Raw genomic sequence first — 142,813 nt, forward strand, 5'->3', positions numbered from 1 at the left:
TAAAGGCTGGGGGAGAGGAGAGGGGAGGAGAGAAATGGACAGGCTGCATTCACTCAGCGGTGGGCTCGTGGGCGAACTATGGCTCTGTAGGCCGTGCAGACTCCCTGGGACTCTCGACAGGGCGCCAGGCCAAGCTGAGCAATCCCAAGTCAAGCCACGGCCCGCTCACGTCAGGAGCACAACACTCAGTGCCTCTGACAGGTGCAAAGAAGGACTTAACACCACGTGCACGCAAGGATGCCGACACCAAGTAAGGAAGAGACGTTCGTGTTCTCTGTACAATACATCCATTTACAGAACCGGCCATACTGTGTACAACATATAAATACGTGATAAAACATCAGAGGTGCATAGAGCATACTTACAGAAGCCAAAAGGTTCACTTTATACATCCAAGAGTAGAGTTAAAAATATAAAAATAAGAAACACACACTGCTTTGAAATGTAAATGACTTTCACATACACAGGCGAGTGGAGAGGCCCACTCCCACAGAGTCCAAGAAACGGGATGCGTGTCGAGCACAGCGAGTCACCTGCAAACGCCTGGTGGGCGACTCACGGGGTCTGCAGGTGGTGTCATCACAGCACACAGCTCCTCTCCCCAACCCCATCGTCCGTGCAGGGATACTCAAGGCTCCCAAAGACCCCACAGGCCAGCAGATGGCACGGAGACAAATTCCAAATTGGCTTCAGCAACAGAACCATTGGTCAAACTGGATCTGTCACTTACAAATGACTCAGCTGTGGCCCTTGGTCAGCAGGTGCTCAAGCCCCCTGGTGGGCAACGCTGGGAGTAACTTTAACCCTCCGCGGCTTCTTCCCCAGCCATTACCTCCCTAACAGTAGCAGAAGAGAACATGGCGGGGGGGGGGGGTGGGCAGTGGGAGACGGCCTTTCTCACCAGTCCGGGCAGGGGCGCTCCGTTGGCGGAGAAGCCCCTTCTCGTCTCTGTTTCCAGTCAGTCCCTCGGGGTGTCAGGCAGGCTCCTGGGCCGCACCAGGCAGTGACAGCGAGGGCTCAGGCTGGCTGGCCTTGGGCAGCCCTGTGGGTTGCCCACTAGGAACTCCCTCCAGCGAGACCAGAAGGCTTCAGCATGATAAATTTTAGGGGGGGCAAGAGCGCTCTTGCCTAGACAGTCTATTAGATCAATGATATTCTGTATACAGATTTAAGATCAACCATTATCAAAATACACACACTAACTGTACAGTTTTCCCATGGCCATAATTTATTATCTCACCACAAGGCACAACACGCAGAGCTTTGAGGGTCCGATGCAGTCATCGTGGCAGAACGCACCACAGCCTTGGCACATGATCATGGCTTTCAGGCTGCACGCACACTGCAGCGAGATGCTCTCCACCGCGCTGCTGTCCGTGAACATCTGCAAGGAGAGCGATGCACTGTGGCCTGCACCAAAGTTGGCTTTGTGGCTCAGCTGCACCACACTTCCAGCAAGGCCTTTAGGAAAGGTGGGAGAGCTGGAGGAGTAATTAAAGCTGGTGGAACTTAGCTGGAGTTTAGAAAGCTTCCCGTAAAAAGCCTGCTTGATGTTGAGCTGGGAGGGAACGGAAGGAGGCTCCAGAGGCTGGCTGAGCCCCTTGCCCGGCTCCCGGGGAAATCTCCAGAACGGCAGGCCCATGACGAAGGGCGGCCCTTGCAAGGGGCCCACCAGTTCCAGAGGACTGTGCCCGGCAGCTTTGCTGTTCTCGGCGTCTGCCTTGAGTGGCCCTCCCCCCACAGCCTTCTCACTCACGACGCTGGCAACACAGGCAGGCGCTGGCTTTGGAGCCCAGCCTTCCCCTGCTGCCTGTACTCCACCGCACATGGAGCTTTTGCTCGGCCCCGGCTTCCTACTGGGCCAGACTGGAGGGACCTCAGCAGGCAGCGGGGTCAGGTCCACAGGCCTAGGGCACTGCAGAGTTGCAGCCACGTTCCTAGAGCCAAAGAGCTTCTTTCCTTGGCCTCCAACACTGTTCTGGTCACCCAGGGCCCAACTCGCCTGCTCGGCAGCAAAGGAGGTCACATTGGGAGGTGAGAAACAGGGTGCTCTCGAGGTAGTGAGGTCTCCGGGGCTTCTGCCTGGAGCAGCGCTGGGACTTCCGCAGTGGGACACGTCACGGATTTCCTTCTGATCTTCCATGCTGAAGGAAGAGAACTGCTCTTTGGAATCCATTTCTTCCAGTTTCCCAGAAGTCACTGGATTTGTCACTGGACGTAGAGAGTCTGAGTTTGGGGCTGTCTTGGTAACCTTCTGGGGCGCCCCAGGAGCCTGAGCAGCCTCTACCTTGGCCAGCCCCGAGCCAGCTGCACAGCTCACAGGCAAATCAGGCTCCTTCCAAGCCCGGGAGGAACAGGGGCTGCTCCTGCCGACCAGGCGACCGCTCTCCCCAGGATGGCGCCGAAGCGGCCCCTGCGGGGACTCGGGCTTGCCGCCGCCGTGGGCTGAAGGAAGGATCTTCTCGAGCGGCAAGTTCCCCTGCAGTAGCTGCATCACAAGCGGGTTAGTGACCTCCACTGAGGCCCCCGGCCTGGCCAGGCACACGGGCCTTGGCTGGAACTCGGCACTGGCCAGCAGCAGGGAGTCCGCCATCTTGTGGGGGACGGCACACACTCGAGACACCCAGCTCTGCGCAGCAGCCATCCCGTGGGTCCTTGGAACCACGCTCAGGTCACCACTGCCCTTGGACGGCGGGGCGGACTGGTCCCAGGCATGATTTTCCTCGTGGCCCTCGGAGGCTCTCTTTGTCACTGTGGACTCCCTGGTGTCGGCCTCACGGCTGTCCTCAGAGAGCAGGCCTTCCACGTCGGAGGCCGTGTCTGTGGACTCGCTGTGAGGACTCGGCACTTCAGAGTCTCCACTGCTCTCTGGCTTCTCAACGTCCACTTGTTTGCAGCTGCTGCCAGAGCCATCCAGGCCTCCTCGAGGTGGGCCCGTCCAGGGTGAAGTAAGGCTGGGGGGAGGACCCAGCCCCTCCGGAGCTGCCGGCCCCTGGGGCAGGGCAGGAACGAAGGGAGCAGCTCCCTCCCACGCCTCTCCGCTCTGGGCCTCGCCAGACCGTGCGTCCTCTCCAGACCCCAGAGCAGGCTGTCTCACTCCCTCCTCGCCCGAGGGGACAGGCATCCACGGGGCAGCACTGCTGCAAGCAACAGTCTCGGTTTTCCCGTTTGCTCGGCTGGGATCACTTTCCCTCCTGAGCAGGCTCAAGTCACCAAGTCCTAATTGGGCATCAGAAGGTCTGTCCTGCAGGCAGTCGGTCCAGCACGATTCAGGTGTGGCAATGGGGGTCACACACACAGGGTCCTTCGCAGCGGAACCACCACGGAGAGCCTGCGCAGCGCCTCCTCCAGACAGAGCACCTTCCGTCAGAGACTCCACGGGCCCACTCTGGCGGGGAACAGTGCTCCCTTGCTCCTCTAAACCTTCTTCCCAGGAGGTGGTCCCAGACTCACACTCGGCTCTGACACCTAGAGGCACCTCAGGCTGCTCAGCCAATCTCTCAGCTCCCGGCGTCTGGGAGGACAGCGGGGGTGAAGCCTGGCACGGCTGGTCCCCAGTGGGAGCAACGGGAAGCTGAGAGGCATCTTCCAGCCCGCTCGGGAGCCTCTGCAGGGAGCAGCTTTCCTCCTCTCTCCTGGCTCTGGACACGGCAGATCCAGCGTGGGCACGCTCCCCACTCAGAGGACAAGGCGGCAGTAATTGTGTTCGCTGTAGATCTGACGCACACTTTCCAGGGGTGCTTGTGGCTCCCTTGGGTTCAGGGTGGCCACAGGCCTCACCACCATCACCACTGCTGCTGCCTCTGCCACCTCCCTCATCGGTGGCCCCGCCGCCACCTCCACCCGGGCCACCCCCCCCTCCGATGGCAGTGGTGGCCGCCTCTCGATGGCAGTGGTGGCCTCTCGCCCCTCGGGCCTGCCCAGCACAGGCTTTAATGTCTGTGAGGGTCCTGGGGCCAGTCCAGCCCCGGCTGGAGGACTCCGTGGCAGGGATGATCCGGGGGCATATCTGGTAAGTGGGCTGACCTTTAACCACCCAGGGTGGTTTGATGCGTGAAAGTTGAATCTGCAAGAGAAGAATTGGAAGACAGTGTTAATTGAGTGACCCAACCTAGGAAATGTAAAGCAGAATTTGGATTCTATTCATTTAGGGATCATGGCCCAGAGGGTCAAATAATCTTCTTTAAAAAATGAAATAGGCTGGCGCCGCAGCTCACTTGGCTAATCCTCCGCCTGTGGCGCTGGCACTCCGGGTTCTAGTCCCGGTTGCTCCTCTTCCAGTACAGCTCTCTGCTGTGGCCTGGGAGGGCAGCGGAGGATGGCCCAAGTGCTTGGGCCCTGCACCCGCATGGGAGACCGGGAGGAGGTACCTGGCTCCTGGCTTTGGATTGGCGCACCACCAGCTGTGGTGGCCATTTGGGGAGTGAACCAATGGAAGGAAGACTTTTCTGTCTCTCTCTCACTGTCTATAACTCTCTCTCTGTCTCTCTCACTGTCTAACTCTGCCTGCCAAAAAAAAAGGACGGACGGACGGACGGACGGACGGACGGAAGGAAGGAAGGAAGGAAGAAAGATGGGGCTGGCGCCGTGGCACAGGTTAATCCTCCACCTGTGGCGCCGGCATCCCATATGGGCACCAGTCAGTTCTAGTCCCGGCTGCTCCACTTCCAATCCAGCTCTCTGCTATGGCCTGGGAAAGCAATGGAACATGGCTCAAGTCCTTAGGTCCCTGCACCCATGTGGGAGTCCGGGAGTAAAAACCTGGCTCCTGGCTTCTGATCGGCGCAGCTCTGGCCATTGCAATCATTTGGGGGGGAACCAACAGAAGGAAGACCTCTCTGTCTCTCCCTCTGTCTATAACGCTACCTCTGAAACAAACAAAACCTTAAAAAATGCAATAAATAATCATAGTAAAATGTCTGCCCATGATACTACTACATCTCTGTCAAAGGGTTCAGTTCCAAGACTGTTCTATGCCATACTGCCATGTTTAGTCACTACAGCAAAGAATCTGACAGTACCTTACAAATTATTTAAAAACAAAAAAGGCCATTTAGCCTAGTAGCTAAAGACACCCTGCATGGCTGGGTTCCATCCTCAGCTCTAGTTCCTGACTCCAGCTTCTGGCTAAGTGTAGCCCCTGGGAGGAGCAGTGATGGCTCAAGCAGCTGGGCTCCTCTTACCCACATGAGACCTGGGCTGAGCTCCTGGCTGGCCCCAGCGACCGAGGGCATCTGGGGAAGGCCCCAGTGGGTAACAGCACTCTGGCTCACTCTTTCCCTCTTAAGTAAAAATAAAATGAACGAAATTTAAAACTCGCAGGATTCTGACCTCCAGGACAAAAAAACAAGAAGTCAAGAATCTCATCCTCCTGAACTTAAGTCAGCCTCAGGAACAGCTTTCTTGTAGAAAGCGCTGTGTCCCCACATAACTAACGCACAGGCCCCAGCGTCCTCTTCCCAGCACAGGGGCGCCACAAGCTCGTGCCCTGCCGAGGCAATCTGACATCCAGGAATCAAACAGGCGCCTACCCGGATGGGCGGGACTTTGGGCTCCTCTTTAGTGGGCTGTGGCTTTTCGGTGTGAACACTTTCAATTGTGTTACGAAAGGACTGACGATCTTCAAGCCGGGGCTTCTTTTCGGGAAAGGACGCAGAGGCTGCCTGCTCAAAGGATTTCCTCTTCTGATCCTTGGGCTCCTGATCCACAGTCTCCTGAGGCAAGCTGGGAATTCGGTCTGGAGATGCAGAGGCCCGCGTCGAGCTGTCCAGCTCGGTCTGGGTTTGGGAAGCCACGGGTTCACCTGGGCACGTGGGGCCCTCTGGGTCAGCTGCTGCGCAGGACGGGCCTGGCGCTGGGGCACTGCTCACTCCTGCGGAGTCAGTCTTAGCCTCCCCATCCTTGGAGAGGGGGACGTCTGGTGACATCGATTTGGCATCTTTAACAACCGCTGCTTGTTCTGGCTCCTGTTTTTTGTACAGACTCCTTCGGGACCTGGTTCGGAGATCTGGCCGAGAGCGTTTCTTGAAATGCCCATCACGCTGCCGGGCGGTCGGACCACGCTGTGACCGTACCGACTCTCCTGGGACCCGCACGCCGCTCTTGATTTCAGCCTCCTCCTGGCCCACGTTCTGCTGCAACGACTCTTCTTTGGTCAAACCCAATCTGCAAACCAAATTCACAGCATCAGTGAAGGCCAGAAAGGGCAGGGCACGTCTCCTTTACAGGAATAATTAACACCTAGATTTTACATAACCAAATAAATCAGTGTGGTGCACAACATCAACCACACCAAAACAACGTGCATCAGCCTCACTGTGAATGACGTAAAGATGAATGACCCGAATCCCTGCCATCTCTGCATTCCCGCCAGCACAGCAGTGCAGGCCACAGCTACCCCTTAGGGCCTGTTGGGCCTCCCTTCCAGGACCCCTGCGGATACCAAAATCCACGGACGCTCAAATCCCTTACATAAAATGCTGTGGCCTCTGCAAATAACCTACGCACACCAGCTCATACTCACTCTCTGTTACTTAGGATCCCGACACAGCACAAATGCTATGCAAACTGTAGATCTGCTGTACTGTTAGGAAGAAGTCTGTATATGCTGAGTACAGACACGACTCCTCCCCTCCCCCCACAAGATTTTGTTCCCCCGTCAGCCCCCGGACTTGAGACCATCTGTCTCAGTCCTCTCTAACACCCAAGCCAGGACTCATAGCACCGAGTGCCTTACTTCTGTCCATAGTAGTCTTCAAAGAACTTTTCTTTCCATTGTTCCACCTTCTTTTCCTTTTCCATCTCCTGTCGTATCCTGACTTGCATCTCATGAGTGAATTCACCTAGACATAAATAAAACTATGCTAGTGAGTATATTTAGGATATTAACATCTGTCTTATGAATAAGCAAGTCTTCTACGTTCTGCTACATCAGAAGATTTTTATTTTCTTATTTATTTTCCTTGTATTTGAAAGGCAGAGACAGAACTTTTCCAACCACTGGTTCACTCCCTAAATGCACCCAACAGCTGGGCCTGGGCCAGACTGAAGCCAGGAACCAAGAGCTTCATCTGAGTCCCTCGTGAGGGGCAGGAACCCAAGCACTTGAGCCATCATCTGCTGCCTCCAGAGTGTGCGTTATTAGTAGGCATCTGCATCAGAAGCAGAGTATTGGGACTGGAATCAGGCATCCTTTTTTTTATTAATTTTTTTTTTTTTTGACAGGCAGAGTGGACAGTGAGAGAGACAGAGAGAAAGGTCTTCCTTTGCCATTGGTTCACCCTCCAATGGCCGTTGCAGCCAGTGCACCGTGCTGATCCGAAGCCAGGAGCCAGGTGCTTCTCCTGGTCTCCCATGCGGGTACAGGGCCCAAGCACTTGGGCCATCCTCCACTGCACTCCCTGGCCACAGCAGAGAGCTGGCCTGGAAAAGGGGCAACCGGGACAGAATCCGGCGCTCCGACCGGGACTAGAACCCAGTGTGCCAGCGCCACAGGCGGAGGATTAGCCTATTGAGCCGTGGCGCCAGCTGGAACCAGGCTTCTTGATATGAGTGTCCCAGCTACAACTTAACTGCTATGTGCCCTGTGCCAGGAGTTGGGCCCCCTTACACCAGATTTATTCCCAGGACAGAGCTACCATGTCTATTATACGGGTAAGTTGCTCTTCCTTAGGGTCCTGGTTCGCCTCCTGGAGCTCCACTTCTGATCCAGCTCCCTGCTAATGTGCCTGGGAAGGCAGCGGAGGGTGTTGCCAAGTGCTTGGGCCCCTGCACCCATGTGGGAGACCTGGAAGAAGCTCCTGGCTCCAGCCTGGCCCAGCCCCAGCTGTTGCAGCCATTTAGGGGTGGATGGAAGTTCTGTCTCCACCTCTGCCTTTCAAAAAAAAAGCAAAATAATAAACAAACTAAAAAATCATTCTTATTCCCCAAACAGGAATCAGTTACCAGACAGGGACAAAGGCTTATCCTTAAGAAGCCCTACTTACAAAGCTGACAGTTGGGAACTTGAATCTCCAGTGCTCCCACCACCCTAACTGCTAAAAGTGGCTCTCTGTGCCCTTGCTGTCTCTAAGAACTACAGGGGTGATGCTGAACATCTAGAATCTACGTATGTACCTGGTAGTAGCTTCCTACATGTGAAAACCCTGAGCACTGGAGCAGGATTTGAAGCAGTGTTTAAGAAACCTGCATCCCATACCGTAGTGCTTGGGTTCAAGTCCCAACTCTGGCTCCAGATTCCAGCTTCCTACTAACGCACAGGCAGTGGGGATGGCTCAAATAATTGGGCTCCTATCACCCATGTGGGAGACCTGGATTGAGCTCCCAGCTCCTACCTTTAGCCTGGCCCAGCCCTGATCATGGTAAGCATTTGGGGAATGAACCAGTAGATAAGAGCTCTAGAGGTCTGCCTGCCTCTCAAATAAAATTAAAAAGAAACCCAAGTAAGAAGCCTTTAATGAGCTTCCCTGGAAGACACTGCACATGTGTTGTCGCAACTCAATGCTGGGGGAATGAAGCCCAGTGCACCTCCACAGAGAGGACCTCAGAAGCTGGCATCTGGCTCTCCTTGAAGCTCAGCCCATGCACCTCTCCCTCTGCTGATTCTGCTTTGTGTACTTGCTGTAGTAAATCTCAGTTCTGAGCATGACTACAGGCTGAGCCCTGCTAGGAAACCATCAAGCCTAGGGGTGGTTCTCTGGGTGCTCCCAACACTTTCTCCACGTAGTTTCCCCACAAAATGAACTTAAGAGGAGCTAACAAACACTCCAAGTGGTAACTCCTAAGACAGAGCTTAATCTGTCAATGCTGCAGTGGATCTTCCTCTGCTCTTCCAGACTACACCACCATGAGTACTGGAAAGAACAGGTGTCTGCCATTCTGTTTTGTTTCTGAAGACTGATTTATTTATTTGATAGGCAGAGTTACAGAGAGAAGCAGAGACAGAGAAAGAGCTTTCATCCACTGGGAAACTCCTCAAATGGCCACAATGGCTGGGGCTTCTTCTGGGTCTCCCACGTGGGGACAGGAACCCCAAGCACTCGGGCCACCCTCAGCTGCTTTCCCAGGTATGTTAGCAGGGAGCTGGATCAGAAGTGGAGCAGCCAGGACATGAACCAGTGCCCATGTGGGATGCCGACACTGTAGGCTTAACCAGCTGCACCAGAGCCCAGCTCCAGTGTTTGTAGTTTTAAAGATGAAAAGGAGATGCAGAATGGACCTATACATACAGCACAGTCAAAGTCCAAATATTCTGCCTACTTCCTCAGAACCGTGGGACACAGTAACACGCCATCTATTTATGTTGTGGGGAAAGCCTGTCTTCTGTTCAATCTCTCTTGAGAAAAAAAATGAGTGCTTGGGTTTTAAAGACCAAGAGACAAGGCAGACGCATCTCCAGCCATCAGAGACGTCTACTTACCATCAGCCAGGCGTTCCCGCCAGCTCTGAGCCGCATGGGTAAAAAACTCGTTATTTAGTGCACTGCCGCTGAGACGCAACAAGCCATCGGTCCCCACCTTGAGGGATCAAGGGAAAAAAACAGAACAATAAATACTGCAACTTAAGAGGAAAGAAGCCTGCCCAGACAGAGGCCAAGGGGAGGCTGCACATGAGCACCTGTCTGTCCACTTCCGGCAGGAGGAAGAGGAGCTGCTGCTGGAAGTGCGACGGCAGGGCGTGGAAGGTGCGCGAGTTGATCAGGGCGCGGAGGTTGGTGTTGACGAGAATGGAGCCCGGCGTCTCAAAATCTATCTCTTCCCCTCTGTTGCGCTTCATTTGACCTGTGATGTTTTAAAGCAAGATACAGATTTTCAGCTAATGAAAGCAAAAAAGCAAACACCAACTGACAGAAAAGCTGGTGGCAGCACTCATGCTACCCGGAGCTCCTGTGCACACGATCTGCTTGATCCCCAGCCCGCCCTAAGTGTGTGACCACTGCTCTTCAGGTTACTGTCATTGCCATCGCCCCAGAGGACACTGGGCTCTCAGGCCCTGGGACAGCACTCTGTACCGTGCTGCGTCACAGCCTGAAACAGACACTCTTCCCACGGAAAACCAGGCAGGGGGCAGGTTCTGAGCATCCTTCCAAAGCTGGAGAACAGGCTCAACAAAGCCCAATTGCAGAAATGACGTAAGTTGTCTAGAAGCAAACCTAGTTAGTGTACTACAGAGATCTGCAGATGCCCTCTGTGAATGGCTGGAGAGGTCTGCCGTGCGTGCAGAAACGCACTACGGTCGTTCAAAGCCAACGGAAATGTCAAAGGGCAAGTGTACTTTTATCTGAAGAAAAATCACTCAGAACAGAGACCAGACGGAGCACTGCTGATGGGCGGGAGAGCAGCAACCCGCGTTCTCACAGGCAGTGGTTTGTTCTAAGGTTCAGAAGCCAAGGCTCGTCTTCCTAATGCGTTCATGTGCCTCACTTACAGTACCCCCGCACTTGGGCGCTAAGAAATCAACCCTGCAATAGCAAAGAGCGCACTAGCATTGCGACTACCTCTTGTGGGGGTGGGAGGTGCACAATGTATAGCACTACTGAATTTGCCTGCACCTCTACCATACACTTCCACTGCACAGACTGACTCAGTTATAAGAAGGGAGTGTCTGATAGTGATCACAATGCTGACCAAGCATGGCAGGAGGCCACCAGAGAAAGAAAACAGATGTTGGGGTTCTTCATCAAGACACTCACTAGGCAGTAACAAGGCCAGGCCCTGCAGGGGTACACAAGGAGCAAGGTGGCAGCACTTCTGCCGGCCAGGAGTCCTCACAGTCTAGCTACACGTGAAATAACCAAAATGCAAAGTACACACAAAAAATGGAAGGCCAACCAAGAAGTAAAACTAAGGTGGTAAAAGAGCTGGAGCAGGAAACATCATCTTCTTACTGGGCCTGCAGGGACCCCTTGACAGGCAGAGAACTGAGTGCCAAGCCACTCACCTGTGGCCGGCTTCCGGAAGCCTCTCAGGAGCGGGGTAGGGTCCCGGGCGACCTCGGCCTGGCCACGAATAGCAGCGCTGCCCAAGGCCAGAGAGCCGCTGCTGCTGCTCGACGGGCTGCCGCTCTCGCCATCGGCGTGGCGGCCCGAGAACCCTGAAGGCACAGCATTCCACTGGTCAACAGCATCACGCGCCCACGGCTCTCGGACAAGCTTACTTCTCCCAGCTCTCCCTGAGAGGCGGCCAGCAATGCCCACACGCTTCTGTCTCCCAGCCTTGAGTGGCCGGAACTCGCCACCTCCTGGTCTGGCTTTCACAGAGCACCTTAAGAATGCCAAACCGCCACCGTATTTGCACAGCACTACACCATCCTCCGTGGATCCTCACAAGCGCCTTGGGAGGCAAAGAGGAGGGCACACAGCAGAGCCCAACACCGAACCTCCAGCAGGCCTCACCCACAGAGCGCTGCCTTCCAGAGCTGGGCCTCCTGACCACCGCACCGAACTACAGGTCAGAGACCGCTGACACAGGGAGGCCGAGTCCCCGGGACCTGAGGCGAAGGCACCACCGTCATGACGTTACACATACCTGATGCTGATTCCACGTGGGCCCCGTTTACCTTCAGAGGAGTCAGGACAACTCGAGGCAGCATCACTCCAGTCTTTTTCTTCTGTCTGTTCGCCTGCTCCCCAGAGGGAATAAGGCCCAAGTTACCTGCAGAGCCACAACAGCACACCCTCCCGGCACTAACTATGCCTCTCCTTGGAAGACAGGGTCCCGCTTAACCACCTCCGCTAGGTAACGCTGCCCACAGACTAATGTTCCTGAGCTCCGAGCCCATCATGCTGCCGGGCCTCACAGCAGGCTGGAAAGAAGGGATGGTACCTCCTCATTTCACAGATAAGGAATCTGCCCAAGGCCACACAGTTGGTCAGTGGCAGGGCCATCGAACTGCCAACTCCCAGGCTCATGTTCTCCCTAGATGTTCATGTGTTCCAGGAAATGAAGAGAATTTACTCAACCACGGGAGAAACACGAGATCACTCTGGTCTCAGAGATCCTGTTCTAATGGTTTCCCTATGGACCAGTTTTAATATAAACAGGTGGACACCAGACTTATTCCCTCCATGTTCAAATACAGCTTCAGCAGGAGGAGGAAGGCTCCTGTCTTGTGCCTACCTGTGGTCATCACCACCTCTCCTCTTACCTGTGAGGAAGCTTTGTAGCTGTCCCTAGGATTCGACACGGGCCGACTCTGAGATTCTGTAGAACAGGATGCATTTGAGGACGTTTCATCAAGAGACACTGCGAGAGGAAAATACAGATGGGTCCCGAGTGACTGCGCGGCCCCTCCCCTCGTCCTCAGGACACTCACCATCGTTCTCACCACTCACGGTGCTGGCCTCATTGGACTCGCAGCTCTCCACGTCAGCGGAGTCCTCTGGCTCCTCTCCCTCCACGGCTGCTGGGCTGCGAGACCACTGCAGGGCATCCTTCTGTGCAGCAAAGCACAATCCAGGTGAACAAAACCCTACAACCGCACCAGCCCCGCAGTCACTCCTCAGTGTGTCTGCTTCTGGAGAGGAGGAACTGAAAACACTGACGAACTCCTATCCTCTTCTAATCGATCCTTTTCTCGGTGAGTTCTTTTCACAAACATATCATTAACAAAGTTAGATACCATTTTCTTTTGATCCTCACTAAGCACTTACCGGGCACCAGTTCCTGGAAGGGCAAACCAGAAAGAGCTGGAACCAGGGCCCTACCCTCAAGGTACTCAACGAGCAGGGAGGAAAGCCCAGGGGGCTGCAGCGTGAGGCTCAGTGATGGGGTGATGCAAGGCTTGTGGCAGCCACCAGGGGCGCCTGACGTTAAGCTGGGCAAGAGGCACAGGCCTCTTGAGAGTAAGGATGGGGGAGCAGGGCTTCCAAGGGGTGTGTTGCTTTAGCCAAGCTTTCTAAGAAGATAGCTAAGAGGCCAGGGGCTGGCAGTGGGGAGACACAGGACAAGGAAACAAGAGAAAGTATTCCAGACTCAGGAAATTGTAGATTTCAATGGAGGCCTGAGGAATTGGATACATAAAAAGCCAAAGAGAGCCAAGAGGGCAGATGATAAGGTTTTGATTGTTCTGCAGTCTTTGAAGGCTGTTAGCCAGGGGAATAATCCAAGTTTTAGGAGTTTCATTCTGGCAATCTAAAGAACCCTGTGCAGAAGAATCAGATCATGAGAAAGTCCAATGGAAACACTTAAGATCTAAACCAAACTACAAGAGCAGCAATAAGACTTGAGTGAAGAGAGGAGCTCTACCCCAAATTTCACCCAACAAAAGCTTCTTCCATCTGACTTGCTGTATAGTTTCGGAATTAAAGTCCACTCATTTCCAAGGAGAACTGAGGTGCTGTCTCCCAGCAGTGCTAGGAAGGATGGAACATGAATGTATGAATACTAGGGCTGGAGAGAGAAGAGGGAAGCTGAGCAGAGGAGGGGAATGTCTTCTTTGAACAAAAGCATGTGAAGAAGAGTAAGCAAAATCATGACTCTATCTCTTTAAGTTATTGCAAACATTTAAAGGAGGAACTACATTAAGTTTTTATCAATTATTTTCATTAACTGTAACTCAAAATAATGCTGTCTTAAATTGATATTATCTCTTCCCTACTGGTCATAAACATCCCTCAGAATCAAAAGCTAAAAAAAGTTTCAGTATTAATCTTATAAGTATGCTTACTGATTGCCATGGTTCAGGAATGATGAAATTAAGTTTAACTGCTGACTCTTTGTAGGCAAACTAATTCAGTTCTGCAAAGATTGTGGGAAAATCATACATACATTACTGGTGACAGTGAAAATGGTATCGAAAGGTTCATACACTATAATGGGAGAGTACAATGTTCACAAAAATCTCAAAAAATGTATACAGGTTAAATACCCGTTATCTGAAATGCTCAAGACCAGAAGTGTTTCACATTTCAGTTTTCTGGATTTCTGGAATACCTGCATATGTATAATGAGATCTCTTGGGGTAAGGGGGTCCAAGTGTAAATATGAAATTCATTTATGTTTTATTTACAACTTATATACCTAGCCTGAAGATAATTGTATGCAACATTTTTAGTGACTAGTGTTTTTTTTAAATAATTTTTTATTTAAAAGGCAGATTGAAGGGAGAGAGGAAGAGACAGAAAGATCTTCCACTTGCTGGTTCCAAAATGGTTGCAATGGCCTGGGCTGGGCCAGGCCAAAGCCAGGAACCTGGAATTTCTTCTGAGTCACCTGCATGGGGGCTAGGGGCCGAGACTTGAGGTATCTTCTGCTGCCTTCCCAGGAGCACTAGCAGGAAGTTCGACTGGAAGTGGAGTGGCTGGGACTGGGACGCTGATGTCACAGACAGTGGCTTAACTAGCTGCACTGCGACTCACACATGAGGTGAATGAATCTTTAAAGAAATCGAGGTGTGAATTAAGCACTAAACCAAGAAAAGGTGATCAAATGGCCATTAGACACATGACAGTACTTAACCTTACTAACAGTAAGGAAAACATGAAATAATGCAAATTCGAACCATAAGGGTATACCATCAGACCCACCAAAACAGCAGACACTGAAGGTTGACAATACAAAGTGCTGATGAGGATGAGGAGGAGGTACACTGAAAACGGCCCCAATCATACTGAGAACAGAGGCTGGTTTGTAAAGATGCAGATCTCCTATGGCCCAAGCTTGGATTCCCTAGAGGAATACACTTCAGGACACACAGTAGTATGACACAGACAGTTAACAAGGCAAAATGGCCATCAACAGTAGAAACTAAGTGGCAGTTTACTCAATAAATTATATAACAATAAAAACTGAATTAATCACAGATATTCAACACAATGGATGGGTCTGAAACACAAAATACTGAATGTAAGAAGCTATACGCCAAAGAATACAGACTGTACTGAATGCATTCATAAAAAGTTTAAAAACAGCCGGCGCCGCGGCTCACTAGGCTAATCCTCCGCCTCGCGGCACCGGCACACCGGGTTCTAGTCCCGGTTGGGGCGCCGGATTCGGTTGCCCCTCTTCCAGGCCAGCTCTCTGCTGTGGCCAGGGAGTGCAGTGGAGGATGGCCCAGGTGCTTGGGCCCTGCACCCCATGGGAGACCAGGAAAAGCACCTGGCTCCTGGCTCCTGCCATCGGATCAGCGCAGTGCACCGGCCGCGGCGGCCATTGGAGGGTGAACCAACGGCAAAAGGAAGACCTTTCTCTCTGTCTCTCTCTCTCACTGTCCACTCTGCCTATCAAAAAAAAAAAAAAAAAAAAAAAGTTTAAAAACTTGCAAATCTAAAGAGTTTGCTAAGAGATGCAGACATAGGCAGAAAACAGGAAAAGTACGTTTTCCCATGAATTTTTTATCTTTTTCATATTAACTTATTTATTTGAAAGGCAGAGAGAGAGAGAGAGGAGAGAGGAGAGAGGAGAGAGCAGAGAGGAGAGAGGAGAGAGGAGAGAGGAGAGAGAGAGAGAGGTCTTCCATCTGATGATTCACTCCCCAAATGGCCGCAATGTCCGGAGTTGTGATCCAAAGCCAGGAGCTTCTTCCAGGTCTCCCATGTGGGTACAGAGGCCCAAAGACTTGGGCCATCTCCCACTGCTTTCCCAGGCCATAGCAGAGAGCTGGATCACAACTGGAGCAGCTGGGACTCAAACCAGTGCCCATATAGGATACCGGCACTGCAGGCGGCAGCTTTACCTGCTATGCCACAGCGCCGGCCCCCAAAATTATTTTCTGAAGTCAGGATAGCACTTAGTAGTTCCTTCAGGAAGAAAAAAGGGTTGTCATTTAAAAATGGAATGGAGGGGTTGAAGACTGTGGCCCAGGCACCATATTTTTATTTGAGTGGCAGCTACAAGGTTATTTCACTTGATAATAATTCAGTAAAGGGCTGGTGTTGTGTCACAGTGAGTTAAGCTGCTTCCTGTAGCACCAGCATCCCAAATGAACACTGGTTTGAGTCCCAGCTGCTCCACTTCTGATCCAGCTCTCTGCTAATGTGTCTAGGAAAGCAGCAGAAGATGACCCAAAGTCATTGGGCCTCTGCATCCACGGGGGAGATCCAGATGAACCTCCAGGCTCCTGGCTTCAGATCGGCGCAGCTCCAGCCATTGCAGCCATTTGAGGAGTGAACCAGCAGATGGACAATCTCAGAGTTAAAAGAACTCTGCCTTGCAAATAAATAAATCTTTAAAAACAAAAGACAAAAGTATCGTTATTTCCAAATTATATAATCATCTACACTGAATCCAAGAGACTCATACCTAGTAAGAGAATTCATCAAGGTTTTGAGATTCAAGATCACATAAACAAGAAATCAAGTGATCAGGACATCAGCAACAACATATCAACATTACTCCTTAGAAAACAGAACAAAGAACCTAAGCTGCTCAGAGAAAAACTCCATAAAAGAAACATAATCATTTTCTAAAGAAAACATTTTATTGAGAAAGGTTTAAAAACCTAAATAAAGAACTTTACCATATTCTTAAGATTCAATATTGTAAAAACATCAATTCTCCCCAAATTGATTTGTAGATTCAAGGAAATTCCAGCTAAGACTCAACAAGATTTTTTTGTAGTTTGATTCCATATGGGAAAGCAAAATGGTCACCATCACTAAAACACTTTTTTCTTTAAAAGACTGATTTATTTGAGAGCCAGAGTCACAGAAAGAAGAGGGAGAGACAGAAAGAGAGGTCTTCCATCCACTGGTTCACTCCCCAAACGGCTGCAATGGCCAGAGCTGAGCTGATCCAAAGTCAGGAGCTTCTTCCAGGTCTCCCATGTGGGTGCAGGGGCTCAAGTACTTGGGCTATCTCCCACTGTTTTCCCAGGTGCATTAGCAGGGAGCTGAATCAGAAGTGGAACAGCTGGGACTCGAACCAGTGCCCATATTGGACGATGCTGGCCATTGCAGGCAGTGGCTTAACCCACTATGTCATAACGCTGGCCCCTTAACTGAGTTTTTAAAACACGGATGAATTTCGACAAAACTTGTAAAAACAGGGGATGGTACTGTGGCAAAGTAGGCCACCACCATCAGTGCCAGCATCCCATATAGCATCCCAGCCAGTTCGAGTCCCAGCTGTTCCACTTCTGATCCAGCTCTCTGCTATGGCCCAAGTATGGGACCCTGTACCCACATGGGACACCGGGAAGAAGCTCCTGGCCCCTAGCTTCGAATCAGCTCAGTTTCAGCTGTTGTGGCCATTTGTGAGTCAATCAGAGGATTGAAGACCTCTCTCTCTCTAACTCTGTCTTTCAAATAAGTACCTTAAAAAAAAAAAAAAAAAAAAAACACACTAACAGCGGGTGCCGCGGCTCACTAGGCTAATCCTCTGCCTTGCGGTGCTGGCACACCGGGTTCTAGTCCTGGTCAGGGCGCCGGATTCGGTTGCCCCTCTTCCAGGCCAGCTCTCTGCTGTGGCTAGGGAAGTGCAGTGGAGGATGGCCCAAGTCCTTAGGCCCTGCACCCCATGGGAGACCAGGAGAAGCACCTGGCTCCTGCCTTCGGACCAGTGTGGTGCACCGGCCGCAGTGCGCTGGCTGCGGCGGCCACTGGAGGGTGAACCAATGGCAAAGGAAGACCTTTCTCTCTGTCTCTCTCTCTCACTATCCACTCTGCCTGTCAAAATAAAAAAAAAATTAAAAATAAAATAAAAAAAAAACACTAAAAAATTTGCAAAAACAAAACAAATCTCATAAAACATTAAACATAAAGAAAGTCTATCCAAAGTCAAAATTCAACTCTGGAAAACTAAGGCTAAAATGGTCCATTAGTAATATTTTATTTTTCTTATGTGATTCTAAAAGAATAATTAAAACTAGCAAAGCAACCTCCATGTCTGCTTGAGAAAAGGCTTCACTATTTTTTAAGCATTTCACACTAAAAAGTTCTAATGATGTTGAAATCCATTTTCATTATTAAGCATTTTCAATATTATAGCTGTCAAAGGAGAAAAGGAAAAAATCTTATTTAAAAACTGAACACTCTGTTGAATTACAGTTTAAAGAAAATGAAATTGTCAAAGTTCTCACTAGAATTTTCAAAAAAAAGTTTTCACCAACCAGACACAAAGTCCTGTCTGTGATTTGCCACCCACATCTGCCAGCAGAGATGCCACATAACGCTGGCCCCAGGCCCACCGTCCCGCTTCTGAGCCCTCTGTGGCTAGGTGTGCTTTAAAATTCAGAACTTTTTGAATTTTATAATGGTAAGTGATTATATGTATATCACTTCCAGAATCCATAATCAAATACATTAATATTTTTAAATAAACCATATACATATACCAAGTGAAATAAATGGAACAAAAATAACCTTGTCAGTCTAGATCAGTCTGCCATCATTTGAATTTGCAGGTTAGCTTTTACTGTCAAGCAATTTATTAAAAAACGCTCAGTTCTCCAAATATTTTGAATTTCAGAATTGTCAATAAGGGATTATGCATCTGTATCAGGAAGTTAAAAAGCTCTTCGTTTTAAAGAACATAAGGGGGTGGGCAGTGTTGTGGCACAGCGGGTAAAGCCACTGCCTGTGATGCCAGCATCCCACATGGACACTGTTTCAAGTCCTGGCTGCTTCACTTCTGATCCAGCTCCCTGCCAATGCATCTGGGAAAGCAGCAGGTGGCCCAAATGCTTGGGCCCCTGCATCCTCATGGGAGACCCAGAAGAAATTCCTGATTCCTGACTTCATCCAACCCAGCCCTGGTTGTTGCGGCCATTTGGGGAGTGAACTAATGGATAGAAGAACTCTCTTTCCTCCTTGCTTTCTCTGTAACTGTGCCTTTCAAATAAATCACATTAAATTTAAAAAAAAAAAGGGGGGGGGAGTTAAACATTTTGGTATAAATTCTGATATTAGGATCACAAGAAAGTACTTGTGTCTCAAAAATGATTTTTAAAAAGATCTGAAAGTTTTAAATTCTTTTTTCATGATATTCATAAAAAATCAGTTATAAAATATCCCAGGGGCCAGTGCAGTGATGTAGCAGGTAAGGCAGCTGCTGCCTGCGGTGCCAGCATCCCATATGGGCGCCAGTTCGAGTTCTGGCTGCTCCATTTCCTATCCAGCTCTCTGCTATGGCCTGGGAAAGCAGTGGAAGATGGCCCAAGTCCTTGGGCCCCTGCACCCGCGTAGGAGACCTGGAAGAAGCTCCTGGCTTCAGATTGGCACAGCTCTGGCTGCATCTTCTGGGAAGGAAGACATCTCTCTCTCTCTCTAACTCTAACTCTAACTCTAACTCTAACTCTGACTTTCAAATAAATAACTCTTAAAAAAAAGGGGGGGGGGCAACAAACATGACGGGACTTTATAAAAAAAAAAAGAAAGAAAGAAAACATGAGGCTGTAGTCCCCTGGAGAAATTATCACACATTTGCATGTAAACAAACTAATGATGTTGTAGCAGTGTTTATAGTGCTTTAAAACAAAAACTGGAAAACAAAAAATCTAAATATTCATAAAAAGGACTAGCTAAATAAAACGAAGTACAATGACATGACACAATATAAGTAACTGGTTTTTTTTTTTTTTTTTTTTTTTTTTGACAGGCAGAGTGGACAGTGAGAGAGAGAGACAGAGAGAAAGGTCTTCCTTTGCCGTTGGTTCACCCTCCAATGGCCGCCGCGGCCAGCATGCTGCGGCCGGCGCACCGCGCTGATCCGATGGCAGGAGCCAGGAACCAGGTGCTTTTCCTGGTCTCCCATGGGGTGCAGGGCCCAAGCACCTGGGCCATCCTCCACTGCACTCCCTGGCCACAGCAGAGAGCTGGCCTGGAAGAGGGGCAACCGGGACAGAATCCGGCGCCCCAACCGGGACTAGAACCCGGTGTGCCGGCGCCGCTAGGCGGAGGATTAGCCTAGTGAGCCGCGGCGCCGGCCACAATATAAGTAACTGTTAAAGGGAATAAAAATACATCCATGTGAACAGACCATGGACATGTATGTGCAGCAAGGCTGCACACTGAATTAATGTCAGTGGTTGCTATTGAGAAGGAACAGGGGCCACTGGCCTGAGGGGCAGCTGGGGGGATTTGGAATGGGTGTCAAGGGCATCTCCCACTTTCCCTGCACAAAGCCTCATGCCTCAATACAAACAGAGCAAAATGAACACATTCTTCCTTGTATCCTCCCGAAGTTCCTTTAGAATGGCTACAAGAATGATAAAGGTACAAAAGGCACAAAGACAATCAGAAGGGGGAGGCAAAAAGCAGCATATGAGGGATGTCAACAGCGATCTGGAAGACGCACAGCAGGAAGATAACTGACTCAGCAAGGGAAAGAAAGCCAAGGCTGCAGGCTGCAGAGAGGAGAGTCACAAAAAGGAAGCTGTTAGCAATGCAAAACTCCACAGGGTCAGGGAATGGGCAGTACCAGGACACTGAACAGGTGAGGCATGGGCCTGAGAACAGGGGAAAGGGTTCAAAGTTTCAGTTATAAGAATTAAGACAGAGCCATCAGGTGTGCTCCCTGAGGAGCAGTTACACGGCTTCAGAACAGGAGATCTTTATTCTGGTTAGACTGAACCACTCGCAAGGTGAAGGAAAGAATGAGGTGCCACACCACACAGGAGCAGCAGTTGAAGATCACATATAAAATGGCGATGTCACCAGCTTGCTTCCCCAGTATGGCTCCCAAAGTGGCACAAAATGCTACCTTACTCTCAACTACTGGCAAAAACAGAGAATTTCTCATAATGGGAAAAATGACTAGCCAAGAAAAACACCTTCAGACACAGATAACTAAGTATCTCCAAGAAGCATCTGGGTCCTCACTCTGTCATGGCCAACAAAGAGTGCACTCAAGCACAGAATCCAGCAGGATTTTTGTTTTTAAAGGCAGAGTGAAGAGAGAGAAAGTTCCACCTGCTGGTTTAATTCACCAGATGGCCGCAACGGTCAGGGTTGGGCCAGGAAGAGGCCAGGAGCCTGGAACTCCACCTAGATCTCCCACTTGGATTATCTTCTGCTGCTTTCCCAAGCACATTAGCCAGGAACTGGATTGGAAGAGAAGCAGCCGGCCAGTACTCAAACCAGCACTCCAATATGGGATGCTGGCATCTCAGGCAGTGGCTTAACCAACTGCACCATAACCTGGCTCCTCCGTCAGTTTTTATACCATGAAATAATCTATCAAGGACCAGCAGATATTTGAGCGCAAATTACTTGGAAGACAGCAACCAAATTAACAAAGTATTAACTGAAAGTAGAGATAAATAAAATGTAACAGTAAAAGTTCTTGGGACAGTGCTGTGGCATAGCAGGTTAAGCCTCTGCCTGTGGCGCTGGCATCCCATATGGGTGCTGGTTCGAGTCCCAGCTGCTGCACCTCTGATCCAGCTCCCTGCTAATGGCCTGGGAAAGCATTGGAGGATAGCCCAAGTGCTTGGTCCCCAACGTGGGAGATTCAAAGAAGCTCCTGGCTCTGGCCTGGCCCAGCCCAGGTTGCTGCAGCTATTTGGGGAATGAACCAGCAGATGGAAGATCTTTCAGTTTCTGTCTTTTCTTCTAACACTGTCTTTCGAATAAAATAACTAAATCTTACGTGAAAAGATCTGAGTTTCCAGGTTTAATTAGGCAAAATGCCAAGCATAAGCAATGCAATTTGACCCACATTACAGCAACATACTGTGAACTTTGAAAGTACAGGAGAAAAAGAGGCTAAAATCTCCTAGTCAGAAAGGACTCAGAAGACATCCACTTTTTAAAAAGCTGTTTTGGAGAATGTGACCAGGGTAGCGGTTTCTGGAATTCTGAGTTAAGCTAGTAACTCAGTGTAAAACAGAGAATAAAAACATGTAAAGTCTCAATTAATTAACCTCCTACCCACCTGTTCTCAAAAAAAAAAAAAAAAAAACTTCATATAAATGTGTTGAACACAAATGTATTATGTACAGAATGTATATGTAAATAAAGAGATAACAAAAATATGAGATCTAGGAAAGCCAGGATACCCGTACAACACAGAACAAAGGAGAGAATTCCCAAGATAAGGGGACAAACCAGGAAAACAGTCTCAGGCATAGCAACAGGGTAACCAAGCGGCCCTAGTTTGCCTGGGACTTCCCGTTTTGGCACTAAACATCCTGTGCCGCAGGGAAACTCCTTAGTCCCGGTCAAACCAGAATGCCTGGGCGCCCTATACACAGTCCATACTGGAACCAGAAAGGATGGTTCCATGACCACATCTTCAGAAAAAAAGAGTAAAATTGATGTACTAAATATAATAGAATAGGCTTAAGCTCTTCTGTTTTGTGTTTTATTCCCCATCCGTATTATTTATTTTGAAGTACGTGAAATGTAACATGGTTATAAAAGTGAAAACTGTTAGAAGCTGTGCTCACGGGAGTGGCACTATCCTCCACCCCTTCCATTACCATCTCCTTTCCCAAACTCTCTATTCCCACTGTCTCCAGTTAGGGATACAACCTCACTATAGATAAGTTTTTTACACTTTGCTTTTTTCACTTAATTTGGAAAATCACTATCATTTCATAAATATCTTTCTCATTATCTTCTCAGCTATATAAAAATCCACAACATGGGGGCCAGCGCTGTGGTGTAGTGGGTAAAGCTGCCACCTGCAGTGTTGGCATCCCCTATGGGTGCTAGTTCGAGTCCCAGATGCTTCACTTCCAATCCAGCTCTCTGTTGTGGTCTTGGGATAGCAGTAGAAGATGGCCCAAGTCCTTGGGCCCCTGTACCTGCGTGGGAGACCAGAAGAAGCTCCTGGCTCCTGGCTTTGGATTGGCGCAGCTTCGGCTGTTGCAGCCAACTGGGGAGTGAATCGGCGGATTGAAGACCCCCACCCCCACCCCGCACCTCTCCTCTGTGTAACTCTGACTTTCGAATAAATAAAATCTTTAAATAAAAATCTTTAAGAAACAATAATAATAAAGATTGGTGAAGTGGCAGCTGTTGTGGTACAGCAGGTTAAGTCAGGGCTTGAGATATTTACATCCTACATAGAGTGCTGATTTCAGTCCCTGCTACTGATCCAACTCCTGATAACGAGCCTGGAGAAGGCAGCGGATGGCAGCCTAAGTGCTTGGATCTTTCTCAACAACATGGGAAACTGGAAGGAGTTCTAGACTCCTGGCTTCAGCCTGGCCAAGTCCTGGTTGTTGCCAGCACTTGGAGAACAAACAAGTGAAAGTAAAATTTCTCTGTGTCTCTGTCACTCTGCCTTTCAAATAAATAAAGCTTAAACACATACACACAGATTGATGCAAAAATAATTTTTTTAAATATTTATTTTATTTGTAAGGCAGAGTTACAGAAAGGCAGAGGTTGAGAGAGAGGTCTTCCATCCGCTGGTTCACTCCCCAAATAGCCACAATGGCTGGAGCTGGGATGATCTGAAGCCAGGAGTCAGGAGCTTCTTCTGGGTCTCCCATGTGGGTGCAGGAGTCTAAGGACTTGGGCCATCTTCTACTACATTCCCAGGCCATAGCACAGAGCTGGATCAGAAGTAGAGCAGCTGGGTCTTGAGCCAGTGTCCATACGGGGTGCTGGTATTACAGGCAGCGGCTTTACCTGCTACACCACAGCACTGGCCCCCATCTTAACGTTTTTTAAAATTTACTTATTTGAAAGATTGAGTTAGAGAAATCTTCTATCCAGTAGTTCGTTCCCCAAATGATAATTTTCTCAACAGTGCTGATTCACCCTCCAAAACTTCTATCAATTTGCGGGTTTTTTTTTTTTTTTCAAGATTTATTTGTTTGAAAGGCAGAGTTACAACAGAGGAAGAAAGGGATCTTATATCTGCTTGTTCACTCCTCAAATGGCCATGAAATCCTGGGCTGGGCCAGACTGACGCCAAAACCAGGATCTTTAGCTGGGTTTCCTGCATGCTGCTTTCCCAGGCACATTAGCAAGGAGTTGGGCTGGAAGTGGAGCAGTCAGGACACGAGCCAGTGACCATTTAGGATGTAGGCATCATATGCAGCGGCTGTAACCACAACACCGAAACACCAGCTCCACATAGTGTTTTCAAGGGCAGTATGAATTCCTGTTTTCCTGCAACCTTGAAAAGACAAAGTGTTGATACTTCAACTTTTTTTTTTTTTTGCTAATATTTATTTCAAATTACAATCTAACCACACTAATGGGGCACAGAGGTGGGTCCCACTCAAGTTAACTCGTAAAAAGAAAAAAAGACTTATTATTTGAAAGGCAGAGGCAGAGGCAGAGGGGATTTTCATCAGCTGGTTCACTCCCCAATGGTTGCCAACAGCTGGGGCTGGGCCAGGCTTCCAAGTGGGTGCAGGGGCCCCAGCACTTGGACCATCTTCCGGGAGGGAGACTGATCAAAAGAGCAGCCAGGACTCGAACCAGGGCTCGCTCACATGGCATGCTGGCACTGCAAGTGGCAGCTTTACCCACTGCGCCATAATGCCAACCCCAAATAACTCCTGAAAACATTATTTGACTATGTTCCGTTAAGGCTACAATTCTAAATGAACTATAAGCAAATACTAGTTAGATGATGTACTTTTTACAGAATAGGCTGGCAACTTTGTGCAAAGCCAAAATGAACTCTGCATCCTGGTACTGAAGGTCTCAGTACGAGCACCGTATGAAGACAGGCAGACACGAAGCACACAGATGTGAACATGCAAACTCTTTTAAGCTAAAAGAAACCAAAGGGGTTTTTTCTTTTCTTTTAAAGATTTATTTATTTATTTTGAAAGACAGAGGTGGACAGAGAGAGAGAGGTCTTCTAACTGCTGGTTCACTCTCCAGATGGCCGCAATGGCCAGAGCTGTGCCGATCCGAAGCCAGGAGCCAGGAGCTTCCTCTGGGTTTCCCACGTGGGTGCAGGAGCCCAAGCACTTGGGCCATCCTCTACTGCTTTCCCAGGCCATAGCAGAGAGCTGGATTGGAACTGGAGCAGGTGGCTCTGGAACCAACAACCATAGAGGATACAGGCAGTGGCTTTATCCACCATCCACCATGCCACAGCCCCAGCCCCAACGTTTTTTTCAAGATGGTAGAATAGGGAGGGAGCTTACTGCTGCAGTCTAGGGGAGGATAGTTTAAAAAAAAAAAAAAAAAAAAAAGTTGAGAGTGCAATCTCAAAGAAAGGTTAGGGATAAAACGCAGAAGAAATTCCATGCAAATCAGGGGGAAACTGTGAACCTAACATGGGGTGTGGAGGGAGGTGTGTGTGGACGCACACAGCTCAGGACCCCAGCAGCCAAAAGCCTCAGCACCAGCTTTGGAGTAAGGTGAGACCACACTGCAGCAGCCCAAGCCATTGACAATAAAGCTGCAGGAAGAGCCTGGCATGGGATGGGCTTGGAGCCCTGTGGGGGACAGTATACCTGCCAACCCAGAGGAAAAAAAGGGGGGTGGCACATTCTCTCTCCCCTACCACCTGGCACCAGTGTCCAGTAACTAGCCAACAGGGGTTGGGCACCATTTTGGACACACCTAACAGCTGCACCAGCTTGTGTCTGCACCCCCAGCAACCAGCCAGGAGGAGATGCCTGAGTCTGGCTGGGAGAACTGACAGGGAGCTGGGTGGTCGTAACCATGGGAGCCTTTCACAGCTAGGACTGTGAAAACACTGTGGCTACGTGGGAGGGCACAGGGTATGGCTGGGACTTTGGGCAGTCATTGTGGGTGGCTCCACATGCTCGGGGCTCCCTGATTCCCTGGTGAGGGTCACTGCTGCAGGATCCATGTTCACACTGAGGACTGCACAGATCCTTTGTGTGGTTCTTGTGGCAGTGAGGATAAAAATTGTACTCAACAGGGTTAGCACCCAGGCATTGGCATCCTTTGAGGAAAGGAGGTGAGCGTGAGAATATGTCAATAAGGCAGAACAAACCTCCCCTCTAATTAAAAATAAATAAATAAAAATTTTACCAAGCCCAACTTGAATGTCATCTTGGACACTCCCCCATCCTAGAACACTGAACAGAGCCCCATGACCATACCCAGCACACACCTCTGGGTATTCACTGACAGAGCAGACACTCCACTAAGCCACAGAGGCATAGTCCATAGATAAAAGCCATCACAGGGTGAAAGAGAAAAAAAACAAAAACAAAAACCATCAAGTATCTCTACAAATGTCCAATAATAAACACAGCAATTCAAGAAATAAGAATAAGGAAGACAACATGATGATCCCAAAAGAACACACAACACTTCAATACTAGAATATGAAGAGGAAAAGATTGACAAAATGCCAAAAACAGAATTTAAAAAACTGATCATGGGATTACTTAGAAGTAACCAGAAGCAAATTCATGTACTAAAGAAATCTGTATATGAATGAAATTTTTCCACGAAATTGAGATTCTTTAAAGATTTTTATTTATCTGAAAGACAGAGTTACAGAGAGAAGTAGAGACACACAAAGAGAGAGAGAGAGGTCCTCCATCCACTGGTTTACTCCCCAAACTTCAGGTCAGGGCTTTAACCTACTGTACCACAGCACCAGCGCCCAAAATTGAGATTTTAAAGAGAAATCACAATGGAATATTGGAAATGAAGAATTCAATAGAAAAAAAATATTATTGAAAGCCTTAAGAACAGAATCAGTAAAGCAGAAGAAAGAATATCCAACTTAGAAGACAAAGCACAACAAACTGTTGAAATCTTTACTCAGTAGAGTTGATCTTCTGTATATAAAGATAATAAAATGAATCTTAATGAAAAAAATTAAAAATTTAAAAATGGCTTTGCAAAACTAAAAACATCCACAAATGAGAAACTCTGAAAAAGCATAAGACATCTCAAAAAGAAATAAAAAAACTTTTATATATATATATATATACACACACACACACACGAACATACACACACACACAAAAAGAAGAAGACAAAGCACAGGAAATTATACAGTCAGACCAAACACAAGAAGAAATTAGAAAACTAAAGAACACTGTCGGGAATCTACAGGATACTATTGATGAACCAACATATGGGTTCTAGGAGTTCCTGAAGACGTGAAAATAAAGGATTAGAAGGCCTTTTTAGTGAAACAGCAGAACACTTGCCTAATTTGGAGAAAGAAAGGGATACCCAAGTGGATGCACACAGAACTCCGAATAGACATGAACAGAAAAGATGTTCACCATGACACACTGTAGTCACCCTCCACAGCAAAACATAATGAAAAGATTCTAAAAAGTGCAGGAGAGAAACCCCAAATTACTTTCAGAGAATCTCCAATTAGACTCACAGCTGACTTCTCACCAGAAACCCTACAGGCTAGGACAGAATGGCAAAATATATCCAAGTCTTAAGAGAAAAAAAACTGTCAACCCAGAATACTGTACCTTGCAAAGTTCTCATTTATGAATGAAGGTGTAATAAAGACCTTCTATAACAAACAGAAATTGAAAGGATTTGTCACCATTCGTCCAGCTTTACAAAAGATGCTTAAGGATGTGCTACACACAGAAACACAGAAACATGGTCATCACTATGAAAGAAGGTGAAGGCAGAAAATCTTCCAAAGTACAAAGGAAATCAAAAAAAAAAAAAAAAAAAAACCAATATTTATGGGAATATTTATGGGAAAATGGCAGGGCCAAGTCATTATTTATCAACAGTCACCTTGAATGTAAATGGCCTCAACTCTCCAGTTAAAAGATACAGACTGGCTGAATGGATTAAAAAAACAAAACCCATCTATCTGCTCACCAACAAAGATACATGCAAAGTCAAAGTGAAAGGATGGAAAAAGATATTCCATGCTAAGAGAAACCAAAAAAGAGGGTGTGGCTATCCTAATATCAGATAAAATAGACTTTAACACAAAAACTGTTAAAAGAGAAGGGCACTATGTACACTATGTAATGATTAAAGGATCAATTCAATAGGAAGATGTGACTATTGTAAATGTATATGCACCTAATTACAGGGCACCTGGCTATTTAAAAGGAATGTTAATGGATCTAAAGGGAGACTCAAATACAACAGTAATGGGGGACTTCAATACACCACTTTCAGCAATGGACAGATCAACCAGACAGAAAATCAGCAAAGAAACAACAGAGTTAATTGACACTATAGACCAAATGGACCTAACAGAAATCTACAGAACTTTTTGTCCTAAAAATGCAGAATACACATTCTTCTCACCAGTGCATGGAACTTTCTCTAGGATAGACCACATGCTAGGCCATAAAGCAAACCTCAGAAAATTAAAAAACAAAAAATCAAAATTATACATCTTCTCTGACCGCAATGGAATGAAGCTAGTAATCAACAACTCAAGAATCTCTAGAACATAAGTAAACACACAGACACTGTATAACATGCTTCTGAATGAACAGTGGGGTCATTGAAGATATCAAAAAATTTCTGGGAACGAATGAAGACAATACAACATATAAAACTTAGGGGAAACAAAAGCAATGTTAAGAGGCAAGTTTACAGCAATTGGTGCCTACATCAAGAAATTGGAAAGGCAGTAAATAAATGAGCTATCAATGTATCTCAATGACCTAGAAAAACAACAACAAACCAAACCCAAAACTAGTAGGAGAAAATAAACAAAATTGAAACAAACAAAAGATTAGTGAAATGAAAAGCTGGTTTTTGAAAAAATTGACACACGACATGCCATTGGCCCAACTAACCAAAAAGAGAGAGAAGACACAAAAATCGATAAAAGTATAGATGAAAAAAGAAATGTAACAACATATACCACAGAAATAAAAAGAATCATCAGAAATTATCACAAACAGCTGTATGCTAACAAATCAGGAAACCCAGAAGAAATGGATGGATTCTTGGACACATACAACCTACCTAAATTGAGCCATGAAAACACAGAAAACCTAAACAGATCAATAACCAAGACAGAAACTGAATTAGTAATAAAGACCCTCTCAACAAAGAAAAGTCCAGGACCAGATGATGTCACCGCTGAATTCTTCCAGACATTTAAATAAGAATGAACTTCAATTCTTCTCAAGCTATTCAAAACAACTGAAAGGGAGGGAATCCTCCCAAACTCCTTCTATGAAGCCAGCATCACCTTAATTCCTAAACCTGAGAAAGGTAACAGAGAAAGAGAACTACAGACCAATTTTCCTGATCAATACAGATGTGAAAATCCTCAACAAAATACTGGCCAACTGAATCCAACAACAAAACAGAAAGATCATTCACCCAAACTAAGTAGAATCTATTCCAGGTATCAGGGATATTTCAACATTCACAAATCAACCAATATGATACATCACATTAATAAATTCAAGAATAAAAACCATATGATCATCTCAACAAATGCAGAGAAAGCATTTGATAAAATTCAACACCCTTTCAAGATGACAACTTTAAGCAAACTGGGTACAGAAGGAACATTCCTCAACACAATCAAGACAATTTATGACAAATCCATGGCCAGCATCCTATTGAATGGGGAATTCTCACTCTCACCATTGCTATACTTGGAAGCATTCCCACTGAGATCTGAAACCAGACAAGGATTTCCACTCTCACCATTGCTATTCAATATAGTCCTGAAAGATTTAGCCAAAGCCATTAGGCAGCAAAAAAAATCAAAGGGATACAAATTGGGAAGGGGGAAGTCAAACTATCCCTATTTGCAGATGACATTACTCTATGGCATAGAGGGTAAAAAGCTGCTGCCTGCAATACCAGCATCCCAAGTGGGCACCAGTTTGAGACCCGGCTGCTCCAACTTCCAACACAGCTCTCTGCTGTGGCCTGGGAAGACAGTGTAAGACGGCTCTAGTCCTTGGGCCCCTGCACCTGCATGGGAGACCTAGAAGAAGCTCCTAGGCTCTACATCAGCTCAGCTCTGGCCATTGCAGCCATTTGGGGAGTGAACCAGTGGATGGAAGACCTCTCTCTCTCTCTCTCTCTCTCTCTGCCTCTGCCTCTGCCTCTCTGTAGCTCTTTCAAATAAATAAGTAAATCTTTGTTTACAAAAAAAAAAAAAAAGAACTATTGGAACATATAAGAGTTTGGTAAAGTGGCAAGATATAAAACCAACACACAAAAATCAATAGCCTTTGTATACACAAACAATACTACAGCTGAGAAAAAACTTCTAAGATCAATCCCATTCACAATAGCTACAAAAAAAATCAAATACCTTGGAATAAATTTAACCAAGGATGTCAAAGATCTCTACTATGAGAAATACAAAACATTAAAGAAAGAAATAGAAGACAACAAAAAAAGAAAAAATCTTCAATGTTCATGGATTGGAACAATCAATATCATCAAAATGTCCATATTATTGAAAGCAATTTACAGATTCAGTGGAATACCAATCAAAATACCAAAGACATTCTTCTCAGATACAGAAAAAATGCTGAAATTCATATGGAAACACATGAGACCCTGAATAGCTAAAGCAATCTTATACAACAAAAACAAAGCTGGAGGCATCACAATACCAGACTTCAAGACATACTACAGGGCAGTTATAATCAAAACAGCCTGGTATTGGTACAAAAACAGATGGATAGACCAAAGGAACAAAACAGAAACACTAGAAACAATCCACGCATATCCTTTGACAAAGGAGCTAAAACCAATCCCTGGAGCGAGGATAGTCTCTTCAACAAATGGTGCTGGGAAAATTAGATCTCCACATGCAGAAGTTTGAAGCAAGACCCCTACCTTATATCTTTTATAAAATCCATTCCAAATGGATTAAAGACCTAAATCTATTACCTGATGTCATCAAATTATTAGAGAACATTGGAGAAACTCTGCAAGACATTGGTATAGGCAAAGACTTCTTGGAAAAGATCCCAGAGGCACAGGCAATCAAAGCCAAAATTAACAAATGGGATTACATCAATTTGATAAGCTTCTGCACTGCAAAAGAAACACTCAGCAGTGAAGAGGCAACCGACAGAATGGGAGAAATTATTTGCAAACTATGCAACTGATAAAGGAATATATAAAGAGAACAAGAAACTCAACAACAAAACAAAACAACCCAGTTAAAATGCTTGGGATCACCAGCCATCAGGGAAATGCAAACCAAAACCACAATGAAGTTTCACCTCTCCCCAGTTAGAATGGCTTTCATACAGAAATCAATGAACCAACAAATGCTAGTGAGGATGTGGGAGAAAGTACTCGAATCCACTGTCAGTGGGAATGTAAGCTGGTAAAGCCACTATGGAAGACAGTATGGAGATACCTCAGAAATTTGAATACAGACCTACCATGTATTCAGCCATCCTACTCCTGGGAATAGATGGTATGGAGATATCTCGGGAATCTGACTTCTGGGAATTTACCCAAGGGAAATGAAATCAGCATATGAAAGAGTTATCTGTACCCTCATGTTATTGCAACCCAACTCACATAGCTAAGATATGGAATCAACCCAAATGCCATTAACTGAGGACTGGAGAAAGAAACTATGGGATATGTACATTATAGAATATTACACAGCAGTAAAAAAAAAAAAAAAAAAAAAAGAAAGAAAAGAAAAAGAAATCCTGTCATTTACAACAAAATGGATAAAACTGGAAAACATCATTCTTCATGAAATAAACCAGTCCAAAAAGGACAAATATCATATGTTCTCCCTCATCTATGATAACTAAGAGCACCTAAAAGGTAATCTATAGAAGTGAAATTAACACTTTGAGATGTAATGCCTTTGAACAGCCCTTGTCAACTGTTGAAGTTTTTTTTTCATACAGTTTGTTGAACTCTTTACGTAGTATATCAAGTTATTCGTATTCGTATGTGTATAAAGTTAACTGAAAATAGATCTTAGTTAAAAAATAAGAATGGGAATAGGAGAGGGAGGAGGAAGAGGGGTGGGAGTGTGGGTACGGTGGGAAGAATCACCATGTTCCAAAAGTTATAATTATGAAATGTATGAAGTCTGTTTTCCTCAAATAAAAGGTTTCTGGGGAAAAAAATGAAAGAATAAATGAAACGAAGCTCTCTGGGAAAATGGTTGATTCCAGAGCTAGAGCTGGGAAAAAACAAGCCAGGCCCAAATTATCCTGCTGAGTCAGAACGCAGAGGGGTAAAAGCTGTTTAGGAATGAGGGCACCACTGTAAAGGGACAAAAAGCTAGAGTGGAGCACTGGCCCACAGGCACACTCGGGACAATCTGTGCATTCAAGGATAAACAAATGAATCAATGGAACAGCAGAGAGTACAAAGCATATACATGTGACAAATAATGAATGACAAAGGCACCAAAACCAGTTAATGGGGAAGGGAAAGTCATTTCAACAAGAAGGCTGCATATAGATAAACATAAAAACAAAAACCTGAACTAATACTTCAAACACACATAATCATGAATTTGAGATGGATTACAGACCTAAACATAAGAGCCAAAAATATTATAAGCTTCTAGAATACTTTTCTGCCAATGGATAGGCAAAGATTTCTGAAAAATCTAACTATATATATATATTTTATTTTGATAAAATAGACTTTCTCAAAATCAAAAACTTCCAATAATCAAGACACCTTAATAAAAATGAAAAGGCAGCCCATGGACTAGAATAATTCTAGTACCTCTCAGAAAATTTATATCCAGTATGTGTACAAACATATTTGTAGAAATTCTACTCACACACACACTGACACACACATTCTGTAAATGAGAAGAGCTGTCATCTCTTCTCTAACCTAGTCCCCCACTGCATTACTTGGTGAAGAGCAAGGCAGGAATCCACACAAACACGGAGCTGGGGGAAGGAGCGAGTCCACCATAAGAGGCAGTCACAGCTTGAGAGGGGCCCAGCAAGTGCTTGTGGCAGGCAGTGCGGCACGGCATGGGAGTCAGAGCTCAGAAGGGTGAAATGCCCACACTGGACTGAGAGGAGCGGGGCACTGAGGCCCCACTGGGGTGAGGAAGGCATCTGTATGGACGGCCAGCCTAGTGTGAGGGCTCACGCAGGAGAGGGGAATCATTCACGGGGATGGGAAGCCCACCCAACAGAGCTAGAGTCCAACATGGCCTGAGAGAACACTCCCACCAGGAAGGGGCAGCAACATGATGGTGGATGAGTTATATGAGGGAGTAGGGAGGTAAGTGATTAAGTAAGTGCATGAGGGTAACAGGAAAGAAAGGAGCCACATTTCTTACTGCTGGAGCAGAGTCAGAAATATGCAAAGGGAGAAAATCAGAAAGAATGCTCTGGGCTTGGATTAGAACTTGTGTTATTAGTTTGTACACTCAAGAGACGTCAACTTATTTAGCTAAAGCTAGACACAAATTTACATGAAAGTGAATGTGGGACTGGCACTAGCGGGTAAAGCCGCCACTGCAGTGCTGGCATCCCATATGGGTGCTGGTTCGAGTCCCGGCTACTCCACTTCTGATCTAGCTCTTTGCTAGTGCTCTTGGAAAAGCATAAGATGTACCAAGTCCTTGGGACCCTGCAATCACGTGGGAGACCGAGAAGCAGCTCCTGGCTTCAGATTGGCTCATCTCTGGCCATTGAGGCCAACTGGGGAGTGAACCAGTGAATGGAAGACTTCTCTCTACCTCTTCCTCTGTGTATAACTCTTTCAAACAAACAAACAAACAAACAAAAGTGAATGTATTCATGTCTGTAAATACCCCATCTATTTCTGAGCCCCTTCCCTGAAGAGGAACTGCTATCAGCAATACCTCAATTCAGCAATCACATCTGGAACCTAGATATCGGCTTTTAAATATCACTATACATTAAAAGAACCAGGGCTTGGCCACACCATGGCTCAATAGGCTAATCCTCCACCTTGCGGCGCCGGCACACCGGGTTCTAGTCCCAGTTGGTTGCTCCTCTTCCAGGCCAGCTCTCTGCTGTGGCCCTGGAGTGCAGTGGAGGATGGCCCAAGTCCTTGGGCCCTGCACCGCATGGGAGACCAGGAGAAGCACCTGGCTCCTGCCTTCGGATCAGCGTGGTGCGCTGGCCACGGCGGCCACTGGAGGGTGAACCAACGGCAAAAGGAAGACCTTTCTCTCTGTCTCTCTCTCTCACTATCCACTCTGTCCAAAAAAAAAAAAAAAAAGAAATGTATGGAGTTTGTATTCCTTAAATAAAAAGTCACTGGAAAAAAATAAGCTAATAATGGCAATAAAATAAATACTAAACAAAAACCCAACAGACTTAATCCAATCAATAGTAATGATTTCATTACATGTATATGGTCAAGTATTCCAATGAAAAGGCAGCCATTATAAAAACAGGTAAAACAGGGCCGGTGCTGTGGCTCACTTGGCTAATCCTGCCTGCGGCACCGGAATCCCATATGGGCGCTGGGTTCTAGTCCCGGCTGCTCCTCTTCCAGTCCAGCTCTCTGCTGTGGCCCGGGAAGGCAGTGGAGGATGGCCCAAGTGCTTGGGCGCCTGCACCCGTGTGGGAGACCAGTAAGAAGCTCCTGGCTTTGGATCTGCGTAGCTCTGGCTGTAGCGGCCATTTGAGGGATTAACCAATGGAAGGAAGACCTTTCCCTCTGTCTCTCCCTCTCACTGTCTGTAATCTACCTGTCAAATAAATAAATAATCTTAAAAAAAAAAAAAAAAAAAAAAAAAAACAGGTAAAACAAAAATTGAGGGGCCAGCACTGTGGCATATTAGTTTAAGCCTCTGCCAGAAGTGGCAGGATCCCATATGAGTGCAGGTTCAAGTACTGGCTGCTCCACTTCCAATCCAGCTCCCTGCTAATGTGCCTGGAAAGCATCAGAAGATGACCCAATCACTTTGGCCCCTATATCCACATGAGCCCCACCTGTTGTGGCCATCTGAGGAGTGAACCAGCAGATGGAAGCTATCTCTTTCTCCTCTCTCCGTATCTCTCCCTTTCAAACAAATATATAAAACCTTAAAAAAAAAAAAAAAAAAAAAAGATCAAGGGGGCCGGTGCTGTGGTACAGCAGGTTAAAAGCCCTTGCCTGAAGCGCCAGCATCCCAAATGGGCACCGGTTCTAGTCCCAGCTGCTCCTTTTCTCATCCAGCTCTCTGCTATGGCCTGGAAAGCAGTAGAAGACGGCACAAGTCCTTGGGCCCCTGCACCTGCATGGGAGATCCAAAAGAAGCTCCTGGCTCCTGCCTTCGAATAGGTGCAGTTCTGGTAGTTACAGCCATCTGGGGAGTGAACCAGCGGATGGAAGATATCTCTCTCTCTCTCCTCTCTCTGCAACTCTCTTTGAAATATATAAAATAAATCTTTAAAAAAAAAATCAAGAACAAGGGGCTGACATTGTGCCACAGTGGGTTAAGCAACCTCCTGCAATGCTGGCATCCCACATGTGTGCCAGTTGGAGTTCAGGGTGTTGCAGCTATCTGGGGAGTGAAACAGCAGATGGAGGATTTCTGTTTTACTCTCTCACTGTACCTCTGAGTTTCAAATAAATAAATAGGGCCGGCGCCGCGGCTCACTAGGCTAATCCTCCGCCTAGCGGCGCCGGCACACCAGGTTCTAATCCAGGTCGGGGCGCCGGATTCTGTCCCGGTTGCCCCTCTTCCAGGCCAGCTCTCTGCTGTGGCCAGGGAGTGTGGTGGAGGATGGCCCAGGTGCTTGGGCCCTGCACCCCATGGGAGACCAGGAAAAGCATCTGGCTCCTGGCTCCTGCCATCGGATCAGCGCGGTGCGCCGGCCGCAGCGTGCTGGCCGCGGCGGCCATTGGAGGGTGAACCAACAGCAAAGGAAGACCTTTCTCTCTGTCTCTCTCTCTCACTGTCCACTCTGCCTGTCAAAAAAAAAAATAAAAATAAAAATAAAAATAAATAAATAATTCTTCAAAAAAAAAAAAAAGAAAAAGAAAATAGATTCCATAAAAAAATGACAATACCAGGAAGAGCAGAAATTCTGCCAATAAACAAAGAACTGGCCGGCACCGCGGCTCACTAGGCTAATCCTCCACCTGCGGCGCCGGCACACGGGGTTCTAGTCCCGGTTGGGGCGCTGGATTCTGTCCCAGTTGCCCCTCTTCCAGGCCAGCTCTCTGCTGTGGCCAGGGAGTACAGTGGAGGATGGCCCAGGTGCTTGGGCCCTGCACGCCATGGGAAACCAGGAGAAGCACCTGGCTCCTGGCTTCAGATCAGCGCGGTGTGCCGGCTGCGGCGGCCATTGGAGGGTGAACCAATGGCAAAGGAAGACCTTTCTCTCTGTCTCTCTCTCTCACTGTCCACTCTGCCTGTCAAAAACCAAACCAAACCAAAACAAAACAAAACAAAAACACAAAAAACAGGCTGGCACCGCGGCTTAATAGGCTAATCCTCCACCTTGCGGCGCCGGCACACCGGGTTCTAGTCCTGGTTGGGGCACCAGATTCTGTCCGGGTTGCCCCTCTTCCAGGCCAGCTCTCTGCTGTGGCCAGGGAAGTGCAGTGCCAGGGAAGTGCAGTGGAGGATGGCCCAAGTGCTTGGGCCCTGCACCCGCATGGGAGACCAAGAGGAAGTGCCTGGCTCCCGGCTTTGGATCGGCGCGGTGCGCGGACCGCAGCAGCCACTGGGGGGTGAACTAATAGAAAAGGAAGACCTTTCTCTCTGTCTCTCTCTCTCACTGTCCACTCTGCCTGTCAAAAAAAAAAAGAAAGTTTATAGCAATAGGTGCCTACATCAAGAAATTGGAAAGCATCAAATAAATGAGCTATCAATGCATCTCAAGGATGTAGAAAAACTATAGGAAACGAAGCCGGCGCCGTGGCTCAATAGGCTAATCCTCCACCTTGCGGCGCCGGCACACCGGGTTCTAGTCCCGGTTGGGGCGCCGGATTCTGTCCCGGTTGCCCCTCTTCCAGGCCAGCTCTCTGCTATGGCCAGGGAGTGCAGTGGAGGATGGCCCAGGTGCTTGGGCCCTGCACCCCATGGGAGACCAGGAAAAGCACCTGGCTCCTGGCTCCTGCCAGGATCAGCGCGGTGCGCCAGCTGCAGCGGCGGCCATTGGAGGGTGAACCAGCGGCAAAGGAAGACCTTTCTCTCTCTGTCTCTCTCTCTCACTGTCCACTCTGCCTGTCCAAAAAAAAAAAAAAAAAAAAAAAAAAAAAACTATAGGAAACGAAACCCAAAACTAGTAGGAGAAAAGAAATAATTAAAATTAGAGAAGAAATCATGGGCACCAGGTTCTAGTCCCAGTTGCTCCTCTTCCAGTCCAGCTCTCTGCTGTGGCCCAGGAGGGCAGTGGAGGATGGCCCAAGTGCTCAGGCCCCTGCTCCCGCATGGGAGACCAGGAGAAGCACCTGGCTCCTGCCTTCGGATCAGCACAGCACTGGCCACAGCGGTCATTTGGGGAGTGAACCAACGGAAGGAAAACCTTTCTCTCTCTCTCTCTTTCTCATTGTCTATAACTCTACCTGTCAAATAAATAAATAAAAAAAATTAGAGAAGAAATCAACAAAATTGAATTAAAAAAATTACAAAAGATCAGCAAAACCAAGAGCTGGTTTTTTGAAAAAATAAACAAAATTGACATACCACTGTTCCAACTAACCAAAAAAAGGGAGAAAACCCAATTCAATAAAATTAGAGATGAAAAAGGGAATGTAATAAGACACCACAGAAATAAAAAGAGTCATCAGAAACTACTACAAAGAGCTGTATGTATGCCAACTGGGAAATCTAGCAGAAATTGATAGATTCCTGGACACATACAACCTACCTAAATTGAACCATGAAGACAAGGAAAATCTGAACAGACCCATAACCAAGGCAGAAATTGAATCAGTAATAAAGGCCCTTCCAACAAAGAAAGCCCAGGACTGGATGGATTCACTGCTGAATTCTACAAAACATTTAAAGAAGAACTAACTCCAATTCTTCTCAAGCTATTCAAAACAACTGAAAGAGAGGGAATCCTCCCAAATTCTTTCTACAAAGCCAGCATCACCTTAATTCTAAAACCTGAAAAAGATTCAGCAGAGAAAGAGAATTACAGGGCCGGCGCCGCGGCTCACTAGGCTAATCCTCCGCCTAGCGGCGCCAGCACACAGGGTTCTAGTCCTGGTCGGGGCGCCGGATTCTGTCCCGGTTGCCCCTCTTCCAGGCCAGCTCTCTGCTGTGGCCAGGGAGTGCAGTGGAGGATGGCCCAGGTGCTTGGGCCCTGCACCCCATGGGAGACCAGGAGAAGCACCTGGCTCCTGGCTCCTGCCATCGGGTCAGCTCGGTGTACCAGCCGCAGCGCGCCGGCTGCGGCGGCCATTGGAGGGTGAACCAACGGCAAAGGAAGACCTTTCTCTCTGTCTCTCTCTCTCACTGTCCACTCTGCCTGTCAAAAAAAAAAAAAAGAGAGAGAGAGAATTACAGACCAATTTCCCTGATGAACACAGATGCAGATGCAAAAATCCTCAATAAAATTCTAGCCAATAGAATCCAACAACACATCAGAATGATCACCCACCCAAACCAAGTGGTATGCAGGGACAGTTCAACATGCACAAATCTATCAATGTGACATACCACATTAACAAACTACAGAAGAAAAATCATATGATTCTCAATAGATGCAGAGAAAGCATTTGATTAAAAAACTACACCCTTCCATGATGAAAACTCTAAGCAAACTGGGAATAGAAGGAACATTCCTCAACACAATCAAGGCAACTTATGACAAACCCATGGCTAGCATCATACTGAATGGGGAAAAGTTGGATTGCATTCCCAGTAAGATCTGGTACCACACAGGGGTGCCCACTCTCACCATTGTTAACAATAAAGTACTGGAAGTTTTAGCCAGAGCCATTAGGCAAGAAAAGGAAATCACAGGGATACATATTGGGAGGGAAGAAGTCAAACTATCCCTATTTGCAGACAATATGATTCTTTATTTAGGGGATCCAAAGAACTCCACTAAGAGACTATTAGAACTCATAGAAGAATTTGGTAAAGTAGCAGGATATAAAATCAATACACAAAAATCAACAGCCTTTGTATACACAGACAATGCCATGGCTGAGAAAGAACTTCTAAGATCAATCCCATTCACAATAGCTACAAAAAAATTCAAATACCTTGGAATAACCTTAACTAAGGATGTCAAAGATCTCTACGATGAGAATTACAAAACTTTAAAGAAATAGAAGATACAAAAAAATGTAAAAATCATGGAATATCATCAAAATGTCCATTCTTCCAAAAGCAATTTACAGATTCAATGAAACACCAAAATACCAAAGACATTCTTCTCAGATACAGAAAAAATGTTGAAATGTATATGGAGGCACAGGAGACCCCAAATAGCTACGGCAATCTTATACAACAAAAACAGAGCTGGAGGCATCATAATACCAGACTTCAAGACATACTAAAGGGCAGTTATAATTGAAATAGCATGGTACTGGTATGGTACAAGAACAGATGGATAGACCAATGGAACAGAATAGAAACACCAGAAATCAATCCAAACACTGCAACCAACTTATATTTGATCAAGGAGCTAAAACCAATTCCTGGAGCAAGGACAGTCTATTTAACAAATGATGCTGGGAAAACTGGATTTCCACATGCAGAAATATGAAACAAGATCCCTACCTTACACCTCACACAAAAATCCACTCAACATGGATTAAAAATCTAAATTTACGATCCAACACCATCAAATTATTAGAGAACATCAGAGAAACCCTGCAAGATATTGGCTCAGGCAAAGACTTCTTGGAAAAAACCCCAGAGTACAGGCAGCCAAAGCCAAAATTAACAACTAGGATTATATCAAAACGCGAAGTTTCTATACTGCAAAAGAAACAGTCAAGAAAGTGAAGAGGCAACTGACAGAATGGGAAAAATATTTGCATATCATGCAACTGATAAAGGATCAATAACCAGAGTCTACAAAGAGATCATAAAACTCTACCACAACAAAACTAACAACCCAGTTAAGAAATGGGCCAAGGACCTAAATAGACATTTTTCAAAAGAGGAAATCCAAATAGCCAACAGACACATGTAAAAATGTTCAGGATTACTAGCCATCAGGGAAATGCAAATCAAAACCACCATAAGGTTTCACCTCACCCTGGTTAGAATGGCTTTCATACAGAAATCAACAAACAACAGATCCTGGCGAGGATATAGGGAAAAAGGCACACTAATCCACTGTTGGTGGGAATGCAAACTGGTAAAGTCACTATGGAAGACAGTTTAGAGATACCTCAGAAATCTGAATATAATCCTACCACATATGATGCAGCCATCCCAATCCTCAGAATTTACCCAAAGGAAATTAAATTGGCCAACAAAATAGCTATTTGCACCCCCCATGTTTATTGCAGCTCAATTTCACAATAGCTAAGACATGAAATCAACCTAAATGTCCATCAACGGAAGACTGGATAAAGAAATTATGGAATATATAGTCTATGGAATACTACATAGTGGGAAGAAAAATGAAATCTGGTCATTTTCAGTAAAATGGAAGAATCTGGAGAACATCATGCTGAGTGAAATAAGCCAGTCCCAAAAGGAAAAATCATATGTCCTCCCTGATCTGTGACAACCTACTGAGCGCCTAAAAGGAAACCTGTAGAAGTGAAACTGACACTATGAGAAGCAATGACTTGATCAGCCCTTGTCCAGGCTGTCAAGGAATAGCTTACTATTTTATTCTTCTTATTTTCTTTTTCTATTTAATACCATTGGTTGAACTCTTAACACAGAATTATTCTCAGGTGTTTAAATCCAATTGAAAATTGACCCCTGTTAAAAATAAGAGTGGGAAGAGAGGGAGGAGATGTACAGTTCGGCACAAGTTCCCTCAGACTTACCCCTAAGGGTAAAGCTAAAAACTTGCCATGGGACTCCAAATCCCATTAAGTCAGCCGGCAAGTACTAATGCCATCTTACTAGTTAAAGTGATCAGTTTAAGTTCATAACGATCATAAAGATAGGATTAAGTGTCAAAGGATCACATAAATAAGACCAAGTGTCTGCTAATAACAGATAGAATTAAAAAGGAGAGAACAATCCAACATGGGAAGCAAGACACAGATTCATAGAATGACAACACCATTCTGGCCTCAGAATCAGCCTTTAAGGCATTCGGATCTGGCTAAAAACCCAAAGAGAGCATTACAGGCATGGAAAGCCAAGACACTGTGGCAAAAAATGACCCAAATGAAAGATCTCTGTAAATGAGATCCCAGTGGAAAGAAGGGACCATCAAAGGAGGAGGTACCTTTCTCTGAAGGGAGGAGAGAATTTACACTTTGATTATGGCCTTGTCTAAATAAGATCAGAGTTTTGTGAACTCAAGAGGCTTCCACAGCCTTGGCAGCTCATGACAAGAGCCTCGGGTGATCACTGACATCATAGAGTGTCAATTGTTAAATCAACAACAGGAGTCACTGTGCACTTGCTCCCCATGTAGGAATTCTGTCCTTAATGTGTTGTAGTATGAGAATTAACAGTAAAACTAGTCTTCAAACAGTACTTTATATTTTGTATGTCTGTGTGGGTGTAAACTGTTAAAATCTTTATGTTTAGAGTTGATCTTCTGTATATAAAGATAATTAAAAATGACTCTTAATGAAGAATGGGATGGGAGAAAGAGTAGAAGGTGGGATGCTTTGGGGGTGGGAGGGCAGATATGGGGAGAAGAACAGCTATAATCCAAAAGTTGTACTTACAAAATTTATATTTATTTATTGACAGAGTGGACAGTGAGCAAGAGAGAGACGGAGAGAAAGGTCTTCCTTTTGCCATTGGTTCACCCTCCAATGGCCGCTGTGGCCGGCACATCGCGCTGATCCAAAGCCAGGAGCCAGGTGCTTCTCCTGGTCTCCCATGCAGGTGCAGGGCCTAAGGACTTGGGCCATCCTCCACTGCACTCCCGGGTCACAACAGAGAGCTAGCCTGGAAGACGGGCAACCGGGACAGAATCCGGCGCCCCGACCGGGACTAGAACCCGGTGTGGCTAGTGAGCCACGGCGCCGGCCAAAATTTATATTTATTACATAAAAGCTTTCTATAAAAAAATAAAAACCTAAAAAAAATGAAAATATAAATCCACACAAAGACTTGTACACAAATATTCTTTGACAAAAAGAGAAAACAATCCAAATGCCCATTAATAGAGAAATGGATAGCAAAATGTGGTATAGGCATATGAGATACTACTCAACAATATAAAGGAATGAATTGCTGACACATACTATGACATGAATACATCTCAAGTATCTCACACTATGTGAAGGAAGTCAGACTCAAGGAGCTACACAATGTATGATTCCAATTATCTGACATTCTGGAAAAGGCAGAACCACAGGGACAGATGTCAAAGGTCACCAGGGGGCCGGTGCTGTGGCACAGTGGGTTAAAGCCTTGACCTGAAGCGCCAGCATCCCATATGGGTGCTGGTTCTGGTCCTGGCTGCTCCTCTTCCAATTCAGCTCTCTGCTCTGGCCTGGGAAAGCAGTAGAAGATGGCCAAGTCCTTGGGCCCCTGCACCCATATGGAGCCGGAAGAAACTCCTGGCCTCTGGCTTCGGATTGGCACAGCTCTGGCCTTTGCGGCCATCTGGGAAGTGAACCAGAGGATGGGAGACCTTTCTGTCTCTACCTCTCTCTGTAATTCTGTCTTTCAAATAAATAAAAATGAATCTTTAGGGGGAAAAAAAAAAGGTCACTAGGACAGGGGCGTAGGAGAGGGTCTGACCACACAGAAACACAGAGGAAGTTTCTGGGAACTGTTTCTGGAGTCAGAACTGTCCTATACCTTACTTATGGTGCTGATTACACATCTACATTTCTCAAAACTCACAGACTGATATACAAAATAGGATGAATTTCAAATAAAAACATAATTTTAAAAGGGAAAGAGATGCATGCTAGCACCAATATTTACTAAGATAACTGCATTCAAGCCATGCATGGCAATTAAAACACCAAATAAAATGTCCAAACAAATCTGAACTAAAGAAATAAAATCAATTTTTCTTTTTTTTTTTTTTAATATGCATCTTAATTACTTGAATGGCAGAGCTAGAAAGAGACAGAGAGAGAGAGAGAGAGAGAGAGAATCTGCCACAGCCAGGCCTGGGCCAGTCTGAACCCAGAAGCCAGGAGCTTCTATTGTGTCTCCCATGTGGGTGCAGAGGCCCAAGTACTTGGGACATCTCCTGCTGTTTTCCCAGGCCATTAACAGAAAGCTGGAAGGGAAGTAGAGAAGCCAAGACTCAAACTGGCGCCCATATGGGATGCTGGCATCACAGGCAGCAGCTTTACCTACTACACCACAGCGCTGGCCCCAATAAGATGAATTTTTAAAACTCACACCTTTACAATAAAAATGAGTGAATTTCCTACATGTAAATTATGTTTTAATTTAAAAATTAAGAGGAAAAAACATGATACTGTTTTATACACAAAATTCTCACATACTGCTGGAAGGAGTGCAAATTCATACAATCGCTTTGTAAACAGTGGCACGACCTAGTAATGATAAGCAGGTGCAAAAGTTACTCTCAGTCCCATTCCCAGCAACACATGCATCCTGGAGAAGCTAATGCACACACATCAGAAACACGTACAAGTGCACCCAACAGAGCACTGCTTTTCATAGCAAAAACTAAAAAACAACCCAAATATATGCAAACCATAGAACAGACAAATCATGGTACATTCATATCACAAGAGAGCTGGCAGCACAGAATATGATGCATTTCATTAAATGTACCAGCACAGAACGAGCTCAGAAATGATAAGCAAAAGCAACAAGTCAAAGAAAAATAGATGCATTGTGACACCATTTAAATAAAAATAGCTCCAAAAGTAGGAAAAATAACATTCAGTAATATAAACATGAAGGGAAACCAATAAATAAAACTAAGGGAATGGTTAATATGAAAAACCAAAGAGTGACTTTAATAGGAAAGGAGTATGTTCAAGGGCTTCAAAACAGTAGTGTGTTCTATTCTTGAGCAGGCTTGGTGGACTCACATGTCTGCAGTTTATTTTTCAGCTATTATTCCTTAAGAGAACACAGACTTGATGCACTGTTTTTAAATTCATGTATTTATTTTGATAGGCAGATAGAGTAGGAGCAACCATCTACTTGATTCACTCCCCAAACGCTCTGAATGGTAGAGCCAGGAGCTAGGAACACAACCCTGATCTCCCATGTGGGTGGCAGGAACCTGATTACTGAGCCATCATCACTGTCTCCCAGGGTCTGGACTAGCAGGAAACTGGAACCAGGAGTCACAGCTGGGCATTAACTCCAGGTACTCTGATATGGGACCAGTGCCTTAACTCCCTATTCTCTCTTTTTTGTTACATTTGTCACAACAAAAAGACAAAACAGCTTATTCTCACAATAAAAAACATACCATACTCTGCAGATCTTAAAGGAATTATCTACCAAAAAGAACAAATGATCTCTACCTTAAAGAGACTACTCCAGGCCGGCGCCGCGGCTCACTAGGCTAATCTTTTGCCTGTGTTGCTGGCACCCTAGGTTCTAGTCCTGGTTGGGGTGCCAGATTCTGTCCCGGCTGCTCCTCTTCCAGGCTAGCTCTCTGCTGTGGCCAGGGAGTGCAGTGGAGGATGGCCCAAGTGCTTGGGCCCTGCACCTGCATGGGAGACCAGGAGAAGCACCTGGCTCCTGGCTTCAGATCAGCGCAGCACGCAGGCCGTGGCGGCCATTTTGGGGGTGAACCAACGGAAGGAAGACCTTTCTCTTTTTCTCACTAACTCTGCCTGTCAAAAAAAAAAAAAAAAAAAAAAGAGAGAGAGAGAGAGAGAGAGACACTACTCCAGAGAATCAAGAGAAGAAAAACACCACAGCTAGTTTTCATAATGAAACTGGACAAGGTTTGAAACTGGAATATTAGACATGTCAGTTATACATACAGTTGCTAAAATACTTTAAAGTCTCTATAATCTGAATCCTGCAATGTCTATTTAGAAAGAAAACTATGTTAAAGTAGCATCCTAAGAATGCAAGGATGCTTGAGCACTGGAAAGAAAATTCTATTAACTCACTACATGCAGTCTTATCAAAGCAAAGCAAATAAACTGGGGCCAGCACTGTGGGTAACAGCCCTGGCCTCTGGCACTGGCATCCCATATGGACACCAGTTCGAGTTCCTGGCTACTTTACTTCTGATCCAGCTCCCTGCCAGTTGCCTGGAAAAGCAGCATATGACAGCCCAAGTCCCTGGGCCCCCGCACCCACATGAGAGACCTGGAAGAAGCTCCTGGCTTTGGCTCAGCCAAGCCCTGGTCATTGTGGCCATTTGTGAAGCGAACCAGTGGATGGAAGTGCTCTCTCTCTCTCCCTCTCCTCTTCTCTAACTCTGTTTCAGATAAATAAATCTCTTAAAAAAAAAAAAAAAACAAAAAAAAAAAACAGCAAATAAACTATGATCCTTTTACTCACACAAAGATTTACTGAATCTCTACTTTTTTTCCTAGGGGCTGGAGAGACAACATTAAGTAAAATTAAAAATCCCTCCCCTAGGAGATCTTATGTTCTAGTCAGGGAGACAGACAATAACAATAAACAAAATATATACACAGTGGGTCAGACAGTGATAAATACCAAGAGGAAAAACATAAGGCAGGGCACAGGAACACTAGAAGTGCTAGCAGGGGCCACGTAGAGGGACAAGGTGTAATGGGAGCAAAGGCAGTGGGGAGCGAGGAGGCATGCAGGTATGTGGAGCCAAGGCATTGCAGGCCTGACAGGAGCATTGCCAGCATGTTCAAAGATTACCAAGGCGCCAATCTGTTTAAGGAACAGTGTGAACCAAGTGACTTAGATGAAAAGGACTGGGAGTGAGGGGGGGAGACAGATCAAGGGCAAGACAAGCCACTCCAAGGATTTTAGCCTTTAAGTGAAGGATGGAGAGAACATGTCACAGAAGTGATCTGACAGGATCTGACAAACATTTTTAAAAAATCAGTGTTGGGGCCAGTGCTACGGTATAGTAGGTTAAACCTCCACCTTCAGTGCCAGCATCCCATATTGGTGCTGGTTTGTGTACCAGCTGCTCCAGTTCAGACCCAGCTCCCCGTGGATGGCCTGGGAAGGCAGTGGAAGATGGTCCAAGTGCTTCGGCTCCTGCACCCACGTGTGAGACCCAGAAGAAGCTCCTGGCTCCTGAGTTTGGATCTGCATAGCTCTAGCCATTGCAGTCATTTGAGGAGTAAACCAGTGGATAGAAGACCTTCCTCTGTCTATACCTCTCAAATAAATTAAAAAAAAAAAAAAACTTAAAAAAAAAATTCAGGCCGGCACCGCGGCTCACTAGGCTAATCCTCCACCTAGCGGCGCGGGCACACAGGGTTCTAGTCCCGGTCGGGGCGCCGGATTCTGTCCCTGTTGCCCCTCTTCCAGGCCAGCTCTCTGCTGTGGCCAGGGAGTGCAGTGGAGGATGGCCCAAGTCCTTGGGCCCTGCACCTGCACGGGAGACCAGGATAAGTACCTGGCTCCTGCCATTGGATCAGCGTGGTGCGCCGGCCGCAGCGTACCACTGAGGCCATTGGAGGGTGAACCAACGGCAAACGAAGACCTTTCTCTCTGTCTCTCTCTCTCACTGTCCACTCTGCCTGTCAAAAAAAAAAAAAAAAAAAGAGAGAGAGCTTTTCTGATAGTACATTCCTGCTAAACATTCTTTACCATGCATTCCCATTTTGAGAGTAAAAATTGCTATCATGAACCAATTCAACTGTTTTGTCACTGACAACCACTACTATAGCCAGTTAAAACAATGGAGTGGGGGTTGCACTTTGGCACAGCGGGTAAAGCTGCTGCCTGCAGTGCCGGCATCCCATATAGGTGCCAGCTGGAGACCTGGCTGCTCCACTTCCGATCCAGCTCTCTGCTATGGACTGGGAAAGCAGTGGAAGATGGCCCAAGTCCTTGGGCCCCTGCACCCACGTGGGAGACCTGGAGGAAGCTCCTGGCTCCTGGCTTTGGACTGGCACAGCTCTAGCTGTTGCAGCCATCTGGGGAGTGAACCAGCCAATGGAAGACCTCTCTCTCTCTCTCTCTCTTTCTCGCTCTCTCTCTGCCTCTGCTCTCTTTAACTCTGCCTTTCAAATAAATAAATAAATCTTAAAAAAAAAAAAAAAAAAAAAAAAAAAGGCCAGTGCTGTGGCTCACGAGGCTAATCCGCCTGCAGCACCGGCACAAGGGGTTCTAGCCCCGGTCGGGGCGCCAGATTCTGTCCTGGTTGCTCCTCTTCCAGTCCAGCTCTCTGCTGTGGCCCAGGAGTGCAGTGGAGGATGGCCCAAGTCCTTGGGCCCTGCACCTGCATGGGAGACCAGGAGAAGCACCTGGCTCCTGGCTTCGGATAAGCACAGTGCGCCGGCCACAGTGGCCACTGGTGGGGGTGAACCAACAGAAAAAAGAAGACCTTTCTCTCTGTCTCTCTCTCTGTGTCCACTCTGCCTGTCAAAAATAAAAAAAAATAAAATAAAAAAATAAAAAATCTGGGCCAGCTCATGGTGCAGTGGATTAAACCACCCCCTGCAACACCAGTATCCCATATGGCGCCTTTGGAGTTTCAGCTATTCCAATCCAGCTCCTTGCTAATGCATCTGGGAAAGCAGCAGAAGATGGCCCAAGTATTGGGGTCCCTGTCACCCACGATGAGAGACCCAGATGGAGTTCCAGATCCAGGCTTCAGCCTGGCCCAGCCCCAGCTGCTGTGGTCATTTATGAATGAATCTGTAGATGGAAGATGTCTCTAATTCTGACTTTCAAATAAATAATTAAAGGAATTTTTTAGATTCATTTGAGAGGCAGAGTTACAGACAGAAAAAGGAAGAGACAGAGGTCTTCCATCTGCTGGTTCACTCCCCAATTGGCTGCAACAGCCGAAGCTCCGCCGATCCGAAACCAGGAGACTCTTTGGGTCTCCCATTTGAGTGCAGGGGCCCAAGCACTTGGGCCATATTTCACTACTTTCCCAGGCCATTAGCAGAGAGCTGGATTGGAAGTGGAGCAGCCGGGACTCAAACCAGCACCCATATGGGATGCTGGTGCCATAGGCAGAGGCTTAACCTACTACATCACAATGCTGGCCCCTAAATCTTTTTAACAACAACAACAAAATCTTCTATGTGTATTTCTATTGCATTTACTCAGCATTCACTTACAGAGCGCCTACTCTAACAGGTGCTAGAGACAAAGCAAAGAACAAGGTAATACCACTCTCTGTCCCTAAGGCCTGCTCAGGAAAGATGTATCAATCACTTACAAATGGTACAAAGCAAAGATCAGACACAACAGGAAAATCTAACTCAGAGTAAGAAAAGTCTCCTCTGAAGAAATGAGTAAGACGTCAGCTGAGACCCACAGCCAGGCAAAAGTGGAGGGAGAGTTCAAAACAGGAAACCCTGAAACTAGAGAGAGCTTCAGGAATTCAAAAAACTGAAAGAACACTATGATCTAGATATTTTAAAAGGCATGAGAAATCATCCTTAAGCACCAAATAGAAACACACAGTGATCAATTCATGTTTTGAAAGAAACCCTTCTTGCTGCTGCTGCTCACAGAGGCGCAGGACTTGAATGTAAGGACGCGAAGTGAAACCAAGCCGACCAGTGAAGAACCATTTCAGTATCAGTGTCTGAGGCTAACTTAGGCCAGGGTGCTAGCTAGGACACGGACGGGGAAAGGAGAGGGGAGGTGGGGAGAGACCCAACAGAGAGAAACACCCTTCAGAACAGAAGAAAACATGCACCTTTTTTGCTCCCTATTCCTCTGCTGCATCATGACATACCTAGAATTAAGACATTCTCTCCAAACTTCGATCATGCTTCTCAGACATTCGAGAGCGGACTCATGCAACTTCCCACTCTGCTCGTACGTCTCAGGCCAGTTCCTCGTTAGCACATCAAGGACACACATGAGCATCTATGCTTCCCCATGACCAGCGCTGTCCTTCAGAAGGACAGAGAAGGAGCAGGATGCGTCGGGAATATAGTTAGCACTCAACTCAGTCGCCATCTTTCCATCTTTTCTTCCCAATTTAACTAAGTTAGAGGAAAAAGTGACTTTCTTAGACTAAACAGATCTCTCCCCAAAAGTTTGACCTGAAAGACTAAGAGACCAAATGCAGTTTTCACACTGCCTGTGGACCCAAAGGAAAGTATGACTTTTTTCCAAACACAGTTCCCCAAGAAAGCCTTGAGTACATACAGTATCATTTTGCCAGAGCCATGGTGCTTTAAAATCACACTTAGATATAACTTTTTGCTTTAAAAATATATGTCTTGGGGGCCAGTGTTATGGCACAGTAGGTTAAGCTTCCACCTACAGCACCAGCATCTCATATGGGCCCTGGTTTGAGTCCCAGCTGCTCTACTTCTGATCCAGCTCCCTGCTAATGTGCCTGGGAATGCAGTGGAAGATGGCCCAAGTCCTGGGCCCCTGCACCCATGTGGGTCCAGATGAAACTCTTGGCTCCTGACTTCAGCATGGCTCAGCCCCAGCTGTTGTGGCCCTCTGGGGAGTGACCCAGTGGATGAAAGATCTCTGCCTCTGCCTCTCCTCTGTAGTTCTATGAAATAAATCTTAAAAAAAAAAAAAAAAAAAAAAAAAAGAATACCTCAGCTGAACTATACCAATGAAAAACAAAGGTTATTTTGGAAAATAATAAAATAAAAACATACATCTTTAAATCACCCTGCTCACTCCTCTGGGCTACCTCAAAATCGTTCCAGTGGAATGCTACCTTCACCACTTTATTCTCACAGCGTTCTAAACTGCAGAAAGTAGGAGGACAAAGGCGGCTCATCTCTCCGACACAAAACCAGGCTGTGACTGGGGATCTCAAAACAATCAAGGTCTCTGTCTTCTCTCTGAGCTTGCTGAGAACCTTGACCATGGAACAGCCTTTCTTTGAAAAGCCAATTCAAAAGTGCCTGGAGAATTATCCAAATAAGGGACCTTTGCCCAACTGAAGAGTCATAGCCTCCATCAAACTGCTCCCACAATTCAAACACTACTCAGCCCCCAGGTAAAGCAGCCACTTGTGACACCAGAAGCCAACAATCAGAAATGCCAGTGGCTGCAGCCCATGCTGTGGTGCAGCAGGTTAAGCTTGCCACCTGTGATGCCAGCATCTGATCCAGTGTGAGTCCCAGCTGCTCCCTGACAACGCACGTGGGAAAGTGGAGGAAGATGGTCCAAGTCTTTGGGCCCATTACCCAAACGGGAGACTCCAACAGAGTTCCTGGCTCCTGCCCAAGCCCCAGCCATCGCAGCCATTTGGGTAGTAAACCAGAGGATGGAGGATTTCTGCCTCTCCCTTTCTTTCAACTCTACCTTTCAAATACATAAATAATCATTTAAAAAAAAAAAAAAAAGACCTGATTCCTGGCTCCTGACTCCAGCTTCCTGCTAATGCAGAGGGAGGCAGCAGTGACGGCTCAAGCAATTAGGTTTTTTACCATGAACATGGGAAACTTGAATTGAGTTCCCAGCTTCCTGGCTTCAGCCTTGGGTAGGAATGGTGCCTCTCCCTGTCTCTCAAATACTTTAAAAAATTTTTTTAAATATAAAGGATGGCTGCTTGGCGCAGCAGTTGAGATGTCACTTGGGATTACTGTATCTCTATCTGGGTTTGAGTCCTGACTTCTGTTGTGGTTACTTGGGGAATAAACCTGTGAATGAATGATCTCTATTTATTTATTTATAGATTTATTTTATTTATTTGAAAGACAAAGTTACAGAGAGAGAGGTCTTCCATCCACTGTTCACTCCCCAGATGGCCGCAACAGCCGGAGCTGTCCAATCCAAAGCCAGGAGCCAGGAGCTTCTTCCAGAACTCTCACGTGGGTGCAGGGGCCCAAGGACTTGGGCCATCTTCTACTGCTTTGCCAGGCCACAGCAGAGAGCCGGATCAATAGAGGAGCAGCCGGCACTAGAACAAGCGCTCATATGGGATGCCAGAGCTTCACACCAGGGCTTTAACCCACTGTGCCACAGTGCCAGCCCCCATATATATTTTATTTATTTATTTGAAAGACAGAGTTACAGAGGCGCACAGGCAGAGGCAGAGAAAGACATCTTCCACCCGCTGGTTCATTCCCCAAATGGCTCCAATAGCCAGAGCTGGGCCAATCTGAAACCAGGAGCTTCTTTCAGGTCTCCTATACGGGCACAGGGGCCCAAGGACTTGGGCCATCTTCTATTGCTTTCCCAGGACTTAGCAGAGAGCTGGATTGGAAGTAGAGCAATCAGGTCTCAAATCAGTGCCAATATGGGATGCCGGCACTGCAGGCGGCAGTTTTACCTGCTACGCCACAACACCGGCCCCATATGTATGTCTTTACAACAAAATTATTTTGTTCTAACAAGGAAGATGATCAGAGTTCAAAATTCTAAAAGGAATTAACAACATGGTATCTAAAACTACCTCAGTGTTTACACTGTTTCAAATGGTTGTTTCTGCCTTTAGCAATTAAGGAACAAGATTAGGCCTATGATTTGGGAAGGAAAGATTTACTTCTAATGTCAGCAGATTCTGTCACAGATTCATGTACAACTGTTCCAAAAAAGGCAAGGGGGGAGAAAAAGGCTCCTAGAAGTTAATTTGCTGATCAGGAAAAAAAAATGCATATTTCCATAACAGAAACTGATATGAAAGGAAGGTGAAAAACAAGAGTTAGCTGGCTTAAGATTTTAGTGATGTTATCTTCTACTTTTTATTCACCCAGTATTTATTCAGTACATACTGTGGGCCAGACATAGAGGATATGGTGAAATAAAGTCTCTGCATTTACATTCTGGTACACTTATAATCTAGGCTAACAGCAAGTAACCAAATAACGTAATCTGGGTTACTGATAGTGGTTTTTTTTTTTTTTTAAGATTTATTTATTTATTTGAAAGGCAGAGTTAAAGAGAGCAGAGGCAGAGAGAGAGAGAAAGAGAGGTCTTCCATTGGCTGGTTCACTCCCCAATTGGCTGTAACAGCTAGAGCTGTGCCAATCCAAAGCCAGGAGCCAGGAGCCTCCTCCAGGTCTCCCACGTGGGTGCAGGGGCCCAAGGACTTGGCCATCTTCTACTGCTTTCCCAGGCCATAGCAGAGAGCTGGATTGGAAGTGGAGCAGTCGGGTCTCAAACCGGTGCCCATATGGGATGCTGGTGCTTCAGGCCAGGGCAGTAACCCAGTGAGCTACAGTGCCAGCCCCTTTTTTAAAAAATTTTGTAGCCCTATCAATAACACTGCAGAATTAGACTGAAAGTCAGAGAAAGCTTGCCTGAAAATCTACTACTGGATTAAGAACCAGAGACAAAAAATTACTGCAGTGTGGCTGGGTGCTGTGGCACCACTGGTGAAGCTGCCACAACACCAGCATCCCCATGTAGGAGCATGGCTTCAAGTTCCGGCTGCAACACTTCCAACTCAACTCCCTGCTAATGCTACTGGGAAAGTAACAGAAGATAGCACGTGGACTTGGGCCCTGCCAACCACAGGAGAGACCTGGATGGAATTCCTGGCTCCTGGTTTCAGCCTGGCCCAGCCCTAGCCATTAAGGCCATTTGGAGAGTGAACCAGCAAATGGAATACCACTTTCTCTCCCTCTCTTTCTGTCACTTTGCCTTTCAGATGAATATATAACACTTTAAAAAAAAAAAGAAAACAGTATATTTTAAAAAGTTATTGTAGTTTTCCAGGCAGAAGCAGCCCTGGCAAGTGCAGGGTGCTAAGGCGTACCCAAGCCTGGGGTGCTTGAGTAATAGTCTAAAGATCACAACTGCTAATGTATTGGGAGTGGCCAAAGGGAAAACGTTAGGACAATTCAGACAAGCAGGCAAGGGCCCAGCTGAACAGCGGCATGATCCGACTCACATTTTAGAAAAAGGTGGCTCTGCTTACTGTGATTTACCAAAAGTGAAAATGAATTGTGACAGCATCTTTCAAGTAATATGATTTTATTGTAAATGAATCTTCATTCTTTCACTTGTTTAAGGTTTATTTATTTATTATTATTTATTATTGATTTGAAAGTGACAGAAATAGAAGGAGAAAGAAAAAGGGATCCTCTAGCCACTGGTTCACTCCCCAGCTGACCACAACAACCGGAGCTAGGCCAGGCCAAAGCCAGGAACTCTATCAGGGTCTCCCACATGGGTGGGAGGGACTCAAGTGCTCGAGCCATCCCCTCTTGTCCCCCACCCAGCACCTTCAGTATGGCATTCGAGCATCCCAAGTACAGCCTAATTTGCCCGGTGTTCTTTTCTTGCATCTAATGGTAATACAGTTTTGAAATTGGTGTTTAGGATGGAACTGTGCATGAAAATTTTAATTGCAGTTATTTTAATAACATTATAAGAACATTATAATTATCTCCCTCTCTTCCCACGTTTTTCCCTTTCTTTCATCTGCAAACTATAGATTTTAATGAAAGGATACTTCACATGAAGTCATTTCTTTTACCAAAGTTTTTAAATTTTTTTTCATTTTTTTATCTGAGAGGCAGAGAGAGACACAGAGACAGACAGAAATCTCCCATCTGTTGGCTTACTCCCCAAATGCCTCCAACAGAAACCAGGAGCCAGGAACTTCACCAACGTCTCCCACAAGACTGGCAGGGAACCATTCACTCGAGCCATCATATTAGTGGGAAGGTGACATAAGGAGCAGAGCCAGGACTCAAAGCTAGGCACTCCAACACAGGATGCAGGCATCCCAAAAAACACCTTAAACACTGTGCCAAATGTCTGCACCAAAGTGCATCTTATGCTTCAAAAAATAATTCTATACATTATAAAAGTTAAACTGAGCTTGTTAACTGAATTTAAAAAAGACCCTTAAGGTTGAGCACTATGTCATCAGTAAGAAGCAAAATAAAACTCACCCATAAGTGACATCTCTACTTGAGCATCATTCTACAACAAAACTGAATAAAGCAGTTACTGAAAGCAAATGCTTTCAGTTTAAAATGGCCATTTTAAACCCAATTTAATCTCACCAGTGTATAGCCACCAAGTCACAAAAGCACAGCAGTTCAGCATCAAAGTCCTAAAAACACACAGGACTACAAAGGAGTTCAGAGTGGTTTCAACAGACAGGAATCCCTCTAACCAAGCAATATTACCACGAAGAGGTAACTTCAGGAAAAGCTTATGAACAGCAATTGGGGCTGGCACTCTGGCACACGGTTTAAAGCCCCAGCCTGCAGTGCCATCATCCCACATGGGCACCAGTTTGAGTCCTGGCTGCTCCACTTCTAATCCAGCTTTCTGCTATGGCCTGGGAAAACAGTAGAGGATGGCCCAAGTCCTTGGGCACCAGCACCCATGTGGGAGACCCAGAAGAAGCTCCTGGCTCTGGATCGGCACAGCTCTGGCTATTGCAACCACCTGGGGGAGTGAACCAGCAGATGCAAGACCTCTCTCTCTGCCTTTCAAATAAATAAATAAATATTTTTTAAAAAATACATTCTAAAACATTTAGAGGTGAACTGACATGCCCTGTAAATCTTAAAAAGTTGTACAGATAGGGCCGGCGCCGAGGCTCACTAGGCTAATCCTCCGCCTAGCGGCGCCGGCACACCGGGTTCTAGTCCCGGTTGGGGCGCCGGATTCTGTCCCGGTTGCCCCTCTTCCAGGCCAGCTCTCTGCTGTGGCCAGGGAGTGCAGTGGAGGATGGCCCAGGTGCTTGGGCCCTGCACCCCATGGGAGACCAGGAAAAGCACCTGGCTCCTGGCTCCTGCCATCGGATCAGCGCGGTGCGCCGGCCGCAGCGCGCCGGCCGCGGCGGCCATTGGAGGGTGAACCAACGGCAAAGGAAGACCTTTCTCTCTGTCTCTCTCTCACTGTCCACTCTGCCTGTCAAAAAAAAAAAAAAAAAAAAAAAAAAAAGTTGTACAGGTAGAGAGAGATAAAGAGAAAGTGAGACACTTATAACAAATAGCACGTGCAGCTGCATGCTCAATGGTCGGAGTGTTTATTATATACTGTTCCTTCCATTTTTCTATAGGTTTGGAATTATTGAAAATTTAAAAAGAAAAAAAAAATCTACCTTGCACTATCTTGGACTTAAGAATTTACTGGGCAGATCTGAGTTCTCAGATGATGAAGAGGGTAACCAGATGGTTCAGACTTTCAGTATCTTTTCTCATTTACTCCTGAATAGCAAAGTAAATGTGACCCAATTTCTGGGAGACAGGTTAGTATTAATGAGGCATTTAGCAAGAGACTAATGAATACTATATATTCATAACTTGGAATCTGGAATCCTTAACAAGAGTCTTTAAAAAGGTAAGTGTAAAAAAACTTTGAAATTCACTCATACAAGAATTCTCTAAGGGGTTGGCACCACGCACAGCAGGTTAATTCTCCGCCTGTGGTGCTGAAATCCCATATGGGCACCAGTTCTAGTCCCAGCTGCTCCTCTTCCAATCCAGCTCTCTGCTGTGGCCTGGGAAAGCAGTGAGGGATGGCCCAGGTGCTTGGGCTTCTGCACCCACGTGGGAGACCAGGAAGAAGCACTTGGCTCCTGACTTCAGATCAGCATAGCTAACAGCCATCTGGGGAGTTAACCAATAGAAGGAAGACCTTTCTCTCTATCTCTCCCTCTGTTTGTAACTCTCTCAAATAAATAAATAAAACCTTTAAAAAAAAATTCTCTAAAACCTTCAAGAAAAATGTGTACTATCAAAAATATAAGAAAAGATAAATCTGTTTCAAATATCAATATGAATTAGATAGAGTATAGCTAAAATTGCACGGGTTATTTCCCATTTTCTCTGTTGCATTTGTACAAGAAGAGATCATTAACCAAGGTGAAGTTCTACGAAAGCCATAGCAGTAAGCACACTTCGTTTTGGCTCTCAGATAGGAGCTAGTTGCCACAGGCAGATCTAGAGACAGTTTCCTCAAAACTACGAGCAGTATTTATCACCAAATGGCAAAACAAAAGGATAACAAGGAAACACCAAATTTAGCCATTAGGAGCATCCCACACTGGAGTGCCAGTTCAAGTCCCACTGCTTCTGATCCAGCTTCCTGCTAATGCAACTGGGAAGGCAGAAAACGGCCCAAGTCCTTAGTATCCCTGTCACCATGGGGGACCAGGATGGAGTTCCTGGCTCCTGGCTTCTGCCTGACCCAGTCTGGCTCTTGCAGCCGTTAGGGGAGTAAGTAAATAAAATCACTGTCATTGTGCCTTTTGAATAAATAAATAAATCTTTTAAAGTATTATTGACTCATTCATTATCTATGCTTATTTATTTATTTATTTATTTGAAAGGCAGAGTTACAGAGAGGCAGAGACAGAGAGATCTTCCATCCGCTGGTTTACTCCTCAAATGACCACAGTGGGTGAAACTGGGCCAATCCAAAGCCAGGAGCCAGGAGCTTCTTCCCAGTCTACCATGCAGGTGCAGGAGCCCAAGGACTTGGGTGATCTTCTACTGCTTTCCCAGGCCATAGCAGAGAGCTGGATCAAAGTGGAGCAGCTGGGTCTCAAATTGGTGTGCATATCAGATGCTGGTATGCACCTAGCAGCTTTAGCCACTATGCCACAGCACTAGCCCTATCTATGCATTTATTAAAGGCAACTTTGTATCCAGTACTGTGGATACTAAAATGAATTAAGATACAGACTGTCCCTCAGGAAGTTCACAGTGAAACTCAAACAAGCAAACTGCTAACCCGAAAGAGCACAATGAGTTGAGAGTTGATGTTTCCAGAGGTCCAAGGTCAATGAGCAAGAAGCTATGAAAGACTAGCAACATAAAACCCAAGGCAGATGAGATGATGTGGTGAGCATATCTTCCATCAGTACATCTGAAACCCAACTGCAGACTAACAAAACACCTCTAAGCTCACAGCAGCTTTACACAATGGTGTTCATTCAGATATATTAAAATTAAAACAAAGAAACATGAGTTTAAGCACTTATTAAAGCATGGACTATGCCAAGAATACTGTCTCAAACCAAGTTACAAAGACAAATAAAATTCAGTTGCTATCCTCAAAGTACTCATAGAAGAAAAACAATTCTCCTCCCTCTTTTTTTTTTTTTTTTTTTTAATTTATTTTTTTTTTTTTTATTTTTTGACAGGCAGAGTGGACAGTGAGAGAGAGAGACAGAGAGAAAGGTCTTCCTTTTGCCGTTGGTTCACCCTCCAATGGCCGCCGCGGCCGGCGCGCTGCGGCCGGCGCACCGCGCTGATCCGATGGCAGGAGCCAGGAGCCAGGTGCTTTTCCTGGTCTCCCATGGGGTGCAGGGCCCAAGCACCTGGGCCATCCTCCACTGCACTCCCTGGCCACAGCAGAGAGCTGGCCTGGAAGAGGGGCAACCGGGACAGAATCCGGCGCCCCGACCGGGACTAGAACCCGGTGTGCCGGCGCCGCTAGGCGGAGGATTAGCCTATTGAGCCACGGCGCCAGCTAATTCTCCTCCCTCTTAAAAACAGACAGGAATGTTTTAATATGCATAGCATGTGGGAGCCGTACTGTAGCAGGTAAAGCTGCCGCCTACAGTGCCGGCAACCATATGGGCGCCAGTTCACGTCCTGGCTGCTCCACTTCCGATCCAGCTCTCTGCTATGGCCTGGGAAAGCAGCAGAAGATGGCCCACGTCCTTGGACCGCTGAACCCATGTGGGAGACCAAGAAGCTCCTGGCTCCTGACCTCAGATCAGCACAGCTCTGGCCGTTACAGCCAAATGGGAAGTGAACCAGTAGATGGAAGATCTCTCTCTCTCTCTGCCTCTCCTCTCTCTGTAACTCTTTCAAATAAATAAATAAATCTTTAAAAAAATATACATAGCATGTACAATTGTAAACATATTACTATGTTATTTATTACAATATATAATTGGAAAATGCCATGAATAGGCAGTTAAAAGAGGAAGAACCCAAGAATGCCATACAGATGACCATTTACTAAGGACTAACTCAACGCCAGGGATGTACACAGTACCATAAAAGGGGTAAAATCCACACCAGGTTACAAAGTTAGGTTCTGAACCCAGGTGCTTTGTGTCTCCCAAGGCTCAATACAAAAGGCAACATGGAGAGATAGAGAGAAAAAAAAGTGCAAACAATTAGAAAAATAGAAAACAGCAGAGATATCTGAACCTAAGACATTTATGCACACATAAGGAACAGGTTTTATGACTGCGGGTTATATAGCTGGTATTTGCTAAAGCAGTTAATTAATTTTGAATAGTCTACCAAGAAAATAAAACAAAAAGGGGAAAAAAATCTGTATGAGGACCACTGCAATTTATAAATGCATTATGGAAGAATATAAGCTCAACATTAAATTTTCGGTTTCCCTACCATCAACAAATCATCTTATGTCTATATCAGGGGTTGGTAAACTACACCCTCAAGTCAAATTTGACTAGCCACCTATTTTTGTAAATGAAACAAATATTTGTAAATAAAATAAACATCTATTTATTGGAACACAATCTTTCCATTCATTTGCGTGTAGCCTCTGGCTGCTTTCCTGCTAGTGGCAGAGCTGAACAGTTACGACAGGCAGCAGTAGTCCCCAGAAATTAAAGTGCTGTTCTGACCCTTCACCGAGCTGTGCAGTCCCCTGGTCCAAATGACAGCCGTACGTATCATCAATGGCACAAAATAATTAGCCTATTCATTTTGGTCCTACTTAAGCTTTATTCTGAACTCCACCTGATTTTTTTCTTCCTTTGTAATTCGTGTTAATAAATATTCAATTTCTGAGTTTACACAAATGTAGAAATTCAACATAAAATGTTCACATTTCCATTATTTTCCTTGGAGTTCTTCTTTAAATACCCAGTAGTTTATCTTTCATAAACAAAATACTAATGAAGGCATACATGCAATTATCCCCACACATACGTATCTTTCAGCTGTATACAATCTACAAAGATACAGACAAGCAAAGCTAAACACAGAGCTAACAGTTATTATGACTTAGTAAATCCTAATGCCCAAATCACACTAGAACATCTCAAAGTGCCATCTTGGACTAACAACCCAAGTGTTACTCTACTGCTTATTAGAAATGTAAGTCCACGGGCCTCATTCCAGAATCACCTACAAGGTGATTCCTAAGCACACTTCAAGTTTGGGAACCAGTGTACTCAGGGTGAGTATTACTTACCTTGAGTGTGAAAAGGCTGATTCGGCCAGGTAGTTTATAGAACAGCCCCTCTCCTCCTCTTGAATTGGAATGTAGCATGGCATTGAGGCACGCAAGAGGGGATGTCCCACTGTAAAATACAACGGGATGGATGGCAGTTTATAAACCCGTATGCCTACTTAGTCTACAACCTAATCCCTCCAACACAACTGACAAGAAGCAGAGCAAGAAATGTAGAAGAAAAGATCTCACAAAAACAATTCCACTGTGAAAATAGTAAGAGTAACCAAACAAATCACACCCAAGAGGACTCTGGGATAAGATATGCTGCATAATACCCAAAATCCATACCTCACACTTTAGTGCTTTTTGTTAATATGAATGGAAGTCTCAAGAAATATAGAAAAGAGGTGTTTTCTAGTTATATTTCAATTTTAAATTGAATTTTAGTAAAATTTTATTGTTAACCAGAAAAAAAACTGAGTCTCTTGATCTCCACATTTCACCCTATATTCCACACACATAATCCGCCATAGAACATTATCGACACTAGGATCACAGAATCAATGACACTGTTCCAATAAAACAAGCACAGCTTTTTTCCCAGTTAAATATTTCCTAGTAAGCACACAAAAGGAGCAGCATTCTCACTTGCTGCTTCTCTTGTTCGGAGGGAGGGAGATGAGTGTTATTCTACATCTATACAGGAACAATCATTTAAATCTAAAAAGTCAGTCAAGTAGATTTAGTACCCAGCAATGCTTTAATGTTAATCTAAAAAGATGCTATATTGTTTCACAGCCACTGCCACAACTGTAGGGACTGTCTTGTGACAGTAAGTCACAAAATAATGACAATATAATGAGATACAGGTACTCACTGAATCTTAAAATAGAAAGGCTGTCAAATGTACTGACAAGTCCCTACTTAATATTAACTAGGTTTGGCACCAGCGTGGTAGTGCTAGCACTCACCTGGGCACTTTCTCTTCCTCTCACCACTGTTAGAAATACATAACTATCTTAAGTAAAGCCTCTTATTTTTTAAAACTAGAGGCCCTAATTTATGCAAGAGTGTTAAAAATAAACTGAGTCTAAAAAAGTCATTTAAAAAAACATATTACTTATTCTGCTTTGGAACACACTGGATGCTAAAAAAAATTTCACCAAGAACCAATCTTTACAAGAGCCCTTGTACAGACTCTGGAGTATCAGGTGGGTGTGCTAGCACCCCTGCTACAAGGGGGCGGCACGCAGGCAGAGTCCTCCTGTGACTCCTACACTGCGCCTCTGTCTACAAACCGCCATCGCGAGCAGCTTCATAACCACGAAGCAGGAACAAGCGATGGTTCTCAGCCCCAGCAGTCCCAAAGGCACAAAGTTACCTTCTATAAGCACAGTCCAACAGCAGGGCAGACAGCGGCAGGATGCAAAATAGCCCATAAAAACAAAAACAAAGCATAATTACAACGCCATACAGTGCATAGATACAAGTTAAATTTATACCCTCTAGACCATCTTAATCTTTGCCCCCCACAAAACACCAACTGGACAATGTCTGAACCGACAACTGAAAAGTGAGGCCCTTTTGACCTGGAAGGTCAATTCAAGCAGCTAAAGCTTGACTAGTAAAAACATACACTATTAATTCTCAGTCTCAAGAAGGGGCGATGGTGCTCCCCTCCATCCTCATTTAAAAACAAAACCAAAAAAGACCAGGGTGAGGGGGAGAAGAGACCATGAAAGATCCTCATTAGTTTCCATGTCTACAATGTCTGCTGGGTTTCTAACTTGTGGCTTCTCCATGAAAACTACACCATGAATTAAGGAAATCAAGGTTACCCCAAAATTAATATATTCATATCACGAACAGCTAAAAGCAGTGTGTGGTGGGGCACGTGCATTTTATGCTAATGAGACCAACCTTCTTTGATGCAGAAAGAAAGGACTTGTCAGAGGTGCAGCAGAGAAAGGAGTTTCAGCCCATCAGGGTCTGCCCCTACCCCACTCGCGAAACTTGCAGAACAGAGCTCAAGAGAAAAGCTGCCCCAACTCCTTGCACCAAAGAACAAGCTCTGGGTAGACACTGAGGGAAGGCAGGGACGGGGAGAGCCCTGCGCCCCTGATGAAATCAAATGGACGCTTTCCCACTCCCAGCCTCCACCAAGAGGGCACAGCCTGGCAGCTGGCAGCTCCCTGCCACTACCACACAGAGCACACACATGCACACGCGCACACACACATACACATACGTGGACTCACTCACAGCACCACACAACTATAAAGACACCTTCCTAGGAGACCTACGTGAAGCACCCAGAGCAATACAAACCTCATTTCCTTTAGTCCTTCTGCCTCTATGACCTGCAGAATCTGTTTTGGTGTCATTGGAGCGTCCGAGTAGTTTTCTAACACCTGAAGAAATACAAATGTCCTGATGTCAGTGTGCATTGCCATTTACATCGATCTACATTACGCTGTAAGATATCTCTAGTGACAATTTAATTTTTCTACAAAATTACCTCAGAAACAAAATTATCTCTATCTCTCCTGCTCTACCTTTCCAACAAAATAATACATCTTTTAAAAAGGGAGGGATCCCCAGGATGGTGGCAGTGACACCAGCATCCTACACAGTGCCAGTTCAAGTCCTGGCTGTTCCGCTTCCAATCCAGTTCCCCAGTGATGCACCTGGGAATACAGTGCAAGATGGTCCAAGGACTTGGGTCCCTGTCACCCACATGGGACATCTACTTGAATTTCCTGGCTCTTGGCTTTGGCCTGATACAACCATCTGGGGAATAAATCAGCAGACGAATTCATTCTCTCCCTCTCTCTCTCTGTTGTTCTTTCAAATAAAAAATGAGCCTTCAAAAAAAAAAAAAAAAAAAAGCAAAACAAATTATGCATTTATTCCATACTGAAAGCTACTGCATTAGCTGAAACAGCCTAATTCTCAATCCTCAAGATATACATATTATGGTATGTGACACCTTTGCAACCCTGACTACCAGCTAATGCGAGACCATAACTACAACTAAGTACCAAACACAGGGCGCTGTACAAGGTATAAGGCAACAGGGCATTCAGGCTTTCTTTCCCAGGGAAGCTGGACTAGGACCCATATTTTTATAGTACTTTTTGCCACTGAGTTGTAAAATTCTGGTGTTAACTGCCACAGTACATTTTGCCATTCAGCAATATGATACTATGAGTCTATGCAACTTGAAGGCAAAACCACGAGAAGAGGATGTCCCGTTTATGTCAGCAGCATCTCTAAGTCACAGCAGTATTTTCTTAGTGAGCACCTGCAGCTCTCTTACTTTAAAAAGCTATTTTAAAAATGTTACTCTGCTAAAGGAGTGAAGACAGTCTGACATCTTTGCACTCTCTCTACCTCTGCAGCTGCTTAAGTTACTCCACATCGAGACAACACCTCACAGTTAACTACCATGAACACCAACTCATCTGTCACTGATAAAATGTACAGCAAGGAGTCGGACCAGACAGTTAGGAAGGTACTCGCGATGGAAGGACACAAGCCCTTGGCACTAAAGGAAGTCAAGGTCTGGGGAAGCAGATAGCAAAATAAAACTCCTATTCTCCCCAGTCCAATTCTCAACCGCTCCAATTTTTCCATTATTCTTGAGTAATATCATCTACGATCTCTCGTAATTTCAACTACCGCCTAAGTTCAGATAACTCTCAAATCTTTTTTTTTTTTAATTTACTTATTTACTTGAAAGAGTTACACATACAAAGAAGAAGAGGTAGAGGTAGAGGAAGAGGTAGAAGTAGAAGTAGAGGTAGAGAGAGAGGTCTTCCATCTGCTGGTTCACTCCCCAGGTGGCCGCTAGGGCCCAAGCTTCACTGATAGGAAGCCAGAAGCCAGGAGCTTCTTCTGGGTCTCCCACACGGGTGCAGGGGCCCAAGGACTTGGGCCATCTTCCACTGCTTTCCCAGGCCACAGCAGAGAGCTGTATCGGAAGTAAAGCTGCCGGGACTCGAATCGGCACCCATATGGGATGCTGGCACTGCAGGTGGCAGTTTTACCCTCTACACCACAGCACCTGCCCCAACTCTCAAATCCTTACCTCTAGCCTTGACTTCTTCCAAAGCTTCAGATTCAAATATTCATTTTTTTTTTTTTTTAAGACTTATTTATTTGAGAAGTAGAGTTCCAGAAAGAGAGACAAGTCTTCCATCCACTGGTTCACTCCCTAGATGGCAGCAATGGCCAGAACCGGGCCGATCCAAAGTCAGGAGCTTCTTCTGAGTCTCCCATGCCAGTGCAGGGGCACAACCACCTGGGTCATTTTCCACTGCTTTCCCAAGCCATAAGCAGAGGGCTGAATGGGAAGCGGACACGAAATGACGCCCACATGGGATGCTGGGGCCGCAGATGGAGGCTTAAGTCTACCACGCCACAGTGCCAGCCCCTCAAGTATTCACTACTGCATTGGAAAACTCCCCTTGATTTTCTATTCTTTTCCTTTTTTAAAAGATTTTATTTATTTATTTGAGAAAGTTACAGATAGTGAGAGGGAGAGGCAGAGAGAGAGGGGTCTTCCTTCCATTGGTTCACTCCCCAAATGGCTGCAACAGCCGGAGCTGTGCCCATCTGAAGCCAGGAGCCAGGAGCTTGTTCTTGGTCTTCCCACATGGGTGCAGGGGCCCAAGGGATTGGGCCATCTTCTACTGCTTTCCCAGGCCATAGCAGAGAGCTGTATTAGAAGAGAAGCAGCCGGGATTCAAACTGGCGCTGATGTGGGATGCCGGCACTGCAGGCGGAGGATTAACCTACTGTGCCATGGCACCGGCCCCTGATTTTCTATTTTTAATTCATCTTGCCAGCAACTCTACTTCATCTTCCCTCCAGATCACTCTTCTTCATGAATTCCCTACCTTCCTAAATTTTCCATCTGATCACCTAATTTAGAAATACAGGCATCATGGAGCCATCACTGTGGCACAGTGGGTTAAGCCACCACTTACAATGCCGGCATCCAATACTACAGTGCTGGTTTGAGTCCCAGCTGCCCTGCTTCCAATCCAGCTCTTTGCTAACGTGCCTGGGAAAGCAGCAGAGGATGGCCCAAGTACGTGGACCCCTACATGGGAGGCCCAGATGGAGTCTGAGGCTCCTGGCTTTGGCTTGGCCCAGCCCCAACCATCACAGCCATTTGGGGGATGAACCTATGATGGAAGATCTGTCTGTCCTTCTCTGTCACTCCTTTAAAATAAATAAAACATATCTTTAACAAGAAAGAAAGAAATACAGGCATAATCCTTCACTTTCACCTGTACCCATCATACCTGACCCAATACAACAATCTCCTAATAGCCCTGCTTTCCTCAAATCCATTCCTACTCTGCTGTCAACCTTCATTCAACAAATACATGGAACACCTACTCTGCACAAGGCTTGATTCCAGGGGTCTGTAATAAACAAGACCAAATCCCTAGTCTCACGGAACACAGATGCGGCAGCCTGAGGTCACCCCAATAAAGCAAACATGCATTCATCAGTCTCCTAATTTAAAATCCTTTAACAGCTCCCCAGTCACAAAAAAACAGGTGCTAAAGTTTCCACAGTCCATGGGACCACGAGTAAAGCCCTAGCTTTAGACCTCAACAGGCCTGGATTCAAAATCTGGCCTTATAAACTAGGCCAAGTTATGCATCTAACCTGAGTCAAGGTTCCTGGTTTGTTTGGCATTTGGGGGGGCGGGGGGGGATATGAAATGCTTCATACTTCTGCATGCTCTCCTTGCACGGGGGCCACACTAGATCTTCCCCACATCATTCCACTAAAGTACCTTTATGCCTGAACACTGTTCCCATCCTCTCCCAGGTGTCTTCCAGATTAGAGACAACGTAACTAAATCCTACAGTACCTGGCACCAAGGAGGCATCCACTGGGCTGGAATCGCATCTCCTGCCTGTCTACCCGACTGCCTCACTGACTCCATTAACTGTGTGTTCCAGCAGCCACTTACTTGTGGTCCTACCCAACTCCCACACTTCACACATTCTCTTGCCATGCCTTGTCACTAGCTCCTGCTGATGCCTCCGTGAAAGGCCTAACTCCTACTTACCCTTCAAGACTCATCTCAGAAAGCACATTTCCTCCAGGAAGCCTTCCCTGATCTGCTAGGCTGAGTCACAGGTCTTCTCTTCAGAGACCTCGCTACCCTACCACACGTTAAGTATCTTCCAAACCAAGACCCTTGAAAGTGACAGGAGGAAGGAGTCATTTACTGGTCGCTAGGCAGGAGCAAGTACTGTCTACCACTCACACATCAGTGATAACGCTGCTCATATAAACTGCTGTTTGGATGTGTGGCCCTGTCTCCAAAAGAAGGTAAATTCTCAGGCAAACTGTATCCATCTCTTTCTTCCAAGAAGCTAGCTAAGTGCCAAGACTGGCAGTGCTGGCTTGAATAAACCTACAATAAACCGGCTATGAGCTACCAATGTTCCCTGTGACCAGAGAGCACTTCTTTGAAACTAATTAAGTGTGAGCTGAGCTTTCAAATTTTTGCAGAATAGTTTTTTTTTTCCCCAAGACTGAAAAATCAGCAACCAGTTATTTTAAACTGCAGTCAGGAAGAGCCTGAGAATCTAAGACAGACAGGAAACAAAATCTCTAAAGGGAAGTTACATCAAAAGATAGAAAGTATTCACTTTATTAAAACTGCATATGCCTCCAGCTTTCAGTAGGAGAACAATTCAACAGTGTTCTATTCCTGGCTTGTCTTGCTACACTGTACATTTTAAGAAAAGAAAAAAGTATCTCTTCTACTTCAAAGGGAAAAAATGTTTGATGTAAGAATGGTCAGTCATGAATCAAAGTGAAAGATAAAGCAGCAATGAAGAGTTCCTCAAAGCCAGGGAGAATCCATTTAAGGGGACTCTATTTAAAGGGAAATCCTCTCAGCTATTTCTCCCCAGTAAATTGGTCGTAATAAGCAGGGGGATTTATAACCATCCCACTACCCGAAGACTACTTCTTACACCTAGAAAAGGCAACAAATACTGAACGACAAAATGTCTGAAAGATCACCTCCTTCTCAATAAGATTAACATCTGCAGAAACCAATCTCCTGGGGGATACATTACTGAAATTCTCCACAATTTTTTCTTCTTATACCAAAACAGTTTTTAAAAAGGTTCCCAATATCACTCCCATCACCAACGGAGTGAGGTCAGGAGCAATGTGAAACTGCTCCAGGCAAATGCACATGATGCCTATCGCGCGTTCTTCAAATTCACTTGTCCAGAGAGCAGAGCAGTAACCGTTCCAGGGCTCTGATCACCTGCCGGCTGCGGCTTACCCCACTAGCAAGCAGTTCTGTCCTGGGCAAGCTCAGGACACTCTCCAGCACTGTTGCAGCTTTGCCTTTTTTTTTTTTTTTTAATAGAAGCCTAAAATTTTCCCACACCTCCCAAACAGTTCTATCAGAAGGGATGGAAAATTCTGAAACAAAAGAAAAAAAAAACACATAAAAGACCTGCAAAACTATACACTACACTCCTGCAAGTTCTGTTCCACCTAACTGCACTGCAGAGTGATTCCTATTCATATTACTACTTTTTAAATGCAAAGCCAAAGAAAAACAGCAATCACTTCTGAAGTTGAGCCAATGATAAAACAGAAACAGCAACCATGATACTTGAGTTCAGATCACAGTAAATGAAGAACCTAAGAGGTTTGACCAAACAGTGGATCTCAAGCTTTTGAAGTCTCTTAACTAGAAAGAGCCAACAGAGCTTTGAGACAAACAGACTTTAGAACTGTCAGGGCATAAACAACACAGGATTTAAAGGTACTTTCCCCAACCTCACAAGTAAAACTCTGGCAAGCAAATTTCCTTTGGGTGCCCAGAGCCATAAACACCCTCCTAACAGAACTCAAGTTTCAATGAACACTCAAAACTCAACCTGGAGGGAAAGAGAACACCTCCTTTGGGCTCCCTCCTCCCTTTGAGAGCTGATGCGTTTCCAGATGAAACAACACTGGAGAAATCCTGAAATTTCCAAGATTCTGAAAACAGCCATAGGTTCCAATTTCTATTGGCTCTGGAAAAATCATTTAAGAGCTCAACCCAAAACTGAAGTGCAGAACTTCGGCATCTACACACCTACTGTTTGTGTCCCTTGTGCCTTGCAGCCCAGGCAGGGTAACAGGAGCACCAGTGAAAATCCTCCTGTAGCCCAAACAGCTCCACTTCTGGTAAATCAATAACTGAGTTTTACAGACTCCCAGGAAAGAAAAAGGTGTTCTCTCGATTTCTATCAACCTCCAACGACGCACATTGTTATTTAATTATTGACGTGAGGCAGAAACTCACTTTCAGTAAGAAGATAAATTGGAAGGCTGGGTTTCACTCATTAAAAGTAAATTATGGCAATCAGGATAAACTACAGGTGTCAACAGCCACGTACCCTATCTGCGCCCAGACGGCACTCCGTGCCAGTTCCGGGGAAGTGACATCTCTAACTACTGTCATCTGCGAGACTCTGTAACATGTCTCCAGGCGTCTGGGCCTCGAGGGTGCAAATCCAAAAGGAAGACATTTCACTCGGAAGTCCCCCGACTGGAAATTCACAGCGCCCCTCCCCGGGCAGCTCCAGGACTCCCGTTACTCCCGCCTGTGCAGCATCTCCAAACAGGGACACCGCGTCTTTGTGCAACACCCATTCCCTGCAAAGTGCACTCAGGCTCGGCTAGGAGCCTCTGAAGACGCACGCTCCGGCCAGGGCTCCTCCAGCGGCCCGCGGCCCACCTGCCCGCAGTCCCCGGGAAGCCGCGCACGGGGAGATTCTCACGCTCCCGACACCTCCCCCGGGGCCGCTCAAGTTTGAGAACCAGCGCGCAGGGTTCGAGTACCGAGTGAAACCCTCGCTGGCCTCCACAAACCTGGCTTAGCCCAGGCGGGCTCACAATGCCACTGGCGTCCTTGAAACGGGGGGCATTTTCCGACCCCCGGACCCAACCACGCCAACCCCGCCTACCCCCCAGGAAGCGGAGGAGGGGCTTCTGCCCCTTCCCGAAACCTAACTCCCCCGGGCGAATTAACGGCGCTTCTTCCGCAGACCCCCAGACGCTGCCCGCGGTGGGGGAGGGGAGGCTGGGGCCCCGCCGCCCGGAGGGGGAGGAGCCGCCCGCCAGCTCGCCCCTCCGCAGGAATTCAGGGGGGGCGTGCAGAAAAAGGCGCCACAGCCCGTCCCGGCGGGGGACCGCTCCCCACCCGACGCCCGCACCGGGGGTGGGGTGGGGGTGTCGTCCGGTTCCTACGGCAAGGGCGGCCCCGCCCCCTCGCGCGGTGGGCAGGGCCTCACCCCTCCCCCGCCCAGCGGGGGGTGCGCGGACAGCCCACCCCCCACGCCCCCCACGGAGCCCCGGCGGCTGCCTGCCTCACCAGGCGCGCGGCCTCGGCCCACGTGCGCTCCTTCTTCCTCTTCTGTTTGTCCTTCATCCTCCTCCTCCTCCCCGGCGGCGGCGGCTCCACGCGGGACCTCCGGGCGGGGCGGGCTGGGGCGGCGGCGGCGCGGGGCTGGGCCGGCGGCGGCGGCGGGGGGCGCGTGGCGGCGGCGGCGGCGGCGGCGCGCGAGGACTCGGGTGCGGCCGGGGAGACGGAGCGGGTGCTTGGGGACCGGCTGGCGCGAGACCCGGCGCGAGGGCGGCGGTGGGGGAGGGGCGGCGGCGGCTCCACGCGCCCGCGCTGCGTCAGTCACCCACGGCGGCGGCGGCAACAGCCCCGCGATCGCTAAGGAATGCGGCGGCTCCGCATAACCACGGGGTCAGAGGTCACGGCTCCGGCCTCCGGTTTCCCGCTCTGCTGAGGGACGGAGACAGGACTGGCGGCGGGGCGGGATGGCGCGGCGCGGCTTTCTCTTCGGCGCCCGGGTGCGTGCGTGTCCGCCGTGGGTGTGTGAGAGTGTGTGTGAAGAGTGAGGAGGGGGAGTGTGGGGTTTTTTTTTTTTGAACAAAAACAAACCGAAAGGGCGGCTGGGAGTCGTAGTCCCGGCAGCCTCCCTGGCCTCCCCCGCTCCGGAAGGGTATGGCTGCGCGAAGGCCTCGGACCACAGTTCCCGGCATGCCCCGAGGCCATCTTTTCCGCCCTCCCCCTTCCGTCCCCCGCTTCGCGCAGAGCTCGGTAAGCAACGGGGGGGCGGGGGAGCCGAGCAGTCGTTCGGGGAAGGGACTGGGCGGAGTCTCGCGAGGTGCGGGAACTGGCTGGGCCCCGAGGGATTCTGGGAGGTGATGCTGGGAAGGGGCGGTGGCTGGTCGCCCCCTACCACGCTTAACCCGTTCGGCGCTTTTCGCGGTGGGGCCGGCGAGCCGGTGAGGGTGGGGACCGAGGGCCGGCAGCTCCCGCTCACCCACATTTCTCGTAGGTGACGAGAGGCAGGACTTTCCCTTTTGGTCCGCCCCTAAATGACTCAGAGCCGCATAATAATGAGAAAAGACACTCATAGCGGTGAAACGGTTGCCCCAGGATTGGCGGGCCCAGCCAGGTGTCCGTTTCCTGCCGGGCTTCCGCGCCGCTGTCGGCGGGGGCCGCACCCACAGCGCAGAGCGCCAGGTGCTGGACGCCGGGACCTCGCTGACCGGTAGGCGCCTGAGTGGCCTTTTTAGAGGCAGTAAGTACCCTGGAGAGAGCTCAGGGCCTGCGGCCCGGCGAGGGGCTCCGCCTCCCCGAGCCTGAGTTTTCTGATTTGCATTAGTCTAGTATCTCACAGCGTCAGTGGGAGTAAAGTGAACGTAAAACACCTGGGAGATGGCAGGGGGGCCTTCACATCGTTGGGTCCATGTGATTTGGCTCCTGGCTAGCACCGAGCAAATGTTCAATAAATGGCAGCTGTGCCTACCAACCGAGCGGCTGCGGGCCGAGTACCAGCCTCACTGAGCCTGGGCGCGATGAGCTGCAGCGCTCTGCGGCACACAGGCTCTCTGTGGTTATTTGTTTACCAGTGTCCAGCTGCTTTTCTTGAATCAGTTCTGAATTGAATTAATGGCCAGCTCTTTAAAAGAAGACTTGTGAAAGCAAGGTGGGCGCTGCCTTTGAAAAGTGTTTCTGGCTGAGGAAACACACCCTCCACTCTGTCCTGTTGGCCGGCGGGAGAGGGCCAGGGCTGGCGGGAGACCGTGACCATGCAGCCCTCCCGCTAACCCCGAGGGCTACAGTGGTCCTGCCCTAACACTGGCCACACAGAAGCCTCTCAGTGGCCAGCAAACAGGGCCCTGCGAGTGAGCAGAGAGTAGAAGAAGCAATAAGGCACTGTTATTTTGAGGATTTTTTTTTAATTTATTTGAAAGAATTCACAGAGAAGGGGTAGAGCCTTCCACTTGCTGGTTCACTCCCTAAGTGGCTGCAACAGCTGGGGCTGGGCCTGGGCCAAGCCAGAAGCCTGGAATTCCATCCCACTCTGCTATTTTCTGCTGCTTTCCCAGGTGTGTTTGTAGGGGGCTGGATTGGAAGTGGAGCAGCTGGGAGCCAGAACGGTCCCCACGTGGGATGCTGGAGGCGCAGGCAGTGGGTTACCCCGCTACGCCACGACACAGGCCCCAAATGCTTTAGATCTTCTAACTTCACCTCATGAGGGAGGGAGAAGGAACAGCCCTCCCCTCCAAACCACCTGACTCAATTTTGTACCAAGGCTGTTTCGATTCACAGTTGACAAAGTAGTCTAAGACAAGTCATTTGGCCTGTTTCAAACGTCTGGTTTTTGGTTTTTTTAAGATGGGCAGAGAGTGCACTCTCATCTGCTGGTTCATTTCCAAAACGCTGACAACAGCCAGGACTGGGCCAGGCCAAAGCCCCGAGCTGAGAACTTGGTCTGTATTCCCCAGGTTCTTGAGCCAACCTGCTGCCTCCCAGGCTGCACGTCAGCAGGGACTGGACTCTGAGGTAGAGCTGACTAACTGAACTCAGGCCTTCCCGTGTGTGACGCAGCTGACCACTGAACGCAGGCCTTCCTGTGTGGGACGCAGCTGACCACTGAACGCAGGCCTTCCGGTGTGGGACGCGGCTGACCACTGAACGCAGGCCTTCCGGTGTGGGACAGGGCTGACCACTGAACACAGGCCTTCCCGTATGGGACGCGGGCCTCCTGACAGGAGTCTTAACTCCTGGGCCAGAGGCCTGCCCCTCAAGTGTCATAGAGCAGCTTCCTGCCCCTCTGACTTCCAAGGAGTAAGTAAAGAAGATTCACTCTAAGATATGCAGACTTCGTATAGGCACTGTGGTGGGCAGATAGTGTTCTCTTGCCTCCTCAGCATCCAAGCCCTGCTCCCTGGAACCTGGGGACCCATTCTATTCCATGGCAGAGGGGACTCTGCCGATGAATTCAGGATCTTAAAATAGGGCCCAGTTTAATCACAGGATCCTTAAAAGCAGAAGAGGAAGGCAGAAGTTTGACAGGAACTCAATCCACTGTTGCTGGTTTCTTGTTTTTCCAAAAAAAAAAAAAAAAAAAAAAAGGATTTACTTGCAAGAGAGAGAGAGGAGGAGACAGAAAGAAAGAGATCTTGCATCTGCGGGCTCCCTCCCCAGATGGCTGAACCAGCCAGAGCTGGGCCACGTGAAGCCAGGGGCCAAGAGCTTCTCGGTGCTACAGGGGAATGGAGACAACGGAATTCTGGCAACCTGAATGCGTGAGGAAGCAGATTTTGCCCCCAGAGTCTCCAAGAAAGAACGCAGACACCTGGATTTCAGCCCTGTGGCGCTCAGAGCTGAGGGCCAGCCGGCCACACTGCACACAGGAAGTGTGAGGTACAAAGGAATGTTGTGTTAAGTCCCTAAATCTATGACAACTTCTCAGAGCAGCAGCAAGCTGCTGTCGCACTGTGGAAATGCCTTTCTTTCAGCAAAGCCGGCCTGGCTCTCACCGTTTGGTCAATCCATGGGGAAATCCAGACGAGAATATTTTAAAGTCTCTGCCCTTGCAGAGTCAAACAGAAACTAATGACATCTTAGCTGAGTGCAAAGAGCACGCTCCGAGAACTGTAGAAGATGTCTGTTAAAAGCTGGCGTTAGTCCTTAAATCTTAAAAGTTGTGCTTCTAAGTTAATGAGAGTCATGAGTTCATTTTCTTGCCAGAAGCACCAGAACACAGACCTGTATATTTTTTGGTGTGTATTTCTCTGTTCTTATCACAGTGCTTTTATTACAGATATCTTGGGAAATCAACACAGGTGCCATGGGGCACTGTAAGATAAACAGGGCTGATACTGAGCCCTACCCAGTTGGGGATGAATCACTGTTTTCAAACTTCAGTTATGAGCAAAGCAGACGTTCAGGAATCCAAGCAACATAACACACTGCCAGCAGACACCCAAAATGACACAAACCCCTCAAACCTCACCATGAAATAACACATCACTACAGACTTTGGACTCCGGCATACCTGGGTTTGAATCTCTGCAGTCTTTCTCCGGCTGTGTGGCCCTCAGCAAGTTATGAAAACAACCATTGACTCAGTGCCAGCATTTGGGCCACAGGGTACACAGCAAGTTCAAAGGATGGCAATGGGAGTACATGGGATCTTTGTAAAGTACCTAGCACACAGTAGACACTCATTAAACACCAGCTCTCTTGGCCTATGAGAAGTCTGTGTCCAAAGTATAAAAAGTACTTTATTTTTCACTTCAGTGAACCAAGCCCTGGAGGAAACTTTGCCACTCTTTTGTTTTTAAGGATTTTTAAATTTATTTTGACAGAGTTACAGAGAGAGGGAAAACAGGAGGGAGAGATTGGTCTTTCAACTGCTGGTTCCCTCCTTAAATGGCCACTGTGGCCCTCGGCTGGGCCAGGCTGAAGCCAGGCGGTTCATCTGGTTCTTCCATGTGCATGGCAAGGGCACAAGCACTTGGGCCATCTTATACTGCTTTCCCAGGTGCATTAGCAGGGAGCTGGATCAGAAATAGAGCAACCAGGACTTGAACCAGCCCCAGTTTGGGATGCTGGTGATACAGGCGGCAGCTTAACCCACTACACCACAATGCTGGCCCCATGGGTTTTTTGCACTGTATTCCTTTTTTTGTTTGTTTTTAAGACTGGTCCCCCTCAAGGAAGAGGGAATTTTAAATATTTTTGTTGTATTTGAAAGACAACCAGAGAGAGATCTTCTATTTGCTGGTTTTTCACTCCCAAAATGCCCATAATAGCCAGGGCTGGGCCAGGTTGAAGCCAGAAGCCTCATCTGGGTCTCCCACGTTGGTGGCAGGGGCCCAAGCACTTGAGCCATCTTCTGCTTTCCCAGGTGCATTAGCAGGGAGCTGCATGGGAAGTGGAGCAGCCAGGACTTGAACTGCCATCTTCTGCTTTCCCAGGTGCATTAGCAGGGAGCTGCATGGGAAGTGGAGCAGCCAGGACTTGAACTGTTGCCCTTAGGGGATGCTGGTGCATTGGCTTAATCCTTTGTGCCACAATGCTGGCCCCCAGGCCTTAACTCTTGACTATCACAGCCACTGGGCAAGATGAGGAAGATAAATGAGAGGGCCAGTAATATGCAGACACTTCAATTACAGAGCTGTTGCTGGAGTCAACGTTTAAACCCAAAACCCCTTGTGCCAAAGTCCCTCCAAGGCATTGTGGCAGCTGTCTCCAAAATGGCACCCCATGATTCCTGCCTCCTGACAAGTCACATCCTTTTTAGTCTCCTCCCACTGTGGATAGGGCTAAACTGCATTACCAATAGGATGTATAGAAATGACCATGTGTGGCTTGAGGATAGGTCAGAAAAGACACTGCAGGCTGGTGCCGCGGCTCACTAGGCTAATCCTCTGCCTGTGGCGCCAGCATCCTGGGTTCTAGTCCCAGTTGCTCCTCTTCCAGTCCGGCTCTCTGCTGTGGCCTGGGCAGGCAGTGGAGGATGGCCCAAGTGCTTGGGCCCTGCACCCACATGGGAGACCAGGAAGGAAGCACCTGGCTCCTGGCTTCGGATCGGCGCAGTGCGCTGGCTTCAACGTGCTGGCCATAGCGGCCATTTTGGGGATGAACCAACGGAAAAGGAAGACCTTTCTCTTTCTCACTGTCTAACTCTGCCTGTCAAATTAATAAATAAGAAAAGACACTGCAGAGGGCTAGTGTTGTGGCACAGTGGCTTGAGCCATCCCGTGTGAGAGCGCTGGCTCAAGCCCCAGCTGCCCCGCTTCCCATCCCGCTCCCTGCTGATGTGCCTGGGAAAACAGCAGAACATCTCGGGTCCCTGCCACTGACTTGGGAAACTTGGATGGAAACCCTGGCTGTTGTGGGCATTTGGGGAGTGAACCAATGAATGGAGGCTCTTTCTCCTTCTTTGTCTTGTCCTCTCTTTTTCTAACTTTCTGATAAATAAATCTTAGAAATAGCAGGCCAGTGCTGTGACGTAGCAGGTAAAGCTGCCGCCTGCGGTGCCAGCTTCCCATATGGGCACCGGTTCGAGTTCCAGATGCTCCATTTCTAATCCAGCTCTCTGCTCTGGGCTGGGACAGCAGTAGAAGACAGTCCAAATCCTTGGGCCCTTGCACCTGCATGGGAGACCCGGAGAAGGCTCCTGGCTTCGGATCAGTGCAGCTCCAGCCATTGCAGCCAGTTAGAGTAAACCAGTGGATGAAACACCTCCCTCCCTCCCCCCCTTCTCTCTTTGTGTAACTGTGACTTTCAAGTAAATAAATAAATCTTAGAGGACACTGTAGCCATACCTTGTTCTCGGGTCACAAGCTCTGGGGGAAGCCAGCCACTGTGCTCAGGCCGCCTTATGTGTGCATGCGTGACAGTAGCCACAGCCTTCAGATCACGTCAGCCTTGGCCAACATCTTGACTGCAACCGGATGAAAGACCCAGAGCCAGAACCCCCAGATAAGCTGGATTCCAGACCCACAGGAATGCTGGGATAATCAATGTTTTAAGTCACTGGGTTTTGAAAGGATTTCTTAACACAGCAATTGATTAGAGACATAATGCCTGCCTTCTGGGTGATTTTTACCTTGTGTGGCGTCTGTTAAGCAGCAATGGGCCCCTTTCTAGGAGACTTAACACCCAGTTCTATGAAACGTTTCATTTTGTTTCCAGCCCCTCAGAAGCCAATTCCTAGAAACCCTAGTGGCTGTTAGTAGTACTCCTTTTTTTCTGAGGCCTAGAGAAGTAAACCGCTTGTCCCAGTTTGCAGAGTTCATGTATGCCAAAGCTAGAATTCAAACCCCACCAGCCCAGCCTTGCAGAGCTCACCCTCTGCCGCCCCGCTGTTCTGCCCCCCGGGAAGTGCACAGTCAGAGCCTCTGCTCTCAGTACCCCTTCATCTGCCTTCTCCTTCTACCCCTTTAATTGTGATGTTGCATTTCTCTGATCTTTTAACTGCAGTTCCTAAGGGACCCATTGTGTCACGAAGATACGACCACTGACTCTAATGGGAACAAATAGCTACACACATTTTTAAGACCTATAATCTTCAAGCTTTTTGTACACGAAGCAACAATAAACTCTGAGAAGGCAGACTTCATAGAGGAGGTGATACTTTAGCTGGGCCTCAAAAGCCTGAAGAAACAGGAGTGGCTCAAGGAATTCTGGGTAGCAGCAACAGCTGAGTACGACGTGGGCAGCCTTGATGTGTGTTTGAGGTGCAAGTATGCAGCTGGTGTTATGGCATGGCAGGTGAAGCTGCTGCTTGTGGTGCTGGCACCCCATATGGGCACTGGTTCTAGTCCCAGCTGCTCCACTTCTGATCCAGGTCCCTGCTAATGCACCTGGGAAACCAGCAGAAGATGGCCCAAAGCCCTTGGGTCCCTGCAGCCACATGGGCAAACTGGAAGAAGCTCCTGGCTCCTGGTTTTGGCCCAGCCCAGCTTCAGCTGTTGGCAGCCATTTTGGAGAGTGAACCAGCAGATGGAGGATCTCTCTGCTTCTTCCTCCCTCCCTCCCTAACTCTGCTTTTCAAATAAATAAATAAATCTTTAAAAACAAAATGCAAGTATGTTCAGTTGGGAAGAAGCCAACAGTCCAGTGGGGCTGCAGCAGGAAACAAAGTTGGAGGGTGGGCCAGGTGGATCCTCAGCTAAGGAGCAAGGAATGCCTCCTGCAACCAAGAGTAAACAGAGCTCTGATTTAAGCTTAGATATTGGCTCTTACTCAACCCTGTGGCCCCAGACCCAACAGAATAGGGGCCGGTGCAGAGCAGGTGTTCATCAGTATTTGCGAAATGGATTCATTCAAGTAGGACCGGGTGCTGAGGCTGGTCTGCAAAGTGGGAGGGAGAGCAGGAAGGGACTACAGAACTGCCTGATGCCTCCTGGATGCCATTTCTTCAGCAAGGGTTTCCTGATGTGCTCACACCTCCACAGTACCCACTGCTGCTTTCAAAATGTAACGAGGAAAAATGCAACGTTGGTGATGACGTTGCTGTCTGCTCCCAGTTACACTGTCAGCCAGGTGAGGTCCAGTATTGCTAGTTTATTCACTGGCCTGCTGGGATGCAGGCCCGGTGCCGTGCCCAGTTCTACACAGTCCTTGTGTTATGTGGATGGATTACAAGTGATAGAGCCAATGCAGTAGCACCCTAGTAGGGAGAAAGCTGGGGCACTGTCAGAGCTGAGACGGATGTCTCGAAGCTGGCCCTGCAGAGGGGAGAGAATATTCTCAACCCAGCAGTTATAGTTAGTTTGGATGCAAAATCACTGTTCAAAACTAACATTTTATGTTCTAATAATAATCTCATTAGAAAATAATGCTGGTTGGGGTCAGCATGGTGCAGTGTGTAAAGCCTCTGCTTGTGATGCCGCATCCTATATTAGACACCAGTTTGAGTCCCGACTGCTGCACTTCAGATCCAGCTCCCTGCTATTGTGCCTGGGAAGCAGCTGAAGATGGCCCTAGTGCTTGGGCCCCTGTATCAGGACAAGGGAGACTCAGAAGAAGCTCCTGGCTCCTGGCTTCTGGCTTTGGCCTGACCCAGTCCCAGCCATTGAAGCCACTTGGGGAGTGAACCAGTGGATGGATGATCAATCTCTGTCTCTCCCTTTCCCTCTGTATTACTCTGCCTTTCAAGTAAATAAATCTTTTAAAAGAAAATAATGCTAGAGTTGGGGTGTTTTGTGCAGCTGTTACGACACTGCTTGGGACTCCTGCATCCCACATCAGAGTGCCTAGTTTGAGTGCCAGCTCCTTTGCTTCTGATCTGGCTTCCTGCTAATGCTCACCCTAGGAGGCAGCAGGTGGTGGTTCAAGTCCTGGAGTCCCTGCCACCCCGGTGGGACACCTAAATTGAGTTCCATGCTAGTAGCTTCAGCCTGGCCCAGCCCCAGCCACTGTGGTCATTTGAGGAGTGAACCAGCAGGTGGAAGATCTCTATAAAATAAAATAAAAATAAACAAAAATTTTCAAACAAAAAAGAAATAATGGCAGATAAAGGATACCATTCACAAGAGCCATAAAAATAATGCACCACCTGGAAATAAGTTAACCTAAAATGTCCAGGTTTTATAAGACGAAGAGTAAAACCACTGGGGAATGTGAAGTCTTGGACCAGTGGAGGTCAGGGCTTGCCTGTAACCTGGGTGTTAATTAGCCCCCAAGCAAATGTCACCTCAGTAAAGATCGCAGGGGGATTCGATGACAAAATGATCCTAAAGTTCAACTGGAAAAACAGACATATCGTTTTCAGGACAAGGATCTGCTGTTTCCTGACACAGCGGGGGCCAGGCCCCAGCTGGAGCACTTGCTACTCATCACATCCTCTTCAGTAAACACTGTTGCTACCGGCGCCATGCAGATGAGGAAGCAGAGCTCCACAGCTCGCAGTGGCTGAGCCCAAGCCCCGAGAATTTAACCAGCCTGCTCTCCTGCCAAGGAAAGTCTGAGGACGATTAGCGGGCTGAGACTTGGTGTACCAGATGTTCCAATGCATTAGGTTGCTACAACAACTAAAGCAGTACAATTTCAGTGAAGGAGCAGACAAACCTATTAAACCAAACAGCGCGCAGAAATAAGAGCCAGGTGTATAAGGAACCGTGGTGCATGATAAGGGTGACATTTCAGATTGGTGGAGAAAAGGTAGAAGTCAATAAACAAAACGGGTCTAGCGTCTGGAGAAAAATTAAGCTGGAACTCTAGTTCCCTCATTAAGTAAATTCCATCTAGCTTAAAGATTTACATGTGCCAAAGAAACAGTAAAAGTGTGAGAAGAAAAAACAAGTGAATGATTTTATAATCCTGGAACTAGAAGTCTTTTGTATGGAAGTTAAAAAATATCCCTCAAGTAAATCAATAGCTTTGACTACATAAAATTAAAAATTCACATGTGGCGATAAAATACCACACACAAGGTTGAAGACGAACAATAAAGAGGGAGGAAATATTTGTCACATGTAGAATAAAGGGCTGTTTTTGTTTGCTTTAAAAATTTCTTTATTTGAAAGGCAGAGGTACAGAGAAGAAGAGACAGCGAAATCTTCCATCCACTGGTTCACCCACAAATAGCCACAATGCCTAGCCAAGCGTATTAGCACGGAGCTGGAGTGGAAGTGGAGCAGCTGGGAGGCACCTAATGGGAGGCGGCGGCACTGGTGGCTGCTTAGCCTGTTATGCTCACGGCACCAGCCCGACAAAGTACTTATTAATGAAGAGTTCTTAAAGTCATAGGAGGCTGGCACCGCAGCTCAATAGGCTAATCCTCTGCCTTGCGGCGCCGGCACACCGGGTTCTAGTCTCGGTCGGGGCGCCGGATTCTGTCCTGGTTGCTCCTCTTCTTGTCCAGCTCTCTGCTGTGGCCCAGGAAGGCAGTGGAGGATGGCCCAAGTCCTTGGTCCTGCACCTGCATGGGAGACCAGGAGAAGCACCTGGCTCTTGGCTTCGGCCGCAGTGGCCACTGGGGGGTGAACCAATGGAAAAGGAAGACCTCCCTCTCTCTCTCGACCTCTCTCTCACTGTCCACTCTGCCTGTCAAAAAAAATTAATAAATAAAAAATAAAGTCATAGGAAACACCTGGAACAGTCAAATAGCAATGGCCCAAACAAGCTATCAACAAAAGATACAAACGAAAACTAAATATTTGAAAAGATTTTCTGGGAAACTACAGACAAAACCAAAATTGACATACCATTTCCCAATAGAGCAGACTGGCAAAGTTTAAAAGATTGCCAGAATTCAGTTTTAGCAAGGACACAGGGAAATGGGCACAAGCTACATACTGTTAAGAGTGCAAACTCACACAGTTGTTCGGGGAGGCAGACTAGCAAAAGTGACACAACTGTGCTTGCTCTAAGTGAATCAGGATTTGGACACAAGAAAACACTTTGATCTAGTAATTCACTTACAGTGATTTATCCCAGTGAGGAAACAAGTGAACCATGACCTGTGTCTGAGACTGCATAATATGCCATTGAATAAAATAGTAAAAATCTGGAAATCACTCTTCAATGACCAAAAAGAACATTAAATCAACCATGGCACCTTACAGTACAAAACTAAGCAGCCATGGGACTGGCACTGTGGCGTACTGGCTAAGCCTCCACCTGTGGCGCCAGCATCCCATATGGGTGCCAGTTCACGTCCCAGCTGCTCCTCTTCCAATCTGACTTTCTACTGATGGCCTGGGAAGGCAGATGAAGATGGCCCAAGTGCTTGGGCTCCTGAACCCACATGGGAGACTTGGAAGAAGCTGTAGCCATATTGTGGCCATTTGGGGAATGAACCAGCAGATGGAAGACCTTTCTCTCTTTCTCTCCTTCTCTCTACCTGTAACTCTCCTTCTCAAAGTAAATAAATACATCTTAAAAACAAAGACTAAAAAACCATTAAAAAGAATATGAATTTCTATATATTAACTGGATATACGTCTATAATAAGTGAAAACAGGACAGTAGATACTATGAGCCTATATTGCAAGCTGAAAGTTTGTGCCAAGAGATATCTAAATATTATCATTAGCTCTGGGAAATGGAGTTTCAGTGACCTGTAATTCTTTAAATGCTTGAATTTTTCACCATGAAAACATAGTTTTTATAATCAGAACATTCAATAAACTTACTGCATTATGATTTTAAAATACTGTAGCACTTAAAACCTATACAGTCCAGAAACTCCACATTATCACAGTCATTCCCAACCTCAATCGTACAAGGGAGGTGTTTTTTTTAAGATTTATTCATCTATTTGAAAGGCAGAGAGAGAGAGAGAAAGAGAATCTTCCATCCACTGGTTCACTAAATGGCCGCAATGACCAGAGTTGGGCTGGTTCGAAGCCAAGAGCCAGAAGCTTCTTCCAGGTCTCCCACATGGGTGTAGGGACCCAGGTACCTGGGCACCCTCTGCTGCCCTCCCAGGCACATTAGCAGGGAACTAGGTCGGAACTGGTGCCCATATAGGATGCTGGCACCGCAGACACCAGCTTTACCTGCTATGCCACAGCACCAGCCCCTAGGGAGGTATTATTCATCTGTTTTTCAGGTGAGGTATTATCTGTTTTTCAGAAAGGTTAAGCAGCTTACACGGGCTCTGTCAGGATTTGAACACAGGTCTGACTAATACAGAGCTCTTTCCATGATGATACCAACACTAATACTGATACTAATAACACTGCTATTAAGATTTAACAATAATGCCTCTTATGATGCCTATTAGGCTCCAGGCCCTTGACGGATGTTTCCCTAATTCTTTCAGCAACTCTACAGGGTCAGTATCAATCCTCCCACAGAGGTGAACAGCTCGCCCCTGGGTGGTAAGTGCAAACCCAAGTTATCAGGGTTCAAACCCCTTGCTCCTTCTGCAGCCTTCTGCTGAGCTAGCAGCACACTGTCTTCAATTGGAGGCGTTTTTTGTGCTGAGGTCTTCGCTCCTCTGCACATCCTTACATCTGCAGCTTGCAGCTCTCTGGTTTGATTGCAGAGCTTAGACACAGAGGATGCATTTAACCATGGCGCAGATGTTTGTTTTTACCACATAGTAGTTAAACAAGAATGTTGTGTAGCCTTCATTCATCTGCCAACTTTATCACCCGGCCCAGAAGCTCCTGGCAGAATAAAACCAAAAGTCAGCAGCCAGGCTTCTTCCTTGGCTAGCTCTCCTATGCAGGCCACAGGGTGCCCAGCGTGCCCTGGGCTCCCTCTGGGCACACTCCCAACCACACTCCTCCTGGGTTTTGCAGCTCATAGGCCCAGCACCCAGCAGAGCGCCTGGCCCAATGTGGCATTCAGCAGATGCCAGCTAAGGGAGGAAAGAACGCCTACACCGGGACAGTCAGCCGTTTCAACAGGGAGGGGAGGGGCCTGGAGGCCGAGCGAGGTTCAGGTGACGACAGCTAAGGAAGGCTTACGTGAGGGCAACAGGCTCGTGCAGTCACCTTGGGTCATGGCGGTACACTGTCCAGCTCTGCCAAGGGCTTTCTCATAATCCTAGCAGCTGCCACGCAGAGAGCACTCACCACGTGCTGGACGCCAGCAGCCTTACTGTGGCCACCTTAGCTAGGCGTTCCTGCTTCCTAGGATGACTCTCACTCTCCACTAGCTCACCACTAGCTCCAGGAGATCGGGGGTTTGTCTATGGTGTTCCAAACAGCGCATGGCATACGGTAGGTACTGAACAGGTCACCGGATTCTCCAGAGTCCCAAGAAATAAGAATGGTTTTTATCACCACTTTACAAATGAGCAATTTGAGACTTAGGAGGGAGAACAAGTGACTTCCCAAGGAAAGGCAGAGCCGGGACCTAAGCAGGTCAGGTCAGTGTGCTTGCTCTCCACTACCCCGGCAACTGTCTGGATTCGGGAATGTCCACTCCCGGCCTTGAAGCTGGGAGCCACCACCTGTCTGTGGCCTGCTTCCCTGACCAGTAACGATGACAGCACCTCACCAAGTAACGTTCACTGAGCACCCGCTACGCACCGGGCAGTTCCCAGCCCTTCACGTGCTTTGACTCACAGCAGCTTGGGAAGCATTTGCAATGATCCATTTTTGACAGTTGAGGAACTGGAAGCCCCGGGGAAGTTAAACAGTGTTGGCAAAACTGCAAAGCTAGTAAGTGGTGAGTTCAGAGTTCAGAATTCACAATCCAGCAGGGTGGGTGCACACCCAGCCTCCTCATCACTGCCCACGTGGGCTGGGAACACAGGTAGCTGTCCTGTTCTGGAACAGTGAGCCCAGAGTCAGGGCGCTGGGCAGGGTGGGCATCCCTGGAGCACCTGCTGGGGGCTCAGCCACGTGGCTTGGCCCCTGGACGTGCTCTCATGTTTTCACATTCTCTCTTCTAGACCCTGCAATCACCCTGAAGTTACAGGGGCAAGAAACAGGGGTTCTGATACCCTAAAGAGGTCAGAAGTAGAAGAGACAAAACATACAAAATTACTTTGAAAGGTTCATGGGGAAAATGGAACTAAAAGATAAGTTTATTTTGGTTGGAAAAATTTTTGAAATTCATACATTTTCATTTTCATTAGAAAGTTCACAGGAGGGGCTGGTGCTATGGCATAGTGGGTAAAGCTGCCGTCTGCAGTGCCCACACCCCATACGGGTGCCAGTTCAAGTCCTGGCTGCTCCACTTTCGATCCAGCTCTCTGCTATGCCTGGGAAAGCTGTGGAAGGTGGCTCAAGTCCTTGGACCCCTGCACCCATGTGGGAGACCAGGAAGAGGCTCCTGGCTTTGGATCGGCGCAGCTCTGGCTGTTGCTGCCATCTGGGGAGTGAACCAGCAGATGGAAGACCTTTCTCTCTCTCTCTCTCTGCCTCAGCCTCTCTATAATTCTCCCTTTCAAATAAAACAAATAAATTTTTTTTAAAAAGTTTACAGGAAATTCATATTTTTTTTTTATTTTTTTGACAGGCAGAGTGGACAGTGAGAGAGAGAGACAGAGAGAAAGGTCTTCCTTTTCTGTTGGTTCACCCCCTAATGGCCGCTGCGGCTGGCGCACCGCGCTGATCCGAAGTCAAGTGCTTCTCCTGGTCTCCCATGCAGGTGCAGGGCCCAAGGACTTGGGCCATCCTCCACTGCCCTCCTGGGCCACAGCAGAGAGCTGGACTGGAAGAGGAACAACCGGGACAGAATCTGGCACCCCGACCGGGACTAGAACTCGGTGTGCCGGCGCCACAGGTGGAGGATTAGCCTATTGAGCCATGGTGCCGGCCCAGGAAATTCATATTATGCATGGATTTCAAAAACTTTCTGGGACTGGCATTGTGATACGGCAGGTTAAGATCCACTTCTGATCAAGCTTCCGGCCAAAGGGTCTAGGAAAGCAACAGAAGTTGGGAAAGTACTTGGGAAATTCCTATTATGCATGGAAAGAGGCGGCAAAGGTAGACTGTGGATACACTGGCAATCCAAGCCTTGGAACTTTGTTCCTTCTTTGCCTCCCTGCTGGTACATGTGGTTATCAGCGAACAGGATGCATCCTAAGGCTGGTCTCATGCCTCTCCCTCCCCAGCCTGGGCCCGGCTTCTGCCTGCCCGCTGTGGTCGTCTCTCCAGGGAACCCAGAAGGATCCTTTGAAGCATTCCTGTCAGATCCTGTTTCCCTCTTTCAGTGAAATTCACTTGCAGTTTAGATCTGGCCCCTGCCCACGTCCCCACCTCACTGCCCACTTGCTGCACTTGTCCTCCTGCTGTGCCAACCACAGCCCACCTCCAAGCCCTGCACCATGGTTCTTTTTCCCTGGAACACCCTGCTTCTAGGTGCCAAATACTCACCTGGCTTGCTCCCTCCATTCAGGGCTCTGCTCCAGAGAGGCCTTCCTGACCTCCCCAGCCTGTGCCTCTCTCACCCCCTGAACCTGCCTTGTTTTCCTTCAGGACACTTCTGAGCACCTGACACAGTTATGTGTCTGTTAACCAGAGGATTCCATCACTAGAACAAAGCCCTTCTGGCAGGGGCTGCATCCTGTAGCACTAGGACCTGCAGTCGACACTCCAAAAGTGAGTGACCCCGATGTCAAAGCCCTGCTCCCCCTGCCCCTGGGACAAGACAGCAAAAAGCTAAGCTGTGTTCACCGTGGCCCCTACTGAAATCTGCAACCCTGTACCGCTGCTGTGCCACAACTCAGTCTGACTTCACTCACTTATTTGTGAATAGTGCTAATTCCCTACCAGGCCGGAAGCTTCAGAAGGGCAGGGTCCACGGCTGAAGCCCCTGCCAGAGGCCTGAACAGCACATGGAAATCTTTCACACTCAATGGCACAAGCTTAATTTCTCTAAACACAGCAAAGGGGCCACCTTCCAGTTCACTGCCCTGAAAAATGCCTGGGTCCCACTCCTAGGGAGCCAAGACCTTGGAGTCAAGCTCAAGCACTCCTTGGCATTCCTTGGGCAGTGAGCTGTGCCAGAGAAAGCTCCTGGCAGAATGGAAGCTGCCAGTTGAGCCCAGAAAACCTGTGTGAACAGCACACCTGCTGACAGCAGGCACTTAGTGAAGCTGCTTTCTGTTATCACAAAGAGAAATAATAGCATGCAAGACTGGTTTCAGGAAGAAACACTTGAGTATTGAGTATAACCAGGGCTGTTCTCTCTCTCTCTCTCTCTCTCACACACACACACACACACACACACATCCAAGTGCTCTCCTCTCAGTGCAGGATGAATCACAGAGCCAAGACCCTTCCTAACCTCATTCTCTCATCCACGTGTCACTCCAGGCGTCTCAGGTTCCCCAGTCACCAGAACTCTCCGGGCACTTGTTCATGTAGTTCCCTCTGTTTGCCATGCTTGTCCCCCCTTCCCAAGTGGCTGAAACCTCACTCAGTCCCTGTGGACTCCTCCCCTGAAATATGGCCCCGCCTCTGAAAGTCACCACTTAGTTCTGGGCTGTTGGATGGGTAGTGTCAGCACCTAGCCAGCCAACAGCTAGCCTTGTATCTAGCTTAGAGAAGACAACAGGGGGCCGGTGCTGTGGCACAGTGGGTTAACACCCTGGTGTGAAGCATCGGCATCCCATATGGGCGCCGGTTCTAGTCCCAGCTTCTCCTCTTCCGATCCAGCTCTCTGCTATTGCAGTAGAAGGTGGCCCAAGTCCTTGGGCCCCTGCACCCAGGTGGGAGGTCAGGAAGAAGCTCCTGGCTTCAGATTGGCACAGCTCCAGCTGTTACGGCCAATTGGGGAGTGAACCATCTCTCTCTCTCTCTCTCTCTCTCTCTCTCTGCCTCCTCTCTCTGTGTAACTCTTGACTTTCAAATAAATAAATAAATCTTTAAAATAAAAAAAATATGTATATAAAAGAAAGAAGACAACCGAACATGCCCTTGGGAAGCCGACTGCTGGGGGAGAGCAAAGCCAAGACCTGCGGAACTGCAAGCTGGGCAAAGGGCTGAGAAGGAGCAAGGCAGGATGGCAGACACCACACAGCCAGGTGGAGACGGGGAGACCTCCCCAGACGGCTGAGGGCGGAGGGGCAGCGAACGATGGGGAGGAATCAGCCAAGCAAAGAGGAAAGCGTTCCAAGCAGAGGCACAGCACATGGTAGGGTGTGGACGTGCCGGGCTGGAAGACACCCGGCGTAACCAGGGGCCAAATGAGGCCTGTGGGGCCACTGCTGCGGGCTGCAGAGCGGTGTGAGGAGAGGCGGCAGGCACCCTCGCAGGCACCAGGCGCTCTCAACCGCGGCCCCTCAGGTTTCTGCTCCCCGCCTTCTCAGAAGGGCCGTACAGCATTTCAGCCCCTCCTGGTCTCCAGCACAGAGAGGCACCTGGTGCACAGCACCATCCACACATGCTCGTGGGCTGCACTGTCCCCAAAGACACAGCCGGCCACCTCTCCCTCTGCCCATTCCCCCACCCCAAAAGCAAGTACCCCGCTGGCTCGCCTAACGGAAGCACTCAGGACTGGTTAACCACAAGACCAACGAGAAACCGAGGACAAAATGGGAGCAGCTGCAAGAGCTACAGTGCTGTGTTTGACAAGTGCCACTGGACACGCAGCTGGCAGATGTGACCACACGATCCTCGGAGGCCAGACTCTCAGGGCACATTTCAATCAGACAGCAACCAGTGTACAGGCTTGCCAAAAATCACAAGCCCCAAGACTTGAACTATCAATTTGGAGTTCAAAACACAGCTTCCAAGATTTAACACTTTCTTGATTAAAACAAAAAAACAGAAAAACACAACTGAGTCAGCAGGAATTTCCAAGTTGCTCGGGTGAACGAGCCCTTGGCCCAGCCATTTTCAGGAACACACAGTTCTTCAAATCATACTCTGAACTCTCGCTTCCTGCCTAGCTAACAGATCTTGAGCTAATCTAAACTAATAATTATTTTGGCTAAGCCAAACTAGGTTTTTAACTCCTTTTGGAAGGAAGGGGTGGGGTAGTGGGAGCAAAGATCCATTACACATTGTTTGAAGACAACTAATGAAGAAACACAATTAAGCAACTTTTAGGGCCAACTTTTTGTGGCACAGCAGGTGCCGCCTGCAACAATGACATCAGCGTTCTGGTTCCACTCCTGGCTGCTCTGCTTCTAATCCAGCTCCCCGCTAATGCACCTGGGAAAGCAGTAGCAGATGGCTCAAGTACCTGGCCCCCTGCCACCCACAAGGAAGATCTAGATGGGGCTCCTGGCTCCTGACTTCAGCTCTGCCCAGCCCTGGCCATAGTGGCCATTTGGGGAGTGAACCAGTGCATGGAAGCTCTCTCACTTTCTCTCCAGCTGCCTTTCAAATAAATAAATATTTTTAAAAACTGCCTAAGTCATACAAACCACTGTCTTCTTTATACTCTTTTAATTCCTTACTGTAAATTTTTTAAGTCCTACACTATATTCTTTCCTACAGGAATTCTCCATCCCCTCTAGTGAGAGGAACAATGTTCCATTTGAAATTCCACTCTGTTCTACATGGCCTTCGCAAATGCCTATCCCTCCCTTCCCTTATTTACCCATTCTCTCCAAATTATGCCTTCGCTATTCTCTTGTAGGATCCTATGGTATGACTTCATGGTATTTGTTACGATTCTGAAGAATCTTGCCCCCTCCAACCTTTTTTAAAAATATTTATTTACATTTATTTGAAAGGCAGAGTTACGGGGGGGGAGGGGAAAGAGAGATCTTCCATCCACTGGTTCACTTCCCAAATGGCCACAATGGACCAGGCTGAAGCCAGGAGCCAGGAACTTCTGGTTCTCCCGGTATGAGTCAGGGGCCCAAAGATTTGGAGCATCTTCCGCTGCTTTCCCAGACAGATTATCAGGAAGCTGGATCAGAAGAGGAGCAGCCAGGATTCCAACTAGCACCAAATATGGGATGCCATTGTCACAGGAAGCAGTTTAACCCACTCGGTCACAGCTGGCTCCTTCTGTCCCTATTTTACAAAGACCCCAAGGTCCAGAGAGGTAAAATGAGATTTCTCACTGTCATATAATTCATAAGCAGAGATTAAGCCAAGCTAAGAGTCCAGAACTCATGTACCTTCCACTTAGTCCTCCCTCTTAATTAGGGTACACATCCCCCACAAGGGTATACACACCCACACCAGGCACACAACCCCCATCAGGTGCATACACCTCCACCAGGCGCACAACCCCCACCAGGTGCACACACACCCCCCACCAGGTGTACACACTCCCACCAGGAGCACACACCCCCACCAGGTGCACAACCCTCACCAGGCACACAAACCCCCACCAGGTGCACACCCCCCCACCAGGTGTACACACTCCCACCAGGCGCACAACTCCCACCAGGTGTACACACACACACCACGTGTACAACCCCCACCAGATGTACACATACCCCCCACCAGAGGGCACAACCCCCACCAGGTGCACAACCCCCACCAGGTGCATACACCCCCACCAGAGGGCACAACCTCCACCAGGTGTACACACCCCCAACCAAGCGTACACACCCCCCACCAGGCGCATACACCCCTACCAGGTGCACACCCCTCCAGAGTGCACATACCCCACCAGGTGCACACACCACCACTAGGGTGCACCCCCCACCAGAGTGTACACACCACCACCAGGTACATAACTCCTACCAGGTGCACAATCCCCACCAGGTACACATACCCCTCCACCAAGGTGCACACACCCTCCCCAGGCACACACACCTCCACCAGGGGCACACCCCTCCAGAGTATACAATCTCCCAGGGCACACTCCTATGGCCACCAGGGTGCACACATTCCCACTAAGTGTACACACACCACCACCAGGGTGCACCCCCCAACCAGGTGCACACACCACCACCAGGGTGTATCCCCCACCAGAGTGCACACACCCCCACCAGGTGCACAATTCCCACCAGGTGCACATACCTCTCCACGAGGGTGCACACACCCTCACCAGGGGCACACCCCTCCAGAGTGTACAATCTTCCAGAGAACACTCCTGTAGGCCACCAGGTGCACACACCCCCCACCAGGTGCACAACCACCACCAAGGCACACACACCCCCACCAGGTGCACACCCCTCTAGAGTGTACAATCTCCCAGGGCGCGCTCCTGTAAGCCTACAAGGAGAAACCACAAGACAGAGTGTGGTCCTTTTTTGGAATTTTTTTTCCTAATAGTAAACAACATAAAATATTTTTGTGGTTTAAAAAATACATAGATATATTTTAAAGTTCAATAAATTTAAAGGAATCCAAAAAACAGAACAGAGAAGCAAAAAGAAATTTCGCGCCTGCTGCCCAGGCCTGCTCAGGGACCTCCGTGGAAGGACATGGAAAGTGCTTATTCGTCACCCTGTCTGCATTTCATGCCCCTTTCCCTTGTTGCTATATTCCTCAAGTGCCAGCATTCCAACTTGATGTTCATTTTCCACTCCCGCCCACCTTTCACTAGGAAAATTAGAATATTTTTAAAGAATGTCAGTGTACCAGCCACAGGTATGTCATTTTCAAAAGCATTAGTCATTTATGAGAACGAATTTTTGTAGGTACAATAAATCTGATTGATTTTTATTACACATCTTAGCTTAGAATCACTTTTACATTCCTAGACAAAGAGATGATACAAATAAATATCAACTGTAAAACTCAGAACCCCAAGTATTGGCATATTCTTTGTCTAAAGGTAGCCAAAGAGAAGGTCAAGATCACCATTAACTCCAAGGAGCCACAGTGCCCACACGCCTCCTGCCTGTCTGGGATCGCTCATTCCATAAATAGCCTCAAGAGCATTTCATTCAACAAACAAGGGCAGGAGAAAGATGGCAGATTTCTGGACAGCACTAGACAAAGCCTTGCGTAGCAGACAACAGCCAGGCCACTTCCTTATCTAGCGCCCTCTGAGCGTTTTCGTATGGCTTTTGGTGTCTGTTAACAGCCCATTTTTGTCCACTGATGGTGTTCAGGTGGTCCTAGGTGTTGTGCGCAGCACGCTTTGACCTCAGGTGGCTGAGGCGGAACTGATACCCCACATTAACGGGGACTCGACACTTTTCAAACTTGGCGACGATTCTGCATTCAGTGAGGAAGGACTTGCAAGAGTCAGCAGGGAAAGGCGGCGAGTGGCCCACGCCTGAGTGGCGGAGCACTTGGCGCCCTTGGTCGCGGAGGGGTGGGTGGAGCAGTTGGAGCAGCGTGCAGGCCTGCGATGGGGAACAGTCTAGCGCTGGGTCCGAGCCCTAACAAAGTGCTTCATGCCGATGATTTGTGTAGCCTTGGGTTTGGATTCCAGGGGTCCAGGAGACACACGACTTTCTGTATGAAGCCAGATACAGTCTACTAATCAGCGCACACGTGGATCTGACGAGCGCGCACAGCCTCCACCTCCTTCTCCCACAGGTCTTCTCAGATCCAGTTAGAGACTCGCTCCCACACCTCACTAGCTGCTGCTGGCAGGAAGGCCCTCGGATGGCTTGGAACATTCTAGCATGACTAGATATGAACGCCTGGCCCCTCGGTGGGCTTGGTAGGTCCTCTACACACTTGGCTCAATCCAGAACCCAGAGCAGCAGCTCTGATGGCAGCAAGACACACTACCATCTGCTCGATTCGAATATTTATCGGATCCATTTTGAGAGAAGAAAAGCACCAGAAACTGCTTGGCAAGGAAGGGACAGCTTCATTTCCCAGGGAGTGTTCTCCTTTGTTCCACACCCCACAAACACAGCCTTGCACAAGGCAAGCTTGTTTCCGTAACCCTGTCGGTCACCTTGGCGTTCTTCGTTTGCCTTCTTGGTAAAGTTCTCTGTGTTACTTAACCACCTTTGGTCAGCACAGCCATTCTGAGACACCTGTACTAAGGTTTAGCGTGAGCTCGAGTTTTCAGCTCTCTGATCTGCAACACAGATATTTTCGGCCTGTAGAATTCAGACTAGCTTTGAGGGACATGTCGCCAGTGGCCAACCAACTTGGGCTACACACCTCAGCATCTGTCTTCTAGTCAGACACATGCTTAGTAAGTAAGAAGGAAACAGGGTTTGATCCAAGAAAAGCCTAGGGAAGGCTCTGTGAGGCTCTGGGAAGTGCTGCACAGAGCCCTGTTCAGAAAGAATGGTTACGGCAAAGCAGATGGGCTACTGGACGGCAGATCTCCATCTGATAGAATGCTAAGACATTGCACTTGGTACCTTCTCTTTCCCACGGGCTCTGACCCAGAAATGTGCCCTGGGAACTGGGCAGCTTAGTTAAAATGTAACTCCAGGCCCACCCGAGTCACCACCTTTCTGGGGCACCATGCCAGCAAGGTGCGCCAGTGTGGCAGACCTGGGGACTCAGACTGTCGCCTCAGGCTTGGCTCATGGACTCAACGCCCGCAAGGGAGGGCTTCCAGCCTGGACTAGTCATTCAATGGGCCTTTAATAAAGACAAAAGGCAAAAACTGCACATTAGAGTAATTCTAAAATTGGGCAAGTTCTTGGTCTCTCGTTCTCTCTTACAGACACACACAGACACACTCACAGGACACAGGCACCTTCTGCTTGCACACCCATACACACCTATGAGCTTCTCTTGGGGCAAAAATAAGGAAAATTCATCTAATGACCAACATAAAACGAACCTTTGAATCCCAGTAATATGAAAACTAAAACTTACAAAGCAAACTAATCTATGTAAATGGGAATTGGAACTCTCTCCTCTAGCCTATTCAAGTACATGGCCACTCCCCACCAGCATCTCGGGCTGCACCTGGGGGGAGCCACAATTCTGGGACTCGCCGTGTTCTCCGCAGAAAGCGGGCAGGGTTCCTTGGCTTCCATCTGTTAGACCTTCCCTTTCCACTGCACTGACTCCCGTGTCTCCATTTCCACCTCCGCCTGGCTGCTCTTCTGCTCCCTGGCAAGAAGCAACAAAGTGGGGGACACCAAAGTGCCACCCCGTGTTCATTCCGCAGCTCTAGTCCCATCCGAGAAGGCAGAACCAGCCTCCCTTCTCCCAGAAAACACTCCCACTGCAGAGCACTCTCTGGAGGCAGACAGAGGACCCCCGCAAGGATGCTCCGAGCCTGCGCACATGGGGGAAAGTGGAGACAAATCAGGAGCAGAGTGGCATGCTGTGTGGACGTGGCACCAGCTTACGGACAGAGGTCTTTGATGGGGTGGTCTCGGATCTGAGGTTTTAAAGAAGCTGCTTCCCTAAGCTCTCCACAGAGGCGAAGGGAACACCACTGACAATGAATCCTTCAGGAGCAGAAATCAGAAGAGAGTCCTCATTCAGGTCATCCCCAAGGGCAGGTCCACTTCTTACTGGGGTGCATGGAAGCCAGAGGGCTGGTGGGCCCGCCTGGGGCACGGGTCCAAACGTGGTTTCTCAGTCTTCCCTACAAGAACAGGCACCCATTCAAGTTCTACAGCGTTCACGTTTCAGTCTCACTGTCACTTTATCCTGAGGCTCCAAAGGGTCCTACTAGGGTGACTCCTGATTCTGCCCTAGTGTTCAGCAAGAAGGGAGCCCCGCATAAACAAGAGGCTGGAAATGGGGAGGGGACAGTGCCAGGGCAGGGAGGGGAAGCAAGGTCACTGCTCATTCTCTTGCTTTCCACTTGGACTACCGCACTTTACCTTACCCATGCAGTTCTGAGATGCTAATGAAAAGACGTTGCCCAGGGAACCGAGCACCACGTCGGGAGCAGCAGGCTTGCTCAGACCAAGCTGGGTACTCCACGAGGGCCATGGCGTCTCCCCAGGGGAATGGTGTGGAGCTCGGGCTCCAGTCCTCTCTGCAGCTGGTGCTCGTCTCTTCTCACAGAAGGCAAACGCTCGCTTATGCCCTGGGAGAGGCAGCACCGGCCTCTACTTGGGAACCAGCCCCCGAGACTGCGGGTAAAGCTGGGACGCAGGGGTTCCTGAGGAAGACGAGGGTCCCGACTTCCTTCCACTCTTAGGCCTGCAAAAGGCAAGCACATGTTGACACTGCGTGGCCCTGTGCTGAGACCAACCTCTCGAGCTGGTAAATAGACCCACTAAACGCACAGGCAGGATTTCCTTCACTTGTGATTTTCCTTAAATGTCTAATCCAGAATTTAACATGACAGAATTCCAAATCGTGCACAAAGGGGCAATGTGAATTTATGTGGAGGCTCAGAGCCTGGACTGCAGTAATTTATAAAGACCCACGTTTGAACTCTGGCACGGACAACCTACTTTCTGGGTTTCCTTAGACCTGGCTGCTTTCTCAATTCTCTAAGTCTCGGTTTTCTCACTGTAAAATGGATGCATGATATGTATTGCCTTATACATCTGTGCCGGAAATCGTTAAGAGAATTCTTGTAAGGGAATTACACTACACGGCACCTGGTAAGGACTGAAGAACTGCCTCCCTATCGGGTGCACCCTGGGTGCATTAGGTACTCTGGTACTCAGTACGCCTGGCACAGTGTCTCCACCACAGATAGCTGTGGATAAATGAATAAACACAGGAGCAATGTGGCGACGTTTTCTAGTGTGTTCCGCAAGGAGCTCCACCACTACAAGCCTTCTTGCTGCCCTTTGCCCTGGTTCGTCCTTGTTCAAACACAGGTCATCAAACACCACTGACCTGGCCTTGGATTTCTTATTTGCGGTGCTTTCAAAGGATGATGCATCCACCTGGATCTCATCTTCATCCTGCAGGGCTGCGTCCAATGCAGCCTGCACCTTGGGGGCGATGGCTGGGCCTTCATAGTCTCTGGTGGTCCGGCTGGGCATATCCAGCTCTAGCAGCACGATGTTTTCTGCCTGAGAAGCACAGCCATCGAGGTTAAGGCTCCGACCAGATACAGAGGACAGGTGATCGAGACCCCATCCAAGCACAGAACTGCACATTGTTTGCCGCCCAAGCCTACCGAGAACCTGCCCAGAACAAGTGGCAATATTGCAGATGATTTTTGTTTTCTTCTCTATGCTTTTCTCTGTTTCCCTAGTAAAAACTCATTTATTGCACACAATCTGGAAATACAGAGAGGGGTAAAGAAGTGCAATCACCAGCAGTCTCCAGTCACAGCAGCTTTGACGAACCTCTCAGCTGCGCAGGGGAGGAGGCACTGTGGTGCATGTATGGCGAGGGTGTGCACGGCAGCGTACACATGCTTGGAAACACATTTGAAAAACAGACTGCAAAATTTTCTGTAAATTCTACCTGCTCTGAAAAAGACATAATGCCCTAATGATAAAAGACTCTCGTGTGTGTGTGTGTGTGTGTGTGTGTGTGAATAAAGATTTATTTATTTGAAAGGCAGAGTTAGAGAGAGAAAGGGAGAGACAGCAATCTTCTGGGGCCAACGCTGTGGCGTAGCGGGTAAAGCTGCTGCCTGCAGTGCTGGCATCCCATATGGGCACCAGTTTGAGTCCCGGCTGCTCCACTTCCAATCCAGCTCCCTGCTACGGCTTGGGAAAGCAGTAGAAGATGGCTCTAGTCTTTGGGCCCCTGCACCCGCGTGGGAGACCCAGAAGCAGCTCTTGGCTCCTGGCTTCAGATCGGCCCAACTCCTGCTGTTGGCAGCCGTTGAGGAGTGAACCAGCAGATGGAAGACCTCTCTCTCTCTCTGCCTTGGCCTCTCTGTAACTCTGCCTCTCAAATAAATAAAATAACCAAAATAAATAAATAAGCAACAGGGGTGGCATTTTGCGTAGACGCTAAGATGCCACCTGGGACACCTGCATCCCACATCAGAGACCCAGGTCAGAGTCCTGGCCCCACTCCCAGTTCTAGCTTCCGGCCAGTGCACACCAGGGAGGCAGCAGGCAGGGGCTCAGGACTTCAGTCCTTCCCACCCACAGGACTGAGTCCTGGCTCCTGGCTTTAGCCGTGGCTCAGCCCTAGCTGTCGTGGACATCTGCGGAGTGAACCAGCAGACAGGAGATCACTGTCTGCTCTCTGACTTTCAAATAAATGAATAAAAAATGTTACAATAAGTACTAAAATCAGATTGGCCCTGCCTCAGGCTTGGCTGTGGAGACATCCTGTGGTGAGCCTTTCCTGGACACTGAGACAAGCATACTGAGGGAAGAGCACCCATGACTACGCATGCGACCTTCTCCTCTGGCTTTTCTCAGTGGGGCCTGGCCCCGGGGCTCCACAGGGGCGGGAGGGGCCGCTGCAGGAGAAAGGTGGGCAGAGGCAGTGACTCCACTGATCAGTTTTAGATGCTAAGCCCATGCATAAAACCCTCCCTGATGAAGCAGGTCCACTCTGAGAACACCTGACAGTCACAGCTTTAAAGTCCACCTTTGAGGGCCGGCGCTATAGCGCAGCAGGTAAAGCTGCCGCCTGCAGCGCCGGCATCCCATAGGGGCGCCAGTTCGAGTCCTGGCTGCTCCACTTCCGATCCAGCTCTTTGCTGTGGCCTGGAAAAGCAGTAAAAGATGGCCACCCTTGGGCCCCTGCACCACATGGGAGACCCAAAAGAAGCTCCTGGCTCCTGGCTTCGGATCGGTGAAGCTCTGGCCATTGCAGCCATCTGGGGAATGAACCAGCGGATAGAAAATCTCTCTCTCTCTGCCTTTCAAATAAATAAATAAATAAATCTTTTAAAAAAATAAAGAAAGTCCACCTCTGGATTAGGTCAGTCCCAGAAAGCCACATAGGACTGGACTTGTGGGCTTCAAAGTCACGTTTCTGGCTGCAGCCATGAAATGACTGGCAAGATACGCCCATGTGAAACTGCTAGAAAAACGCCTCTGAGCATTCCGACACCTACCTAGTCTTCTACAATACATACCCCACCTAATAAATCTTTTTTTGTTTTTGCTTTCTTTTAAATAACTTGGGGCCTGGAAGAATGGCACCTGAGAAATTAACTAATGTGTTTTGCTCTGGCCACCAAAGGAGATTAAAAAACATTTTTAAAATTTTATGTTAGGGGCCGGTGCTGTGGCACAGCGGGTTAATGCCCTGGCCTGAGGCACTGGCATCCCATATGGGCGCCGGTTTGAGTCCTGGCTGCTCCACTTCTGATCCAGCTCTCTGCTGTGGCCTGGGAAAGCAGTAGAAGATGGCCCAAGTCCTTGGGCCCCTGCACCCACATGGGAGATCCGGAGGAAGCTCCTGGTTCCTGGCTTCGGATCGGCGCAGCTCTGGCCGTTGCAGCCATCTGGGGAGTGAACCAGCCAATGGAAGACCTCTCTCTCTCTCTACCTCTCTCTGTAACTCTGTCTTTCAAATAAAAAATATTTTTAAAAAATTTATGTGAAAATCTTCCATTATAAAAATAATACAAGATCCCTGTTGATGGTTTTAAAATACAGAGAAACAAAAAGAGGAAAACTCAGGGGGCAACTTTTGGGCGCAGCAGTGAACATTACTGCTGGGATCACATATCCCATACCAGAATGTCCACGGCAGAGTCCCAGCTCCGCTTCTGATTTCAGCTTCCTGCAGGTGCACACCTGAAAGGCAACAAGTGATGGCCCAAGCAGCTGGGGACCTGTCACCCAACCGGGAGACCTGGATTGAGTTTGAGGGTCCTGCTTTGGCCTTGGCATTTAGAGAGTAAACCAGCAAATAGGAGTTTTCTGTCTCCCTCGTTCTTTCTGCCTTTCAAATAAATAAAAATAAATTTTGAAAAAGAAGAAAAGTTAAATTGAATATACTTCCACCAACCAGAACTAACCAGTTCACACTTTGATGCACTTTATACCAAACTTTATAATTCACATATACACTTCCAATTCAACTTGGTTTGCAACTTAACTATAGGTTGTGTCCCCGAGTTCATCCATTTACAGCTTCTGGAGCTGAGAGCAACAGAACTGACTGCCCAGAGGAGATGGAAGAGAGCAGTCCACACTGGGTACAGTCTAGCACACAGTGAGTGTTTATAGCCAGAAGCTTCTATGGCATTTTAAAATAATTATTTGAGAGGCAGAGACAAAGAGCGAGATGCAGGGAGCGCTCCTATCTGCTGCTTCACTCCTCAACTGCCCACATCAGGCTGCAGCTGGCAGCCAGGACTCAATCCAGGTCTCCCACGTGGACGGCAGGGACCCAAGCGCTTGAGCCACCTGCTGCCTGCCAGAGAGTGCACTAGCAGGAAGCTGGAATTAGAAGCAGAGCTGGAACGCAAACCAAAGGCCTCCCACACGGCATGCAGGTGTCTCCAGAGGGGTTCGTAACTGCTACGCCAGCGCCTGCCTCTCCCATGGCATTTTTATTGTAAAATATTTTAGGTCGTTAAATAGTCCTGTTGTGTCATCTTAAGTGACCACACGATGGACACATGTAATGTTGCATGGAAATAGCTAAAGTTCTTCAGCACAGGTCCATCTCCTGTTGCTAGACATCAAGGTTCCTCCCACGGAGCCACTCGGAAGCTCACTGTTAACAGCTACGGCCACTAACAACAGCATTTGTACGCTCCTCCTTCCCTGGTTCCAGTTTTCCAAATCTCATTCTATTTTACCTTTTTATTTATTATTATTGTTATATACTTATCATTGGTTCTTTTTTTTTTAAGGATTTATTTATTTATTTGAAGGTCAGAGTTACACAGAGAGAGGAGAGGAGCGGCAGAGACAGAGAGAGGTCTTCCATCCAATGGTTCACTCCCCAGATGGCTGTAACGCCCAGAGCTGAGCCAATCCGAAGCCAAGAGCAAGGAGCTTCTTCTGGGTCTCTCATGGGGGTCCAGAGGCCCGAGCACTTGGGCCATCTTGTACTGCCTTCGCAGGCCATAGCAGAGAGCTGGATCAGAAGTGGAGCAGCCAGGACTCAAACTGGCGCCCATACGGCATGCCGGCACTGCAGGCGGCGGCTTTACCTATCATTGGTTGTAATTATCATAAAGGCCTTAAGTATCTCTGCAGGGTTCCCACTCTATGGCTCAGTAAAATGCTGCCTGAGGGCCCACACAAGTCTGAATCCCTCTGAGAGGACGAAAGCCAAGGACAACCTTCTCACCCGGTATCGGGCCTCCGGACGGATCATCATGGACATTCTCGCGTGCTGGCTCAATGGCCTCTTGTATCCCACGGCGGAGACCGGCCGCTTCATCATCTGCTGATTCCTGGGGACAGGGTGCAGTGGTGAGGGGCCTGGTGGGAGTGTGGCTAGGAGCCCCCAACCAGTCTGTGGATCAAGCTCTCAGAAGACTTAGCCAGGGAGAAAGTGAAGCAAGCAACTCCCTGGGCTGAGGGCCGACACAGTGGGCCAGGAGCTGCTTCTACCATCTGCAGGAGTTGTTTTCTGACTCCCACGTGAGCATCATGCATTAGTAAGCTGGGAGGGGTCTCATCATCCAGACAGCAGACACAGAGCATTGCTGTCCACTCTCCTGGCCTTCCCAGTGGACCCAGACTGACACACAAGGTAACACTTGTTTGGCCTGGCATGCTGGGTAAAGAGATAAGCAGGGACTTGGGAAAGGTCCTTAGCTTACTAGTGACAAAGTCTCCCAATTCCTAATACCACACTCACCAAACTCTTACCTCGCGGACTTACAGCAGCCGTGCAGTCAAAAATGCAAGGGGCTCGGAGTTTAAATGAATCAAACTGTCTCACCACCTTGGGCAGGACCAGCTTATCAACCTTCTTCCCCTCCGCCCCACCTTACAGGCCACTGCTTAAAGTAACTTACTCCAGTCTCGTTATCGGATGTAACTTCCAATGATCTTCCTCTTCATCAAAGAAGGATCTGTTCATAATTTTACTTTTTTCTTCCAGAGGGATAAAGTTTTCTATAATAAGATGCCTGTAGGGGCACACACAATGTGAATGAACACAGATAAGGACTTCTGGCCTCACACAAAAGGATCAGGTAGGCACCAGACCACTCAGCAAACATTTCCGACCAGGTACTGCGGGCCCAACAGCACACGTGGACGGCACCTGGTCCCCGCCTGAGACAGCGGGTAACTGTGCGGCACTCTCAGGTCTGTCCCAGGCATGTGGAGAGATCCCCTGCCCAGGGAGCAGCAGCCTGAGGAGGGGAACAGTGAAAATGGAGGCAATGCCAGGCCAGCAGCCGAGTCAATGTCTGCCGCTCCTGCGTCTTTTAGAGGCCCCGGGTCTTTCACAGCCAGCTACAGGGTGGTGCCCAGGGTCTCCGGTCACTGGCAGTGAAGGTCTCATGTACCCTTTAGAGGGCATCTCTTACATGCTGCTAACGCAGTCAGTACAGCTGAAAGCACTTTTAAAAAACTGATCAGAAATTAAACTGCCTTCCTCCAGTCCCACGTGGTCAGCGAGACCAGAAGCGGGACTGAGTGGACCGCAGGCCCTGCGAGTGCTGGGAAGGCAGACCACTGGGCAGTCTCCATCCAACACATGCCCAGGGCCGCTGGTCTGCGATAACTGTCTCCTGTCCCCAGGAAGGGACCACGCCAAGGGGCTGTGCACATGGGCGGGGCCAGAACAAGCCCCTGGAAGTTGCAGGACACTGAGAGGCAGGTGTTGACTCACTGTGTATTCAAAAGATAGAAAACGCTTCCTTAGGAAAAAAATATTTGGAGGACATATTTTCTCTTCACTTTGTATGATATTTCAGAAATTATTTTTATAACGTACCTTAGTTTTTTTTTCTGATTACCAAGGTCCTGGTTACTCATTAGAAAATGTGAAAAACATAATTACCTTCCATTTTACCACCCAGAGATAGCTATTACTAGGTTTTTGGTATATTCTGTCCTGATTTTTTTCAAAGTACACACACCTACAAAGAGGCCTGAATGATACATTTAATTTTAAGATCTGCTTTCCAGATTGAAACTTGGCCATTAAAACAATCTCCTGGAAAAGTTTTTCTTTCTTTTTAAAATTTTCTCCCTGGGGCCAGCCCTGTGGAATAATAGGTGGAGCTTCCGCTTGTGGCGTCAGCATCCACACCGGCACCAGTTCTAGTCTCGGCTGCTCCGCTTCCGATCCGGCTCCTTGCTGATGGCCTCGGAAAGCAGTGGAAGACGGCCCAAGTGCTTGCACCCTGAACCCAGGTGGGAGACCTGGAAGAAGCTTCTGGCTCCCATCTTTGACCTGACCCAGTTCAGGCCTGGGAAGTAAACCAGCAGATGGAAGACCTCTCTGTCTTTCTGTGGCTCTGCCTCTCAAATAACTACACACTCATTAAAAACATTTTTATCCCTTCCTTCTCCTCCTTCCTCCCAACTCTCTCTCCTTTTCTTTCTTTCTCTCTCTCTCTCTCCTCTCTTTCTCTCTCTCTCTCTCCTTTTCTCTCTTTCTCTCTTTCTCTCTTTCTTTCTTTCTCTGCCTGCCTGCCTGCCTGTCTTTAAGGCAGAGCATCAGAGAGGAATCTTTATCTGCTGGTTCACTTCCCTTCCAGGCTGGCCCAGGCTGAAGCCAGGAGCTGGGAACTTGATTTGAGTCTCCAACACGGGTGGCAAAAACCCAAGCAATTGAACCATTATCTGTTGCCTCCTGGGGTACACAGTAGCAGGAAACTAGAATCAAAAGCAGAGCTGGGACTTGAACCCAGGTACTTGAAAATGGGATGCAGCTGTCCCAAGTGGCATCTTAACTTCTGCACCCAACTCACATCCCTGACAAGTTTTCCACTGGGGCTGGCATTGTGGCACACACTGCCTGCGATGCTAGGATCCCATATGAGCACCAGTTCAAGCCCCGGCTGCTCCACTTCCAATCCAGCTCCCTGCTAATGGGCCTGGGAAAGCAGTAAAAGACGGTCCAAGTGCTTGGGCCCCTGCACCCACATGGGAGACTCAGAAGAAGTTCAGGGCTCCTGGCTTCAGCCTGGCCCAGCCTTGGCTGTTACAGCAAACCAGGGGATAGATCTTAATCTCTCTCTGGCTCTCGATCTGTAACTCTGCCTTTCAAATAAATGTTAAAAAAAAAAAAAAGGAAGGAAGGAAGGAAGGGAGGAAGGGAGGGAGGGAGGGAGGGAGGGAGGGAAGGAGGGAGGGAGGGAGGATAGGAGGGAGGGAGGGAGAGAAGACTATTCATCTGATCTTGTTACTGAAATCTGAGCTATGGGTACTGTGTTCATTACAGCATCCAGAAAATTCTCATAATGAAAGCCAATAATAAAAGGTCAGAACTTTCCAAAGCTTCTAGCAGGTAGAGTGGAAGGGAACTGAGAGGTCATCTGGCAAGGTCATTCAGTTAACCAAGGGGACCCAGAGATGGAAAGAATGGATCTTGGGAATAAACCGAAGACACACAGGGTGGGGGATGAGCTAGAGGGAGGCAGGCAGGGGCTCTGACCTCAGGGGTGCTTCTCACTGAGCAAACAAGACCACCGAGCCAGCAAGTGGCCTGGGGCAGGGGGAGAGCCCTGGCTTACTTGAGTTTCAGCTCCCTGGTGAGCTCATTCTGAGTCTGCTCCAGCTCTTGGCGCTCCTTGATGTGCTCTTCTTGCAGGTCGTGGATCTCGGCCTTCACTGCCTGAAGCTTGGAGAAGAGCTGGAAGCGCGTGGGGGTGGGAGGGGGCAGGTGAGGAGGGCGTCCAGCCGAAGAGCAGAATTCTCCCTCCCCGTGTCCCCAGGCACGGTGGCCTGGCCTTCTCCCTTTTATACCTTTTTGAGTTTTTTGGTCTTGATGTCCACCTCCTGCTGCAATGAGCTGTACGTCTCTTTCAGCTCCAAAGTCTCCTCATCTCGACTTTCCATCTGCTGCTGGATCTCTCTCTCTCGACGTTTCTGAGCAACATCACAAAGTTCGTCAGCCGGCCCTGAGACTAAGTCTACACAAGAACAGGACTGGCCTCCAGAGAGCTCACGGAAAGCGGGCGCTATGGCAGATGGAACCAGAATAAAGGGATCTTTGGATTCCATCATTCCATGCGCTTTCTGCAGGCCCTCACGCACGCACGGCTGGGTGCTCCAGATCAGTCTGCAGCTCAGAAGAGGCTGCCACACCTCCCTTCCTGCCCTTCCCAGAGAACCTAGCACCGGAGCAGCCTGCCCTGTAGCTGGGACGCCCCTTGGCCCACCTGTTTCCCCAGAAGAGAATGAACTTACCTGCTCTGCAATTTCCTGTCGCTTCTGTTCCAAGATCTTCTGCTGTTCGTTCGTATGATCTACTATATTTTTTCCTCCAACCAGCAGCTTGCTCTCCATGGCCTGGGGAAGAAACAGTAGAATCCGGCTCGTGAACGGCCTCGTGGGAGTCCGGGAAGGGGAAGGAGCGCAGGGCTGAGGCAGGGGCATGGACGGGCTGAAGAGCAGCGCTGCTCAGCGGTGCTCTGCCTCCCCGGGACAGGGCTGGGCTGCCTTCCCGGGGGCCACACCTCAGAACACGGAAAACACCCCTTCTCCAAACATACGAGGATTCGGCTTTAACAGAACAGCTTCTGGTTGGTTTATACAAAGTATTAATCCCATCTAGCACACAGTGAGGGTCTCCCATGTGCTGGGCATTGGGGATGCAAACATCAGCACACAGCACAAAGCTCAGAGTCCACCGAGTGTCACGACAAGGAAGCATGGCACACGCCATGAAACATGGCGTCGGACAGCTAACTAGTGGCACAGGCACCCCACAGGGAAGGACTTGTGGAGGGAGTCAGGGAAAGTTTCCTGTCTGAAGGGAAACTGACATGGAACTGAAGTAAACCCTAGGAACTAGACAAGAAAAGAAAAAAAAAGGGAAGGAGAAAAAGGGGCACAGCAGGTAAAGCCAAGGCCTGCATTGGCAGCATCCCGCGTGGGCATCAGTTTGTGTGCCAGCTGCTCCACTCCTTTCCAGCTGCCTGCTAATGGCCTGGGGAAAACTGCAGAGGATGGGCCAGAGGCTCGGGCCCCTGCCACCCACATGGGAGACCCAGAAGAAGCTTCTGGCTTCAGCCTGACCCAGCGCTGGCTGTTGTGGCCATCTAGGGAGTAAACCAATGGACAGAAGATCTCTCTCTAAGACTTACTTATTTGGAAGTCAGAGTTACAGAGAGAGAAAGAGAGACACATAGAGAGACAGACAGATCTTCTATCTGCTGGTTCACTCTGCAAAACACCCTTAACAGCCAAGGCTAGGTCAGGCCATATCCAGAAGCCAGGAACTCCACCGGGGTCTCCCACGTGAGCGGAAGGGGTCCAAGTACTTGAGCTATCTTGTGCAGCTTCCCAGAGTGCACTTGAGTATGAAGCTAGATCAGAAATGGAGCAGCCCAGGCTTGAACTGGATTCCAATATAGACACTGGAAGCACCAGTTTAACCAGCTGTGCCACAATGCCCACTATCCACATTTTGTTAAATCTGAAAAGAAAACCATTTTCTTAGCTCTGCTTCAATTCAACAGCTGTCTGTGAGCACGGGGCACGGTGGAGCTGCTCCGGCGGCAGCGGGGCAGCGGCCGCGGCAGGGGCGCAGGCTCGGGGAGGCGCCACGGCAGGGGCGCAGGCTCGGGGAGGCACGGTACCTTGATCTTTGCCCCCAGCATCTCGGCTGCATCCTTCTCCCGCCGCAGGTCCTCCATCTTTTTCTCCTTCTCCTTCAGCAGCCTCATCTTCTCCTCTGCAACCAAGCTGTGGTCCTCTACAATAGCCCGCTTCTCAATCTCCAGTTTCTCTTGCTGCTCCCGCCAGTAATCATCCTTATCATCCCCTTCCTCCTCACCCTCGTCTCCCTCCTCCTCCTCCTCTTCCCCACCCCCGCCACTGCCACCACCTTCCCTCCGCTTCTCTCGCCTCTTCCTCCTGCCAATGGACCGTTTTTCCAGCTGGGCCTTGAGCCGAGCAATTTCTTCCTGGAATTCTCGCAGGAGGGCATCCTTAGGGTCCTCGTTGACTCTTGGCTTGTTCTTAATGTTTTTGGCACGGTTGGCATATCTCAGGGTGGTCAAAGTCTCCTCTACGTTGTAGGAAGCAGGCCCTACGTTGGCCACCATTACCGTCTTAGCGTTGCCACCGAGGGAATCTTGGAGGAGCCTGGTGAGCTTGGAGTCCCGATAAGGAATGTGAGTGCTTTTGCCGTCTACCAGGGCAGAGATGACATTCCCCAAGGCCGACAGGGAGAGGTTGATCTTGGTTGCCTCCTTCAGTCTTTCCCCTTGAGCGCCCGTCTTGGCTTGCCGTTCGCTGCCAGCAAGATCTACAAGGTTCAGTTTGCCCACGCGGATGTGGTTTTCACCATCGAGGCCCACTTCGCTGCACTCGACAGTGATGACGAAAATCGCGTGAGAGCGCGAGCTGTGCTCGTTCATGTTGGTAGCGCCGACGGAGCGGTTCTGGTTCCCCACGTTCATCACGTGCTCTATCTCCTTCACGCTCTTGGTGACAAAGGAAGACAGATCCTTCACGTACACTCCGGTGTCAGGCCTCTCCTTGAGCTCGAGCCGTTTGGTTTGATCCTTTGAGAGCAGATCGCGGATCTCCTCCTGGTAGATCTCCAGGTAAGAAGCCCTGACCAGGTACTGCTGATTCTGAGAGCGAGAGATGTGGGTGAAGATGTGGTCGAACGAGTTAGGGATGACTCCTCTTTTCTCGGGGTCCCCACGGACCCCTTCCATCGTGTAAGTTTTCCCGGTCCCGGTCTGTCCGTAGGCAAAAATCGTCCCGTTGAAACCTTGCAGGACCGAGTCCACGAGCGGTCGGAACGTCTCATCATAGAGTTCAAACTGCTTGGCGTTCCAGTCGTAGACGGCATCAAAGGTGAAGGTCTTGGGCATTTCATGGGCCACTCCTTTGGGGTTCTTCACAGACACCTGCCCCAGCTTCACGTCCACATCCACCACCTTGTCGTACGAAGCAGCCTTTTCCTTGCCGTTCATGGGCCGGCAGCGGACCACCACCCTGACCGACTCCGAGCTTTTCAGCTTTGACATGATGACCTCGGACTGGGTCAGTCTTGAGGGCGATGAATCCAAAATGCCTCGGGACACTAAGGTCCTAGAACAAGAGCAAACATGAGTACAGACAGTGGTCAGCAGGAGTTGTGCACACCAGCACACACACCCAAGCGTTCTTCATCTTGCTAATCTCCTGACAGTCCTACTGAATAACTCACGGGACCTTTACCAGCCTTAGTGGTCAAAGCACAGTTACAACAAACTCCACCCGCCAGCCCAGCTTCCCCGCCATCAATACTTGCTATTACACACCATATCCTGAGGCACCCAGAAACCTCGTATAAGCCCTCGTGACCTTATATCCTGCTGACCTACCATAACCTTTGAGTACAACATTCAGAAATCGTAGAGAAGTTATCCTGCAAATCCATGTCTTATTCAAAGATATATATATACAAGGATATTTATTGTAGCATCATTTGCAGTAGCAACAGACCATGGACTACTTCAATTCTTTTTTTTTTTTCCTTTTTTTTGACAGGCAGAGTGGACAGTGAGACAGAGAGAAAGGTCTTTCTTTTGCCGTTGGTTCACCCTCCAATGGCTGCTGTGGCCGGCGCACCGCGCTTATCCAAAGCCAGGAGCCAGGTGCTTCTCCTGGTCTCCCATGCGGGTGCAGGGCCCAAGTACTTGGCCCATCCTCCACTGCACTCCCGGGCCACAGCATAGAGCTGGACTGGAAGAGGGGCAACCAGGACAGAATCCAGCGCCCCAACCGGGACTAGAACCCGGTGTGCCAGCGCCATAGGCGGAGGATTAGCCTAGTGAGCCGTAGCGCCGGCCTTCAATTCTGATCAAGACTGTACTGATGGGGCCAGTGCTGTGGTGCAGTGGGTTAACCCCCTGGCCTGAAGCGCTGGCATCCCATATGGGTGCCATATGGCTGCTCCACTTCCAATCCAGCTCCCTGCCAATGGTCTGGGAAAGAAGCAGAGGATGACCCATGTCCTTGGCCCCCTGCATATACGTCGGAAACCAGAAAGAAGCTCCTGGCTCTTGGCTTTGGATGGGCCCAGCTCTAGCCATTGTGCCATTTGGGGAGTGAACCAAAAGATGGAGGATCTCTCAGTCTGTCTGTCCCTCTCTCTATGTATAACTCTGTCTTTCAAACTAAATAAAATAAATCTTTTAAAATTTTTTATTATTTTATTTTATATAATAATAATTTAATATAATAATTTTTAAAATAATGTTTTAGTATTTTTAAAAAAAATTATTTATTTTGTTTGAAAGGCAGAGTTACAAAGAGAGGTAGAGAGAGAGAGAGAATCTTCCATCCACTGGTTCACTCCCCAGATCGCTGCAATGGCCAGAGCTGCGCCAATCTGAAGCCAGGAGCCAGGAGCTTCTTCCAAGTCTCCCATGTAGGTACAGGGATCCATGGACTTGGGACATCTTCCACTGCTATCCCAGGCTATAGCAGAGAGCTGGATCCGAAGAGGAGCAGCTGGGACTAGAACCGGTGCCCATATAGGATGCCAGCACTTCAGGCCAGGGCTTTAACCCACTACACCACAGCGCTGGCCCCATAAATAAATCTTAAAAAGAAAAAAATGTGTAATCTAAATGTAATCCTATATCAAGATAAGTTAAAAAAAAATAGTAGATGAGGAACTGTGTTTACTATAGTTTACATAGTGTATCAAAAAGAGAATATATACCAAAAATGAACCCTACCATAAACAATGGACCTAGGGTTATAACCACGTGTCAATGTACTCACCACCTGTAACAAATGTGCCACTGGCGGGGGATGCTGATAATGGGGGAGGCCTTGTACTTGTAAAGACAGGAATGAAACAGAAATCTCTGTGCCTTCTGCTCAATTTTGCTGAGAACCTAAAACTCCTCCAAAAATAAAGTCTCTTTAAAAAAAAAAATAAGCAAGCAGGGGCCGGCACTGTGGCATAGAGAATGCAGTGCTGGCATCCCACAGGGGTGCCAGTTCAAGTCCCAGCTGCTCCACTTCTGATCCAGCTCCCTGCTATGGCCCTGAAAAGCAGTAGAAGATGCCCGCTCCTTCCTTCTCTTTCCGGTAGCGGAGTCCGGCGAAGACGCACAGCAATGGCACCTCGCAAGGGGAAGGAAACGAAGGAGGAACAGGTCATCAGCCTTGGGCCGCAGGTGGCTGAGGGGGAGAATGTCTTCGGTGTCTGCCACATCTTCGCGTCCTTCAATGACACCTTCGTCCATGTCACTGATCTTTCTGGCAAGGAAACTATCTGCCGAGTGACCAGCGGCATGAAGGTGAAGGCCGACCGAGACGAGTCCTCGCCATACACTGCCATGTTGGCCGCCCAGGATGTAGCTCAGAGGTGCAAGGAGCTGGGCATCACCGCCCTCCACATCAAGCTCTGGGACACAGGAGGAAATAGGACAAAGACCCCTGGACCTGGGGCCCAGTCGGCTCTCAGAGCCCTTGCCCGCTCGGGTATGAAAATCGGGTGAATTGAGGATGTCACCCCCATCCCCTCCGACAGCACCCGCAGGAAGGGGGGTCGCCGTGGTCGCCGCCTGTGAACAGGACTCCCCAGATTGTTTTCTGTTAATAAATTGCCATCGAAAAAAAAAAAAAAAGCAGTAGAAGATGGCCAAGTGCTTGAGCCCCTGCACCCCTGTGGGAGGCCGGGAAGAAGCTCCCGGCTCCTGGCTTCAGATCAGTGCAGCTCCAGGTGTTGGAGCCATTTGGGGAGTGAACCAGTGGATGGAAGATTCTATCTCTCTGCCTTTGCCTCTCTGTAACTCTGCCTTTTAAATAAACAAATAAATCTTTAAAAAAAATTAGCAAGCAAATATGTACAAAAAATGGGAGGCATCCGCATGCCTGATATGTGGGCACTATGACTAGAAGCACACATGTAGACCTTGTAATAGCTCAGCAAGAGAATCAAGGGCCTAGGGGGTCTCAGAGGTCGAGAGAGAGATAAGTGGACAGTCATTTATACTGTCTGAATCCCTAGCTTTCAATCCCAAAAGAATCAAGTCCTGGTTGCTCTACTTCTGACCCAGCTCCCTCCTAATGTGCTGGGAAAGCAGTGGAGGATGGCCTAAGTCCTTGAGCCCGTGTACCCACATGGGAGACCTGGAAGAAGCTCCTGGCTCCTGGCTTCAGATCAACTCAGCTCTGGGCACTGAAGCCATTTGGGGAGTGAACCAGCAGATGAAGACCGCTCTCTCTCATCTCTACCTCTGTTTTTTTTTTTTGTTTGTTTTGTTTTTTTTTTTTTTGTTTGTTTTGTTTTGTTTTTTTACAGGCAGAGTGGACAGTGAGAGAGACAGAGAGAAAGGTCTTCCTTTTCCATTGGTTCACCCTGCAATGGCCGTTGGGGCCGGCACACTGCGACCGGCGCACCGCGCCGATCCAAAGCCAGGAGCCAGGTGCTTCTCCTGGTCTCCCATGTGGGTGCAGGGCCCAAGCACTTGGGCCATCCTCCACTGCCCTCCCTGGCCACAGCAGAGAGCTGGACTGGAAGAGAGCAACCGGGACAGAATCCGGCACTCCAACCGGGACTAGAACCCGGGGTGCCAGTGCCACAGGCGGAGGATTAGCCTAGTGAGCCATGGTGCCGGCCTCTACCTCTCTCTGGAACTCTTTCAAGTAAATAAAATAAATCTTTAAAAAAAGAAAAAGAAAACTGTAGGGGCGGGTATTGTGGTGTGGCGAGGTGAGCCACCACTTGGGATGCCCACATGATGTATCAGAGTGCCAAGGACGGAGTTCTGACTGAGCCTCAGGCTGAGCTCCCTGCTAACGCACCTGCAGGCAGCAGAGGATGTCCCAGACACTTGGGTCCCTGCCAGCACTGTGGGAGACCCATACGGAATCCCTGGATCCTACCTGCAGCCTGGCTCATCCCCCACTGCTGTGGACATTGAGGGAGTAAACCAGTAGATAGAGGATCTGTCTCCCCCCCTTTCTGTCCCTCTGGCTGCCAGATAAATAAAAAGAAAAAAAGAAGGAAAAAAGCTGTAAAAAGCAGCCTTTCAGTCCACTCATCACCTTATGGAAGCTACTAGAATTTGCCATATGGTTAGAATGGCCAATTTACCACTTCCCTCCATTTTACCAGAGACCTGACTAAGCTGGTCTAGGCCCTTGAGCGTCCTTGGGGAAGCCTCTGCTATAGAGTCTGGAATGGCCAGACAAAAGCCTAGAACTGGAGCAGTAAACGGCGGTAGATATTTAGAATGGCGCTGGGGATACCTCGGAGTCCGGAATCGGGATGCCTCGGTTCCAGTCCTGGCCCTGCTCCCAGCTACAGCTTCCTGCTAATGAGCACCATGGGAGGCAGCAAGGGATAGCGCAGGTACCTGGGTCCCGAGCACCTACATGGGAGATCTGGATGAAGTTACAGGCTCCTGGCTTTGACCTGGCCTAGCCCAGTGCTGAGGCATGTGGACGCGAGCTCGCTCGCTCTCGCTCGCTCTCTGCCTTAAGATAAATGAAATAGTTTTAATAAGAAAGAAAAAGAGCAATGTAGAGGCTCAGAGAAAGGGCAGGGCAGACAGGGCAGTGGAGAGGACTGCGTCCTCTGCATTAACACCCAAGGAGGCTGAGTATCTGACTTTTGCCTTCCAAAACAATGTGGTCCCAAGTCTGATTAAAAACAAAACAGGACCAGCATTGCCATGCAGCAGCTGTCATGCTGTCGCCTGCAATGCCAGCATCCCATACGTGTGCCGATTCAAGTCCCAGATGCTCCACTTCTGACCCAGCTCCCTGCTAACAGCCTGGGAACGCAGCAGAAGATGCCCAAGTGTTGGGACTCTGCCACCCACAGTTGAGACCTGGAAGAAGCTCCTGGCTCCTGGCTTCAGCCTGGCCCAGCCCTGGCTATTGTTGCCATCTAGGGAATGAACCAGTGGGTCAGAGATATCTCTCTGCATCTGTCTCTATCTCTGTCTCTTTCAAAAATAAAATAAATCTTTAAAAATAATAAAACAAAAACAAAAAATCCTGCAGCAAGGTGACCTTGAGGTTTAGCTACTTCATTACAGCTCAGGATATTTTTTGAGCCCTCTAAAATGATTTAAAAAAAAAAAGGAATGATAATAACCTACATTAATCTTAAAAGCCTTTAAAAGGGAAGGAATTCCTAAAGCATGAACCCTGTTAATTAGATCTCCTCAACTCTGAACGCAGAACACAATTCTTTTCTGAACTCACTCAGCTGGACTGGCTGGGCCCATGTTACTGGTGTATTATTGCAGGAACATGGAACGATTTAATTCGCTGCCACCAGGACGGACAACCTTGTTCTGGAGACAGTCTCCTGAGCAGGATGCCCTGACAGTCTCTCTTTACTGTATCATCCCCTTCCTGCGGGCCTCACTACAGAGCGGTCCGTGTTTAACAGCGCCCACAGCAGCGGCAGGGAAGCAGCTCCTCACCGGCACCCTGAACACCTTTCAGCCAGGACGCGCTGCTGGATGCAAACACCCACTGTCTCAGTGGCTACGGCTCCTGAAAAACCGAGTCCCCAGCCTCACCTCTCATCTGCTGCGCACTCCCCATGGCAGGCACTCTCCCAGTGCCTCGTGGAGCTCACCACAAAGCCTAGAACTAGATGCCAAATGGGGTCTCAGCACTATGGGTTTCCCATAGAGATGCTAGGACAGAGGTCACATTCAGCTGAAACATTTCCCTGGCCCGCTTGATGCTCTAACAGACATCAACCAACCCTCAGCAATTCCATTTCCATATAAACGCACACCCTCGTGAAGACCTTTGTACATGTGTGCAAGAAGCACGGATACGGACGCTTCCTGAGGCATTCTTAAAATGGGAAAACCAGAAACAGTCTAAACATCCATCAATAGGGAAATCAAAAAATAAAACATGGTACATTTCCATTATATCCTGCACAGCATACTACCCAGCAGTTAAAAGAAATAAATTAGAGTAGTGTTCAGCAAACTATAGTTCACAGGCCAAATCCAGCCCACAGCCTTTTTAAAAAATTATTTGACGGGCCAGCATTGTAGTGTAATGGGTTAAGCCACCTGTGAAACGAGCATCCTCTATGGGCACGAATCAAGTCCCAGCTGCTCCACTTCTGACCCAGCTCCTTGCTAATGCACCTAGGAAAGCAGTGGAAGACAGCTCAAGCGCTTGGGCCCATGCACTCACATGGGAGACCCAGAAGAAGCTCCTGGCTCCTAGTTTCCACCTAGCCCAGCCCTGACTGTTGCTGCCACCTAGGGAATGAACCAGCAGATAGAAGATTTCTCTCTCTCTCTCTCTCCCCTCTCTCTCTCTGAAACTCTTTCAAATAAATAAATATTTTTTAAAAATTAAAATTAAAAAATTATTTGAGAGGCAAAGAGGAGAGAGAGGGAGAGTGAGTTACAGAGAAAGAGAGCACACTCCCAACTTTAATTCACTCCCCAAAATGGCTGCAAGAATATGGGCTTAGGGGCCCAGCACTGTGGCGTAGTGGGTAAAGCCACCGGTTGCAGTGCCGACATCCCATATGGGCACTGGTTCAAGTCCTGGCTGCTCCTCTTCTGGTCTAGCTCTCTAATACAGCTTGGGAAAGTTGTGAAAGATGGCCCAAGTCCTTGGGCCCCTGCACCTACGTGGGAGACACAGAAGCTCCTGTCTCCTGGCTTTGAATCAGCCCAGCTCCGGCCATTGCAGCCACTTGAGGCGTGAATCAGTAGATGGAAGATCTCTCTCTCTCTCTCTCCGTCTTTGTAACTCTACCTTTCAAATAAATATTAAGAAAAGAAAAAACAAAGAGTATGGGCTTAACCACTAGGTCAAATGCCCACACCTGAGAGCCTGTTTCTATAAATAAAATTTTGTTGGAATACAGCCACAATCCTTTCTTTACAAATTAAGATGACTGCATTAACTATAAAATGGCAAAGTCAAGCGGTTCCAATAGACACAGCACTGCAGGGCGGGTGCTTAACCTAGCAATTAAGGTGTCATGTCCCACATCAGAGAGCCCGGCTCCAGCTCCCGAGTGCAGCTTCCTGCCACTGCATACCCTGGGAGTGATGGCTTTAGTGGGGGACCTGGCCATCCTCATGGGAAACGTGGATTGAGTTCCCAGCTCTGGGTCTTGGCTCAGCCCAGCCCTGGCCATTACAGGCATATGGGGAGTGAACGGCAGATTGAGAGCTCTATCTACCTGTGTGTCTGTTTAACCTCTCAATAAATAAATAATAAAACAGGCCCAAAAAGCTTAAAATGTTTACTATCTGGCCTTCTATATTAACATGGATAAATAGGTAGAATGACAAAGTAAACCGCAGTGTGATAACTGTGATTAGAAATTTACAGAATACAGTACGTATGGCTTGCATTTAGGTATGCATAACAAACAAAACAACACGGCGGAGGGCCAGCGCTGTGGCGGAGCAGGTGAAGCTGCCACCAAATGCTGGAGTGCTGGTTTCTACTAAAGTGCCTGGGAAGACAGCAGAAGATGGCCCAGGCTTATGGGTCCCTGCTCTCCTTGTGGGAGACCAGGAGACCTGGCTCCTGGGTTTGGTGTGACCAGACCTGACTGTTGTGGCCATCTGGGGAGTGAACCAGAAGATAGAAGACCTCTCTCTGTTTCTCCCTCTATCATTATCCATTCAAACAAAGAAATAAATTTTAAAAAATTAATAGAAGGACATCAAATTCACGACAATGGCTACCGAAATCAGGCAGTGAGAAGTGGGGAAGAGGAGACTGGAGACAGGAAGGATATTCCACCTTTATCTGTAATGCTTTATCACTTTGAGAATGTGGGGAAATAGGGCCAGCATTGTGGTGCAGCAGGTTAAGCCGCCACCTGTGAAGCCAGCATCCCATATGGCCGCTGGTTTGAGTCCTGGCTGCTCCACTTCTGACCCAGCTCCCTGCTAATATACCTGGGAATGCAGCAGAGAATGGTCTAAGTGCTTAGGCCTTGACTCATCTAGGAGACCCAGAAGCTCCTGGTCCCTGGCTTCAGCCTGGCCCAGCCCCAGCTGTAGAAGCCATTTGGGGAGCGAACCAGAAGATAGAAGACCTCTCTCTCTGTAACTCCGCCTTTCATATAAATTAAAAAAATATATATTTTTAAAGTGGAAAAATGCGGCCGATGCTGTGGTACAGTGGGTTAAAGCCTTGGAATGAAGCACTGGCATCCCATATGGGACAAGGTTCTAGTCCCGGCTGCTCCTCTTCCAATCCAGCTCTCTGCTATGGCCTGGGGAAGCAGTAGAAGATGGCCCAAGTCCCTGGGCCCCTGAACCCACATGGGAGACTCTGAAGAAGCTCCTGGCTCCTGGCTTCGGATTGGCGCAGCTCCGGCCATTGCAGCCATCTGGGGAGTGAAACAGCGGATGGAAGACCTCTCTCTCTATCTCTATCTCTCTGTGTAACCCTGTCTTTCAAATAAATAAAATAAATCTTTAAAAAAAAAAGTGGAGAAATGACACATTCAAGCAATTAATAGAAAATGTTAACTGTAACTTCTGAGCATTTTCTGTATTATTATAACTGACTTCACATTTAAAATTTTTTTTTTAATTTTTATTTGACAGGTAGAGTTATAAACAGTGAGAGAGAGACAGAGAGAAAGGTCTTCATTCCGTTGGTTCACCCCCCAAATGGCTGCTATGGCCAGCACTGCACTGATCTGAAGCCAGGAGCCAGGTGCTTCTTCCTGGTCTCCCATGTGGGTGCAGGGGCCCAAGCACTTGGGCCATCCTCCACTGCCCTCCTGGGCCACAGCAGAGAGCTGGACTGGAAGAGGAGCAACCGGGACTAGAACCTGGTGCCCATATGGGATGCTGGTGCCACAGGCTGAGGATTAACCAAGTGAGCCAAGGCGCTGGACCCCACATTTTTAAATTTTATGTAAACATATTTTATTTTTAAAATTTCATTTGAAAGTCAGAATTACAGAGAGAGACCTTCCTCCTACCAGTTCATTCCCCAAATGGCCACAACAGGAGCCAGGAGCTTCATCCGGATCTCCCATGCAGGTACAGGGGCCCAAGGACTTGGGCCACATTCCACTGCTCTCCCAGGTGCATCAGCAGGGAGCTGGGTTGGAGTGCAGCAGCCGGGACTCAAACCGGTACCCACATGGGATGGCAGCGTACAAACATGACTTAACCCACTGTGCCACAGGACCGGCCCCCCATATTTTCCATGTCCCTGAAGTAACAGGAATATCTGACCACTCTGGACCCAAGCCCCAAGTCGCAGCAATGGGAGCTGAGCAACAGCGCCCTCTGGAGGACCCAGCGTCCTCCCCAAGTCCCTTCCCTCCAGTTTCACACCAGGCACGCCTTGCTCATTTGTTCTCCCTGCAGGCTCCCACAGGCAACCCTGTGACAAAGTTCAGGTATAATATGATCTAAGAAAGCCTGTCATACTAGTTCACCTTTTTAAATGCCACTTATCAATGCTCTATAATGATGTGGAGAATAATTATCATAAATGAAAAGTAGGGGGCAGACATCTGGTTCACTTGGAATGCCTGCATCCCATGCTGCAGTGCCTCATCCCATGCTGCAGTGCCTGTATCCCATGTTGGAGTGCCTGTATCCCATGTTGCAGTGCCTCATCCCATGTTGCAGTGCCTCATCCCATGTTGCAGTGCCTCATCCCATGTTGGAGCGCCTGTATCCTATGTTGCAATGCCTGTATCCCATGTTGCAGTGCCTCATCCCATGTTGCAGTGTCTCATCCCATCTTGGAGTGCCTACATCCCACCTTTGAGTACCTCATCCCATGTTGGAACACTCAAGTTTGAATCCCAGCTCCACTTCTGAGGCCAGCTTCCTGCTAATGCTCATCCAGGGAGGCAAGCAGGTGCTGGCTTAAGCAGTTGGGTGCCTGCCACTCACATGAGAAACCCAGACTGAGTTCCCAGCTCCCCCAGCTTTGGCCGGGCCCAGCCCTGGCTATTGTAGGTGTTCGGGGACTAAACCAGTAGATGAAAGCTCTTTCTCTCTCTCTGTCTTTCAAGTAAATAAACATAGATAAATTTAAAAATGAAAAATCAGTTTACAGAATTGAATGCATGCAATCACAATTATATGAAAACAAGACACATCAAAACATTGATAGTGATCTATGTTGGGTGAGGGGACTATGAGTAATTTCCTCTGCTTTTTCAACACTGATGTATTTTCAAAATTCTCTTTAATGAGCAGGTGGTATCTTCAAATAGTAATGAAATAAAGGTCTGGCAATTCTCCAGGAGCAGCCCGGCAGGGAGGAGCAAGCTGCAGGCACACGGCATACACACTAACATCTCCAGTCAATGCACCCCAACACAATGTCCTCTGAGACCAGACCAGGCAGCCACCTGCCAACTGCCGGGCCCAGAGTTCAAGGACTCTGAGTATCTGAATTGCAGCGTGAGCCACAGATCACAGGAGCCATCCAAAAGAGCTGCAACAAGGAAGCGAGAAGATAAAAGCAACTCCCTGTGAACCAAAGCCCTGTGAAAACTTTTTTTCAGGGGAAGCAGCTGTTTTTCTGTGTATCTAACTCATCACTATGAACCCTACTCTCCTTCACAATCGCTTCTAATTGTTTTTGAGGTGTCAGGAATCCACACCAAGACAGCAAGTACAATCCTGGGTCTCTGGTTCCTGTGAGGTTCACTCATCCTAACAGGAGCTACACACTTTCCCAAACAACATTATCCATCTCATGTTGAGAAATAACACCACTGCCCTAGAGAACTTTTTTTTTTTTTTTAAGATTTATTTATTTGAAAGAGTTACACAGAGAAAGGGAGAGGGGGGAGAGAGGGAGAGAAAGAAAAAGATCTTCTATCCACTGGCTCACTCTCATTCCAGATGGCCACAACAGCCAGCTCTGGACTAGGTCAAAGATAGGAACTTCATCCAGGTCTCCCATGTGGGTGACAGGGGCTCAAACATTTGGACTGTCCTCCACTGCTTTCCCCAGGCCATTAGCAAGGAGCTGGAACAGAAGTGGAGCAGCTGAGAACTGAACCAGTGTACATATGGGATGCTGGCATCACAGGCCCACAACAACAGCCCCTAAGAATTTTTTTTTAAGATTTATTTATGCAAAAGGCAGAGTGACTTAGAAAGAGAGACAGAGAGAGAACCTTCCACTGGCTGGTATACCCCCCAAATGATCACAATGGTCAGGGCTGGGCCAGGCCAAAGCCAGGAGCCTGGAGCTTCTTCCGGGTCTCCCACATGGGTGGCACGGGCCCAAGCACTTGGCCATCCTGCACTGCTTTCCAAGGCACGCTAGCAGGGAGCTGGAAAGGAAGTTGAGCAGGCAGGTCTCCAACATGGGATGCCAGTACCTTAACTGGCTATGCCACAACTTCAGAACTTTCCAAAGAACGCAGTGCTTGTATGCAGGAAACAATTGTATATTTTCTTACATGTGCATTAAATCTATCTGTAGAAAACTCAAAACTCAGATAACAACCAAGGTGGTTGTCCCTGGAAGAGCTGGGCGGGGACTGCTATTGTGGCACAGCAGGTTAAACTGATGTTTGCGATGCTGGCTTCCGATATCAGGGCTGGTTTGAGTCTTCCCTGCTCCACTATTGACACTACCGATCCAGCTCCCTGCTAATGCCCTGGGAAGGGCCCCTGCACCCATGTGGAAGACCCAGGCTCCTGGCTTTGGCCTGGCCCAGACCAACTGTTGTGCTGTTGTGGGCATTTGAACCATCAAATGGAAGACTGATCTCTCTCTCTCTCTCTCTCTCTCTCCCTCTCTCTCCCACACACACTCTCTGTAGCTCTACCTTTCTATTTGTTTTTTTAAAGATTTATTTTTATTTATTTGAAAGACAAAGTTACAGAGAGAGAGGTAGAGACAGAGAGAGGGAGAGAGGTTTTCCGTCCGCTGGTTCACTCCCCAAATGGTTGCAACAGCCGGAGCTGAACCGATCTGAAGTCAGGAGCTTCTTCCAGGTCTCCCACGTGGGTGCAGGGACCCAAGGACTTGGGCCGCCTTCTACTGCTTTCCCAGGCCATAGCAGAGAGCTGGATCAGAAGAGGAGCAGCTGGGACTAAAACTGATGCCCACATGGGATGCTAGCGCTTCAGGCCAGGGCTTTAACCCACTGTCCACAGCGCCAGCCCCAGCTCTACCTCTCAAATAAATAATCAAAATCTTAAAAAAAAAAAAAAAGACCTGCAAGCCAATGGTAGGAAGGAGGCTTTCCATTATTACCCTTTTCTGAGATTTATTTTTTTATTCATTTGAAATGCAGAGTTACAGAGAGAGGGAGAGACAGAGAGACCTTCCATCTGCTGGTTCACTCCCCAAATTATTGCAATGGCTGCAGTTGGGACAGACCAAAGCCAGGAGCCAGGAGCCAGGAGCTTCTCCTGGTTCTCTCACCTAGGTGCAGGGGCCCACGTACTGGGGCCATCTTCTGCTGCTTTCCCAGTTGGATTAGCAGGGAGCTGGATTCGAAGTGCAACAGCCAGGACTCAAACTGGTGCCCATATGGAATGCTGGCAGTGTAGGCAGTGGCTTAACCTGGTGCACCACACTGGCTCCTCGCTGTTATTCTTTTCTATCTCTTGAGTTTTGAATCATGTGGATATGTTACCCAGTCAAAAAATGCAAATAAAGAGAAAAAAAAGAGATGGGAATGCTTTGCGGAATTAAGTAAACTAGTAGCTAGGTGTTAAAACTCATTTTCCATATTTACTGACTACAATGAATATAAGGTAATAAAAATGTTTTAATTCATGAAGGAAGGGACCAAAACTGCTTTTCCCAACTTTATAGCAAAGCTTCATAAAAAACCTTCTATGGGGCTGGCACTGTTGGTTCGAGTGCTGGTTCAAGTCCCAGTTGCTCCACTTCTGATCCAGCTGATGCACCTGGGAAAGCAGTGGAAGACAGCCCAAGTGCTTGGGTCCCTGCGCCCACATGGGAGACCTGGAGGAAGTTCCTGGCTTCAGATCAGCTCAGCTCTGGCTGTTAAGGCCACATGGGGAGTGAATCAGCAGATGGAAGGCCTCTCTCTCTCTCTCTCTCTCTCTGTCTCTACCTCTCTCTATAACTCTCTTTCAAATAAATAAAATAAATCTTAAAAAAAAAAAAAAGACTTTCTATGAGGTCCACCACAATGGAATGTCTGAACTTTTTAATGTCAATGTAGCAATTTAAGTAAACAGAGGAAAGATGTCAAAATAACAAAATGTATTTTGTTGTTATTACAGCCACTGTTTATAAACAATTTTTTTATAAGCCAGAGAACTGTGTGAACCATCTAAAAAGTTTCAAAATGCCCCTTAGAGGACATGTAAGAGCCAAGGCAGCTCAGGTTGGCACAACTTATTTCATGGCTGTTGAGTGATTCATACTAAAACTCTAAATGTGAATATCCTCTTAAAACAGTAACTCTAGTTTTTGGAATCATTTTAAGGACAGAACCAAATACATGTACAGAGATGCATGTACGTGTTTATGTCTAGAGTATGGGTATCTGGTGCGGCAGGAAAGCCACTGCTCGGAACACCCACGTCCCCTGTAGGAGAGCCTGGTCAAGTTCCAGCTCTGCTCCAGATTCAGTTTCCTGCTGTGCACGCCCTGGAGAAAGCAGGTGTTGGCTCAGGTACCTGGGTCCCTTCCACCCACAGGGGAGACCCAGCTCCCAGGCATCTGAGGAACCTCTCAAAGTAAATAAATAAATGAACCATTAAAGAACGGCAAGGATGTTCATGACACATTGTTGAGTGAAAACAGCAGGCTACTGAAGAGAATTATTAGGGTGTAATTTGTTTAAGTATGGATATACACATGTGCAGAGATGGACACGGAGACACAGTACAAAGTCATGGTTAAAAGCAGCCTAGATTTGAATTTCTGCTATTCTATTTACTAGCTATAAAATGTTAACAAAGCTACACATGGGGCCGACGCTACGGTGTAACAGGTAGTGGCATTCCATATGGAGTCCCGGCTGTTCCACTTCTGATCCAGCTCCCTGCTAATGTGCCTGGAAGAGCAGCAGAGGATGGCCCAAGTACTTGGACCCCTGCACCCATGTAGGAGACCCGGAAAAAGCTCCCACCTCCTGGCTTCAGCCATTTGAGGAGTGAACCAAAGCACAGAACATCAATTTCTGTCTGTCTGTCTGTCTGTCTCTCTCTCTCTCTCTCTGTGACTGCCTTTCAAATAAATAAATAAATCTTGGCCGGCGCCGTGGCTCACTAGGCTAATCCTCCGCCTAGCGGCGCCGGCACACCAGGTTCTAGTCCCGGTCGGGGCGCCGGATTCTGTCCCGGTTGCCCCTCTTCCAGACCAGCCCTCTGCTGTGGCCAGGGAGTGCAGTGGAGGATGGCCCAGGTGCTTGGGCCCTGCACCCCATGGGAGACCAGGAAAAGCACCTGGCTCCTGGCTCCTGCCATCGGATCAGCGCGGTGCGCCGGCCGCAGCGCACCGGCCGCGGTGGCCATTGGAGGGTGAACCAACGGCAAAGGAAGACCTTTCTCTCTGTCTCTCTGTCTCTCTCTCTCACTGTCCACTCTGCCTGTAAAAAATAAATAAATAAAATAAATAAATAAATAAATCTTTTAAAAAAGTTACATGTCATAGCTTCTTATTCCATAAAATGTTATTAAAAACACAATCTATCTTAAAGAATTGTTCTAAGGATTAAATAAGCTAATAAATGTCAAATATTTAGCCTGTGCAAGATGCATAACACTCAGGAAATGCAATGAACATTGATCTCTGGGTGATCAGAGATAAAATACCAAGAGCTATTTTTTGCTTTCTCTGGACTTTTTCAGGAGTCCTGTGTTTTGTTTTGTATAATGAAGGTGGGGAGCAGTTTAATTGCTTTTTCTTTGGGAAAAAAGTCTAATACCTTGATTTCAGCTTAAGTGTCTTAAGAAAACAAACTAGTTCCCTGAAAAGAAACCTAAAAAGGTCATGGACAAATAAGATGAACAATAAGTGCTTGCCCTGAATTCAAACTGGCGCCGAGGCCTCCCTATCAGTTGATATGAACAGGCAAACAAAGCAGGCCTTTATCCAAGGGAGCAAAAAAGATCGGCAGAAACCCTGTTTTTGCACTTAATTGTGAAGCTTTCATAAAACACATTCATAAAAACCTATTCAAGTCTATAGAACAGCACCCATTCAGAGTCAGTGTGGGCCTGGGCCTCTCACTGTACTCAAAAGTCACAACTCAAAGAATACCAAGAGCTTCATGTATATGCCTCTTTTTAAAATTTTTACTTCTTTCTTGTATTTTAAAAGGTAGACACACACATACATACACACACACACACACAGAGAGAGAGAGAGAGAGAGAGAGAGAGAGAGAGAGAAGAGCAGAGAGAGAGAGATCGTGTATTCACTGGCTCATTCCCCAAATGCGTACAATAGCCAAGGTTTGGCCAGGACAAAGCTAGTAGCTAAGAACCCAATGTCTCCTACATGGGTGGCAGGGACCCAAATACTTGAGCCATCAACTGCTATTTCCCAGGGAGCACATTAGCAGGAAGCTGGAGCCAAGACTCGAATCCAGGTACTGTGATTCAAGGCGCAGGTGCCCAAATGGTGTGTTAACCATTGCACCCAACTTCCAACCACACCTCACCTTTTATTTTTTTTAGAGATATATTTTATTTGTTTGAAAAGCAGCGTGACAAAAGGAGACAGACAGAAAGAGATCTTTTATCCACTGGCTTACTCCCCAGATGATAGCAACAAGCAGGCCAGCTGGGACAGGTCAAAGCCAGGAGCCAGGAACTCCATCCAGTTCTCCCACATGGCTCATTATATAATCCTACTTTTATGTATATTTGAGATCTCCCAAAATGAAAAAAATATATATATCTTCTGGCCAGTGGCTTCCCATAATTTTTTTTTAATTTTTAAAAATACTTTAATTTTATTTGAAAGGCAGAGATAATGAGAGACAGATCTTCCACCCACTGGGTCACTTCCCAAATTCCCACAATGGCTAGGGCTGCGCCAGGCTGAAGCCAGGAGCTGGGAGCTCAATTTGGTAGGTAGCAGGGGCCCAAGTACTTGAGCCATTACCTGCTACCTCCTAGGATGCACATTAGCAGGAAGCTAGAATCAGAAGTGGAGCCAGGACTTGAACCCTGGTGCTCAGATATGGGATGCAGGCATCCCAAGCTGCATCTTAACACTGTGCCAAACACCTGTTCCCCCTCAGAATTTTCTTCATTACAGTAAAGAACAGTCACACTAATACAAAATGTACCCACTTACTCATTTGCAAGTGCACAGTTAGGTAGTGTTGATAATATTCACATTGTTGTATAACAAACCTCCAGAACTTTTTCATCTTCCAGAACTAAACCTTTACACCCTTCAAACAGCTTCCCAAATCCCTCTTCCTCAGCCCTCAGTAACCTTGTTTCTATGATTTTCACCACTCTAGATACCTCACGTAAGCGGAGTGACACACTATTTGGTCCTTTGTGACTGGCTTATTTCATTCAGCCTAATGTTCTCATTTCCATGTAGTACGTAACAAGATTCCCTGCTTGTTTAAGACTGTATAATAGTCCATTGTACAAGGCACATTCAAGAAGTTCATGGGGATTGGAATTAAAAGGTAAGTATAGGGGCCAGCACTGTGGTGTAGCCGGTAAAGCTGCTGCCTACAGTGCTGGCAGCCCATATGGGTGCTAGTACAAGTCCTGGCTGCTCCACTTCCAATCCAGCTCTCTGCTGTGGCCTGGGAAAGCAGTAGAAGATGGCCCAAGTCCTGGGATCCCTGCACCCACGTGGGAGACCCAGAAGCTCCTGGCTCCTGGCTTTGGATCAGCCCAGCTCCGGCTGTTTCAGCCATTTGGGGAGTGAACCAGTGGATGGAAGATCTCTCCGGCTCTCTCTCTCTGCCTCTGCCTCTCTGTAAACCTGCCTTTCAAATAAATAAATTTTTTAAAAATCTTTTTTTTTTTAAAAAAAGGTAAGTATAGGGGAAGGCCTTTGCATGGTGGTTAAGACACTGGGCGGGACACCTGCATCCCACACTGGAGAGTCGGGGTTCAAATCCTGGCGGTTCCAGCTTCCTGCTAATACAGACCCTAGGAGGTAGCAGGTTATAACTCAAGCAGTTGGATCCTCATCACCTACACAGGAGATCTTGATTGAGTTCCAGCTCCTGTCTGGCCCACCTCAGTCCCATTAGCTGTGGGCAACCAGAGGGTGAATGAAATCATGGGACTTCTGTCTGTCTCTCTCTGCTTCTGAAACTTTCAAAAAATTTTAAAAATATTTTGGTGCAAAAAATTTTTTAATTGATGAACGCTTTTAAAACAATTTAGCTATTCGAAGGGCTGGCGCTGTGGCGCAGCAGGTTAACGCCTTGGCATTCCATGGGGCACCGGTTCTAGTCCCGGCTGCTCCACTTCCAATCCAGCTCTCTGCTATGGCCTGGGAAAGATGGCTCAGGTCCTTGGGCTCCTGCACCCTCATGGGAGACCCGGAAGAAGCTCCTGGGTCCTTGCTTCGGATTGGCGCAGTTCCGGCCGTTGCAGCCAATTGGGGAATGAACCAATGGATGGAAGACCTCTCTCTCTCTCTCTCTGCTTCTCCTCTCTCTGTGTAACTCTGACTTTCAAATAAATAAATAAATCTTTTTTTTTTTTTAAATATCTATTTGAAAGCCTGAATGACAAGGAGAAAGGAGTTGGTGATGAAGAGAGAGGGAGAGATCGTGCATCTATGGGTTCACTCCCCAAAAGGCCATAATGACTGGGGCTGGTCAGGGCAGAAGCCAGGAGCCTGGAACTCCATCTGGGTCTCCCACATGGTTGGCAGGGATCCAAGCACTCACATCACCTTCTACTGCTTTCCCACGTGCATTAGCAGGGAGTTGGATCAGAAGCACAGCAGCTGGGACCGGAACTGGTGCACTGACGTGGGATGCTGGAGTCACAAGCAGCAACTTAACCCCTGCAACACAGTGCTGGCTCCGATACACAAAACTGTTACGTCCATGCATGATGGTCTCACAGCAGGCATTTCCACACACACAAAAATTTTTTTGAAGAGCAGAGCAACAGAGAGGGAAAATGAGAGACAGAGACAGAGAGAGAGAGAGAGAGAGAGAGAGAGAGAGAAAGAAATATCCTCTGTTTGCTGGTTTACTCCCTCAACAGCCCCAAATAGCCAGGGCTGGCCAGGCTGAAGTCAGAAGCCAGAAACTCCAATCTGTCTTCCATATGGGTGGCAGGGCCTCAACTACTTGGGCCATCATCTGCTGCCATCCCAGGCACATCAGCAGCAAGCTACATCAGAAGCAGAGCTGGCACTCTGACGTGGGAAGCCCAGCATTGCAAGCAGCAGGTTAACTGCTGTGCCACATCACCAGCCCCTACATGAACTTCCTGAAGAAGTGTGCTTTATCATTTATCTGTCAACGGACACTTGCCGTGCTTCCACTACTCACTACTGTGAATAATGCTGCACTGAACACACGCGTGCTCGGTGGCTTCTCATATTTATCAGAACCAATCAGTTCGGTAGAGAGCCAGAGCAAAAGTTGTATGTAACAAAGATACCCTAAACAGCAATACAGAGCTCTCAGGGCCTGCACTGTGAATATAACGGGTTAAACCACTGCTTATAGGGCCAGCATCTCATCCAACTCCCTGCTAATGTGCCTGGGAAAGCAGTGGAGGATGGCCCAAATGCTTGGACCCCTGACCCACATGCAAGAACCAGATGAAGTACCAGGCCTCAGCTTGGCCCAGTCCTGGCTGTTACAGCCATTTGGGGAGTAAACCAGTGGATACAAGCGCTCTCTCTCTCTCTCTCTAATTCTAGCTTTCAAATAAATACTTTTTTTCCCAAGATTTATTTATTTATTTATTTCTGCTGCTTTTCCCAGGCCATTAGCAGGGAGGTGGATCAGAAATGGAGTAGCTAGGACATGAACATGCCATTTGGGATGCCACCATTGTAAGCAATGGCTTTACCATTAGACTACAATGCTGGCCCCAATAAAAATAGTTTAAAAAAAAAAAAAAAACAAAAAAACACACAACTCTACAATTCCTAACTCTGGGACTGCACGCAAGTTCGTTCAGGCCTCTGGGCCTATGTCCTCATCTATAAACGGGAATACGGCTAATGGTCTGCTCTTGGGGCTGTGTAAGGATTAGACAAGGACAAGCACCGAGTATCTGGCTCCCAAGTGGTGCCTTCTGCCTTGACCAATTTACTCGAGAAAACCCTGAGACACAGCCAGGGAAGTAACACGGCACACAGGGTTAACAAGTGGCAAAGCAAACAGAAACCAGGTCTATCTCGCTCCAAAGTCCATGGCCTTCTCTCCCTACCAGCAGGTCCCAAATGTCAGTCATCAGAGTGCACCTGCACAATTTCTGCCGTATCCACGCACCACCTGCACTATGATTTACTTAGGGTTTGTCTTCAAATCGGCTTCCTTTTAAGACAATTCATGTTAAAAAAAAATTTTTTTTTTGCACCACTACAATGAGTGGAAAATCAGTACCACTTGTAGTAACTAGAAGGTGACTGTGAAAATAAACATAGCAAGACACAACATTACTCAATTCTGACTAGGCACTGTGGCTTACCTAGGGCCTGAGGCTTGATCTCGCTTGGTCAGAAAGGGAGCTTAGCAAGTGTTATGAAACAAACTGTCACTAAATATGAGAGTACTTCAAAAAGTTTGTGGAGGGGCTGCCATTGTGGCATAGCAGGTAAAGCCACGACCTATGACATCAACATCCTGTATGTACATAGGTTCATGTCTTAGCTGCTCTATTTTTTTTTAAAGATTTATTGTACTTACTTATTTATTCTTAAAGATTTATTTATTTTATTTGAAAGAGTTACAAAGAGGCAGAGAGAGAGAGAGGTCTTCCAGCCACTGGCTCACTCCCCAAAAGGCCACAACTGCCAGAGCTGTGCTGATCTGAAGCCAGGAGCCAGGAGCTTCTTCCGGGTCTCCCACGCGGGTGCAGGGGCCCAAGGATTTGGGCCATCCTCTACTGCCTTCCCAGGCCATGGCAGAGAGCTGGATCAGAAGTGAAGCAGCCAAGTCTCGAACCGGCGCCCACCTGGGATGCTGGCACTGCAGGCAACGGCTTTAAATGCTACGCCACAGCGCTGGCCCCTATTTTATTTATTTGAAGACAGAGTTACAGAGAGAGGTAGAGCAAGGTCTGTCATCCGCTGGTTCACTCCCCAGATGGCTGCAATGGCTGGAGCTGGGCCCACCCAAAAGCAGGAGCCAGAAGCCACTGGGGAGTGAAACTGAGGATGGAATATCTCTCTCTGTCTCTCCTTTTCTCTCTAACTCTGTCTTTCAAAAGCTTTAAAAAGAAAAAAAGGAGAAATTCTCATCACAGCATTCAACATTAATTTAGGATGTTATGTTTGCACATCTGTTCCATGTGGTTAGATCTGCAGAATACAAGATCCCATGCAGATCTTCTGAATCAGGACTGCATTTTGTCAAGATCCTGATGGTTCATGCCTACATATGCTAACTCCGCAGTGAACCGTTCTCAAAGATGATTGAGGGGCTGGTGTTGTGGTGTAGCAGGACGTCAGCATCCCATATGAGCGCCTGTTTGAGACCTGGCTGCTCTACTTCCGATCCAGCTCCCTGTTACTGTGTCCAGGAAGGCAGTGGAGGATGGCCCAAGTGCTTGGGCCTCTGCACTCACATGGGAGGCCTGGAAGAAGCTCCTGGCTCCTGGCTTTGGCCTAGCACACCCCTGGCCATTGCAGCCATTTGGGGATTGAACCTGAGGATGGAAGACCTCTCTCTCCCTTCCTCCCTCCCTCTCTCTGTAACTGCCTTTCAAATAAATAATAAGTCTTTTTAAAAAATGATCAAACAGAAACTCCTGTAAATCACAGGATTTCTTCAGTAGTAGAATAAGCTAAGTACTTTTTTAATCCTTCTCCTAAAGTACATCAGAAATGTCTTGATTCACTGTCCATAATGATACACTTCTCTCACAGCTCACAGAGTATACAAAACCAATAATGTATAAGCAACAGTTCTGATGAAGGCTGCCAACAAACAGCCTATTCAGAGAACAACGTATGTAAATCTCACATTCACAGTAAATTCTAGATCGGAAAGAAAAGTAGAGTCAGGAGAAGCAAAAGAAAAAGGAAAAAAACACAAAACACTGCTAAAAGATGCTTTAGGGGTAGGCATTTGGCCTCGCCATTAAGACAGCACTGTAGATACCCACATCCCACAGTGGAATAGCAGGCTAGAGTCCCAGGCCCGATTCCCAACCCCAGCTTCCTGCTAACGCAGATCCTGGGAGAGGGCACCAGCGACGCCTCCAGTAACTGGGTTCCAGCCATACAGTGGGAGACCTGGAAGGGTTCCCGGCTCCCAGCTTATGGGACTGAAATCAGTAGATGGGAGTTCTCAGTCTTCTCTGTGTGCCTCTCTGCCTCTCAAATAAACAAACTTAAAAAAAAAATTAAAGCTGCATTACAGAGTTGCCGGTGTTGTAGCATAGGGGGTGAACCAGCAGTTGGAAGATTTGTGTGTGTGTGTGTGTGTGTGTGTGTGTCTCCCCTCTCTATATAACTCTGCCTTTCAAGTCAATTTTTTAAAAATATAGATGAAAGTTTACACACAGATAATCATCATTAAGTTGTTTTCTATAGCATTATTTGCAATATCTAACATTGAAAATAGCTTGACAACAAGGGAGGAAACAGATAAGAACTGCATATCAATGAGATAAAATGTACTTAAAATATATTTATATATGGACAGTAAAATGTTAATAGTGATTACTTTTGGGTGGTGGAAGTAAAGGCAAATCTTACTAACTTTAATTTTTCCAGGATTTTCCTAATTTTTCCTCAACAGGAATTTATCAGATATATAATCAGAATAAAGAACACTTCTATTTTTAAATAGGTGTGGCAACTGAAAAATTAAAGGAAAAACTAGATATATTTCTTAGGCTAGCATCTAACTTGTTATCACAGATCTTGCAAAACCAGTAACTTTCCAACAAGGACTTTCTTCATGTGGTTATCTCAAGTACTTGAGCTGATACCTTACCTTACCTTGGTGAAATCTTTTACAATTTACCAGCTAGATTTTTTTTTTTTTTTTTTTTGCTCAGGTTCTTGAAATAAATGTGTTATAAAGTAATTACTGGGGCTGGCGCTGTGGCAAAGTGGGTTAAAGCCCCGGCCTGCAGCACTGGCATCCCATATGGGTGCCGGTTCAAGTCCCAGCTGCTCCTCTCATGATCCAGCTCTCTGCTATGGCCTGAGAAAGCAGCAGAAGATGGCCCAGGTCCTTGGTGCCCTGTACCCACGTGGGAGACCGGAAGAAGCTCCTGGCTCCTGGCTTCAGATCTGTATAGCTCTGGCCATTGTGGTCATTCGGGGAGTGAACCACCAGATGGAAGACCTTTCTCTCTCTCTCTCTGGCTCTACCTCTCTCTGTAACTCTTTCAAATAAATAAAATAAGTCTTTAAATAAAGTAATGATTACTACAATCCACCGTGCTGCTGGTGATCCTGTTAAGAGCTCCCAGTTTCTGTTTAATTTATGTCACACACAAAAGCCCAAGTAAGCCACCTGAAGCCACTGCGGAAGGTGATATGACGGACCCCAGCCTGGGTAAGTGTATTCAGTCGCAAGCTCCCAGTACTGACAATTTATTTCACTGGACCCACTTCCCTTTACACACTACACTGAAATGAGAAAATACAAGTGCTGCAAATAATTTGCCAAAAGGTTTAAAAATAAAACCATATCCCCACCATTATCAGGGCTTACTCTTCAATGCAAATTGTGGCTTTGATGAATCTGCTCCTAACGACAGATCTGCTCGTGTATGAGCAGCTCAATGTCCGCAATCAGGGTGACAAAGTGAGGAGACACAATGGGATTAACTGAGCCTTGAACACAGACAGCCCAGGCTGCGGTGCAGATGTGTGACGCTGATAAGATGAGCTGATTACAATGCTCTCTGTCTGCCAAGAAACACGGTCCAGAAGCCTCACCCAGAAGGTCTGGGGAAAAGCCCGACACAAAATCACCAAGGAGGAAGAAAATACCACCCAATTCACACTCAGCCCTTTGGGCCCAGCTGGTTCCATTACCTCTCAGGCCAGAATTTCCTGGGATAGCACAGAATCTTTTTATGACTCTAGAGATAGGAGATGTTGAAAGCAAAACCATAAGCCCACAGGGCACAGAGGGAAAGCTGAGGCACTAGGAAATTGAATCTTTTACAATTAGTCAGCAGGTGCCAGAGGACTTCAGCCCACCTCTTCTCAGAGGTACCGATGTGATCACCAGAATCAAGAAACAGTTCAGGGCTAAATGACTCAGAAAGCAAGCTCACAGCTCCTATCTGCTTCAGCTGCTTCCACCCTGGAGTTCCACCACCAGGCAGTGTGAGAGGTAGCAGGTTTCTGGCCAAACTGGGTATCTGTTTGTGGCCTCGCTTGTCAAGTAATTGACACCCAGCATTACGCTAAAACAGCTCAAGGGTTTTCCCCCTGATTTCCGCAAACATTCTTTGAAGTCACTTTTTCAATCAGCATTTAAAATTATTTACCTAAATACAGAACAGAAAGGCCTCTGACAAGAAAGAAACCAGGGACATGGTCACTGTCCATCTGAAAACCAGTACCAATGAGGGCAGAAAGAGTCACCAGGAAGATGCTTGGCCTAGCAGGTAAACCGCCCACATTCCACGGCCGAAGGCCTAGGCTGAACTCCTTGCTCCAGCTCCTGACTCCAGCTTCCTCTAACACAAGCCCTGGGAGGCAGTAATGACGGTTCAAGGCATCAGGTTCCCGCCACCCACATGGGAGACCTGGATTGAGTTTCTGTCTTCAGCTCCTGCCCAGACTTGCCCCATCTGTTGCAGGCACTGGGGAGTGAACCAGCAAATGGGAGCTCTTTCTGTCCTCTGCCTCTGAAATAAATAGTAATGAAACTGAAGTCAGCCGATGGGGAGAAGTTATCTGACTTCTCTGTGCCTCTATTTTCTCTTCCAGAAAGTGGGATTAGTAACTGCCTTTTGTTGCAGGGCTGCTGTGGTTTGGAGAGTGTTTGTCCCAAATAAACTAGCTACTGCTATTACTTCTCACTGCCAATACCACTGGCAAGTCCTACTTCTAGGGTATTTACCTAGATGACTACCTCTCTTGGTATGGGAGTCTCAGTAAAATGCAGACTCCAGTCTATTAGATCTAAGCCTAGATTCTGCATTTCTTTTTCTTTCTTTTCTTTTTTTTTTTTTTAAGATTTATTCATTTATTTGAAAGCAGGGTGAGCCTTCTCGCTTACTAAGAGAGAGAGATCTTCCCTCCTCTGGTTCACTCCCCCAAATGGCCACAACAGCCAAGAAGAGCCAGGCCAAAGCCAGGAGCCAGGAACTCCGTCCTGGTCTCCAACACGGGTGGCGGGGCCCAAGGACAGAACACACTTTGAGCAGCAAGGATCCACCCAACCCAGCTTGATATTATTGACAAAATAAACGACCCTGGATACTGGGAAGCAGACCCCGAGTGAACATGAGGGTGTCACGTAACCCTGCTGACTGAATGGGGAGAAAAATACCAAATGACCTTTCTCTCAGTCTTCATCTGAAAGAGAGATCAATATGTGTGCCACATGACCTCAAGCGGCTGAAAACGATAAACAAGGAGGCACGGAGACGGCGTTCCAAACTGCTGACAGAGCTCCATCTGTGGCGGCAGAGAGCCTGTGGTCTTCCCATTCACAAAGCTGAACCTACAGCAGTGTAGTGTCCAAATTCACAAGGGCAATGACCGCGACACACGAACGTGGAGCTTGAATTCCCCTGCTCAGAAGAGGTCCCATTCCAGGACCCTCTGGCAGAACACAACAGCTTCTCAAGGGGTTCCCGGGTCGAAAGATCTGAAACTGCATACCCGTCATCCAGTGGAGGAAACACCAACTGTGGCAGAGACAGCATGGCCACCTGGGGCACCGACAATGAACTTCACCAGTGATGTCACTCTTCCTGCCATCAGCCAAAACCCCAAGCAGGAAAGCAACACCAACAGCATGAGACAGATGGGCACTGCCCTGGCACAGCCCACACCTGCGGCTCCGCAAGCCGGCAAAGAGCCAGCCTGCGGGACAAGCGGGGCTTAGGCTGTCCACGGCAGAAGCCGCACAAGCTACGCCCGTGGTTCCTCCAGCACGCTCCGGGATTTCCTCCCCACAGACGAAGGTCTGATGGTCTGATGCCTGTACCTTAGGCCTCTCCTCTCAGGGGTTCAGAGCAAACCATGGTTAATTCTCCCTCACAAAGCTTCTTAGCAAACAGTGTCCTCATCAAGGCCGATGGCACTCCAACATCCACCTAACTGCTCAGGCCACAAACCAGGACGTTAACCCTACATCCCTTCCTTTCTGCCCTCCCTCATCCTGCCACTTTCACCTCCCAAACACATCCCCAGTGCACCCGCTTTCCCTGCCTCACTACCCCCACCCTGGAAGGTCACCATCATCTCTCACCAAAGGCCCTGACGAGCCTCCTGCCTGCCATTCTCATGCCTCTAAAATTCACTGGCCACACAGAGGCTGCAGGGACTTTTTCAAAACCAAACAGAACAGATCATGTCACTCGTCTTCTCGGGCCTCAATGGTTCGCGCTGCTTTTAGAATAAAATCACCCTTCATACTCCAACCTACAAGGCCCTGCACGATCTGAGATACACACACACACACACACACACACGGCCACCTCCACCCACCCAGCTCCTCTCCCCTGAACACCCCGTGGGCCTTCTGGCAGTCCCTGGAGCTTACTATGTTGGTTCTTCCCCGTGGCTGTACCCTTGCTATTCCTTCTGGTACATCTGCAAACGGCTGCCTCCTTCCGGGGGGCAAATCTCGGCAAAAATGTCCCAGCCTTAGCGAGACCTTCTCTAACCACTCGAAGTGGCAAAGCCCGCAATCCCCTGGCAAAGCTGCTCCCCACTGTTTTCACAGCAATTATTCCGATCCAAATTACTTGGTGGTCTGCCGGTGAACTTTCCATTTGCTGCCACTGGAATCTTATCTGGGAACAAGCACCTCATCTGCCTGTCTGCCTTCACACTGCTAGGCTACACGGTGCTACCAGCCCAGGAGCTGAAACCAAGGGAGCGTAGGAGCCAGCATGCCGGACGTGGCGTCAGAAGATCTGGATTCTAATACGAAATGGGCCGCTTCCTAGTTGACCAGCTTTTCTGACCTCAGGCTACTGGTCTGAACAATGTGGGTCTTCACCGCACCTTACAGAGTTATCGCCAAGACCAAATGAGTGGCGGCAGACGTAAGCACGTGTGTATACCATCAGGTGTCATGAGAGAGCATTCATCATCAGCCACCACAAGGCAGGCGCTTTCTCAGGGCCCCACAATGAGCAGACGCAAAGGCTCAGCGAACAATCTGTGGCTTCTGAGCCAGGCACACAACAGAGGAGATGTGAATCAGCGTCTTTACTCCACACAGAGGCAAACAGAGGGCAGGGATGCATTTCAAGAAGTCAAATGCCAGTCATCACCAGGCAGGCTCCGAGCCCCCTAAAGGACGCGATGCTGGCACTGGCACTGGTAGCCACATCCTCCACGCGCCTGGGCCAGAGGGAGTTAGGGAACATTTACCGGACGGCTGCCGAGCCCCCAAGCTTGGCACCCTACCGTCAGCCTTCACCTTTCTTTGCAACCCACGCTGGCACAAAATCGCAGGCTCCTGGGGCAACCCTGCAATCACACCAACATTTCCATGACGCTCTCCCGGCTTTTACTGCTGATGCTTGCAATGCCCTCGCGAGGCGGACAGACCTGCATTATCACGTACTGTGATCTACTCATGCACCAACCACGACGGAATGTAACGTACAGTAGGGGTGCTATGTCAAACCCAGACAGTGACTGCCAGTGTTTACCAAACATGCCGAGCACCTCACGGGCGTCACTGGTAGCCCCATTTCACAGATGCAGCATGGCAGCACAGGAGGGGAAGGGAAGTGCTGAGCGGCACACGGCCGGCGAGTGGCAGAGGCGACTGGGAGACTGAATGTTTAACCACAGTGACAGCACCACTGCGAGGGCCTTCAGAGCCACCCAGCCTACACCCCTCACCAAATTTAAAGAGGATAGTACGATGGCCAGAGAAGCCCTTTTTCAAAAAAAATATATTTTATCTATTTGTTTGAGAGAGAGTTACAGACAGTGAGAGGGAGAGACAAAGAGAGAGGTCTTCCATCTGCTAGCTCACTCCCCAAATGGCCACAACAGCCAGAGCTGTGCCGATCCGAAGCCAGGAGCTTCCTCCGGGTCTCCCACGTGGTTGCAGGGGCCCAAGCGTCTGGGCCATCTTCCATTGCTTTCCCAGGCCAGAGCAGAGCCATTGGATCAGAAGAGGAGCAGCTGGGACTAGAACCAGCACCATTATGGGATGCCAGCGCCATAGGTGGAGGATTAACCTGCTGAGCCACAGCGCCAGTCCCAAGAAGCCCTTTTTAAACACACTGGCTCTTTTCTGACATCCACACTTTGCAATGGGTCTATTATAAGTACAATCTCGTTTTCTTGCTGTTGGAAGGAAAGCTTCTAGCCAAAGCAGTCAGAAGTAACAAAAGAAAACCTCTGCAGCCCTCGTAACAGCTACTGCTAAAATCCGAGGCAGGGCAGGCGCTGTGGCGCAGCCAGTTACGCGGCCACTTGGTTCTTCTGCATCCCATCGGACTGCCAGTCTGAGTCCCAGCTAGCCTGCTTCCAATTCAGCTTCCTGCTAACACACATGGGAACACAGTTAATGACGGCTCAAGTGCCTGAGTCCCTGCTACCCATCTGGGAGACCCAGATGGAGTCCTGGGCTCCTGGTTTCAGCCTGGCCCAGCTTCAGCTGTTCCTGGCATTTGGGGAGTGAACCAGGGGATGGAAGATCGATTGATATCTCTCTTTCTCTCTCTCTGCCATTCTTCTTTTCAAATAAATAAATAAGCCCTTTCAAAGGCACCAGGGTACGGGACATGAAACGCAGGATTCACCTGGAAACATGTCCGGCTCCATCACCTAGTAAGATTACTGGGCAAGTCATTTGCTTTTTCTGAACCTGCTTCATCATATGCCAAATGAGGACATCACCAGCTACCTGGTACAGTCTATAGAAAGCTTAACTGGGATAATGCACCTGAAAAATGAATATGCATGTAAATATAATTTTTACTGCTTTAAGCACTTCCCAAAGGACACAAAGATAACCTTCTCTTCTGGAAGCGCCAACAAAGCACCAGGAGAAACCGAGGCCATAACAGGTGACCTTAGGGCTTCTCCCGCCAGGGTTACCAGCAGAGGTCAACCACCTGTCTTGCTCTGAGCAGACTGGAGAAGTGAAAGTGGGCGTGGAAGCACGTCCACAGTGGTGGCAGTACCCGAATGAGCTGGTGCGCTACACACCTAAATCCTGCCTCTCCCTGGACGCTTGCCCATCCCACTGCAGACCCTCAACAGCTTGCGAGCACTTACCATGTGCCCATTTTACAGATCAGGGAAAGAAGGCTCAAAGAGATTAACGTGTCCAAGGCCACACAGTCACCAAGCGGAGACGCAGAGTCTAAACTCAAGACACTGACTTCACACTGGACGCTGGACCCCAAGCTAGGCTGCCCTCTCTACATTTAGGGCACTTTCACATCCACGTCTCTCTATCTTCACCACTCTGAGCAGCCAGGGTTAGGACCCCACTGCACAAACAGGTCAACCGAGGCCAGAGAAGGGATGGGACTTGCCCAAGGTCACACAGGGAGCCTGGGACAGCGCCCAAGCCCGGACCCCAGCGCCTCCTTCCCCGCCCCCTCCCGGGCTGGGGCCCGCCCCCAGGCCCCCTCCAGGGAACTGGGACCCCGGGCGGCCGGTGCAGGTGTCGGGTTGCGGAGGAGGGGCGAGGCCGCCGGGAAGGCTGAGGATGCCCGGAGGAAGGGCAGAGGATGCTCAGGCTGGCGAGGCAGCAAAGCCGGGCGGCGGCGGCGACGGCGGCGCGGGCCGTCGGGAAGACCCCAGCCGGCCGCAGGGAGCGGCCGTGCCGGGTGGGTGCCGGAGCCGCTCCCGACTCACCTGCAGCCCGAGCCGAAAGCGGGCGGCGGCGGCGGCGGCGGCGGGGGCGGCGGCGAACCCCGGGCTCAGCCATTCCCCGCTGCCCCGGATGGGGAGAGTCGGCGGCCGCTCACTTCCTTAGCAACCCGGCTCGGCGACCCACTTCCTTAGCAACCGCTATCAATTTCAATAACTTTATTGGGAGCGCGGACACGGCGGGCTGGGCGGGGCCCGGCGGGGTGCCGGCGCGGACTGCGCGCCTCTGGGGCGCGGGTACCTTCACCTACCGGGAGCGCCACGCGGCCGCACTCCAGCCGCCGGGAGCTCGCGCGTCAGCCTCTCTGTCTGGAAAATGGATGCCCTGCTTGGGCACACCGCCCGACGTCTCCGCCTTTCACATCCATTATCTGCCTTGCTCGTGTCTCTCTCACCTTACAGGGGTCGTTCTTGGCTCCGCGCCGCCCCTCACCGTTCACATCCCGTCAGCCACCAACAGGGAGACTCAGAGGTGTTTCTCCTTTCCCCTTCGCCCTGTCCTGCGAGCCACCGCGCCGGGCCAGGCCGGGTCCCTGCTCCAGGGCGCCTGCTCCACTTGCTCTCCGCGACTCTGCTTTTGTTCAGCCCTGCCCTGCGAACCCATCTTCCACAGGGCGGCCTGAAGAACCATTAAAACAGGCCACGTCACTCTCTGGTTAACGAACACTCTTTCACGGGGTCTCACTGCTCTTAGAGTCAAATCCAACATCTCTATTACTTGCTGCAGAATAGTTAAAAACCTGTTCCAGCCAGGGGCTGTCCCACCGCCGCCCCGCGGAAACTCACACCTGCTGTTACCCACCCCACAGCCCGGGCACAGGCCCAGAACCCAGCACAGACAGTCCCAGAACCAGGCTGGAGCCGCCGCAGGTGCGGCTGCACGGATGCACGCCTGCGTGCGATGCTCTTCCCCACCCCACCCTCGCTTTGTGCCTGGTGTGGTGGACCTCACCACTTTCTGCGGATCAGAACGTTTCACTTCTTGTTCCTGAATGCACGTCTGGAATTGAGATCGAGTTCCAGGCAGTGATGTATGCGAGCCACGCCCGGGCCTGGCCCACAAACCGACCCTTCCCACCCCCACCCCCGTCGTCGCTTACACTTGCTCTACTTCAGAGTAAGGATTTTCTTTTAAATAAAAAGTTTTTAAAAGATTTTATTTATATATTTGAGAGGTAGAGTTACAGATAGAGAGGGAAGGACAGAAGGGTCTTCCATCCTCTAGTTCACTCCCCAGATGGCCACAATGGCCAGAGCTGAGCTGATCCGAAGCCAGGAGCCAGGAGCGTCCTCCAGGTCTCCCACACAGGTGCAAGGGCCCAAGCACTGGGGCCATCCTCCACTGCTTTCCCAGGCCATAGCAGAGAGCTGGATGGGAACAGGAGCAGCTGGGACTCGAACCAGCGTCCATATGGGATGCCAGTATTGCAAGCAGAGGCTTAGCCCACCACGTCATAGCACCAGCCCCCAGAGGAAGGATTTTAAACGACTCCATTACTGCAGGAGACGACTGAGCAGCAAAACACGAGTGACTTGCACCAATGAGATGCCCCCTGAGAAAAGGACAGCTGGCCAGGAAGCTGGATCATCAGGGTTGGAAATGAACTTGTATTGGCTCATACCATTGAGATGTAGAGCCCCCAGCTAAGACCCCCAAGCCCAAGTCAAGCCTTAAGTCCCAGTTCACTTACCTTCCCTTAACCTACCTGACTCCCCTACCCACATCATTTGAAATGTTTAACAATAAACAATAATTACCTTTTTTTTTTTTTTTGACAGGCAGAGTTAGACAGTGAGACAGAGACAGAGAGAAAGGTCTTCCTTCCGTTGGTTCAACCCCCAAATGGCCGCTATGGCCAGCGCTGCACCGATCCGAAGCCAGGAGCCAGGTGCTTCTTCCTGGTCTCCCATGCGGGTGCAGGGCCCAAGCACCTGGGCCATCCTCCACTGCCTTCCCAGGCCACAGCAGAAAGCTGGACTGGAAGACAAACAACCAGGACAGAATCCGGTGCCCCAACTGGGACTAGAACCCGGTGTGCCGGCGCCGCAGGTGGAGGATTAGCCAAGTGAGCAGCTGCACTGGCCAATAATTACCTTTTAATGATTACAAATATTACTGCCCACTAAGCCAAGGAATGTATAGGTTTACGTTTCATTTCTCCCATTATCTTGTGGTATATTCTGAGGCTAACAATTGCCTCATTTTTTTTTTTTCATTTTTATTAGGTTTGTTTTTTTTTGTTTTGTTTTGTTTTTTTTTGCCATTGTCAATTGTTTCTGTATGTTCACTAAATCAGGCAAGTACTTTGCAGTGATTTCTTTTTTTCTGGATGCTTAAATGCAACAAGTAGGGACTGGCATTGTGGCATAACAGGCTAAGCCGCTGCCTACAGCACTGGCATCCCATTTGGCATCGCAAGCCCCAGCTGCTCCACTTCTAATCCAGCTCTCTGATGGTGGTTTGGGAAAAATGGCAGAGGAGGGCCAAAGTTCCTGAGTCCCTGCCACCCACATGGGAGACCCAGAGGAAGCTCCAGGCTTCTGGCTTCCGCCTGGCCCAGCCCTGGCAGTTGCAGCCATGTAGAGGATGAACCAGAAAAATGGAATCAATCTCTCTGTCTCTCTCTTCCCACCCCCTGACCTTCAAATAAATAAATCTTTTTAAAATATTGTTTTTTAAAAAAAAAAAAAACCAACTACAAATAGTTTGTGAGTTTTTTTGTTTTGTTTTGTTTTGTTTTGTTTTGTTTTTTTGACAGGCAGAGTGGACAGTGAGAGAGACAGACAGAGAGAAAGGTCTTCCTTTGCCGTTGGTTCACCCTCCAATGGCCGCCGCGGCCAGCGCACCGCGCTGATCCGATGGCAGGAGCCAGGAGCCAGGTGCTTTTCCTGGTCTCCCATGGGGTGCAGGACCCAAACACCAGGGCCATCCTCCACTGCACTCGCTGGCCACAGCAGAGGGCTGGCCTGGAAGAGGGGCAACCGGGACAGAATCCGGCGCCCTAGCCGGGACTAGAACCCGGTGTGTCGGCGCCACTAGGCAGAGGATTAGCCTAGTGAGCCGCGGCGCCGGCCTGTGAGTTTTGTTTTCTTCTCCTAATGACTTCAGCCTCACTGCTCTCAGAACCAAATCCCAATTCCTTACTACCAGTGCTCTCCAGACATACTGGGTACCTGATGTCCTACTCCTGGGCTGGGTCCCCTGTGCCTCTGGGTTGTGTGTTGACTCCCTGGTCTCCATGCAGCACATCTCTTAGTGGATTCCCGGAGCAGAGCACACAGAAGCAAATATGCTTAGTCCTTGAACGTCTAAATGTGTCTTCACTTGTTCTAATAGTTTAGCAAGGTATAGAAATTTAAGCTTAAAAATTATTTTCTCTCAAATTTCCAAGGCATAGCATTACTTCTCACTTCCAATATCCAGATTTAAGACACCTCATGCCATTCCTAATCCTAAGGCCTCGTATATGACAAGTCCTTTTTCTTTTCTTCACATCATGAGAAGCTTCTAGGCTATTCTCTTTATCCACAATGTTCTGTGTGATGATTCACCCTCACTGAGGGTCTTTCTTCTCTTGTTATTAGCTGGCCCCCTCCAGTCTAGGAAAGTTTCATTATTTCTTTGATAATCCACCCCCTTTCCCCTTTGTGTTCTTTTCCTGGAACTTTTGTATGTTGTGGACTGAACTCCTAATTTTTCTCATTGTTTCTCTCTTACTTTCCCTCTTCTCAGCTTTTTTGTTCTTCTCTCTGGGAGATTCCCATCCCCATCTTTAGCATCCATCTCTTCCTTGGAAGGATTCTGGGCTCACGTTTTCATCATCAAATCAATATTTTCTTTTGGGTTGTAACTTCCTCCCCATGTGGAGTCAGTTAGTAATGCCTGCCAAAAGCTTGCTGAAATCCTCAGGCCACTAACGTCCTTCCCCTGTTCTATTAGCACTGTGGGTTTACACAGCTCCTAGTCCTCCTTGTCAAACAGGTGGGGTATGATGGGGGAAAGTAAATAGATGTCATCAACCCACGAGGTTTAACTGGATGTCGTCACTGCTTTATAATTTTCAAGGACAAAGACACAGGTACATGAAATGGTATTAATAGACAATTCAGAAAAGCAAGAATAGAAAATATGTCTTTCAAACACAGGAAAAGATGCTTCTAATCACTCATATTAAAGGAAATGAAAATGAAAATGAGATTTGATTTTATGTATCAGAGAGGGGGCATTGCTAAGACATTGTTGATGAGGACCTGACCTTCATCCTGTGCTGAGAAATGGGATTAGTAGTGGTAGCTGTGCAGTGCAGGGTGACCAGCCGGTCCTGGTCTGCCCAGGACTTCCCATGCTTCATCATCAAAGTTCCCATGTCCCAGGAACTCTCTCTGTCTGGACAGAGTGGGATGAGGGGTTCTCCTAGACTGGTTTTCTGACACGCGTCCACTCCCAGCGTTGCTTTCTCACAGCGTGTCCCCTTTCCCACCCGGCTTGGACTGTGCAGCACTTGTTGCCAAGGGAAGTTATTTCAGCAGATAAACAGGGAAAATTTGATTCTCAAAAGCTCAGAGAAGGAAAGAAGTCTTGAGAAATTCTGGAGCCCTGGTCGGTTTGATGAAGGGGAGACGCAGCGAGTACGCTGCAATAGTAGCAAGAGGCAGTGGGGCTGGGACAGGGGTCCTGGTCTGGAGGCAGCATGTGGACCCCAGCAGAACCCCCTGCCCCCGCCTCTCCTGGAGCAAACTCCAGCCTAGAAACGAGTTGATCTAATTCTCATGAGTACCATTGTGTCAGCTCGTCTAACAACAGAGCCCAACTCTGATGACAGCAGGAGAGGAATTATTACCAGGATAATGGGAAGTTCACACAGTCACTGGGAAGTGGGGAGGAACCTGATGACACCTGTCATGGTAGAACTGACTGAAGCCCAAACCAGGAGAAAGGCAGCACACAGCCCGGAGAGCCAGGACTGCCTTTCTTCTGATCTCATGCAGGGAAAGTGACTTCCAGCATATCCCCCTGAGCGCTGACCAAGGGCAGATGGCCTGGCTCCCCACGCAAGCATGAAATCACTGAGGTTTCTTTCTTCTCTGACATTTTAGAAAAGTGCCATCCAACAGATCTTTCTACCGAGATGGAAGCGTTCTGTGCCTGCACTGTCCAGAACGGTCATAGCCACCTGCCACGCGGGGCTACTGAGCATTGGAAATGAGACTGGTGCACCATTTATTGATTTCATTTTACTAGATGTATGCTTAAATGCCCACACGTGGCTAGTGGCTACCACATTGGATGCACAGCTCTGGGCTAGGAAAAATGGCAAATGTGGACCATGAGGTGTGAGTCCCACCCGGCTCCATCCATCACCAACTAGCTGAGGGACCTGGTACAGGGCACTTCACCTTTCTGGGCTCTGTTTTCTTGTCTGTGAAATGGGGCCACGGTATGCCCTAGCTCAGGCTTGCTGTGAGGATTAAGCGAGACGTGGTGTAGGACGCTGCCTGGCACTTGGTGCTCCATGCACGAGGATCCTTTTGCCCCTTTGTTGGGTGGGGCCACGGTGCCCTCCAGGGACGCAAGCATGCAAAGGTGAGTTCTGCCGCTGAGAGGGGTCAGCCTTCTCGGAAATGTCAGACCGCGTGGAGCGGGGGCCGGGCGCACAGAGAAACTGCGGCACGGATGACTTATTAGAATGCAAGCAGGCAGCATCCTAAGCCCTCTCGGGAAGAAACGAGATGCCTGGCTTGGACCGCGGCCAAGCACCTGAGATGGGCTTGATGGTTCTCCCTTGGCTGAGTGCCCAGACACAGTATGGATGCCACCCCAGGCCCGAGGGAGGCTTGCAGGGCTGGGAATGAGCTAATGGCTTCTAAACTCACATCTTTGATGTTTTCTGCAAAGCCAGACAGGAGCTGGCTGCTAATTGCTTCCTCCTCAGGCACTTAACTGGCTGTGTGACCTTGGGCAAGTTCGTTCACCTTTCTGGGCCCTGTTTCCCTGCTTACTCTCAATGTTTTCCCAGGGATTGTGTGCGGCGTGCTCTCCCAGGTCTGAGCACAGAAAATGATGCAGGATGATAAAACCTACAAAGTTCAAACCTAGAGCAGAGGCAGGGCTTGGAGCCTGCTGACAGAAGCCGGACTACACCCAAGTCCCAAGCCTTGGTTCTGTTTCGTTCACTGGATCCTTTGCACTGAGCACAGTGGCTGGACCACAGCAGCACACATCACACTTAAAACATCTATCACAAGGGGCCAGCGCCTTGGCTCACTTGGTTAATCCTCCGCCTGTGGCGCCGGCATTCCATATGGGTGCCGGGTTCTAGTCCCGGTTGCCCCTCTTCCAGTCTAGCTCTCTGCTGTGGTCCAGGAGTGCAGTGGAGGATGGCCCAAGTGCTTGGGTGCCTGCACCCACCTGGGAGACCAGGAAAAAGCACCTGGCTCCTGGCTTCGGATCAGTGTAGCACTGGCCATAGTCTCTCACTGTCTATATCTCTACCTGTCAAATAAAAAAAGTCTATCACAATTCATTTATCATCTAAGCATATCTTTAAAAGAGACTGATTTATTTGAAAGGCAGAGTGGCAAAGAGAGAAAACACACACACACACACACACACACAATCTTTCATCTACCAGGTCACTCGTCCAATGCCTGCAGTAGCCGGGGCAAGGCCAGGCTGAATTCAAAAATCTGGAACTCCGTCTGGGTTTCCCACATAGGTGGCAGGGACCCAAGTACTTGAGATATCACCCACTGCCTTCCCGTGCATTAGCAGGAAGCTGGACCAGAAGTTAGGAGGCTGGGACCTGAACCAGTGCTCTTGATATGGGAGGCCGGTGTCCAGAGCAACAGCTGACCCCTTGGCATTATTCACAACAGCCGAAAGGAGGCAGCAACCCAAGTGGCCATCACAGATGAATGATAAACAGAGTGGTACAAACAACGGAATATTGTTCAGCTTTTGAAAGGAAGGAAATCCTGACCCAGGCCACAGTGTGAACAAACCTTTACGGCATTATGCTAAATGAAATAAGTCAGCCACGAAAGGACAAATACTGTATGATTCCACCTGTCTGAGGTACCAAGAATAATCAAATTCGTAGACAGAAGAATGGCAGCTGTCAGGGGCTAGGGAGGAAGAGGATGGGAAGCTGTTGAATGGATATAAAATTTCAGTTTTGCAAGATGGAATGAGTTCTAGATTGGCTGCACTACAAAGCAAATATTTGGTAGCCCCACGTTTTCGGAGAGGGCTATATCCCAAGCCCCCAAGTGGATGCCTGAGCCTGCAGCTAGTACTGAACCCTATCACTTAATGCCTTTTCCATCTTTTTTTTTTCCTTAAAGATTTACTTATTTATTTGAAAAGCAGAGTTACAAAGAAGCAGAGAGAGAGAGAGAGAGAGAGAGAGAGAGAGAGAGAGGTCTTCCATCCACTGGTTCACTTCCCAAAAAGGCAGCTACGGCTGGAGCTGGGCCGATCCGAAGCCAGGAGCCAGGAGCTTCTGGGTCTCCCACACAGGTGCAGGGGCCCAAGGACTTGGGCCATCTTCCACTGCTTTCCCAGGCCATAGCAAGGAGTTGAATTGGAAGTGGAGCAGCCAGGACACAAACTGGTGCCCACATAGGATGCCGGCACTGAAGGCGGTAGCTTTACCCACTAAGCCACAGCTTGCTCCAGCCCCAGCCTTTTCCATCTTAACCAAGCGCTTACAATGCACTGAGGCCATAACATTTTCAATTTGAGATACTACCAAAAAAACAAAAACAACAACAATAACAAAAAAAAAAAAAAAAAACCCTAGATTTGCTTGGATTTTTCTTTCTACATAATTTCACAGAAGCTGGTTCTTTTTAAAAAGATTTATTTTTATTTATTTTATAAAGTTACAGAGAGAGATCTTCCATCTGCAGGTTCACTCCCTAAATGGCTGCAATGGCCAAGGCTGGGCCAGCCCGAAGCCAGGAACCAGGAGCGTTTACCGAGTCTCCCACGTGGTGCAGGGGTCAATCACTTGGGCCATCCTCCACTGCTTTCCCAGGCTCGCTGGCAGGGAGCTGGGATAGCTGGGCCTCAAACTGACGCCACATGGGATGCCAGCGCTGCAGGTGCAGCTCACCCCGCAGCACCCCAATGCCAGCCCCAAGAAGCTGGTTCTCACCATTGACCTCACTAACTTCATTATGCAAATCTTTCCCTTTCACTGTCAAGTTGAGAACTCTCGCCTTCTCACTCAAGGAAGCACTTTGGGCTTCCTTTGGCATATCTGAGTTGCCAACACCACTCCCCTCGTGCGTGAAGGATTATTTGAACACAGCGCTGCATCACTGCAGCAGTGGGTCTGATCACAGAGACTGTGGGCAGCGAGTGTACCCAGCATGGCTGTGTGTGCTGGACCAACTGATTGTCACCCAGGGAGGGACACAGCAGGATGGCGTAAGGTGCTGTCTGACCTTGGCCTCTCCTCTCCAAGGACACACACAATGTACCACGTCCATACTTGATCTGCATTTCGAAGCGTGGCCCAGCACGCTTACTTTCCCAACTGAGGTTTGGCCAAAGGAAAACTCTGTATTTCTGGCACCTAAGGAGGAACACGTGACCTGCACTTCTTCTTCTCCTTCTTCTTTTTTGACAGGCAGAGTTAGTGAGAGAGAGACAGAGAGAAAGGTCTTCCTTCCGTTGGTTCACCTCCCACATGGCCACTATGGCCAGCGCGCTACACCGATCTGAAGCCAGGAGCCAGGTGCTTCTCCTGGTCTCCCATGGGGTGCAGGGCCCAAGCACTTGGGCCATCCTCCACTGCCTTCCCGGGCCACAGCAGAGAGCTGGACGGGAAGAGGAGCAACCGGGACAGAATCCGGCGCCCCAACCGGGACTAGAACCCGGTGTGCTGGCGCCGCAGGCGGAGGATTAGCCTAGTGAGCCATGGCGCCGGCCAGTGACCTGCACTTCTAACAACTAAAATCAAAGACCCCAGGCGCCAGGTCATGGCCTAGAGGGTTAAGCTGCAGACTGGGGACCATGCGAGAGGGCCTGGCTTGTGTTTCTGATCCTCTGAACTTCTGATCCAGCTTCCAGTTAATACACCTGGGAGGCAGTGGATGATGGCCCAGGTACTTGGGTCCTTGCCACCCATGTGGGAGACTTGTACAGAGTTCCTGGCTCCCAACTTCCTCTAGCTGTTGCAGGCATTTGGGGAGTGATCCAGCAGATGGAAGATCTCTCTCTCTCTGTCACTCAGCCTTTCAAGTAATAAATAAATAAATCTTTTAAAAAGTCCCCCAAGGGGCCAGCATTATGGCGTAGTGGGTAAAGCTACCACCTGTGATGCCAGCATCCCATATGGACCTGGCTGCTCTACTTCTGATCCAGCTCCCTGGGAAAGCACAGGAGGATGGCGCATGTGCTTTGGCCCCTTCACCCATGTGGGAGACAAGGATGAAGCTCCTGGCTCCTGGCTTCGACCTGGCCCAGCTCTGTCTGGCTGTTGCAGGCATTTGGGGAGTTAATTGTTGGATGGAAGATCTCTCTCTTTCCGTCTTTCCCTCTCTCTCCCTGTAACTCTGCCTTTCAACTAAATAAAACAAATAAATCTTTAAAAAGTTAGGAAAATGAAAGTCCCCCAAATATTGCAACCTATCTCAATCGCTCTTATAAACAGCTATTCTGTTGGCTAGAGCTGGGTTCAGTGGATGGAAGCCCTAGAGAGGCCC

General features: G+C 48.3%; 2 protein-coding genes, 1 long non-coding RNA gene and 1 pseudogene across 16 annotated transcripts; 2 read left to right on the forward strand and 2 right to left on the reverse strand.

The window, feature by feature from the left end:
* Window positions 1-251: 251 nt before the first annotated feature.
* On the reverse strand, window positions 252-68,901 carry ASXL1 (ASXL transcriptional regulator 1). Of its 10 annotated transcripts, none has more exons than XM_051845105.3 (13): window positions 68,368-68,901; window positions 61,274-61,357; window positions 60,328-60,380; window positions 58,965-59,073; window positions 12,313-12,433; window positions 12,145-12,200; window positions 11,526-11,619; window positions 10,939-11,091; window positions 9,616-9,779; window positions 9,419-9,515; window positions 6,737-6,842; window positions 5,532-6,165; window positions 252-4,066 (listed from the first exon to the last, which is right to left on the reverse strand). In XM_051845105.3, the coding sequence occupies exons 1-13, from the start codon at window positions 68,422-68,424 to the stop codon at window positions 1,232-1,234; spliced, it is 4,563 nt and encodes a 1,520-aa protein (XP_051701065.1). In that variant the 5' UTR covers window positions 68,425-68,901; the 3' UTR covers window positions 252-1,231. The 10 variants fall into 10 exon arrangements, with proteins under 10 accessions (XP_051701065.1, XP_051701064.1, XP_051701068.1 ...); XM_051845104.3 differs by having other exon boundaries at window positions 12,145-12,242; XM_051845108.3 differs by lacking the exon at window positions 68,368-68,901 and adding an exon at window positions 67,087-67,350 and having other exon boundaries at window positions 12,145-12,242.
* LOC127490962 (uncharacterized) lies at window positions 68,894-75,896 on the forward strand. 3 transcript variants are annotated; one of them, XR_016215881.1, is made up of 3 exons: window positions 68,894-69,105; window positions 69,347-69,562; window positions 75,295-75,896. It is a non-coding gene; the product is annotated as an uncharacterized LOC127490962 (long non-coding RNA). The 3 variants fall into 3 exon arrangements; XR_016215882.1 differs by lacking the exon at window positions 68,894-69,105 and having other exon boundaries at window positions 69,121-69,592; XR_016215880.1 differs by lacking the exon at window positions 68,894-69,105 and having other exon boundaries at window positions 69,121-69,562.
* Window positions 75,897-88,774: 12,878 nt separating this feature from the next.
* On the reverse strand, window positions 88,775-133,623 carry KIF3B (kinesin family member 3B). Of its 3 annotated transcripts, XM_089307203.1 has the most exons (10): window positions 133,085-133,197; window positions 108,221-108,342; window positions 102,589-104,056; window positions 101,195-101,296; window positions 100,751-100,873; window positions 100,519-100,637; window positions 97,843-97,956; window positions 97,167-97,272; window positions 92,829-93,007; window positions 88,775-92,177 (listed from the first exon to the last, which is right to left on the reverse strand). In XM_089307203.1, the coding sequence occupies exons 3-10, from the start codon at window positions 103,990-103,992 to the stop codon at window positions 92,084-92,086; spliced, it is 2,241 nt and encodes a 746-aa protein (XP_089163329.1). In that variant the 5' UTR covers window positions 103,993-104,056; window positions 108,221-108,342; window positions 133,085-133,197; the 3' UTR covers window positions 88,775-92,083. The 3 variants fall into 3 exon arrangements, with proteins under 3 accessions (XP_089163329.1, XP_069908061.1, XP_008254366.1); XM_070051960.2 differs by lacking the exons at window positions 108,221-108,342; window positions 133,085-133,197 and adding an exon at window positions 133,495-133,623; XM_008256144.5 differs by lacking the exon at window positions 108,221-108,342 and having other exon boundaries at window positions 133,085-133,232.
* Window positions 106,009-106,593, forward strand: LOC100342695 (small ribosomal subunit protein uS11 pseudogene; annotated as a pseudogene).
* Window positions 133,624-142,813: the final 9,190 nt, after the last annotated feature.

This window comes from Oryctolagus cuniculus, chromosome 11 (assembly GCF_051225735.1).
Source record: "Oryctolagus cuniculus isolate XC-2025 breed Fujian yellow rabbit chromosome 11, ASM5122573v1, whole genome shotgun sequence".
Lineage (NCBI taxonomy): Eukaryota > Metazoa > Chordata > Mammalia > Lagomorpha > Leporidae > Oryctolagus > Oryctolagus cuniculus.

Excerpts from the sequence above, each read along its gene's own strand:
- ASXL1 (XM_051845104.3), bottom strand. The coding sequence starts at position 68,424 with ATGAAGGACAAACAGAAGAGGAAGAAGGAGCGCACGTGGGCCGAGGCC. Across the intron at positions 12,243-12,312 it reads CGTGAGTGGTGAGAACGATG|TGTCTCTTGATGAAACGTCC; the intron begins GTGAGTGTCCTG and ends TTCCTCTCGCAG. Across the intron at positions 6,843-9,418 it reads GCGGGAACGCCTGGCTGATG|GTGAATTCACTCATGAGATG; the intron begins GTAAGTAGACGT and ends ATTTATGTCTAG.
- KIF3B (XM_070051960.2), bottom strand. The coding sequence starts at position 103,992 with ATGTCAAAGCTGAAAAGCTCGGAGTCGGTCAGGGTGGTGGTCCGCTGC. Across the intron at positions 100,874-101,194 it reads GACAGGAAATTGCAGAGCAG|AAACGTCGAGAGAGAGAGAT; the intron begins GTAAGTTCATTC and ends GATGTTGCTCAG. Across the intron at positions 92,178-92,828 it reads AATAAGAAATCCAAGGCCAG|GCCTAAGAGTGGAAGGAAGT; the intron begins GTCAGTGGTGTT and ends TGCCTTTTGCAG.